The 144,179-nt window shown below is 38.9% G+C and overlaps 6 protein-coding genes, 1 non-coding gene and 1 pseudogene across 9 annotated transcripts; 4 read left to right on the top strand and 4 right to left on the bottom strand.

Moving 5' to 3' along the window:
* Nucleotides 1-26,510: 26,510 nt before the first annotated feature.
* Nucleotides 26,511-27,632, top strand: LOC138887707 (uncharacterized). The gene is made up of 2 exons (XM_070169485.1): nucleotides 26,511-26,613; nucleotides 27,364-27,632. Exons 1-2 carry the CDS (start codon nucleotides 26,511-26,513, stop codon nucleotides 27,630-27,632), a joined length of 372 nt encoding a protein of 123 aa, XP_070025586.1.
* Nucleotides 27,633-30,904: 3,272 nt separating this feature from the next.
* LOC104243897 (N-(5'-phosphoribosyl)anthranilate isomerase 1, chloroplastic-like) lies at nucleotides 30,905-37,231 on the top strand (annotated as a pseudogene).
* Nucleotides 37,232-38,240: 1,009 nt separating this feature from the next.
* On the bottom strand, nucleotides 38,241-40,913 carry LOC104243898 (omega-3 fatty acid desaturase, chloroplastic-like). The gene is made up of 8 exons (XM_009799172.2): nucleotides 40,176-40,913; nucleotides 39,982-40,071; nucleotides 39,830-39,896; nucleotides 39,668-39,760; nucleotides 39,391-39,576; nucleotides 39,210-39,290; nucleotides 38,819-38,956; nucleotides 38,241-38,694 (listed from the first exon to the last, which is right to left on the bottom strand). Exons 1-8 carry the CDS (start codon nucleotides 40,664-40,666, stop codon nucleotides 38,515-38,517), a joined length of 1,326 nt encoding a protein of 441 aa, XP_009797474.1. The 5' UTR covers nucleotides 40,667-40,913; the 3' UTR covers nucleotides 38,241-38,514.
* A 23,872-nt stretch (nucleotides 40,914-64,785) lies between these two features.
* On the top strand, nucleotides 64,786-65,448 carry LOC104215409 (uncharacterized). Its single transcript, XM_009765192.1, has one exon. It carries the CDS (start codon nucleotides 64,786-64,788, stop codon nucleotides 65,446-65,448), a length of 663 nt encoding a protein of 220 aa, XP_009763494.1.
* A 27,479-nt stretch (nucleotides 65,449-92,927) lies between these two features.
* LOC138888829 (small nucleolar RNA R71) lies at nucleotides 92,928-93,032 on the bottom strand. The gene has a single exon (XR_011406408.1). It is a non-coding gene; the product is annotated as a small nucleolar RNA R71 (small nucleolar RNA).
* Nucleotides 93,033-93,299: 267 nt separating this feature from the next.
* LOC138887706 (uncharacterized) lies at nucleotides 93,300-94,855 on the top strand. Its single transcript, XM_070169484.1, has 2 exons — nucleotides 93,300-93,426; nucleotides 93,699-94,855. Exons 1-2 carry the CDS (start codon nucleotides 93,300-93,302, stop codon nucleotides 94,853-94,855), a joined length of 1,284 nt encoding a protein of 427 aa, XP_070025585.1.
* Nucleotides 94,856-116,147: 21,292 nt separating this feature from the next.
* Nucleotides 116,148-135,347, bottom strand: LOC104215408 (uncharacterized). Of its 3 annotated transcripts, XM_009765190.2 has the most exons (24): nucleotides 135,105-135,347; nucleotides 132,572-132,702; nucleotides 131,493-131,577; nucleotides 131,032-131,085; nucleotides 130,560-130,651; nucleotides 130,368-130,471; nucleotides 128,858-128,933; nucleotides 128,232-128,685; nucleotides 121,898-122,236; nucleotides 121,604-121,804; nucleotides 121,353-121,451; nucleotides 121,193-121,265; nucleotides 120,328-120,443; nucleotides 119,940-120,228; nucleotides 119,639-119,796; nucleotides 119,428-119,552; nucleotides 119,083-119,200; nucleotides 118,616-118,671; nucleotides 118,371-118,464; nucleotides 118,103-118,289; nucleotides 117,940-118,008; nucleotides 117,751-117,854; nucleotides 117,606-117,668; nucleotides 116,148-116,582 (listed from the first exon to the last, which is right to left on the bottom strand). In XM_009765190.2, exons 1-24 carry the CDS (start codon nucleotides 135,144-135,146, stop codon nucleotides 116,475-116,477), a joined length of 3,237 nt encoding a protein of 1,078 aa, XP_009763492.2. In that variant the 5' UTR covers nucleotides 135,147-135,347; the 3' UTR covers nucleotides 116,148-116,474. The 3 variants fall into 3 exon arrangements, with proteins under 3 accessions (XP_009763492.2, XP_070026998.1, XP_009763493.2); XM_070170897.1 differs by lacking the exons at nucleotides 131,493-131,577; nucleotides 135,105-135,347 and having other exon boundaries at nucleotides 132,572-132,660; XM_009765191.2 differs by lacking the exons at nucleotides 131,032-131,085; nucleotides 131,493-131,577; nucleotides 132,572-132,702; nucleotides 135,105-135,347 and having other exon boundaries at nucleotides 130,552-130,639.
* Nucleotides 135,348-142,447: 7,100 nt separating this feature from the next.
* LOC138887705 (uncharacterized) lies at nucleotides 142,448-143,122 on the bottom strand. The gene has a single exon (XM_070169483.1). The coding sequence runs from the start codon at nucleotides 143,120-143,122 to the stop codon at nucleotides 142,448-142,450; it is 675 nt and encodes a 224-aa protein (XP_070025584.1).
* Between the last annotated feature and the right edge of the window lie 1,057 nt (nucleotides 143,123-144,179).

Raw genomic sequence — 144,179 nt, 5'->3', positions numbered from 1 at the left:
TTCTGCACTAGACCGAGCAACCACATTTTGTTTCTTGCTCTTCGAAGACACCAAATTTCCTCCTACTAAGACACAATATCTAGACATAGAACGTCTATCAGAAGGTGATCCTGCCCAATCAGCATTTGAGTATCCAACGATCTGCTCATGGCCTCGATCCTCAAACAATAAACCTTTGCTTAGAGCTGATTTATATACCGAAGAATACGAACAACTGCATCCCAATGACTATCACATGAGAATTCATAAACTGACTCACAACACTCACAGGAAGGAAATGCCAGGTCTTGTCAATGTAAGGTAATTTAATTTACCAACCAACCGCCTATATCTTGTAGGATCGCTAAGAGGCTCCCCCTGTCCTGGCAGAAGTTTCGAATTCGAATCCATCGGAGTATCAACAGGTCTACAACCTGTCATTCCTGTCTCCTCAAGAATATCTAAGGCATACTTCTGTTGTGAGATCACAATACCTGAGCTAGACTAAGCGACCTCAATACCTAGAAAATACTTTAGTTTGCCCAGGTCCTTAGTCCGAAAATGTTGAGAGAGATGTTGCTTCAATTTAGTAATACCATCCTCATCATTGCTGGTAATAACAATATTATCAACATAGACCACCAGATAAATATAGAGACTCGAAGCAGAGTGCCGATAAAACACGGAGTGATCAGCTTCACTCCAAGTCATGCCAAACTCTTGGATAACTGTGTTGAACTTACCAAACCAGACTCGAGGAGAGTGCTTTAGACCATAAAGTGATCGACGCAAGCGACATACAAGGCCACGAGGCTCCCCCTGAGCAATGCTCCATATAAACTTCATCCTCAAGGTCACCGAGTAAAAAGGCATTCTTGATGTCCAGTTGATAGAGAGGCCAATGGCGAACAGCAGCCATGGATAGAAAAAGGCGGACTGATGCTACCTTAGCTATCACGACCTAAACTCCATGGTAGGTCGTGCTGGCACCCAACACCGTTGTTAGGCAAGTCAACCCTAATCAACTAGTGAGTTCTTAATTATTTACCAAAACAATCCCATTATTTACTTAACTTAAATCTAAAGCAAGTAATAATTAGCAATTCACAATGACAGATATGCAACCCAAATGAATATTCTACCAATGTGTGTGACAGGAACTAGTGTCAAAAGTACTAGGGCAACTAGTAGAATATACAAAAGAATGTAACTATCCTACTGCCTGAAACAAAATATATTGTAATAACAAAAGAAAAAACTCTGGCATGTTGCTGAATGGCTCGGAAGGGGGTAGCTCACCACAAAATCTCGGGCAGGTATTAGGAACATGCACCGGACTGGTAGCTAGAGGTACCTACCTCAGAACATGTACCATTAAGTACAAAAGCATAGTATAAGGACATAAACAATATGTACCCAGTAAGTATCCAGTCTAACCTCGAAGAAGTAGTGACGAGGGGTCAATTTGACACTTACTAGAGTCAAAATAATATAATTAAAGTGTTATGCTAAGCATGGATGTCAAAAATAAATAACAATTTATAGCAAGAAGTGATAGGTTCTTTCCTAGATAATATCACAAATAACCATTTACATTTCAGGTCATTTAACACAATTCAAATCATAGAAAGTACCGAGCAAGAAGCATGCGCAAATAGTGTCGAGGTCGTACATCCCGATCCAACATAAAAATAAAGTGTGCACTACCAGAGGGTCTAACAGCGTGAACCATAGATGCATCTATTACCCCGCTCGCAAATCATACATGCGACGCGATCAAATATAAATAAATACAACAAACAGTCAAGCAGGAATTTATCAGGGAAGCAATTACTCAAAGGAATGTCAACTTCTCTTAAATGGTCAAGAAAATGGTGTTCCTCTTTATAACTTCATTTGCTACATTCAACATGATTTAAGCAATCTAAATTGACAATAAAGTTACAAGAATAGCACATAAAGCATACTTTTGTGTCCTAGACTACCCGGACTTAAGCATAATTGTGGCTACGCACAAACTCTCGTCACCTTGTGCGTACGTAGCCCCAGCAATTAGTGGTAATTATTTAATTATTTCTCCTATAGGGACAATTCCCTCTTACAAGGTTAGAAAGAAGACTCACCTCGCTCCAAAGCTTACTTCCAATATCAAGAACATGCTCAAACCCTCAATTAGGAGCAGAACGATCCAAAACTAATTAAACGGGGTAAGAACTAGTCAATATAAGCTCAAGAGTTCATATTCCAACTATTAAAGTAATTCCCCAACCCTAAATACAAGTTTCCTGAAATCCATCCTCAAGCCGACGTGCCCGGATTACGAAAATTTTTTAGGGAAGGTATTACCCATAACCTAAGGACCAATAATATATGATTTTTACTTTATTCCATGACAAATTTCGTGGTTAAATCTTGTTTTTACTAAAACCCTAGGTTTTACTCTAATCGCATGATTTTTCACTAATCTTTATGTGTTAATCTACCCAAAACCCAAGTATTAAACTCACATTAAGTAGGAATAACCTACCTCTCAATGCTAGGTTGAAATCCCCTCTTTGGAAGCTCCCAATCGCCCAAATAATGAAGGAAATGTATCAAAAATGACACATTCCCGTATTAAATGAAGGCACTACCTTCAGATTTCCGCACCTGTGGTTAGGGGATCGCATCTGCAGAGTTGGCTGGGTTGACTCGGACCGCTTTTGCGGAAAAAGAGCCGCGTCTGTGGTTCCTGGGCTCTTCCCCCTTGACCGCTCCTGCGAGGGATCGACCGCTCCTGTGGTCTCGCACCTGCGGCTGACCAACCGCAGGTGCGGTTATGACAGATACTTGGAGCTTCAGCTCCTTCCAAAATTTTCCAACTTCACTCGAGCCTCATTCGATTGACGTTCAGGGCCCCGGGCCCTGCCCGAACATGCCGACAAGTTTGAAATCATACAACAGACTCGCTCGAACCCTCAGAATGGCCGAAATAACGCTAAATCTAAGAATCACCCCTTAAACCAATTGAATCAAACTTATGAACTTCAAGTTCTTCAATTTACTTCCAATGTGACGAAACACACTTACACTATTCGGATTGACACCAAATTTTGTGTACAAGTCTTAAATGGAAATACGAAACTATTCTCGATCTCGGAACTCCGTTCGGACCTCAATAACACAAAAACCCACTCCAAACCAAATATTTAAGAACTTCAAAATTCTTAAGGAATCAACTTTCACTATTAGGCACCAAAATGCTCCCGGGTCATCCAAAACCCGATCTAGACATATGCCCAAGTCCGAAATCATCATACGAACCTGTTGAAATCTTCAAATTCGAATACCAAAGTCGTTTACTCAAAATATTGACCGAAGTAAAACTTGGCTTTTAAGCCAACCTTAAGGAACCAAGTGTTTCGATTTCAACCCAAACTCTTCCAAAATCTCGAACTAACCATTCCTGCAAGTCATAAATCAGTAAAAGCGAGTACGGAAAGTCTTATCTAGGGTAACGGGGTTCTAAAAGGCAAAATGACCATTCGGGTCGTTACATTCTCCACCTCTTAAATAAACGTTCGTCCTCGAACGGGTTTAGATTCATACCTGGAGTGGTGAATAAGTGCAGATATCTGCTCTGCATGACCTTCTCGGACTCCCAGGTCGCCTCCTCGACTGGTTGGCCCCTCCACTGGACCTTCACCGTAGAAGTCCTCTTGGATCTCAACTGGCGCTCCTGTCTATCAATAATGGCAACTGGCTCCTCATCTAGCTGAATAGTACTGAAGTCTAACACATGAGACAAGTTGGCGTGATACCTCTAAAGCATAGACACGTGAAAAATTGGATGAACTTCTGATAAACTGGGTGGTAAAGCGAGCTCATAAGTAACCTCCCCAACTTGCCTCAACACCTCAAATGGGCCTATAAACCTGGGGCTCAACTTGCCCTTCTTCTCGAATCTCATAATACCCTTCATCGGCGAGACTTTCAAGAGAACCTTCTCACCGACCATGAATGATACATCACGCGCCTTCTGATTCGCGTAACTCTTCTATCTGGATTGTGCTGTGCGAAGTCTTTCCTGAATCAACTTCACCTTTTCCAAGGCATCTTTCACCAAGTCTGTACCATACAACTTAGCCTCACCAGGCTTAAACCACCCGATAGGAGAACGACATCGCCAACCATATAAAGCCTCGAAGGGAGCCATCTCAATGCTGGACTGATAGCTGTTGTTGTAAGCAAGCTCGGCCAAAGGCAAGAACTAATCCCACTGCCCTCTAAAGTCAATCACACAGACTGTAAGCATGTCCTCAAAAATCTGGACTATCCGTTCCGACTGCCCATCAGTCTGCAGGTGAAATGTTGTGCTAAGCTCTATTTGGGTCCCCAACTCACTATGTACGGCTCTCCAGAAATGGGAAGTAAATTGAGGGCCTCTATCCGATATGATGGAAATAGGCACACCGTGCAACTGAAATCTCTCCTGAATGTAGATTTGGGCCAACCTCTCTGATGTATAAGTAGTCACAATTGGAATAAAGTATGCTGACTTAGTCAACCTGTCAACAATGACCCACACTACATCAAACTTCTGCAAGGTCCGTGGCAACCCAACTACGAAGACCATAGTAATGTGCTCCCACTTCCACTCAAGTATAGGCATCTGCTAAAGTAGGCCACCTAGCCTCTGGTGTTCATACTTAACCTGCTGGAAATTCAAACACCTAGCCACATACTCCACTATGTCTTTCTTCATCTGCTGCCACCAATAATGTTGCCTCAAGTCACGATACATCTTCATAGCACCCGGATGAATGGAATACCGTGAACTGTGTGCCTCCTCTAGAATCCTCTCCCTCAGGCCATCAATATTAGGAACACATAGGCGACCCTAGAGTCGCAGAACACCATCCTCGCCAATAGAAACCTCCTTGGCACTACCCTGTAGCACTGTTTCTCTGAGAACTGCCAAATGTGGATCATCGAACTGCCGAGCCTTGATCTCCCCTAAGAATAAAGACTGAGCGACAACACACGCAAGGACTCGACTGGGCTCTGAAATATTCAACCTCACAAGTCTGTTAGCCAAGGACTGAATGTCCAAAGCTTGTGGCTTCTCCTCTGCTGAAATGAATGCCAAGCTACCCATACTATCTACTTTCCTGCTTAAGACATCCCTGACCACATTTGCCTTGCCCGGATGATAAAGAATGGTGATGTCATAATCTTTGAGTAACTCCAGCCATCTACACTGCCTCAAATTAAGATCCCTCTGCTTGAACAAATGCTGCAAGCTGCGATGATCGGTGTAAACCTCATAGGACACCCCATACAGATAATGCCTCCATATCTTAAAAGCATGAACAATCGCTGCTAACTCCAAGTCATCACGAGGCAATTCTTCTCCTGAATCTTAAGCTGATGTGAAGCATACGTAATAACTCGCCCATCCTGCATCAACACATATCCCAAGCCAACGCGTGAATGGTCACAATATACCGTATACATCACCAAACTGGAAGGCAACACAAGAATAAGTGTTGTAGCCAAAGCCGTTTTGAGCTTTTGAAAGCTCGTCTCACAATCATCGGACCAATGGAAAGGAGTACCCTTCCGGGTCAATCTAGTCAGAGGTGATGCAATAGATGAAAAACCATGCATGAATCGACGGTAATAACCTGCTAACCCTAGGAAACTCCTGATCTCGATCACTGAAATAGGACGTGGACAACTCTGAACTACCTCAACCTTCTTGGGATCCACCTTAATGCCCTCTCCTGACATAATATGTCCCAAGAATGCCACTGACTCTAGCCAAAACTCACACTTAGAGAACTTAGCATATAGCTTCTGCTCTTGCAAGGTCTGAAGCACTACTCTCAAATGTTGCTCGTGCTCTCCCAGGCTACATGAGTATATTAAGATGTCGTCAATGAAGACGATAACAAAGGAATAAATATAAGGCCTGAACATCCTATGCATCAAGTCCATAAACATTATTGGGGCATTAGTCAAGCCAAAGGACATCACTAGAAACTCATAATGACCATATCTAGTACAAAAAGCAGTCTTCAGAATATCTGAGTCCTGAATCTTCAACTGATGGTACCCTGATCTCAAGTCGATCTTAGAGAACACCCTAGCACCCTGCAACTGGCCGAACAAATCATCAATACGTGACAACGGGTACTTGTTCTTGATGCTAGCTTCGTTCAACTAGCGGTAATCAATGCACATCCACATGGTCCTATCCTTCTTCTTTACAAACAACACTGGTGAACTCCAAGGCGACACACTCGATCTAACAAACCCCTTTGCTAACAACTCCTCAAGTCTTTCGAAGCTATATGGTATGGTGGAATAGATATAGGCTAGGTACCTGGAGCCAAATCAATAAAGAATCAATATCACGATCCGATAGCATGCCAGGGAGGTTAGAAGAAAACACATCGGTGAACTCCCGGACTATTCTAACTGAATCAATCATCGGAGACTCTAAAGTGGTGTCCCGAACATAAGCTAGATAAGCCAAACATCCCTTCTCGACCATATGGCAAACTTTCAAAAGAGATAACCCGTCTAGATGTATTAACTAAGGAACCCTTCCACTCTAGCCTTGGCAACTCTGGCATTGCTAATGTAACAGTCTCGGCATGGCAATCTAGGACGGTGTGATATGGGGATAACCAATACATGCCTAGGATAACCTCAAAGTCGGTCATATCAAGCAACAGGAGATCTGCTCTAGTCTCGAAACCATAGGATGTGACCATACAGGACCGGTAGATCCTATCCATAGCAAACAGAGATGACACATATGAGTTGGTAGACCTTGGATCAAAAAGCACTGAAGTGTTCCTACCGTAGACAGAAATAATACTTATGATAACAGCATCTTACGCCAATGCGTCTGGTCTGGCCGGAATGGCATAAAATCTGGTTGGAGCGCCGACTGGCTGGCCTCCACCTGACTGAGCAGTAGCTGGCTGACCTCTCCCTGTCTGGCCTCCACCTCTAGGACAGCCCCTACCCGTCTGTCCCTTGCCTCTGGGAGGCTGGGCAACCGATGCTGCAATCATGGGCTGCTAACCCTGTTGTACTGCCTTGCCCCGAAGTCTAGGGAAGGTCCTCTTCATGTGACCCAGATCTCCATACTCGTAACAACCTCTCAGCACCATAGACTGTTGTCCGGAAGTCTGGCCCTGATAGCCTGAATACCCACTGTAGGAACTCTGAATAGCTGGTGAATGGTATGAACTCTCCGGCATAACAATGAAACTAGGAACCAGAAGAACCATGGGGACTTGAATACCCACTGGAGGAACCCTGAATAGCTGGCAGACAGTAGGAACTCTCTGGGATGGCACTAAAATAGGGGCGCGCTGGAGCACCTCGAGGAGGTAGTGGTGCTGAATATGGGGGCCTACTAGGCTGACCCCTCCCAAACTGACCTCTTCTCCTAGTCGGGGCACCTCTGAACTCTCCGGAGAATCGAGCCCTCTTGTCCTACTGCGCCTGCTCTCTACCTCTCAGATGGTAGCCCTCAATCCTCCGAGCAATCTCCACTCCTAGATGATAGGAGTCCCCATCTCCACCTCTCGGGCCATGTTGGCCCTAATGCCAGAATGCAACCCTGCAATGAACCTCCGCACCCTCTCTGCGTCAGTAGGAAGTATCATCAATGCATGACGGGATAACTCAGAAAACCTCGCCTCATAGCCGGTCACAGACATTTGACCCTACTCAAGCTGCTTAAACTGATACCGCATCTCTTCCCTCTCAGAGAGTGGAATATACCTGTCCAGGAACAAATGCATCAACTGACTCTAAGTGATAGGAGGAGAACCTGTTGTCCTGTCAAGAACATAAGATTGTCACCATCTACGGGCCCTGCCCTCCAGCTGGAAAGTAGTAAAATCAACCCCATGAGACTCCAATATCCTCATGTTGTGTAGTATATCCCTACACCTATCAATGAAATCATAGGCATCCTCGTGACGCTCACCCCCGAAGATAGGAAGGTGTAGCCTAGTCCATCTGTCCAATAAATTTTATGGATCACCATCCACAGCTGGTTTGGGCTCGGATACCACTGCAACAACTGGCATAGCCCTCTCCGTGGGTAGTACACCCGGAGTCTGATACACTGCAGTTGCATGACCAGGAGCCTGAGCCTTAGGGGCTATGCTCCCTCTCCCACCTATGATGTAGCTAGATCAGCTGTAAATAAACCAGCCTGAGTCATGGTGTACCGCAACATACGGCCCATGACCTCCTGGAAACCCGGTGTTGTCATGAAGTCCGCCGGGGTAGGCTCAACTGCGGGCACCTCGCCCTGCTCCTCAATGATAGGATCTCATATAGGATCCATCGGTGGTGTTACTGGAACAGCTCTGAGACGCCTTTGTGCCCTCCCCCGGCCTCTGCCTTGGCCTCTAGCAATAGGGGGAGCAGCTCCTCCCAGGTCTGGAACATCTGTCGTGCGCGTCCTCACTATCTATAAGAGAATAGAAGAGGGAAATTTAGTATACCAACCATTGCACGATAGGAAATGAACAAAGAGTAGTTTCCTAACACCCTATAGCCTCTCGAAGATAAATACAGACATCTTCGTACCGATCCGCAAGACTCTATTAGGTTTTCCCATGATTTGTGAGACCTACGTGAACCTAGTGCTCTAATACCATGTTGTCACGACCAAAACTCCATGGTAGGACGTGATGGAGCCCAACACCGTTGTTAGGAAAGCTAAACCTAGTCAACTAGTGAGTTCATAATTATTTTATCAAAGCAGTCCCATTATTTACTTAACTTAAATCTAAAGCAAGTGATAATTAGCAATTCATAATGACAGATATGCAACCCAAAAGAATAGTCTACCAATGTGTGTGCCAGGAACTAATGTCTCAAGTACTAGGGCAACTAGTAGAATATACAAAAGAATGTAACTACCCTACTGCCTGAAATAGAATAGACAGTACTAACAAAAGAAAAGAATCTAGCATGCTGTTGAATGGCTCGGAAGGGGGCAGCTCACTACAGAATCTCGGTCGGGTATCAGGAACGTGCGTCGGACTGGTATTTAGATGTACCTACCTCAGAACCCGTACAATTAAGTACAAAAGCATAGTATGAGTACATAAACAATATGTACCCTGTAAGTATCCAGTCTAACCTCGAATAAGTAGTGACGAGGGGTCGACTTGACACTTACTAGAGTCAAAATAATAAAATTAATGTGTTATGCTAAGCATGGATGTCATAAATAAATAACAATTTATTGCAGGAAGTGATAGGTTATTTCCTAGATAATAACACAGATAACCATTTACATTTCAGGGCATTTAACACAGTTCGAATCATAGAAAGTACTGAAGCATGCGCAAATAGTGTCGAGGTTATACGGCCCGATCCAACATAAAAATAAAGTGTGTACTGCCGGAGGGTCGAACGGCGTGAACCATAGATGCATATATTACCCCGCTCGCGAATCATACATACGACGCGGTCAAATATAAATAAACACAACAAACAATCAAGCAAGAATTTATCAGGGAAGCAATTACTCAAAGGAATGTCAACTTCTCTTAAATGGTCAAGAAAATGATGTTCCTCTTTATAAATTCATTTGCCACATTCAACATGATTTAAGCAATCTAAATTGACAATAAATTTACAAGAATAGTACATAAAGCATACTTTTGGGTCCTAAACTACCTGGACTTAAGCATAATAGTGGGTACGAACGGACTCTCGTCACCTTGTGCGTACGTATCCCCCGCAATTAGTGGATGTTATTCAATTATTTCTCCTATAGGGACAATTCCCTCTTACAAGGTTAGAAAGAAGACTCACCTCGCGCCAAAGCTTACTTCCAATATCAAGAACATGCTCAAACCCTCAATTTAGAGCTGAACGATCCAAAAATAATTAAACGGGGTAAGAACTAGTCAATACAAGCTCAAGAGTTCATATTCCAACTATTAAAGTAATTCCCCAACCCTAAATACAAGTTTCCTAAAATCCATCCCCGAGCCCACGTGCCCCGTTTCCGAAAATTTATTAGGGGAGTTGTTACCCATATCCTAAGGATCAATAATATATGATTTTTACTTTATTCTATGACAAATTTCGCGGTTAAATCTTGTTTTTACCAAAACCCTAGGTTTTACTCTAATCCCATGATTTTTCACTAATCTTTATGTGTTAATCTACCCAAAACCCAAGTATTAAACTCACATTAAGTAGGAATAACTTACCTCTTAATGCTAGGTTGAAATCCCCTCTTTGGAAACTCCCAAATCGCCCAAACAATGAAGGAAATATGTCAAAAATGACACATTCCCGTATTAAATGAAGGCACTGCCTTCAGTGATTTTCGCACCTGCGGTTAGGGGACCGCATTTGCGGTCTCGCTTTTGCGAGGGATAGTACGCATCTACGGAGTTGGGCTGGGCTGACTGGGACCGCTTCTGCAGTCAGGGGCCGCTCCTGCGGTTTCGCTTCTACGGAAAAGGAGCCGCATTTGCGGTTCCTGAGCTCCTTCCCATTGGCCGCACCTGCGAGGGATCGACTAATCCTGCAGTCTCGCACATGCGGCTGACCAACCGCTAGTGCGGTTATGACAAATACCTGGAGCTTCAGCTCCTTCCAATATTTTCCAACTTCACTCGAGCCTCGTCTGATTGACACTCGAGGCTCCCGGGCCCCGTACGAACATACCGACAAGTTTGAAATCATAAAATAGACTCGCTCAAACCTCGGAATGCCCGAAATAATGCTAAATCTAAGAATCACCCCCTAAAACCAATTAAATCAAACTTATGAACTTCAAGTTCTTCAATTTACTTCCAATGCGACGAAACACACTTACACTACCCAGATTGATACCAAATTTTGCGTACAAGTCTTAAATGGCAATACGGAACTATTCTTAGTCTCGAAACTCCGTTCGGACCTCGATAACACAAAAACCTGCTCCAAACCAAATATTTAAGAACTTCAAAATTCTTAAGGAATCAACTTTCACTATTAGGCACCAAAACGTTCCCGGGCCATCCGAAACCCGATCCGGACATACCCCCAAGTCCGAAATCATCATACGAACCTGTTGAAATCTTCAAATCTGGATTCTGAGGTCATTTACTCAAAACATTGACAGAAGTCAAACTTGGCCTTTTAAGCCAACCTTAAGGAACCAAGTGTTCCGATTTCAACCCAAACTCTTCCAAATATCGAACCAACCATTCCCGCAAGTCATAAATTAGTAAAATCAAGTATGGGAAGTCTTATATAGGGGAACGGGGTTCTAAAAAGCAAAACGACCAGTCAGGTCATTACATATTGTAATCGAGCCCAAATATTTGAGTATATCCCTTGGCAACAAAACGGGCCTTAAGGCGACCAATCTTGTCATCTGGACCAACCTTGACTGCATATACCTAGCAACAACCAACAGTAGATTTACCTGAAGGAAGAGGAATGAGCTCCCAAGTGCCACGCATATGTAAAACAAACATCTCGTCAATCATAGCATGTCGTCATCCTGGATGAGACAATGTTTCACTTGTAGACTTAGGGATAGAAATAGAGGACAAAGAAGATATAAAAGCATAATAGGCTGATGACAAATGGTGATAACTTAAACCGGCATAATGGGGATTAGGATTAAGGGTGGTCCGTATACCTTTCCGAAGTGCAATCGGTGTACTAGGAAGAGACAAGTCTGCAGTAGGAGCAGGGTCAGGTGCAGGACATGAATCAGTTGGGCCTAATGCTGGGTACGGACGACGATGATATATCTAGAGTGGTGTTCCTGTGGCGGGGAGTCTAGGAGGATCCACACTAGACTCCCCAATAGTTGGAATAGGTAAGACTTCTGTGGTAGAAGGTGAAGGAGGAGCTATAGTAAACTCCTTAAAGGCCCGTATAGGTAAGACCTCAGATATATCAAGGTGGTCAGAATGGTTAGAAGAGGTAAAGAAAGGTTTAGACTCAAAAAATGTGACGTCAGATGACATAAAGTACCTACAAAGCTCAGGTGAGTAACAATAATATCCCTTCTAAACACGAGAATAACCAAGGAAGACACATTTGAGAGCATGATGAGCTAACTTATCTTTCCCAGGGGCTATGTTATGAATGAAACAAGTGCTCCCAAAAACACAAAGGGGAACAGAGTATAAGGGTGACTGGGGAAACAATACTGCATATGGAATCTGATTCTAGATGGGAGATGAAGGCATCCGATTAACCAAATAACAAATTGTGAGAACTGCATCTCCCCAAAAACGCAACGGAACATGAGATTCAATGAGAAGTGTGCGAGCAGTCTCAATGATGTGCTTATTCTTTCTCTCTGCAACCCCATTTTGCTGAGGGGTATAAGGACAAGAGGTTTGATGAATAATTCCTTTAGAAGTCATAAACTGCTGAAATTGAGAGGATAAATATTCTAAGGCATTATCATTGCGAAAAGTGCAAATAGAAACACCAAATTGATTTTTAATTTCAACACAAAAATTCTAGAATATAGAAAACAACTCAGAACGATCTTTCATTAAGAAAATCCAAGTACATCTTGAATGATCATCAATGAAACTAACAAAATAATGAAATCCCAAGGTTGAACTAACTCTACTAGGATCCCATATATCATAATGAACTAAAGAAAAAAAAGACTCTGCATGACTCTCAATACTACGAGGAAAAGAGGCTCGGGTATGTTTCCCGAGCTGACATGACTCACACTCTAATGTAGATAAACTAGACAAACTAGGCACCATCTTTTGAAGCTTGGATAAGCTTGGATGTCCTAAACGTCTATGAATTAGGTTCGAAGGATCTGTAACTAGACATGCCTTGGAGGAATTGAGTGAGTTAAGGTAGTAAAGGCCTTCTGATTCAAGTCATGTTCCAATCATTTGTCTCGTACTGCGGTCCTACATAATAAAAGAATTATCAATAAAATATATACCACAATGGAGGGCACGAGTCAAACGACTAACAGATGCAAGATTAAAAGGACAGCCAGGGACATAAAGTACGGAATCTAGAGTGACAGAGGGTAAGGGATTCGCTTGTCCAACTCCTTTTGCTTTAGTTTGAGACCCATTGGCTAAAGTAACAGTGGGAAGAGACTGTGAATACACAATATTTGACAAAAAGGATTTATTACCAGAGATATGCTCAGAAGCGCCTGAGTCCACGACCCATGGTCCAAGAGTACTAGATGGGGAAATACAAACAAAAGAATTACTAGCAACAGAAGTATTAGTCTGAGAAATAGAGGCTACTTGTGGAGATGTCTGCTTACTTGCTCGATACTGAAGGAACTCATTATACTCCCCTTCAGATAAAGAAAATCCCTAGTTACCTGTAGTCTCGGTCTGAGCAATATAAGCATTTTTGGGTGGGCGACCATGTAAAGAATAGCACACGTCACAAGTGTGTCCACGTTTATGACAATAAGAGCACTTGGGTATAGATCTTCCAAAATGACCTCCTCCTTGTCTATTCTCCATAGTATGAGATACCCAATTGTCCACTGTCTGGGATGTGAGAATAGATGAGTCAAGTGTCTGTGATGAGATCATTGGTTGACTTGGTGCTGCAGCAAGGCAAAGTAATCGAAAGAATAATTCATCAACTGTGGGGACAATCGGACTAGCCAAAATCTGATCGTGTATTGAGTCAAGATCATTAGGAAGCCCAGCAAGAGTAAGAACTATAAACATCTTTTGTCGCTGCTCTTGCTGCTTTTCAACACTAGCAAAAACTGGCATCAACTTCTCAAATTCCTCCATGACTGCATGTACTTGTCCCAAGTAGACATATCTAATTCATGTTTCTTTAAATTTGTCATCCGCGATATCACATCATAGAAATGAGATATGTCATTAGTGTATAAAGTGCGAGCCTTTTCCCAAACCAAATAACATGTCTGGAATGGACAAAATAAGGGCATCAATTTGGAATCAATAAATAGCCACAGAATACTGCATAATTGAGCATCGATCTTCTCCCAAAGTGCTTTGGCCTTTTCATCTCCTTCACTAGACTTTGTGATTAGATGATCTTGAACACCTTTATCTTTACACCACAACTCGACAGACGAAGTCCAAGTTAAGTAGTTTGAACTTCCTATTAAAGGTTCTGAGGTAATCATAATACTGGAACTGCCAGAACAAGGGTTTTTAGACCCGAAAGCATCGACTCCCAAAGACATCATTGAATTGAAGTGAAGTCTATAAAATTATTACCAAATAACAGAAAGAACCAATTGAAAACTCGCTGAAACAGATGAAGGAGACAATGTTTTTGCCGAAACATTACTGTAGCTACCGGAAAAAATTAGTGTAGTCACCGGAAAAACTCAAAGCGGTCAGAATCAAACGAAAACAGTATGGGTGGGGTCGGAATTGGAACACGACCCAACTGTTCTGAAGAAATTTTTTTCAAAAAATGGCCGGAGGATGCTGCACACGTCGGCGCGTGAGCTCACGCATGTGAGCTTCTGGTGGCACATGGGGATGCGTGGGAAGTCTGTTGCCGGAGATTTTTCTGGGATTTGGTTGCCAGACAGTGGTGACTTTTGTCGTAGTGTTGGACTTTGCACAACACTAACAGAGACAATGCAGATGCAAATAGCCTTGAAATAGTCGTCGCCGAGAAAAGGCTTCCGGTGACTGATTTCTCTTCCCGGAATCGCTAAAATTTATGCACAGTGACAAATCTCTCACAATTGCTTTGATACCATGTGAGAAAGTACGGAAGAAAATATTATTGATATTATTCTCATATGTTAAACATAATATAATGGGCCCTATATATATACACACACACATAATATGTCTTACTCCTAGTACATATGGGATTAGGGTTATTTACTATTATTTACATAACTATTCTAACAGTGATAACGGGAAACAACTTATTGGCAGTAAAGTGACCAAATTTCTCGAGGACCATAAGATCAAAAGGATCCTGTCAACACCTTATCACCCTAGTGGGAACGAACAAGCAGAATCGACCAACAAAACCATACTAGAAAACCTCAAAAAGAGGTTAACCGACACCAAAGGAAAATGGAAGTGAATCCTACCCGAAGTCCTATGGCCATATTGTACGACCTCAAAGTCCACTACTAGGGCCACCCCGTTCTCACTGGTTTACGGCACCAAAGCTCTAATGCCGATCGAAGTCGGTGAACCAAGTGTCAGATTCCAATATGCAACAAATGAGTTGAATGACGAGGCAATGAGTACGATCCTAGAGCTATTAGATGAAAGGCGCAAAGCCGCCCTCGTCCGGTTGGCCGCCCAAAAATAACAGATCGAAAGGTATTACAATCGAAGGGCCAACCTTCGACACTTCAATATTGGGGACTTAGTACTAAGGAAGGTCACACTAAACACCTGGAACCCGAACAAAGGGAAGTTGGGTCCGAACTAGGAAAGACCGTACCAAATTCTCGAGGTCGCAGGAAAAGGATCGTACAAACTCAGGGCAATGAACGGTGAAAGGCTACCGAATAACTGGAACATAACTCACTTGAAGCGATACTACTCATAAGGTATGACCTCGTTCATTTCCTTTTTACTTATTTTTGAACTAACACGTGCAGGTAACCAACAAGAAGCGGTACAGATTTTTAGGTCTAAAAGCACACATTGCACTTTTTTCCCTTGAACCGATTTTGTCCCAAATGGGTTTTTCGGCAAGGTTTTTAACGAGGCAACACTGAATCGTGCTAACTTAGAATTGAACGTCGTCCATGAATCAGTGTTAAGGATCGCATCAATATTATTAGAGGCTTCACTCTATGATCAACCTCGAATACTAGGGGGCATTACCCTCGGATATCGACTTTAGCAAGAAAAGAAACTTTGTGATGGAAGGGTATCGATAGGTAATATTTATTGTAAGGGCCAAACAGTCAAATGAACTGTGCCCGTATAGATTGCTCAAGCCTAGCACAAAGCATGTACGCATGTATAACTATTTTACACAAGAATAAAAAGAAGTCTCTCCCTTGTGGATAAATATTTTGTCTTTTTAAAAAAATTGCATTTCTCAAGGAATTTCCTACATCCGATCCCCTAAAGGTATCAATCCTAAGGGCCATCTTAATCCGAGTTCGATCAAATCACTATCACTCGGTAACTATCGTCCGAAAACAAACTCGGATTGTCCAGGCTATCGGAGCTCGGGGGCATAAGACCTATCAGGCAACGCCCGAATCTTGAAGCCCATGGCCATGCCCACTCGGGGATTGTTATCCTAGTCAAGCCCGGATAACTCAGAGCGACCAGCCCAATGGGCGACACCCGAACTAAAAGGGAAACGACAAAATTAAAATGGCTCAGAGACGTCCGATGACCCGTAATAGAAATAAAAGGCCTTATTATTTTTAAACTGGTTCTAAAGTCTACGTCGGCAGATTGTGACATAAAAAATAGTCTAAGTACTTGGGGGAAATAAAACTTTCGGTCACACCGAACCCCCAGGATGCCTTAAAACGAAATAAAGTTGAAGGCAAGGTTTTTTCGAGTTTCTGAAAAAAACCTAACTGCTTCATGCTAAGGCATTTAGATCTTTGCAAATAAAAGTACTTAAGGCAAAGTGAAAAATCGAAAGTTGTTAAAGGGAAAAAGCCTTATATTCATAATCAAAAATTCATTTTACCAGGGCCAAACAGCCCGATGAAAATTTTTACAAAGGCCGAACGGCCTCAACAAAAATACAAAAAAACAAAAACATCTAAAGGACTAAGTGGCCTAGTCTTCGTGGGGGGAAACATTATCATCTTCGAGATCCTCGCCATCCTCGGACTCGCTCAAGTCTTCAGGCTCCTCATCATCTTTGGGATAGGCTAATTTTTTTTCGGCTTCGAGCTCTTTGGCGCTCTCAATCTCAGCTGATATGTCAAAACCCCGAGCATGAATTTCTTCAATTGCCTCCCTTCGAGATTGCCACTTAGCATGCTCGATGATGTCTTTTGCTCGAACTTGAGCCACCTCGGCATCGGCTTTATAAACGTCCATCATCTCATCGGCATTGACCTTGATTACTTTGGACTCCGACTTGACCACTTCAAGCTCCGTGGCCAGATTGTCTCGATCAGAGATGGACGAATTCAACTAGGACTGGAGCTCCTCAATCTTCTTGGACTGCACCTAGGACTTCTCCTTTATACCTCAGAGCTGGACCTCAGCCGAAGTCAGTTGGGCCCGGGCGATCTCCTTTTCTAAGGCCAGGCAGCCCATGTTCTTTTTCCATTCTTCGGCCTCGGCCTTTACCACATCCACCTCTGCCTGGAGCTGTCTGATCTGGTCAAGCTTTTGTTGCACCTGCGGGTTTGGACCGTTAGCCACCATATCCGACTCATCATCACTAACCTCAAAAACCTTTCATACCTACTCGACCAAGTACGCATGCTCCTTCCGAACAGCCTTCAGCTCAGCCTGAAGTATCTTGATCTTCCCCTAACATTGCTCACTGAGAAGTTTGTAAGCATCCCTCTTCTCAATGAGCTCTGGGGTCTCAGCCTCATGCTGGTTTAACTCGTCTTGATATCAGAGAAAAGTCTCGTGATGAAGCACCAAGGCCTACAAACACAAAGGAAAAAGTTACAATCTTTTATGACTTAATCTAAGTACATAACAAAAGTCGTCATGAGGCATTCAAAGTTACCCGGTTTAATGCATGTCGGGCTTGGTTGAATAGGCAGGGTGCTTCTACCTCATTCATCTTTGTTTGATCCTCTTCGGTCACTAGGCACTGAAGATAACTTGCAATCCCCATGAGGGCAAAGAGGACCCAGGCATCCTCCAGAATAGACAATATGATCGACCGCTTTTGGTCGGGATCTGCACTCGGAGCTGGAAATCGGTTTACTTGTTTCGGGCTCGAAGAAGGCCTGCTGATTCCCGAAGACATTCTCTTCTTTGGTACCGGTAAATCGCCCAACCCGGTGATGTCTTTTGAGGTGGTAGAATCTAAACCCTCCAAGAAATGGTCGAAAGGGTTTGCCACCCCTTGGGGCCCCTCAATTGGGCTTCCTTTTAGCACTTGAGCATCATGGATCATGGAATCGGTGAACAGAGGCAACTTGGAGAGGTCTATCACCCCAAGTATACCCTTCAGGGCATTATCTTCTGCCCAAAGAGCATCGGCCGTAACCTCTTTGTCGGCCTCCCTAACTCGGGGCAAAACGGCTTCGCCCCTCTCTGGTTTGGAGGCCTCGGTCACTGCCTCTTCAACAGCCCCCTGGTTTGAGGCAGTACGATGTTTTCTCGCACACGGGCCACCAGTTCGAAATTTTCTTATTCTTCTTCAAACTCATCCCTCAACCGGTGGACTGAGTCTGATGGGAGAGTACTGGTGCTTTTCTTAGATTTGTGCACCAGTCTCCTCTTCAGTTTTTTCTTCTCAAAGTTCAGAGAGCTCGTAGGCCTTCTCCTTTTCTTCTCTTTTCCCTACCTCGAAGCAGGGGACTCGGCGCGGTTGTCCTCGTCGCCTGTTAGGGGCCTCATTGCAACATCCTTCCCAAGGCCTACAAAGAAAAAGAAATGAGTAAGCACAGAAGAAGCTCAAGTGTTGTCCACTCTAGGAAGGGATCTCACCATGAGAACATGCCTCCTACCGGCCCTTCAAAAGTTCGTGCCATGTGCGCTCAAAGTACTTTTTCTTAGAGACAATGCCCTCGACCCATTCCCTGAGTCGAGGAACTGCCTTCAAAACCTGAGCAACAGTTGCATCGCAACCAAACATCGGTAAGAAAGTGAAAAAGGAGAACAAAAAAATTAAATTCTGGGAAAGAAAAACTTAACTTACGTTTTGTGTTCTACTTTTCGGGGAACGACATGTCCTCGGCTGGGATCATGTCCGAGGTCCTCACTCGGGCAAATCGGCCTGGCCAACCTCGGTCTCGATCCTCATTGATGCTCGAGAACGGGGCTTTAGCAGCCAGGCGCGTAAGTTTGATTAGCCCCCCCCCTCCCGGAAGAATCGGGGACTTTACAGGCGCATCAGATGAACAATAGTGAAAGGACACCCGTCGATCTTGCTCACAAAGAATCGGAGGAGAATAACTATCCTTCAGAACAAAGGGTGGATCTGACCAAGGCACACCTCGTACCTTTTGCAAAAATGGATGATCACCGAGTCCAATGGGCCTAACGTGAAGGGATAAGTGTAAACACTTAAATATCCCTTAACGTGGGTAGTGGTATCTTCTTTGGGGTCGGGGACCACCACATCTTTTCCAACCGAGTTGTAGTCTTTTATGACTGTAGGGAGGGTCTCTTCGCTGATCGAGCAAATATATCTCGATACCTTTTCACCCAGGAATGGGTGAAGGTTTTTCAACTTTAAAGTCGGCGGTCACCGAGCACCCGCCAGGATTAAACGCTTCAAGAGGAGGTTCCGCCGCTGGTTCCTCGTCGACCGGCTATGATGAAGAAGCAGTTTCTTTTTGAGAGACTATTTTAGAAGTCTTCGCCATTTTTTGGATAAAGATGAAAAAGGAGTTAAAAGAGTGTGCTTAATAGTTCAAACAAAGGGGCAATCCTTACAAAGCTCTCAATAAATTTGGGTATAAGTACTAGAAAACGCAAAGATTCTTTAAGAGTAGGAGTAGGAAAAAGGTTGGATATAAAGTTTGAATGAACAAAGGAGAAGGTATTTATAGTTTGCAAACGACGGTTCAAAACCTGTAGTGGCCGACAAGCAATTGACCAACATGTAATGCCATTCAGACATGACTAACGAGACGTTTCGTCCATTTTTTCGTTTTTGACGGGAAATATCGAGACGAGGATCGAGGGATCATATCATTTCTCATCATTACTCTCCAAAAAAACGAGGGGACTATCTGTATACGATCGAAACTAGGCTCTTCTATTGCATAACAGATCGGGACTGAAATGTAATGGATTGAAGATCGACCCTAGGTCTCATCAAACCAAGGTATGAAGTTAGAACATACGAGTCCGTGACTCAGTACCAACCCCGATTCGAATGAGCTTGAGGAAACATTTTCAGACCAAGTAATGGAAGGCAGAAATTTTCGTAACCGATCAGATATCACGGCGGAAATATCGGCACGTATCAATGAAAGATCGGTTAATTGGCAAATCATGGGATTTTCTACCTTTTATAGAATTGTACCTAAAGTAGGACTCCCCTGCTATAAAAAAGGGGGTTTGATAATTTGTAAAGGCGAGGGTAACACGCATCCCAAAGCATTATAATATATTTTTCTTCCTGCAAGCTTCTGTTCTTTTATACCTGATATCATTTGAATTACATCCAGTACAAGTGAGACTTACTTTTCAAGGCTATAACTGTTCAAGTCATACAGTTTGAATTTATTTTATTATTGTTCGCTTTTTATAATTCAATTTATCACTTTGTGTCAAATTAATCCACTTATCCTTAAAACCACATATAAATTCAATTGTTTTTCGATTTTGAGAGTAAACACCTTATTATTAAATAATCATATTTTATTCTTTTCCTGTTTTTTTACAACAATTCTACTTTGTATCCTATTTTTTTTAGTAGTGTTGCAAGTTTATTCTTAATATTATTGGTGTGTGACATCCAAACGATTTATTCATTAAACAATATAATATGATATATTATGAAACGATATGTAACAAAGTAACAACCATCCAAACAAGCTGTGGAGCGATATCAAGGTTTCTACATAAATAGAACCAGGTAATCCTTCAACACAAAATGATGGATGTTCACTATAAACTTCTATTTTCTAAATTCAACTAGTCTCGATTTCAGCCTTTTATTTTCCAATTGTGTCGATTGAACTATTCTGCAAATTTGCGATTAATTTTTTGTTTCTCATCAATTTGTGGCGTTATCTTCTGTTTGTTCCAGAAAAGATGAAATGTGTTCCTCTGCGCCAATCCTCCCTCCATCTAATAAGTTGTAGCTTGTAGGCCACAAAACTAATACGATCCTTAATATGTACTTTAAAACAAAAGAAAATATGCAGGTGATCCCCTCAAAAATTATTGGACTCAAGTAAAAGAGTAAGTGTGTGTGTCTATATATATATATATATATATATATATATATATATATTGGATTACTTCTCTAGTGTGCTATGATCTATTGAGTTTTATGTACCCAATTATTTACGTTACAGATCCAAGCTTATTAGTTCATTTGAAGTGATTTTATAAGTTCGAAATGTAAGAGTTTTTATACACGATATGTCGTCTATAATGTATGCATATCGTTAATCAACAAGTAATAATATCTATTTTCAAGATCCAATTAAAGAAAATGACAGAATAGCAATTTACGTGATTATGATAGTATTCTAACTAATCCTTTACTTCTCACCTTTTGTGGGACAAACTTCTGTGATCAATTATTGAAATTTTTCAGTTCATTGATCTTACCATATGCACCTCACACGCCAAAGGAATTTGGTCTTTGGCAAACGAGCTCCCATGTGACGTACTGTTTTTCTCCATGAGGTAATTTTTTTATTAATCCTATATCCAATATCTTGCTCGTCGGATAGATTATGGGTCACCTGATTTTTTCTGATCTCTTTACTGTAGCTAAAGAAAAAGGAGGTATGTTCTTATTATAGAATTTATTATTAGGTAAATTCCTATTACGGACCTTGATTGGTGAAGTGACTGGCAGATACAAGTTGAAAGGGAGATCAGATTTATTATTCAGTCTTTCGGCAGCCAATATTTACATCAGAAGACTAATATGCTAATTGCCTAGCAAAATAAAAATTTACAAGCCGTGTTAGCTCAAGTTCATCTCTGTTCTACATTTAGTGTTCTGCATTCTGAGGATCCTATTAACAAGTTGTGATAAAATTGATTTTTGAGCTCACGCATGGCCATAGATTTTAGCTTCATTTCTCAAAAAAATTTGAAAATATTGTTTTTTTATGAATATATAATCATGTTTTGAGAGGAAAATTTTCAAAAAATTTCAAGTTCGCAAAAACTAGTTTATGACAGTTTTTTGGGTGAAATTTTTTCTTCCACTCATGAAACTTTCAATTTTCTTTAAATAAATGCATGTCCAAATACAACTTTAACTTTCAAAAATTATTTTTAAACACAACTTCAAAAATTATTTTTTCATACTTCAATTAAATCAATGCATGTTTCACATTTATGTTCAAACACTAGCTAAGTTGTTTCTACCTGATTGTTGTCATATTAATTTCCATGCTGACAATGATTGTTTTATGTAGATATTTGGCGATACTCTATGTGGACATACGGTCTACTTCATTCATCTACTTCTTTGTAATATTTGGCTTTCATGTCATTACAATTAAATCCAAGGGCAGCAATCTATTGCTCCTAAAAGTAAATAGTAACGCCCGTTATTTTTTTTTTCGGAAAAGGGCCAAAAATAACCTTAACGTGTTAGAAATGGTTCAAAATTGCCCTCCTTCCACCTATTGGTTCAAATTTGCCCTTAATGTTACTTTTAGGCTCAAAAATATCTCTATCTTAACGAAAAGATGACATAAAATTGATGGGCATTTTAATTGAACATGTGGCATTTATTTAGTGGTCCACATAAAAAATTTCTAACCCAACCTAAAAGATCCGACCCATCTTTTAATAATCCATCCTTTTAAGATAATCAAACCACATCTGGGCTGCAACAAAACAATGAGCATATGAACTTGACGATAATTTTCTTTTAGCCTGGTAACATAAGCAAAAGCTTCGTTATTCTGACCCAGTATCTCTTTCTGCCTTCTTTGATATTCCATCAACCTAATAGAACCAGCCATACATTAAACACAATTTAACCAACACAACAACTGTCACAATTAAGCAACTTTAATATTAGAACTAAAAAAGAAAATTAAGCGAATTGAAATCAGAAAATTAACTTAAATTAAAGAATTAAAAGAACTAGGACAAAGAATTAAAAGAATTGGTATCAAAACATAGAAGAACTGAAATATACAAAAACTGAACTCAGAAAGCAGATGGAAAATCAAGGAAGGAAGAAGAAGAGGAAAAACTCTATTTGGAACAAAAGAGAAGAAAATAATTGCCAATGGGGTTTTCAGAAACGCTGGTTTATTTTAGAAGGATGGACTATTAAAAGATGGATCAGATATTTTGGGTTGGGTTAGAAAAAATCTAGAACATCAGCAGCTCCAAATCACCAACCAAGTCAAAGCCATGTTCGATGCTCAAGCACCAAAAAAACTCGCCAAACCTATCCGCAGTAAACCTATTCAGTCTCGCCGACCTTCAGAAGACTTCCCTATTCCAGAACTTGACAATCACCGATCTCTTCAATCTCAAGTACTCTGCTCCTATCCTTCTGCTAATTACCCTTGCATTCCTTTAATAGAATGTAAATTAATTATAATTATAATCTTTCTGATAAGTTCTTTTGAATTTTGATCAGGGTGGTATCGGTAGTATCTGTTCTGAAAGTAATAACAGCTCGGAGCAAGAAGAGTTTATGGAAACTCGGTACTATAATGAGTTGGTTTCCATTGACCACTAAATAAATGTCACATGTTCAATTAAAACGCCCATCAATTTCATGTCATCTTTCCGTTAAGAGAGGGATACTTTTGAGCCTAAAAGTAACATTAAGGGTAAATTTGAACTAATAGGTGGAAGGAGGGCAATTTTAAGCCATTTCTAATACGTTAAGCGCATTTCTAACCCTTTTCCGTTTTTTTTTTTGACAACCCAGATTGTAACTCGTTTTAACTTTACCCAAATCTATCTACATAGAATAGGAGAAGCAAATCAATATCAAAATGATAAGTGTCACAACAAAATTTAACAAGTGTCAAATTTTAGGACAAACTTAGTTAGGTTAGTTAATAATTAGTTACTCTCTTTGAATTTGAATTTAAAATAGTATATATATATATATATATATATATATATATATATATATATATATATATATATATATATATATTAGGATATTAATAGAAAAAATAAAAAAATATATATAAATAAATAACTTTAATCTAGAGATATATAAAATAATAAACCTAATTTATTTTTTGAGATGAGAAATTTTTTGAATAATAATTCATTTGGTTATGCTATATGCTATATGGATAAGATAAAACTAAAGAGAAAAATATAATTCATATGGTCATGATATAGTTATAAATGAAGAATACTTTAAAAAAAATCAAGGGATAGCGTAAAACTGTATATATATTAATTAAATTTCTCGGAAATTTTAGTTACTAAATAGAACTCATAATTTCATAATTAAAAAAATAAAGATATTGTTAGGATATTATAAATAAGATAAGTATATTATGTATATAACACAAATTAATAATTATTTAAAATATTGGTAGGTTTTTTATAAAAATAATAAAAGGCTTATCTCTTTATACTTTTAATGAATTCAAAAATATAATTTAGTAAAAACATGTTACATTATTTAAATTTTCAGTAAACTACAAATGAGAAAACTAATCAAATATTATAGTAGAAAAGAATATACAAAAAGAGGGGGATGAGGATAATTTTATAATTTTATATTTTGAATTAATTAGAAAATAAAAGATAAACAAATAACACCCAAAAAAATTATTGATAAATTTAGATCATTGAAGACTTTTGAATAATATAACATAAGTTAAAAAAATCAGAGTAAGAAAATATATATTTATGTTATATTATAAACTTGTTTTCCCTCTCCCCGACTCTATCTCTCTTCATCTCTCTGCGACAGTAACATAACCCCAACCCCCAACGGTCATCTTCTATCGGAACCCTACACGCACCGCCAACGGCAACCAGGTAAGATTTCCGACCACCCCTCACCTCTGTCTCTCTCCTTTCTCTTATAACACTCCCTCTGATCCCCCCCCCCTTTCTTTCTTTCTTCCTTGTTCGTTCTCCCCTCCTCGCCACACACACCTACATAGTAGTTTCCTTCTCCAGCGATTATTATCCCATCGATGACCTATATTTCGGCAGCTTCTGTCCCCACCCCTCTACTGTCCCTTCTTCGTCTGCTCTTCTCCCTTTCTTTCTTTCATTCTTTCTTCTTTCCCTCTTCTTTGTACTTGTGTGTTAGACTATTTGGACATTAACCCCCCACTGTCTTTTCTCTTGTTTTTCTCTTCTTTGCTTCTGTTGGGGCTTCACTAGTGGTAGCGGAGGCAGCCTTTTTTTTGGTTCTTGGGTTTTTTGTGTGTCTTTCATGTAATAAGCGGTGGCTATTGGAGACGACCGAGGAGCGCGCACGCAAACATAGGAGAGCTGCTAGGACGAGTAGCAGTAAGGGGCGGTGGAAAGTTGGACGTGAACGCGCCAGGTTTCGCAACACCATCGTGTACACCAAGATAATTTCTAGGTTCTATTCCCAGGAGTTGGTACCTCCCGCTTTTCTGTTTTCTCTTCCTTGTGTTAGTTAAATTGTTGCTTTTTTAGTTCGCATTAGTTTAAATCATACAATTAGCGTGCATGTAGTTACAACTTATTTTTTCCTAGTTTGGTCTGTTTGCATTAGTGATTCTCCTTAGTCTATTATAGGTATAGTGGTTGTAGTTTGGATGGTAGAGTAAGGTCATGTCCTCAGGGAGGCCAGAGGGTGGGGGTGAGGGTGGAGCAAGGGGTGGGACAAGAGGTAAGGGGCACAAGGGAGCCTATATGTTGAGAATCAGGTCATGAAACATAGGTACATTGACAGGTAATAGAGGTGGCGAAGATCCTCTAGAAGAGGAAGGTCAATATAGCATGTGTCTAGGAGACTAGGTGGGCAGGATTAAAGGTAAGGGATGCGGACGAGTATAGGCTGTGGTACTCTGGAGTCCTGAAGGATAAGAGTTGTATGGGTATTTTGGTGGATAGGGAACTTAGAGAGTCTATAGTAGAGGTTAGGCGGCTGAATGATAGATTGATGTCTATTAAGTTGGTGGTTGGAGAGTGCACCGTAAATGTCGTTAGCGCTCATGCGCCTCAAAGGGCTTGGATGAGGAGGTTAAGAGGCGCTTCTGGGAGGGGTTGGATGAGATTGTACGTAATATTCCGCCTGCTGAGAGGTTATTTATAAGAGGGGATTTCAATGGTCATATTGGATCGACTGCAAGCGGCTATGGCGAGGTGCATAGCGGCTTCCATTTTGGTTAAAGGAATGCAGAAGGTACTTCACTGTTGGATTTCGCTAAGGCATTTGAGCTGGTGATTGTGAAGTCTAGTTTTCCAAAGAGGGAGGATCATTTGGTTACTTTTCAGAGTAAGATGGAGAAGACTCAGATTGGCTATCTTCTCCTTGGGAGGTGCGACAGAGGGTTGAGTAAGGATTGCAAGGTTATCTTGGGTGAGACCCTCGCGCCATAGCATAGACTATTGGTGATGGACGTCGGTATCATGGTGAATATGAAGAAGAGGACTGCACGAGGACGACTAGGGATTAGGTGGGGAGCCTTGACTAAGGATAAATCTTAGGAGTTGGAAGGGAGGTTATCAGTTGTGGGAGCCTAGGGGAGTAGTGGGAACGCGAGCGATATGTGGTCGACAATGACAGATTGTATTAGGGAGGCGGCTAGAGAGGTGTTGGGAGTCTTGAAGGGTTACTCTGGCGGGCACAAATGCGACTGGTGGTGGAATGAAGTGATCCAAGGTAAAGTGGAAGCGAAGAAGGTAGTGTACTTGAAGTTAGTAGGGAGAACATGCGAGGAAAAGATGAGAGCAAACAGAGAGAGGTATAAAGTAGCTATGAAGGAGGCAAAGCTAGCAGTCACGGAGGCTAAGACTAGCTTTTGATCATCTGTGCGATGAACTAGACGCCAAAGGTGGGGAGAAGAGATTATTCTGGCTAACCAAAGTGAGAGAGAGGAAGGCTCGGGATCTGGACCAAGTGAGGTGCATCAAAGACAAGGACGGTAGAGTATTGATATAAGATGCCCAATTAAGCGGAGGTGACAGCCTTACTTTCATAAATTTCTGAATGAATAAAGGGATCAGGATATTGTGCTAGGCGAGTTCGGGCATTCCAAGAGCCAATATGACTTTGGGTACTGTAGGCGCATCAAGATTGAGAATGTCGTAGGGGCTATGCGTAAGATGAGCAGGGACAGAGCTATCGGGCCTAACGAGATTCCAGTAGAATTTTTGAGGTGTATGGGTAGAGCAGGTTTCGAGTGGATGACTGGGCTGTTTAACATTATTTTCAGGACGAAGAAGATGTCGTATGAGTGAAGGTGGAGTACGGTAGTTCCGTTGTACAAGAACAAAGGTAATATCCAGAGTTGCAACAACTATAGGGGTATCAAATTAGTGTGGCATACCATAAAAGTTTGGGAGAGGGTGGTAGAAGCGAGGGTGAGGAGGATTGTGTCTATATCTAACAACTAGTTCAGTTTCATGTCAGGTCATTCTACAACGGAAGCTATCCACCTTATTAGGAGGTTGGTGGAACAGTACAGGGATAGGAAGAAGGATCTGCACATGGTGTTTATTGATTTGGAGAAAGCTTATGAAAAGATTCCTAGAGAGGTTCTTTGGAGATGCCTAGAGGCTAAAGGTCTGGTGGTTGCTTACATTATGGCAATTAAGGACATGTATAATAGATCTAAGACTCGGGTTAGGACAATGGGAAGCGACTTTGAACATTTTCCAGTTATTATGGGGTTACATTAAGGATATGTGCTCATCCCATTCTTATTTGCCTTGGTGGTGGACACAGTGACACACCATATTCAAGGGGAGGTGTCATGGTGTATATTATTCACTAATGATATAGTTCTAATTGACGAGACGCGGAGTGGTGTTAATGAGAGACTAGAGTTTTGGATACAAGCCCTTGAGTCTAAGGGTTTCAAGTTGAGCAGGACAAAGATGGAATATCTTGAGTGTCAGTTCAGTACTGAGCCAAGGGAAGCATGTATGGAGGTGAGGCTTGGATCGCAGGTTATTACCAAGAAATGTAGTTTCAAGTACCTTGGGTCGGTTATCCAGGAGGATGGGGAGATCGATGAGGATGTCACATACCATATAGGGGTGTGGTAGATGAAATGAGGTTAGCATCTGAAGTCTTGTATGATAAGAAAGTGTCACCGCTACTCAAAGGCAAGTTTTATAGAGTAGTGGTTAGACCAGTCATATTGTATGGGGCTAAATGTTGGCCAGTTAAGAACTCACATATTCAGAAGATGAAAGTAGCAGAAATGAGGATGTTAAGGTAGATGTGTGGGCACGCTAGGATGAATAAGATTATGAATGAAGATATTCGGGAGAAGGTGGGTGTGGCTCCCATGGATGACAAGATGGGGGAAGCGAGGCTCGGATAGTTTGGGCATGTACAGAGGAGAAGCCCGGATGCCCCGGTAAGGAGGTGCGAACGATTGGCGTTGGTGGGTATGAGGAGATGTAGACGGAGGCCTAAGAAATATTGGGGAGAGGTGATCATGTGGGATATGGCAAGACTTCAGATCTCCGAGGACATGACCCTCGATAGGAAGCTGTGGAGGTCGAGCATTAAGGTTGTAGGTTAGAAGGTAGTTGAGCATATTTCTTTTTTTTCTTTTTGGCAAAGAAGAAGAAAACTTTATTCATTACTAAGTAGCATGGCTACATGGCCTGGTCCCCCCATTGGGAGTAGACATAGGCATACTAGTAGAGGTAGCATTACAACCAAAAGAGGACATTACAAGGTTTTCCAGCATAGCCAAATTATTTAACACAACAATATTAGTGGTGGTAGTCCTAGTAACATTAATTCCTTCTTTGTCAGCCCGCACAACAGTTCTAAGGTAGTCGGGGACTTCTAAATATATCTGACTATAGTTGAGCATATTTCTAACTCGTACTAGTGTAAGGCTAGGCTGATAGAATTTTGTCTTAGACTATTAGTGGTCAATGTTGTGTCCACTACTCTTCTTAGTGTCGAGCCTTATTTAGTGGTTATTATTTGTGTTTTCCATCTATTTACTGTTGTGATGTTGTTATTATTTCTATAATTTTTTATTGATGGTACTGATATATTGTCTCTTTTCGTCTTCTTGAGCCGAGGGTCTATCGGAAACAACTTTTCTACCCCCTCGTGGTAGAGGTAAGGTTTGCGTACACACTACCCTCCCCAGACCCCGTTTGTGGGATTTTATTGGGTCGTTGCTGTTGTTGTTGCTGTTGTATTAAAAGAAAAGTAATATCAAAATACTAAGTCAATTGACAATTTAATAAAATGTCACATTATTATATGTATAGTACTGAGTACTTGCTAATTTAATAAAAAATAAATAAGGAACAAATAATTTATTTGAATACTATATGAGGTGTATCCTTTGATTTTGTATAGATTTTGTTATATTTTTGCACACTATATTAAATAATAAAATAACAACTAAGAGTTATAAAAATAATATGATCTATTAGATCATAATTTTATAAGATTAATATTTTGTCAAATTATTCGCGCATCGTGCAGGTTCTAATACTAGTTAAGATAGGAAGGGAAACAAGTAAGTTATTGTTGATAGTAACACCACTTACCTTGTAACTAGATATACTAATAGATTTGGGAAAATTTCACGTAAGAACAACTAGGTTCCCTACTTTTCAACTTTATAGCTCACATTTCAATTTACAACCAACTAGCCCAAAAATAATAGGCTAATACCCAACATTCAACTCCAACGGATTCTCAAAATTACTATTCAATTTTTAAAAAAGATTGCTCAAGCTTTTAAGTTAATTTTTGAATCAGTAACTGTGACTCAAATTTTAGTTCAACAAACCAAATCTATTTGGGTGGTGAAAATTAGATTTTTAACAAGCTAAAATATGTGGGTTTAAATTTTGAATTTGATTTTGTAAGAAATTTAAAATGGGTGTTATTTAGACTTGTTAGAAATAGTATAAGGAGGTTGTATATAAAATTTGAAGTCATTTAATGGAGATTTGAACTGGTTTTGAATAAGAATTGTAACTGAAAATTGTGGAAGAAGTTCGTCTACAGATGCTTGTATAAGGTGTATAAAAGTGTATAATAGTGTATAAGATGTGTTTATACACTCATATACACTATTATACATGATTATACAAAATTATACAAAAAACTGACTTCGTCTTCTACCTTGCGTTTTCTCTGAAATTTAACTCAAAATCTTGCTCAAATATACTCCAAATCACTTCAAATTTAAAATTTGAACTCCTTTTGATATTTTTAATCAATTGGAACAATGCCCAATCCAAACAACTAACAAACTCAAAAAATCATATTTTCGAAAGCAAAGCTTTGGATGGCCTCCAATGGTAGACTCTACTCTTCAATTTTCTGATATTGCAAACAGGGGGAGAAGCAGAAAATACACGGCCCGTTGAAGCATATGTAGAAGATGTAAGAAGAAGAGAGAGTGAAAGCAAAGGTTGTGAGATTACACTATATAGCTTTTAGAAGCAATGGTTATATGAACACATATTTTGAATTTGCTAATACTTTCATGTACAATATAGGCTAGGTAGGGTAAAACTTAAAAATATGGGCCATTTTTTGTTATGGTGTGAAGTCATATGTATTTTCTTGTAATTCTTTCCATATCCCTTATATCATGTATAAAATTGGCATTCTAAATTTTGGTGTTTAGTTAGACGACATTATATAAATTGAACAAAAAAGTAATATTTTAGTAAATATTTATTCGAATTGGATATTTATGCTAAATCATGTTATTTATTTAATTATTATCATTAAGTAATTTAATGAAGTAAAATTACATAGTATAAATTAACTATGATAAAATTTACATAATTGGGTGTAAACACTTTAACATTTGCCAATTATCATTTTCAAAAAATGGTCAAAGTAACCAATAAATCGAATTCCAACAGAGAATAGGGGCAAAAGAGACATTTCGATGCACCGGCGAGTCAGAGTCGTTGACACTTCACCGGAGGAAAATTAAAAGAGGGCTTTTTAGCGTCGATAAAGAATTGGACTCCTATTTATTTTTTCCCGTCCAAAGGACTTTTGAAAGAGAAAGGAATTCTTTAAACTTTCTTTCTCTGATTTTTTCAATTTCTTACCCTTGCAAATTGTAATTCACATCTCATCTCCCATTTTCTTGCTTCAGGTAATTATTTCTGCTGATCTGACAATTTCCATTGTCTTGTAGGGATCGATTTTTTTTGCTATAAAGATCATAAAATTCGATTCTTTCTTCACATTCCCTATGTGGGTTTTTATTTGTTCCACTGCCGTTAGCTTGTTCAATTTGGTATTCTATAGATTGTTTCGGTTTGAAATTTTTTGCTGAGCTTGGTAGTGAGTGGAACTTCTTTTACTCCAGTTGAATTTGGTACATTTTGGATTTTGTCTTTTTATTTCTCTGTGGAAAAATTTAGTTAAGTTCTGGATGTGATGAATGTAGCTTTTTTTTCCCCTTGAGTTCAATTGGTACTCTTTAGTTTCTTTTGTTTGTTTGAAAAACTCAGCTAATGGTGTGTGATTTATGTCTGCACTAGAAATTTGCGTAGGCTGAAGATTAGCCTACAGGCCATAACATTAATTTCTGAACACCTTTTTTAGTGAATTAGAATTGGGACTTACATTTACTAGATAATTGTGCCGGATTTCGAGAGGCTTTTTATTGGTTCACCTCATTTTGTTCCCTTTTCCTTTTCCAACTTTAAGTTGAGAATTAGAAGCTATAACCCGATTCAAATCAAACTGATTCTGAAGTTTATAGTCAAGTATTGAGTGAAATTTCCTAATTCTTACTGCCTAACTTAACCTCCAACTTGGGAAAATCATGAAGCTTGATAAGATCATTCATCATTTGAGTCTCCAAGTTTTTAGTGTTGCAGAAGTTGTAGATACTATTTTTCTGTTAGTACTAATAATTCATTTATATTAGCGTACAAGAGGGTCGTATATATATGAGTTCTGAACTTTTAGATACTAGAGATTTGGATAAAAGCTCTTCTACTCAAGGAAAAGGCAAATGTGCTTCTTTGTGAACTTGCTCACCCTTGCATCCTTTTTATTCTGTAGTACATATTTGGCGTGTTGAAAGTTGTTGGAGCTCCTATTACCGAAGGACATGTTACTGGACACTTTTAGATTACTTTCTTGTGAGGTCTAGTATTGTTAAAAATTGAAAAAATTGTTCAGGTGCATTTCACGTGACTATAAATCATCTCATTAAGGAAAAAATGAGAAGTTTAAAGCTACATTCTTTCCAAATATAGAAAGGGGTCATTCTTTTTTAAACTGACCGAAAAGGAAATAGGTTCATTATTTTTGAAACGGAAGGAGTATTTGTTTTGTACTTATTTTAGAATTCAATCATGTAGTGAAACGTTCTTGATATCTCCACGATTTGTTGGTGTATGTTGCTTTGCAGGTTTTGCATTTAGGGCTTGTCTGCTAAATTGCCTAATTGCTAATTTTAAAAAGTGTATTTGTTTGTTACTTTAGTAGATAGTATCGGATGACTAGTCTAGTTATTAGAACGTGTTTGCAATTCCTCTGTTTGACCTGCTTTTTTATTTGATGAGTAGCAGGACTATTTTACGGCATCTCTCCTTCTCTCGCGCATAGCTCTACAGAGGTAGAACGGAATTAGGAAGAAAAGATGCTCTCAGGTTCTTCAATAACTTCTATTTCTGCTTATCCTTCTTTATACATAGTACTTACACCTTTCTTAAGAGGGTTGAGCACGCGGGGTGTGTCACTGTGTATGAGCCATAATAGCCAGAACTCCAAACTATCAAGCTCTATAAGTGTCATATCATCCAGAGACTAATAGGGTTTAGATTAAAGGGATGTGGGGTGCTCCTCCGTGCAGCGTGCACAAGAGAGAAGTGTGCCAAAGAGCTTTGCATCTGCATATCGTCACCCTAAAAGCTCTTCCTATATCTATACAAACAAGGAAACTAGAGTAAGTCCAGTAGACATGCCAGTTATTTTTTCCTTGAGCTCTTATTCAGCAACTAAAATTTGTTTAATGTCCTCAAAGATCTACTTCTTTCAATTCTAATGCCCTTTTTATTTAATAATTTGTATGAGTGTCATAAGAGTATATAGCATTGTGTCGGTTAATTTCACTATTTACTTAGTCTAAGCCATAGTTCTGTCTTTTCAGGGTTCAACGTGGGAACTCTGCTTCAACCAAGAGATTACATAGGCATTATTTGCACTTATAGTACCCCGAAACAAGAAGAAAGAGAGTAACTCTTTTAAGAAATAATCCATAGTTTAAGAAGATAATAGGTCAGGACTAGTGATCTCTAAAGAAACCACGTGATGTGAAAACCAATGGGTGCTCACCACAGCTACTACTTATTCTATTTCTCCTTTAAGATTTTTCACCAAAGCAAAAGAGAGATGCCAACAAGGACTGGGATAGGAAGCTTACACCATATATTATTCTGGAGTTAAGTGTTGGTTTTGGATCTCGTGCTTTTCCACTAATTCATTTTTCTTGATTTTTTAATCTTACATAGAAAAGTTTCCTTTCTGACCTTTGCTACTGGTACGTGGAAAGATGCAAATGTGCACTTGATAGGTGTTTTAAAAGTAACTTATTATGATATTTCCTTAAGATTCTTTTTAGGGAAAAGGTCCAAAATTGCCCCTCTACTATACTATATTGTTTACTTCTGTCATCCGTTATACTATTCGTCCAATCTATCCCCCACCGTTAATCAACTTTTAAAAATTGTCCTTAACCCTAACAAATCTACACCGTGGTAGCTGACCCTCTCAATTTTGTCCCTGTCAGCTGCCAAGTCACACTACCAAACAATATAGTCACACTACCAAACAACCCCAAATCTGCCACCTCACCATCTTCTTCTCCTACCATTTCTTCTTCCACACCCACTCAAGGCCACCAGTGCCTCCCAGGCTCCAACCACCATTAAATACAGTCTTTATTTTTACTTAATAAAACAGCAAATAAGACATGAAACTAGCTGGGAAACTGAAGAACCTTAGAAGAAAACTTGATCTTTTTGTTGGGTCGACCTTTAACAACTCAATTCATTCAATAATATACATAATTTCATCAAATTGTTTTCCAAAAAATTTTACTAATTCTTGGGGATTTTTTTTGTTAATGATGTAAAAAAGTTAAAATCTTTGAATGCAAATACCATGTTCATGACCCATTTTGCGAGAGGGTTCAATTTGCTTATTGAATCCCAAAATATGGGCTCTTGAGAGTTTCTCTTTTCTCTTTCCTTGTTATAGTAATGGCGGTTTTGAAGCAAATTGGCAAGAAAGAGTCCCAACCACGACTTTTTCAGTTTTGAGCTTCAAGTGTGCTCAAAATCAGATTGTTGCCGTCTTTGTTTGGATTAATTTTGAAAAAAAATAGAATATCCATTTTGGGTTTTCAAGTTCACGGATCTGAAAATTTAATGGATGTTCAGTGATTTATTGTTTAAATCTTCTGGAAATCATATATTTGTGTTAGATTTGGAGCTTAACACATATGTTATCAAGATTTAAGAGAAGAAAACTTGAAGCCTCTATTTCTAAATAGTGAGAAAGGTTGAAGAACTCGTCAAGTTCTTCGAAATCTGAAAAAGTCGCTGTGAAGAAAAAAATGAGAATCAGTAATTGTTGTTGTTTTGGGAAATATGAAGTTACTTGAATCCAATTTGGGATTGTTTGGTTATAATGGTGGTTGGAGCCTGGGAGGTGCTGGTGTCTTTGAATGGGTGTGGAAAAAGAAATAGTAGGGGAAGAAGATGACGAGGTGGCATATTTGGGGTTGTTTGGTAGTGTGACTTGGCAGCTGACATGGAAAAAATTGAGAGGGTCAGCTGCCACGGTGTAGATCTGTTAGGGTTAGGGGCAAATTTTTAAAGTTGATTAACGGTAGGGGCTAGATTGGACGAATAGTATAACGGGTGGCAGAAGTAAACAATATAGTATAGTAGAGGGGCAATTTTGGACCTTTTCCCTTCTTTTTAACTGGTCTAGAGTTCTGGTTGAAGTATAAAATGATGCATCATTCTTTTGCAAAATCTTCATTTTTACAAGTCTATTGGGTATAGAAGTATATTCTGCAAATAGGACACGGTTGAGGACTTCTGCTAGGAATAGATTTATCTGCACCTTGAATCAGTCAGGTCAGCAGGGGTCTCGGCTCAAACAGAGCAAATAGAAAGTAGGACTTTAGTCAAAATGTGTGGAATTACATCAGCTAGAGATGATCTTCTTGCAGCAGAAGCTGGAGCCAATTTTATTGGTATGATCATATGGCCTAACTCAAAACGTTCTATTTCACTTTCTACTGCAAAGGAGATTTCCAAGGTTGCATGGGAATATGGAGTTGAGCCAGTGGGGGTGTTTGTAGACGATAATGCTGACACAATACTAAAAGCCTCTGATGCAGCAGACCTTGAATTTGTGCAGGTGAGGACCTCTGTAATTTTCACCATCTTTAATTTCTTGTTTCCAATTCCTCAAAATTGACATGCAAATTGAGCAGCTTCATGGAAATGGTTCTCGAGATGCTTTTCCAGATTTGGTCAGGGAAAAACGTGTAATATACGTACTTCATGCAAATGAAGAGGGAGGCCTTTTGAACTATATTTCTGATGAGGAGTCTTCTCTGGTTGATTGGGTTCTAGTGGATAGTGCAAAAGGTGGCAGGTATTGATTCTCCTTGCATAAACCTGTCATAGCTGAGTATGAAATCATTCACTGTCTCTTTCCAACCATGTTTATATTGCATGGATAATGTAAAGGACAGGTGATATCGAGCTAATCAAAGAAGACGTAATTCTATTTCTGTTGGTATTACTAAACTTGTTTGAATTCTTTCAGACCAAATCAGACTTGTTTTTGTAACTTTAGCATTACCAAGCAACTGAGTTTTCTAATACGAAAGGAATCAAGCGACTAATAGCTTGTTTGGCCAAGCTTGGAAAATAAGCTTATCTTGAGAAGTGTTTTTTTTCAAAAGTGCTTTTCAAAAAAGTACTTTTGGAGAAAAATAATTTGTGTTTAGCTAATCAGTTTGAAAAGCACTTTTGAACAATAATTTGTGTTTGCCCAAGCTTTTCAAAAAGTGCTTTTAAGTGTCAAATTACGAATGAGGACATGAAGAGATTTGCTTAATAGTTAATGTTATATAAGTAGATAAATAATCGCAAATATTTATTATTAAAGTAATAATTAAGTTTTTTTATTTAATTTAAGTAAAATGTAAAAATAAAATTGAAAAGTACTTTATTCTTTCAAGATAATTTAAATATATCGAGAAATCATTCAATAAATATGAAAGCTCATCCCAAAAGTCATTATATATTACTTAATAATTTAAATTAAGTAAGGTTATTTTGTTATAGATAATATTTTGCTAAGGGTATTTTTGGTACGAAGAAAAGTCAAAATTGCTTCTGCTTCTGGAAAGAAGTTACTTCTTTATGCTTCTTAAAAACTGCTTCCGCTTCTAACCAGAAGCAGTTTTTCCCCCAAAAAAAAGCTTGGTCAAACACCTCAAATTGAGAAAAAAGCACTTTTGGAGAATCTTGGCAAAACAGGCTATAACAGTGACATTGTAGTTAGAACAAGAATAGGAATAGTAGCAATGAGGACAATGACAATTATTGAGAAGTTGAATTCATAGCAAAGTCTTAGTAAGTGGTGGACTCTAAATTAAGAAATAAAGTTTGTTATCTACCTATCTATGTGCTTTCTATAGATGACAACTGATGAATGATGCAATTGATATGAGTTAGGTGTAAGCAGCTGAATTTTACTCCTGCAAAAATCACCGGTTACCAATTTTTACTTGCTCTCTGTATACTAAGTAGTAGCTCACTTTTGCAGTGGCAAAGGATTCAACTGGGCTCAGTTTAAGCTGTCGCGCATTAGAAGCAAACATGGTGGCTCTTGGCAGGAGGAATTAACCCGGAGAATGTTTGTGAAGCTCTTTCTGCACTTAAACCCAATGGAGTGGATGTGAGTAGTGGCATATGTGGACAGGACGGCATCCAAAAGGATGAGTCACGGATACTATCGTTCATGAATGCAGTGAAATCTGTACGGTTGTAGCAAATATTGAGGCAAATTCCCCAGCGCAGATTCTTAAATCAACTGCAATGTTCCTCTTGTAATTTATTGCACTAATTATTCTCATGTGTTACTAGAAAACATCAATTTCTTTGTAGGAGAAGAAACTTCCCTTGTGTAGTTCAATTGATGGGCTATAAGCGTGACTGAAGATGGATTGACGACAACTAATAAAGTAAAATTCTATTGCACATTGTTGGATTGAAAATGACTTTCAATTTGCTTGTCTTAATGAATTTAGTCCCGTTATTGTGATAAAATCTTTTCCAACACACAAGAAAAATATGTGATACTTACCACAGATTACTTTCTTGGCCAAACCGCAGAGGCATTTTAGCTACTTTGTTACTTCCTGTCAATGTGATTATTGAAGCGTGAATGGGTCTTCTTGTTGCTAGTATTATCTCCTGCCTAACAGCCCAATCTGTAACTGTTGTAAGCCTGAATTGATAACTATACGTTTGATACAACTTAATTCAAAATCTCTGTGAATAGATTAGTTATTCTGGACAAACCAATACAGATGATATTTATCATTAAATTAGTTGCGCATTGAGAACCTCCAAAGACACAACAACATATTTCCTAAACTTGGTTGACTTTATTATATTTCTATATAAAAGGAAATCCGACCTGCCAGTTAGATATCTGTCTTATCATAGTGAAATAATTCTTTAGTAGCGGAATCTAATTAGAATCAAAATTCTCCAAGAGGATATGTAACAAGTTTATCATCCTGGCCACGGTGTGTAAGTAGGTAACTAAAGTAGTAATAGTCTCTGTCTTGTACTAATTTCTTGCTATTACGATTAATAAAGTTACACTATCATTATATATAACTTTAATTATTTTTTAATATCTCATGACATATCAAACTTGTGTTAATATAAAGACGTCAACTTCTATATGGGGGCGAAACTTATCTTATTTATACATGACTTGTATGATAGAGAGTGGATATTGACTACCTTGACAACAACCAATTAACAACTACTACTAAAATTAACATGCTACAGGTGCTTAAGGGGTTTAGTCCGACATGTAAAATGTTATTAATTTTTTTTATTGAAAGTGACATTCCTTTGTTGTTTCCTTCTTCTTCCCCAACTTATCACCCTTCATTTTCTTTTGGTTAGTCTAAATCAATTTCTTTTTCCCCAAAAATATCTGTTAACCTTCATATGTGATGTTAATGGATCCACGTACAGCAAAAAAAATGGTGGACAGAGTATCTTTCTATAATCAAGAATACAAATAACATAACTTTCTTGGCCAACCCTACAAAAGGCTTATAAGGTTCCTGAAGACAATTTCTTTCTCCACTCAATTATTACAATATGGCAACAATTGAAGCTGCTCATCTACAGACTTTATATGCCTTCTCCATTCTTTAATGGGAGCTAACTTTACTTTGTATTTGTGATTACAAACTTGAATGGCCATAGTGTTAGTGAAAAAGAATCACCTGCTTTTAAATTGTAGTATAGGATTCTATTTCTGAAACCCTGAGAGTTGGGGATCAGTTCGGTAATATACTATATCACCAGTGTCACTCACATAGTGATCCTGCTTCATACTCTTTATGAGAACTCCTAACAAGTAAAATGGTAGAGGCCCTGACTTCTTTGGCTCCTTATAATACTTCCCTAACACTGGCTTAGCAGCTTCAGTCTGCAAATTCAAAAAGTAATCAACACATGTTAATACCATCGCATATTGCATTGAGCAACTAGTTTCTTTATACTGTCGATGTATATAAGTTAAAACTCATTTTAATATATATTATGATACTTACTGCTTCCACCAAATGATAGTGTGGAATTTGAGGGAATAAATGATGTATCACATGTGTTCCTATGTCATGGTGGATGTTGTTGATCCATCCATAATCGCGATCAAGCGTTGTAAGCCCTCCTCTAAGATAACTCCATTCCTGTTTGATACATCTAAATTGTCAACTCCCAACTTTTTGTTAATAAAATAACAATTACTATGCCTCAATTCCAAGCAAGTAGGAGTGACTTCTTTATAAAATAATACTGCTAAGTGCTAATATTTCTCAAAAGACATGATTAGACCAGTTATGCATCAAGAATCTCTAAAGACAGAACATATGTTAATAACATATTTCCAGCCTATCAACTAGTATTTTTAATAGTAAAATCTAACTCCAATCAAAAGTATACCTCTCCTCTGTACCAAGGAAGTTTATCATCATGACCATGGTGATGCAAGTAGGTAACTAAGTCAAGCCACATGACAAAGCCCTACATTCAAAATATTGAATTCCAAATAATAAGAACAAACAAAAAGTTAGGCAAGGGGGGGGATGAGTGTCAAGAAAGGAAGGTTGAAAAATGGACTAACCCAATAGGGGATGCCATAGAGCTTAAGCACTTGGAAAGGACCCATCACAAAGGACAATCCCACTAGCAATGCAGCCATTGCTGTCCAACACAGAGTTGAAGTCATCACATCTTTCTTCTCACTTGGAACAAACAAATCACTGTTTGGATCAAAGTGAGACCCTTTCTTTCCAGGGCTTCTACTCCACTGTAATTACCAACTCAAGTTCAAGAAAATGTCATTTTTTGTTGCCAGTTCACACTTATTATGGATATAAAAGATACTATGAAGTACTCACCAGATAGAAAGGGTATGCCAACAAGGGAAAGGGTAGAGTGAACCTTAATTTCTTTGTGGCAAGATCCAAACTATTGTAAATCTTCTCAGGTATCTGAGAAAGCAAAAAATCAGAGGTTGAAACAAGCAACTAAAATAGTGTTTGGAAAATGCTGAAACTTACAGGATGCCATGACTCATCATTCTCAACATGTCCATGGTTCTGATGATGTGTCCTATGACTTATTCTCCTGAAAAAATATCACCACAAATACACCATTCATTATACAATAATCTTCTTAAAAATCTAAATAATTTTCAAGAAAAGAGACAAACCATCCATGGTAAGGAACAAGAATTGAAGAATGAAGGATATGTCCAACGACACTATTCAACTTGTGGTTATTTGAAAAACTTCCATGTCCACTGCATACACAATTCACAAAGTAAACCAAAATGGGGTCACCAAATTAAGCTCCAAATAACAATAAAAATCAAAACTTTGACGAAAAATCAAGAAGATGCATTACCAATCATGACCAAGAACAAAGAGAGCCCAAAACATAGTACTCTGAGCAAACCAATACAAAGGCCAAACAACCCAATTGTTGAAATAAGCAGCCGCAGCTGCCAATCCAAATACAATAGCAACATCCCTCACAACATAACTCATAGATTTCCACGGATTCTTGACCCAACAATGCTTAGGAATAGCTGCCTTAATATCAGACAACTTAAATGGTGGGGGTGCCCCTGGGTCAAAAAACTCACCACCACTATTATTTGTTCTCTCACTTTCTTCTTCTCCGACAGTTTGGATCCTAAGTGGTGCACTTACCCTCAATGCCCAATTCCTCTCTTTATTAGTATTAGACAAAGAAATTGCAGAACCACTCAGATCTGTACGTGAAATTCTCAACTTAATGTGAGAGGAGGCAGAAGTGGCTGCCCCAGTTCTGGGCTTAGGGTAGATTCTTGGGAGTGGTCTAAGACCACATTCTGATAAAACCCAACTTGCCATTGAAGGATAAAGAGGAGAGAGATTTTCTTGAACTCTGAATATCTCTCAAAGAAGAGGAGAGAGATGCAAAGATGGGGTAATACAGGAAAATATAAAAAGGGTGTTTAAAACAAGTCTCAAAAAATGTGTGTTTGTTATAAATTATTTGTTTTTCTATTGGTTGGTTTTTATGCTATAGGTAGGGTGGAGAGAGAATTGGATATGTGAAGATAACTCAAGGGGAAATCTAAGCTTCAACAAGAGCTACAGAAAACCTCAACTTGTTGATTGTCTTGTTTTTCCTTATCTATTCATAGTCCAATTGGTTGTGTTGCGACTTGGGGACCTTCTTCTTTCTTATATAATTATTATATAGTTGAGCATACCTCTCTTTCTTATACCTTTCCTATTCAGATAATCTGTCTGAACACTAAAGAAGAAAAAAAAGAACGTGAATTTTATGCAAGTATAGTTGAGGGTCCATATTTTATTCAATTCATTTAATTATTTACACACTAATTGTTAAGCGTGTGGATTGTTTGGTGTTTTGGGTTCTTCATTGACTGTTTTTCCTCCAGAATTTAATTTTCTTTTCTTTCCTCACTGCTTGAAAAGGGAACAGATCAAACTAGTTGACCAGTTGTTACTATTCAGTGATAATATTTTAAAGGCCAAATACATATACAACTCATTCAACTTGACACTATTTATAGTGATGCACCCATTATCTTGAAATTTTGGGTTCGCTCTGCTCATAACCCTAAGGGCCGGTCCAAAAGGCCACTTCATAATTAGATTTGTGTATAATTGAATTTCATTATACAATTTAGCATATGGAATTTTTTCCTTCCTATACAATATATAAAAATTATTTATCAAAATTGTCCAAATATTGCCCTAAACAAGTTTTTGTTACAAATTATATACAATCCATAATTAATGTCTTAAATTAGGGGATTCAATTACACTATTTTCCTTTCTTTTTTTTGTCTCCTTCCTCTTTCCTTGTTTTTCTACTGCCTTAATTGCTTGTAAAACAATCCAATTTCTAGTTGATTCTCTATATTTTTGTACCAAACACAAACTACACATCATTTCTCTCTGCTAAAGATACGAAATCTGAAAGCAGAATTTTCGTACCATTCATCAAGTTTATATTCTTCTTCTTGTTATTAATTACGAGTATTATATTATTATTGTATTCCAGCAATTGGTTCTGATCAAATAGATACAATTTAAAATATTTGTACGCTTTTATTATTTGAGTTCAGAAACAATTCTTTCTCTGGCTTTAAATTTTTTAAAATATTTTCCTTCATAGTTTACTATAAATTTTTTATAAATATATGTACATTTAACTGAAGGAAGATGGAGGAATTGGCGTCTTAATATTTTTTTTTTTACACTAGAACATAATTGATCGAAAAGTTTCAGATGAAAAGATAAGCTCATGGAACAAGAAAATTGATCGGAAAGTTCCTGATATTTATTTAGTAAAAATAGAATATTATTTTCATTTTATTCTACCACTTACTAATGAAATAAAAAAAATTCACATGTTAAATGATATTTTAAGTGACAACAGCAACATATAAATTTGTATGGTATAGTAACATACAGATTAAAAGTAAATTTCGTACAAATTTGATACATCTACAATAACATATAAATTAAAAATAAATTCCATACAACTAATTATGTAGTATACAACTTATCAACAACTTTTATACATTATTTCTACCAAGAATATAACTATAATATCATACAACTTAAATACAATTTTCATATAAATTGTATACAATATGCCTTTTGTATGTATTTTGTATATAATTTGTATATATTTTGTAACTGGTATGTTCTTCTTCCTCTCTGGAATTTCAATCAAAAACTTCATTTCTTAGTACAATTTTTATACATATTAACAACTTTATGTAAAAAGATAGTATTGATAACTTAAATACAAATTTTATATAACGATTCATATAATATACCACTATTTTTTAACTTTCATACGACATTCAAATATATATATATATATATATATATATATATATATATATATATATATATATATATATATATATATAACTACAACAAAATACAATTTACATACAATTAACTTTACAATAATTTCGTAAGTATATATGCGTTCCTCTTCGAGTTTCAATCTGAAATTCAGCTAAAATTAAGTCTAATATTTACCAAACACCCTCAAAATTAAGATATAAACTCCAAACAATATTTCTAATTGTTTGCAACAATACTCAATCCAAACAAATAATAATTTTTGAAAACTCAAATTCGATTTCAAAGCTTCAAAGCTTTTCAATGGCTGTCAATGGTGGAGAGTCAAACACCTTCAAAATTTATTGATTGACAATTTCAATTGGAACACCAATTGTGCAACATGAAAGGAAATTGCTAAGTTAAAACGATGAAAATCTATTGATGAATTCCATTAAAAATCTATAAAATAAGAAAGCATAAAAAAAATAGAGAACATGTGAAGAAAAATTATGGGGGGGGGGGACAGAGGAGGAGTGTAGAAAGATGAAGAGAGAGAGAGAGTATAAAGGGATAAGGAAATAACTGATATTCCTTATTCAATTCATAATATAAAGGGATACTCATTTAAAACTTATTTGTATATAATTGGTAAATTATATATGACTGTCACACCTCCTTTTTCCGCACCCGGGGGCGCAAGGGAGTTTTTCCAATTAAAGGACAATCGAGACGGGATTGGTTTAATTATTTCAGAGTCGCCACTTGGGAGATTTAGGGTGTCCCAAGTCACCAATTTTAATCCCGAATCGAGGAAAAGAATGACTCTATATTACAGTCTGCGTACCAGAAATCCGGATAAGGAATTCTGTTAACCCGGGAGAAGGTGTTAGGCATTCCCGAGTTCCGTGGTTCTAGCACGGTCGCTCAACTGTTATATTCGGCTTATTTATCTGATTTTAAATACAATTATGAACCATGTGCAAATTTTATCTTTTACCGCTTTATTATCATTATTTTTTAGGAATGTGAACATCGCTTAAAACATATCTTTGGACTGTGTCACATGAAATGCACCCACAATCCGAAACATATTTTATTTGATGTTTTAGGATTTGGATTTGGGTCGCATGAAATGCACACCCGAGTTTAAGAAGGTAATTTAATTAAATCGCGTCTAAAGAGGCTAACGCGTTATTATCTTTAGGGAAGGCAGTGAAATTCACTAAACGGTCCATCCCAAATTCTAAGTATTTATTATGACTAATTATTGAGGGCCCCGCAATTTGCATTTTTATTTGGCGAGGCTCGTCTCATTCATTATTAAAAAAAGGAATTTGCAACGTCATGGAAATGCATCTCATACCACGTCACAGTCAATGTACCCGTGATTAGAGACACATTTCGATTTCGTTGAGATTTGGATTTGGGTCACATAAATGTGCACCCGAGTTTAGGGAGATAACATTATTAAAGGCGCGCCTAAAGCAACTAGCGCATTATTATTTTTGGGTAGGGCCGTGAAATTTGCTAAACGACCCATCCCGGAATCTAAGTATTTAATACATATATTTTGTGAGGGATCCGCAATCTGTACATTTTTATTTAGCGAAGCTAGTCTCGTTTTTTTTTTTTTATTTATTTATTCTTTATTTTTTATTGTATTTTTTTTTATTTTTAAAAAAGGATGCCATTTTTACGCCTTTAACCATACTAAACCTTATAGCCTATTTACAACTGAAATCTCATAACTCGTTACAAATTTAATAAAAGGAATCTAGCAAAATGAGTGTTTTGGAAGTAATAACAGCAAGTAATGCTAGTTTTGTCCGAATGAACTAAGCAAGGGAAAAGACGAACAAATTAACGTTAAACTGTGTCATAGAACAACTAACCCTACTAAATTAAATGATATCAAATAAACAAAAATACATAACACCACAAATGAACAAAACGCATATGGTGAAAACATAAGCAGAAAATTATCATACCAATTTCTATATTGCATTTTTTGAACTTTTGACATAACATCTCCTTATTTAATGCTTGAGGTTTACTAACCTTTGAACCTCGGCCAACTCAGGACGACAAACACGACCCCGACGGAATTCAAGCCAGACCTCACTGGACGCGGAACAACGACGAAACCTCGGACAAACACCTCGACGAACCAAAGACGACCTCGATGGAAAGCTTGGACCCCAAAACTGTCAACGCCCAAGATTGTTGGTGGCTGCTGTATATTTTTTGACGCAGCAGTTGGTACGCGGATATGAAGCAAAGGGGTCGTTTGGATGTGAGGAAGGAGCAGCTATGGAGGGAGCTGGTGGCGCGAGGCAGCAGCGCAGTCACAGCTACTGTTCGATGGCGAAACCACTAGTTTTTCCGATGGTGTTCACTGGTTGTTTGATTTGTCGACTCGGATGAGGGAGTGAAGGACGGGAGGGACGACGAGAGGGGGAGCTGGACGAAACGGAGCTAGCTAGGAGGAGGAGGAGTGGTCGTGGCTGTGTGAGACGATGAGGGAGTGAAGGACGCTTGGTTCGATTCACTACTGGGGAGCGAGGGGTCGTTTGGACAGTAGGGTAGTCGTTTGGGTGGTGGTTATGGCGTTTTGAAGGGACGGGCTGTTTGGTCGTTGATGGTGGTGATGGAGGAGTCGCGTTCGGATAGTAGGGTGGTTGCTGTTGGTCGTGGGACGGAGAGGGGATCGTTTGTGGTGGTGTCGGACGGTGGTGATGGGGGAGTTGGTCGGGTGGTCGTGAGGCAGTAGGGAATGGAGTTTTAAGGGTTTTAGGTCTTCTTCCCTTTTTAGGAAGAAGATGAGTGAACAGTAGTATATCCAAAAAATTCCCCCAGTACTTTGCTTTGGCCCTTTGTCCGTGTATTTGATACACAATGCCCAGAAAAATGAGCCCCACGCGTGGTGGGGTTCAAGGTTTGTGTCCCCCACGCGTGGTGGGGTTCCCCATGTGTCCTGGACACGGTTTATTATGGGCTAGGTCCGAAATTAGGCCTAAAACCGGGTAGTTTGAACCCGAATATTATTCTTTTGCCCGGACCCGAGAAATAGGAAAACGTTGCTTAACTAGTCCTATGTAAGCAAAATAACTACCAAAAATAAGACTAGTATTCAAACAAAACTATATATTTTTTAAATATTTTTTCAAGATTTAAAATAGCTACAAAATATTAATAAAACTATTTTTGTAATTTTCGTTTTTTAAATATTAAGATAAAATATGAAGTAATGTTTTTTTTTTGTATTTTTCAAAGTTAAAATGACTATAGAATATTAATAAAACTATTTTTTTTGTAATTTTCGTTCTTTAATAAAGACAAAAATATGAAGTAATATTTTTTGTATTTTTCAAAATTATAATGACTGCAAACATTAATAGAACTATATTTTTTTTGTAATTTTCGAATTTATATAAAGTATCAAAATAAAGTACAATTTTTGTATTTTTCAAGTTTATGAGAGATACATAAACTAAAATTTATATATATATTTTTTGAAATTTTCTTTTTGCAACGAAATAAAGTAAAAATAGTTAAAATAGCTATACTAGACCCAATTTCACATATTCATGCTAAAAATGTGAAAATTCTCGGGGAGGGTCAAAAATCACGTGCTTACAGCTGCCCCTCTTTGACTGGAAACACGAAGAGTTTTCCGACAAAGAACGACTAGACGTGTTTTTGACCCGACCATTACTTGGACGGACTACACTAAGGAAAGGGAGGGAATGTGACCGAGCCCTGGTATCTGAGCTGCCTACATATCCTTGGTTTTACAGGAATCAGGCCACGTGTAGTTCGGATATGAGAGAGATAGTGAAGTGTACCGAGGTGAAGAGCCGATCGAGGTGCCGTTCCGTTGAGGTTCCGGTCCGCGGTCCTGTCATTACAACAAAAATGAAAACTGAAAAAGACTAACTAAGCCTATCAGCTACTAGTTACAAGGATTCCTATCTCTAAGTCTTCTGAAACTTGATCTTGAGTCTTGAATGGTGCTTCATACAGACTTTGGATTTGAACCTTGATACTTGCTAGTTGTAGGCGCTAGTTCCTGAGCAGATCACATCTGTTCTCCACTTCCGTATTTTGGGCTCTTTTCTTTCTTTTTTTCTTCTTCTTTTTTTTTCTTGTTTTTTTTTTTGTTTTTTGTGACCAGCTTCTGTTGATCATCCCAGACTATTGATTCGCGTTCTTGAGGCGAGCTTCTAACTTGGATTGAATGCTGGGGATTTCTGTTGTAATCCTTCTGCTTTCCAGTGGGTCACTGCTTGATCTTTGACAGGCGGACTCCTGACTTCTTCGATCTTTGACATACCACAAACTCCGTTCTACAGGCGGGTCCCTGACAATCAAAACAAACAAAACAAACAAAATTTCCTAACCCAGTTTGCACTGGGGAGGTTTGTGAGTCGTTAGCAAAATCGTAGCCCACTGATACTACTGATGCAGTGCTGAGAGTGAACTAAACACTAGATTAGGATGTATTCCCTTGTTATACAGGTGGGCGCCTAACTTCAATGCTTGAAATGTAAGGACTGAAATGTATTCCTCTGTTTTATGGGCGGGCTCCCAACTTCAACACTTGAAAAGTAAAGACTGAAATGTATGCCTCTGTTATCTGGGCGGGCTCCCAACTTCAACACTTGAAAGTAAAAACTGAATGTATGCCTCTGTTATTATGGACGGGCTCCCAATTTCAACACTTGAAAGTAAAACTGAAATGTATTCCTCTCGTTATACAGGTGGGGCGCCTGGAACATGAAATGCAAATACTGAAATGTATTCCTCTCGTTATTCAGGTGGGCGCCTGGGTTCAACAAAATGTATTCCTCTCGTTATACAGGTGGGCGCCTGGTTTGAAATTTAAAGACTGAAAAGTATTCCACTCGTTATACAGGTGGGCGCCTGGGTTCAACACTTGAAATGAAAAAGACTAAAATGTATTCCCCTCGTTATACAGGTGGGCGCCTGGCTTTAGGAAAATGACTCTTTTTCAAAATGTTTTTTTTAGCATCTTAGGAGAAAGATTTATCGGACTAAGATTTTGATCATAGGAGAAGGTTCGTCAGACTAGGTCTCTATCTTAGGAGAAAAATTCGTGAGACTAAGATTTTGATCCTAGGAGAAAGTTCATCAGACTAGGTCATTTTTGTTTTTTGGTATCTTAGGAGAAAGATTCATCAGACTAAGATTTTGATCCTAGGAGAAGGTTCGTCAGACTAGGTCTCTATCTTAGGAGAAAAATTCATCGGACTAAGATTTTGATCCTAGGAGAAGGTTCATCAGACTAGGTCTTTTCTTTTTGTTATCTTAGGAGAAAGATTCATCAGACTAAGATTTTGATCCTAGGAGAAGGTTCGTCAGACTAGGTCTCTATCTTAGGAGAAAAATTCGTCAGACTAAGATTTTGATCCTAGGAGAAGGTTCATCAGACTAGGTCATTGTTTGTTGTTTTTTTTTATATCTTTAACAACCACTTAGGAGGAAATGCATCTCCTATGGGTAAAACTTAACTTTGAGGAAGTGCGTTTCCTGTGGGTACAATAAACTTAGGAAGTGTGTCTCCTATGGGTACAATAAACTTAGGAAGTGCGTCTCCTATTGGGGATAACTGTTCTTAGGAAGTGCGTCTCCTACTGGGTGAACTATTCTTAGGAAGTACGTCTCCTATTGGTACAATGGATCTAGGAAGTGCGTCTCCTATTGGTAAAACTTAACTTAGGAAGTGCGTCTCCTATCGGTGAAACTTTTTAGGAAGTGCGTCTCCTATCGGTGAACTTAACTTAGGATGTGCGTCTCCTATCGGTGAACTTAACTTAGGAAGTGCGTCTCCTATTGGTGAAATCAACTTAGGAAGTGCGTCTCCTACTGGTGAAACTTGTCTTAGGAAGTGCGTCTCCTACTGATAAAACTTGCTTAGAAAGTGCGTCTCCTCAGGAAGTGCGTCTCCTATGGTAAAACTGAACTTAGGAAGTGCGTCTCCTATGGTAAAACTTTTTAGGAAGTGCGTCTCCTACTGGTACAATGGATTTAGGAAGTGCGTCTCCTGTGGGTACAATAAACTTAGGAAGTGCGTCTCCTACTGGTGAAACTTGTCTTAGGAAGTGCGTCTCCTACTGGTAAAACTTATCTTAGGAAGTGCGTCTCCTATTGGTAAAACTTTTCTTAGGAAGTGCGTCTCCTATTGGTAAAATAAACTTAGGAAGGAAATGTATGCCTCTGTTATCTGGGCGGGCTCCCAATTTCAACACTTGAAATAAAAAGACTGAAACCAACATATCCTATTTGAGGGCGGATGAACCCAACATATCCTATTTGAGGGCGGATGAACCCGACATATCCTATTTGAGGGCGGATGAACCCAACATATCCTATTTGAGGGCGGATGAACCCGACAGATCCTATTTGAGGGCGGATGAACCCGACATATCCTATTTGAGGGCGGATGAACCCGACATATCCTATTTGAGGGCGGATGAACCCGACATATCCTATTTGAGGGCGGATGAACCCGACATATCCTATTTGAGGGCGGATGAACCCGACATATCCTATTTGAGGGCGGATGAACCCGACATATCCTATTTGAGGGCGGATGAACCCGACATATCCTATTTGAGGGCGGATGAACCCGACATATCCTTAAGACTTGGAAATGTCTTATCTGGAAAACTTGGTGGGGATTATTTACTTACCTGTTGGGGGTAAAATGTTATCAGCTGGGGGTACCTGACTTCCAAAAAATTTTCTAAATGGAAGGAAAATTTTCTGCCCCAGTTTGATAATATCCCTTGTGGCATGCGTTTCTGCATCAATGCCATTTCCTTTACCTGTTTCAAATCAAACAAAATTTGTTAGTTTAAAACATGGTGGTTGGCTGTGATACTCCTATTGGGATTGCTTTCCCTTTCTCCTTCATTGCGCTGTGCTCCACGACTTGTTGGGGATGATATTATGTGCTGGGGATAATCCCTTCCTGCTGGGGATATCCCTCTTCTTTTGTGGCATAGCTTGGAAACTGGCATTTCCCCGACCTTTTAGTCTAGTATGGATTTCGCCGAATCATGCTCACTGCTCTCCTTGCTTTGTTCACGGGCCTTGTCTTTGAGGTTTATAACCTTGGTTTTGGCAAGGATATCCCTCTTGACGCTTGTCAATCCTTTTGTCAATTCCCTTTTGCTGGGGATATCTTTATTGACACTGGCCTCGCGCTTGTTCCTTGCTGACTATACCATTTGGATGTACTAGTCAGATCTCATCTTGAAAAGCTGATGGCATATTTGAAGTCATTTCATACTTGTTCTGGCCCGACAGACTCTATTGGGGAATTTTTCTATGAAAGGAGAAAGATAAAAGAAACAAAATAAAAGACAAAGGAAACGAATGACTCTTTTACAAAAGAAACTATAAATAAAAATCTATCAAACGCAGATACCGACTCTAATGGCCATGACATGCGTATGTGGCCTATCCTCTGCCGTCAATCATCTTTTAAGATCTTCAATTGGCGATTCCCCCTCTGATTCTCAATCTTATTCGACTTGTAGTGCCCGAAGGGTTTTCACTATCAAGTCTCTCTCATTTTTGGGTTTTTCTCTCAGCTTTCATCGCCTCTGTGAAGGTTTTCACCAATAAGACTCTCTCGTTTTATATCTCTCTCTAGCTGGGGATTTGGAGTGTTGCTGGTATGACTCTTTCTGTTGGAGATTAGAGTCCTTTCTGCTGTGGAACAGAATGTTATGTTCGCCGGTAAGACTCTTCATTTGTCTGACTTGGCATTTTTGAAAACTGATCAGAAGGTCTTTCTTTGGACCGTAATGTGGGTTTTGGATAGGCTAGAAAGAAAAGGTATAAAAGGCTCAAAAATGCATTAATTTTGGGTTATTAGTTACAACCTTCGGAATTAGATTTATTTACAACGACCGCAACCTCTGCCCCAGTTTCTTGCTTGGGGATATCTTAATTGTTTTTTTTTTCATTTTTCAAAACTATGACCGAGCCGTGAAGCGCCTACGTATCCTCTTTGAGGAATCAGGTCAAACGTAGTTCCCAATTCCTCTTTTTTCTTGTGACTTTCTTTTCACTCATTTCTTATCTTTCTTTTCTTTTTCCTTTTGCTTTTTTCTTGCTTTTTTTTTTCTTTTTTTTTTTTGCTATTCTTTTTTTTTTTTTATCTTCCATGTTCGAATCTTCTAGTCGTTGCTACTGATTCCGAACGAGGGGTATGAAAGAAAATAAATAAGGCTCAAAAGGGGTAACGAAGGATAAAAGTGTTTGGGTAGCAGAACAAAATGCCTTCGTCATTCCAGTCTTCAAAACATGCCTAGTGCAAACAACACAATTTAAATTTGTAGTCTCTTCTGATGGTGCTGGACTTGACAATTATATTCAACATCTGTTTGTTCATTTGTCACTTCTAAAGCACCGTTGGGCGACACTCTCATTCTCATTATTATGAACGACCCTCATGCCAATTTAGGCGAATCTTTCTTTAACGGTTTTCTTTGTGTTTAACTTGCCCCAGTTCCACATGACTCGAGCTCTGAATAATCTCAAACCGTCCTTATTTTCTTTAAATGGTCTGATCGCCTTTCCAGGGTTTTATGATTAACTTTAAAGACTAGGCCCAAAGTGTGTGCGCATGTCATGTCCCTAGAATCGGCATTGAACGAAATGATAAAAGGACTAAACAAAAGACGACTGGAACTAACAAAAGACCGACTTTATATTAGACTACCGGCGAAATGGTTTGAATAACAAAACAAACAAAACAATCCCGAACAAAATCCTAAAAACAAACTGGATAAGACAACATCCGACTCATAACCCTAATAATCCGAACAACAGAAATGAACAACAAAATGAGCCACCACAAGCTTCTCTCTTGCTGACCAAGGAACAAAACGTCCTCCCATTTTATCAAAATTGGCATTTTAGCCACTGAGCTTTGCATCAATATTACCAGCTTCAACATCGTCACCCTCTGTCAACAAGTTCTCGATAGGGTTCGAGTGCTCCATGTCACTGTTATTGATCACAATCCGCCCTTCTTGGATCATTCTTTCTATTTCTCTTTTCAAATCCCGACAGCTTTCAACATTGTGCCCCTGGACATTGGAATGGTATTCACACCTTTTAGAAGGGTCAAAGCTTCTTGCACGTGGGTCCACACGATTTGGAGGAATAGGTGCAATCATGTCATGATTCCTTAATTTCTCAAATAAGCTTTCATAGGACTCTCCTATTGGTGTAAAATTATCTTTCAACCTTTGTTCCCCTTTATACCACTGGCTTGGCTGTGGGTTATAGGGCACCTGAAAATTTTGTGGAGACTTCTGGAGATTTTGTGATGCTCGTGCTCGCCTCCTGGGGTGTTTTGGTGGCTGGACAACATACTGAGGTGGAGCGACAGAGTATTGAGCGTCCTGAGGTGGATAATACTGCTCAGGGGAGCCATAGAAAATTTGAGGAGGCTGCTCATACCCTCGAGATGTTCTCCTGGGACCTCTTCTAGACCCTGATGTCATCATGATTTCTTCAATCTCCTCATTTGTGCCGCTAAGATTATCTGACTCAACCCGGACAGCCTGAGTTGCGGCCTTAAGAACAGCTTGACTTATAATTTTGCCTGTCTTAAGACCATTCTCTACCATTTCTCCAATTTTGATTGCTTCCGAGAAGGTTTTGCCAACTGCGGACACCATGTTTTGAAAGTAATCTGGCTCTTGCGCTTGAAGGAAGACAGTAATTAGCTCGTGGTCATCCATGGGTGGCTTAACTCGAGCTGCTTGCTCTCTCCATTTTATGGCATATTCCCTGAAACTTTCACTTGGTTTCTTCTTCAGGTTTGAAAGGGAAATGCGGTCTGGGGGAATGTCGATGTTGTATTGGAACTGTCTGACAAAGGCCTGTGCCATGTCATCCCAGACATACCAGCGAGACGTGTCTTGATCCATAAACCATTCGGAGGCTACTCCCGTAAGGCTTTCCACAAAATAAGCCATCAACAATTTTTCATTTCTTCCTGCACCTCTCAGTTGATTGCAATACCTTTTCAGGTGGGATATGGGATCTCCATGTCCATCGTACTTTTCAAATTTTGGAGTCTTGAAACCAGGCGGCAAGTGGACATCGGGGAACATACATAGATCTTTGAAGGCAACGCTCTTTTGGCCTGCCAACCCTTGCATGTTTTCCAACCATTGTTCCAAGCTTTTCACTCTTTGGGTCATTTCTTCCTGTACCATCTTTCGGGCAGGCTTTTCAGTTTTTGCAGCAAGATCAAACGAGTACGAGTGGTACTCAGGAGAGTGGTACGACTCTTGTTGTGTCGCAAATTGTGACTCATGACGAGGAACCCTCCAACTCTGAGTCTCTGGAGCACTTGTAACAGCTTCGACGTTAGTTGTCATTTTTCTTTGAGGCACAAACCAACCACCTCAACTTTCTTCACAATTCAAAACCAAATATGTTAGAATGGACTCAGTCGGTCCTTATTATTATCAATATATATATATATATATATATATATATTTATTCGATTTTTCATTTTCTTTTTGTTGTGGTCGAATCTTATGGAGATTGCCTACGTATCATGACCCCGCATGAATCAGACCTTGCGTAGTTCGGACCATAAAAGATAAACAATAATGAACATATTAAAACAAACTGGGTTTCAAGGATTTAATTATTAACCCACAAACTTGAAAATCGAACAAACCGCATATTCTAGTCAAAAGATTTATAAACTTCAAAACAAATGGCCAACTTCCTTCGACCGTTTGCTAATTTTAACCAAATGGTTATTTTTGCAAATGTAGCCCCTTCCAATTTTCACATGAATTTTGAGGCCGGGGAGGATTATTTTGACACTTTACAAACTTGTCCATTCTTTTACGAAAATAACCTTTCGACAACTGAAAGATACTCTAAGGCTATTTCGGCAAGAACGGTTTAAGACGCGGCCGAAGCTGGCTCGGCTTATTATGACAAAATTTGAACGGTATTCACCTGACCGTCGACATTTGTTTTTTCTTCAAATTATAATAAAAACTTGGTGTTGCAAAACACGGCCCTTCAGCGTCTCGGGGACGAAGATTTTTAAGGCTGTGTGGGTCAATCAGACCAAATCTTAAAATGACCCAAAGGTGGCTGTTTATGCAAAGTCAGCCTTCCGGCGTCCCTTTCGGGAACATTCGGCCATTTATGACAAAACATCATCACCTGACTTATTTATAACTCTTTTTATCGTTTTCAAATTAGAAAAGTCAATATTGCAAACACGGCCTTTCAACGTCTCGGGGACGAAGATTTTTAGGCTGTGGGGGTCAACTGGACCAAGTCTTAAAAATGACCCAAAAGTGGCTGTTTATGCAAAGTCAGCCTTCCGGCGTCCCTTTCGGGAACATTCGGCTATGTCTTGATAAAACAGCGTCACCCGACTTCTTTATGAAATTTGACATATATTTTTGCTATTTTTTGTAAAAGGGGAAGTTGGACATCACCCGACTTCTTTATGGCAAAATTAAAATTTTGACATGTTTTTCTTTTTATTTGTTTTTGGCTATTTAGCAAAAAGGTGGGTTGGACATCACCCGACTTATTTATGACAAGATTAAAATTTTGATTTTTGGCTATTTTAGCAAAAGGTGGGGTTGGACCCGATGAGGGTTGCCTACGTATCTCACATCCGGTGAGAATCAAACCCGCGTAGTTCGGGCCAAGAAACTATTTTTGAGAAGACCTTTTTCCATTTTCTATTCTTTTTTTTATATATATATAACAAACAAACAAACTATTATTTTTCATTCGTAAAACCTAAAACATTCCTTCTTTTTCATTTGTTTTTCTTATTCTAAAGAAAATGTTTTTTTTTTTTTTGGAATTTTTCCTTTAATAAAAGAAATGCTTGAATTTTTAAAGAAGAATCTAAATATTTTTGAATTTTTTTTTTTGGATTATATACATATTTATTTTGGAACAAATAATAAAATCACGTTAAACGCGTGACTCTTTTTATTTTATTTTTGGCATTTTCATAGACAAATAAAATAAAATAAAACATTTTAAAAACCAGACTCTTTTTCATTTTCATTTTCATGGCAAAACAAACTATTTTCTTTTCTATATTTTTTGACAGAACAATGATGATTTTTTTTCTATTTTTCCTTTGCTTTTAATATAACAAACTAATAAGACATTTTTTTTTCATTTTCTCAAAATTTCGGCAGAGTTTCGACACTACTTGGACATTTGTTTTTTTCTAACAATAAGTAGTTATATCTCTACACTGTTATTTTCTCCTCTTTTTTCACTATTTTCTAATTTGTGGATGGTGATGAAAACATACACAATCTTTTTTTTTTTTGAATTTTCAATGTTTTATATATACATATATATATATATATATATATTTTATTTTTTATATTTTTATATTTTCAAAAATGTGGCATGGGAGACATAATGATTTCCAAGACTTCTTGGATTCCGCAAATGCTCCCCATGCGCTTTTCCCAACATATGAAGCGTGGGGGACATATGGGAATTCCAAGACTTCTTGGATTCCACAAATGTTCCCCATGTGCTTTCCCAAAAAGCAAGCGTGGGGGACATAGGGAATTCCAAGGCTTCTTGGATTCCACAAATGTTCCCCATGCTTTGATTAAAATAACATCATGCTGGAAATGACCAAATGACCCATTCGCCCTTGACTAAATACAACATGTAGCACATAGGATGCCAAAAGCTGGTCTATTATTTTCAGGTTGCTTGTCCTAGACGGACCCAACCCCTGTGTTGAGTCCCCTAAGTCAAATGCACATGATGCAAATAAACGTTCCTACTAGGGATCCGACATGTGGCTTTGTTATACTAGGTTCAGAACCTGGGTGTTTGTTCTAGACCTGGCTTACCCGAGCGGACAGCTCGAGCCGAGGGGGGGCAGCGTACCGGGAATACAGAAGCTTCACCGGCTTAGCAACTTATCCGAACCTCGTTCTAAATTGGGATTTGACACTATACAGAAAAGAAGTCGTACGAAGTACACCCTTCTTCATGATTTAGAAGACTCAGAAAGGATATGGGTTTCGGCACAGTTTATATACAGTTCAAATAATATCAAAGCGGTAAAAGCAGCATTTAACACATTAGGCTCAAACATGTAAAAATCAGATAATAGATAAAGCCAAATAATAACAATTATTTTAAGCTCGAATTCTTAACCCTGAACCAGTGGTTCTGGGTTATCTAAGTCCCCAGCAGAGTCGCCAGAGCTGTCACACCTCCTTTTTCCGGCACCGCGAGGTGCGTAGGGAGTTTTTTCCAATTAAAGGACAGTCGAAACGGGATTGGTTTAATTATTTCAGAGTCGCCACTTGGGAGATTTAGGGTGTCCCAAGTCACCAATTTTAATCCCGAATCGAGGAAAAGAATGACTCTATATTACAGTCTGCGTACCAGAAATCCGGATAAGGAATTCTGTTAACCCGGGAGAAGGTGTTAGGCATTCCCGAGTTCCGTGGTTCTAGCACGGTCGCTCAACTGTTATATTCGGCTTATTTATCTGATTTTAAATACAATTATGAACCAATGTGCCAATTTTAACTTTTTACCGCTTTATTATTGTTATTTCAAAAGAATGTGAACATCGCTTAAAACACGTCTTTGGATTGCGTCACATGAAATGCACCCACAATCCGAAACATATTTTATTTGATGTTTTAGGATTTGGATTTGGGTCGCATGAAATGCACACCCGAGTTTAAGAAGATAATTTAATTAACTCGCGTCTAAAGAGGCTAACGCGTTATTATCTTTAGGGAAGGCAGTGAAATTCACTAAACGGTCCATCCCAAATTCTAAGTATTTATTATGACTAATTATTGAGGGCCCCACAATTTGTATTTTTATTTGGCGAGGCTCGTCTCATTCATTATTAAAAAAGGGAATTCGCAACGTCATGGAAATGCATCTTATACCACGTCACAGTCAATGTACCCGTGATTAGAGACACATTTCGATTTCGTTGAGATTTTGATTTAGGTCACATAAATGTGCACCCGAGTTTAGGGAGATAACATTATTAAAGGCGCGCCTAAAGCAACTAGCGCATTGTTATATTGGGTAGGGCCGTGAATTTTGCTAAACGGCCCGTCCCGGATTCTAAGTATTTAATACATATACTTTGTGAGGGCTCCGCAATCTGTACATTTTTATTTAGCGAAGCTAGTCTCGTTTTTTTTTTATTATTTATTTATTCTTTATTTTGTATTGTATTTTTTTTTTATATTTAAAAAAGGATGCCATTTTTACGCCTTTAACCATACTAAACCTTATAGCCTATTTACAACTGAAATCTCATAACTCGTTACAAATTTAATAAAAGGAATCTCGCAAAATGAGTGTTTTGGAAGTAATAACAACAAGTAATGCTAGTTTTGTCCGAATGAACTAAGCAAGGGAAAAGACGAACAAATTAACGTTAAACTGTGTCATAGAACAACTAACCCTACTAAATTAAATGATATCAAATAAACAAAAATACATAACACCACAAATGAACAAAACGCATATGGTGAAAACATAAGCAGAAAATTATCATACCAATTTCTATATTGCATTTTTTGAACTTTTGACATAACATCTCCTTATTTAATGCTTGAGGTTTACTAACCTTTGAACCTCGGCCAACTCAGGACGACAAACACGACCCCGACGGAATTCAAGCCAGACCTCACTGGACGCGGAACAACGACGAAACCTCGGACAAACACCTCGACGAACCAAAGACGACCTCGATGGAAAGCTTGGACCCCAAAACTGTCAACGCCCAAGATTGTTGGTGGCTGCTGTATATTTTTTGACGCAGCAGTTGGTACGCGGATATGAAGCAAAGGGGTCGTTTGGATGTGAGGGAGGAGCAGCTATGGAGGGAGCTGGTGGCGCGAGGCAGCAGCGCAGTCACAGCTACTGTTCGATGGCGAAACCACTGGTTTTTCGGATGGTGTTCACTGGTTGTTTGATTTGTCGACTCGGATGAGGGAGTGAAGGACGGGAGGGACGACGAGAGGGGGAGCTGGACGAAACGGAGCTAGCTAGGAGGAGGAGGAGTGGTCGTGGCTGTGTGAGACGATGAGGGAGTGAAGGACGCTTGGTTCGATTCACTACTGGGGAGCGAGGGGTCGTTTGGACAGTAGGGTGGTCGTTTGGGTGGTGGTTATGGCGTTTTGAAGGGACGGGCTGTTTGGTCGTTGATGGTGGTGATGGAGGAGTCGCGTTCGGACAGTAGGGTGGTTGCTGTTGGTAGTGGGACAGAGAGGGGATCGTTTGTGGTGGTGTCGGACGGTGGTGATGGGGGAGTTGGTCGGGTGGTCGTGAGGCAGTAGGGAATGGAGTTTTAAGGGTTTTAGGTCTTCTTCCTTTTTTAGGAAGAAGATGAGTGAACAGTAGTATATCCAAAAAATTCCCCCAGTCCTTTGCTTTGGCCCTTTGTCCGTGTATTTAATACACAATGCCCAGAAAAATGAGCCCCACGCGTAGTGAGGTTCAAGGTTTGTGTCCCCCACGCGTGGTGGGGTTCCCCATGTGTCCTGGACACAGTTTATTATGGGTTAGGTCCGAAATTAGGCCTAAAACCGGGTAGTTTGAACCCGAATATTATTCTTTTGCCCGGACCCGAGAAATAGGAAAACGTTGCTTAACTAGTCCTATGTAAGCAAAATAACTACCAAAAATAAGACTAGTATTCAAACAAAACTATATATTTTTTAAATATTTTTTCAAGATTTAAAATAGCTACAAAATATTAATAAAACTATTTTTGTAATTTTCATTTTTTTAAATATTAAGATAAAATATGAAGTAATATTTTTTTTTGTATTTTTCAAAGTTAAAATGACTATAGAATATTAATAAAACTATTTTTTTGTAATTTTCGTTCTTTAATAAAGACAAAAATATGAAGTAATATTTTTTGTATTTTTCAAAATTATAATGACTGCAAACATTAATAGAACTATATTTTTTTTGTAATTTTCGAATTTATATAAAGTATCAAAATAAAGTACAATTTTTGTATTTTTCAAGTTTATGAGAGCTACATAAACTAAAATTTATATATTTTTTTTTGAAATTTTCTTTTTGCAATGAAATAAAGTAAAAATAGTTAAAATAGCTATACTAGACCCAATTTCACATATTCATGCTAAAAATGTGAAAATTCTCGGGGAGGGTCAAAAATCACGTGCTTACAATGACCATGTAATTAAATTGAAACTTGAGTAGAAAGGGTAATAAGGTTTCAAATAGTATATAGGAAGGTAAAAAATTCCTTAGCATACTTGTCTAGTCAAATATTTGTTTGACCACAAAATTTAGGGTGCGTTTGGTACGAAGGAAAATGTTTCCATGGAAAATATTTTCCTAGAAAGTGTTTTCATAAAAATTGAGTGATTTTATCACTTACCCTTATTTGGTTGGTGAGTAAAAAATATTTTCGCAAAATATGTTCTAGTGTTTAGTTAGAGAGTAAAAAATATTTTTTAGGGAAATAATTTTTTATGCTACTCTCCTTACCTCCCTTCCCCCAAAAACAACGTTGAAATTTGTGCTCCATAACAAAAAATAAAATACTCTTTCTACAACATGAAAATAAAGTATCATTTTGTTGAAACAAAAGAAAATACTTTTTCTATACCATGAAAAGAAAATAATCATTTTGTTGAAATGAAAGATAATACTTTTTTTCTGCATCATGAAAAGAAAATACTCTTTCTGATGAAATGAAAGAAAATACTTTTTACTATATTATTTTGTTGAAATAAAAGAAAATATTTTTTGTACATCATGACAGAAAAGTACTTTTTTGTTAAAATAAAAAAAATTACTTTTGTTGTATCATAAAAAGAATATACTCATTTTTTGAAATGAAAAAAAAGTATTATATCTACAATATGAAAAGAATGTACTATTAATAATATTTCTATTTAGGATGGGGGTGGGGGTGACTTGGTGGGGTTTGGTGGGAATGGGGAATAGATTGGGGAAGGTTGAAAAAGAGTTTTGAAAAATGTTTTTCCTTCTCTTGATAGGGAAACCATTTTCCTTGGAGGAAAATGTATTTATAAGAAAAATATTTTTCAAAACATTTAAGTCAATCAAATAGGAAAAAATTGAAAAATATTTCCCTTAATACTAAACACACCCTTAGTGTAATGAAGCAAGCAATTACACTCTCCAATTTCAAGGGGAGTAAAAAAAAAATCCATAGTAATAACATAATGTAGTTATTATGTGACTTTTTAAATTCTTTATTCATTTCTAATATTTATTATATATACATATCTTTGCACACATTAAAACTTATTTACATGTTGATCCAACAAAAAGTTATTTATTTATTTATTTTCTTAAAACTAGCTTTAAATTAAAAAAAGAATAATATCAAACTATGTTAATACGCTTGTTGAACTAATATAAATTGAAAATCACGCTATGAGAGTCCATTACTCAAATGGTCACTCAACTATCCCAAATTATCTTCTAAAGTTACTTTACTTTCGTTTGTAACAACAAAGTCACTAAACTATGCTTATGGCACTCAAAAGGTCACTCAACTAGATTTTTCAAATTTTGGATTGCCAAATACCTATTTTACCCTCTAAATTATAAACATTTATCTTCATTATAAATTTTTTTAAAATTTTTAATATTATAATTTTTTTCTTTTTAATTTATATTATGGACTTACCTATAGAATAAATAAATATTATTTATAAATTAAAAAATTAAAAAATATTTAAGCATATATAATGCTGGAAAACAAAACAATGAGCATAGTAAAAAAATTAATTAGAATAGTTTATTAGTAATAATAATTTTAGTATTAACAACAAAAATTCAAAATGTATTTACACAATTCAGAATGAAAGAAAATAAAGGTTGTAAAATATATATTGCATGCACGTAATATACAAATAATTATTTAAATAAAAATATTTTTATAATATACATTATATATTCTTGAAAATTATGCTCAATTATATTATTATATTTCTACCAACTTTTCGACGACACAAAGTTATATCACCGAAAAGCAAGGGGACTATCTGTATAGGGTAAAATATGCTATGTTAAGTCGTGCATAGAAAATATATATATAACATAATTGAGCATAATTTTGAAGAATATATAATGTATATTATTAAAATATTTTTATTCAAATAATTATTTTTATATTACGTGCATGAAATATATATTTTACAGCCTTTGTTTTCTTTCATTCTGAATTGTGTAAATAAATTTTTGAATTTTTTTTGTTAATACTAAAATTATTATTACGAACAAATTATTCTAATTAAACTTTTTTACTATGCTCATTATTTTGTTACTCCAGCATTATAGATGCTTAAATACTTTTTATTTTTTAATTTATAAATAATATTTATTTATTCTTTAGGTAAGTCCATAATTTAAATTAAAAAGAGAAAATTATAATATTAAAAGGTTTAAAAAAATAAAAGAAGATAACTATTTATAATTTAGAGGGTAAAATAGGTATTTGGTAATCCAAAATTTGGAAAATCTAGTTGAGTGACATTCTTAGTGCAATAGGCATAGTTCAGTGACTTTGTTGTTACAAACGAAAGTAAAGTGACTTTAGGAGATAATTTGGGATACTTGAGTGACCATTTGAGTAATTGACTCTATATTATGATGAACAAATATGTCATTGTATTATACAGTGTAAGTAGCAGTTATACTCTCCGTGTGATCTACAGTTCACAGGTCAAACCTGTGAAATCAAATGTTCATGCTTGTATCAGGGTAGACTGCTTACATACAACCCTTTGGAATGGGGGTGCAGACCTTTTCCCGAATCTTGCGTGAACATGGAATGCTTCATGCATCGGGATGCCTTTTGAAGGAGAGCCTTGAAATAACAGTAAAATTGACGCCGTGTGATCTATACGTCACAGGTTCGAGCCGTAAAATGAGTTACTAACACTAGCATCAGAATAAACTTTCTACATCATACTCCCTCTGTTCCAGTTTATGTGAACCTATTCCCTATTTGGTCCATTCCAAAAAGAATGACCCATTTCTAAATTTGGTAATAATTTAGTTTAACCTTACAATTCTACCCTTAATGAGAAGCTTTAATAACCACACAAATACTCTTGACCCCTTTTTGACTTGTTTAGGACCACAAATTTCAAAAGTCTTCATTTTTTCTTAAACACCGTGTCCAATCAAATAAGTTCACATAAGGCCATCTCCAACCTTGCCCTCATTCCCCATAATGGGGGAAATTTTGGGGGGAATTTAGCTCCAACCCTCCCCCATTTTTGTCCCCAAAATGGGGGATAAATAATGTTCCCTCAAATATGGGGGTACACTATTCATCTCCTCCATTACTATTCATCAAATTTTTATTATTATTTTATTATTTAATCTTTTAATTTATCTCTTTATATATACATAATTATGTTTATGTAATGTCTTTATAATATTAATATTATATCTTAACTTTGGTGTATAATTTTGATAAATTAATTTTCGTGCATTTATTATTTTTATGTAAAATTATAAGCTAATTTTATTGTAGAATTGTTTTAATTATGGAAATTACAAATTAATAAAAATAAAAGATGGAATTTGTTTAATGGAAATTAACAAATGGAATTGAAATGAAAGATAATAATATAATATAGAAGAGAGAGAAGAATATAAAAAAAATTGGGGAAAAAAATGGAAGAATGGTTGGAGTAAGTTGTCCCCCCATTTTGGGAACAAAAAATGGGGTAAAGGTTGGAGATGCCCTAAATGGAAACGGAGGGAGTACCACGTAAGTATAATCTGCTAGAATGCAACATACTTCATCACCATGCTACCCTAGTACCGTCCAATAATTACAGAGTAATACATACCCTACTTGGGATTGTGCCAATTGTGGGCACCAGATTTCCAAAAGAAAAGAGGGGTCACCTGTCAAAAACGTGTGGAGGTGAAAAGAGTGGGTTGACGTGGTCAGACTTGGCTCTCAAAGTATTCTGTTGGAAAACAAACAGTAGATTTTTAGCTTCATTTACATAATTCCAAAGGGCGGCTCTTACTGGCCGCAATTAGATGGTGCTAGATTTAAATATTTCGGTTCGATATTTTCGGTATTCGATTTCTTAAAATGCTATACCAATACCATACCTAATTAAATTCGTTATAGTTTGTTTTTTCTCCTTTTGGTTTGGTAACTTCGGTTTATTCGGTTTGAATGCTAACTAGTGCATAGAGTCATAGACTGTAATATTCTTAATTAAAAATTTAAAAATTACAAAACTAAAAATATTTATTGACAAAAAATTTATCCAAAATCAGCAAGTATCAATAGAGAGAAAACTATACATAAAGGAATAAATTTGATCATTATAAATGTCTTGTTACTTGCTTAGAGTTAATTAAAAAACTAAGAAAATAAAGGAGAGTAAAATTTTAGATTTTATATATTTATGTAATAATTAATAATATGTGTATTGTGTAATAATATATATTTCGGTATGGTATTGGTATTTCGGTATTTTATTTTAAAATACCAAATATCATACCTAATACCAATTTATTTTAAAACTTAAACCAAATACCATACCGAATACCAAAATATCGATTACCAAATACCAAAATTTTCGGTTTCGGTATGGTAATTTGGTATTTACCAAATTATGCATGACCCTAACCACAACGGTTAAAATCGACCAAATTCTTAGACAATTCAAGGTCATTTGATCACACAGTTGTATAGGTCCAAATTTGGTAACCACGGTAACAGATAAACAAGACATAGGACGGGGTCAACCACGACACAACGACTGACAGTCGTCCAAACAAAGGCCGACGGCTAGAAGCGGGCAATTGAGATTGGATAATAACGGTAACTTAAACTCAGAAAGAGACAGGAAGAATATTCCTTTGGATATTCTTTATGTTGTACTTTTTAGGATTTTTTGGGAAATGTCCCTTATAAATAGGAGGAAATATTGAACAAAAGGGGGATCTGCCTTTTTGAGAACTGAGACATATTGTAAAGTTGAGAGAAGAATATACGAAAGAGTTGTCTTATTCACTTTATTCAAGCACATGTTGTTCAACCTTCATCCATAAATCTCAAGTTTCCACATTCATATTGACTGCTAGCTTTTTCACGTCGTCAGAGAAAGGAAACACTCAATCACACAATCATTGGGTGAACCCTTTACACTATAACCCTTATCATTTCTTGTATTTATTATACATTTATGATATTACATATTTTGTCAATCATAGCATATCAAGTTTACTATTTAATGCTTTTAAGCCCTGCCCGTTGTACAAGAGTCTTGTTTTGTTTGGTCTAGGATTTATTAAGTTCAACTGAGAGTCACCCTATTAACTTACTATTAATTGGTTTAGCAATAATTTGCTCAAACAATTTGGTGCCGTTTGTGGGGAGGTTTTAGTTGAAACTATAGTTCTTTCTAGATCTTAAAAAAACCCATCCCTTCTATGTTTGCACAAACTAACGATGACAGGAAAAGGAGATGCGAGACTGAAAGCGATAGCAGACGTCACTACTAACATTTTGAATACCATCAACGAAGATGGCAGAGGAGATGACGAGAATGCGATGCCAAACGCTACGCCCAGGCAAAATATTTCACCTCCCCCTCACGAAAGCGTGACGATTTCACGCGAGAGGGGAGCCTCCACATCCACAGCAGTGAAGAAACTACTAGAAGAGTGGATGACAAGCACTCTCAACAATATACTCGACAGACCTGCTCAAAGGGAGAACGGAAATACCGTGCAAGCAGATATCGACAACTACTAGCGAGCAGCCCCTTCCTCAAATAGGTAACACTTACCCCACTGTGGATGCAGGTAACGATGCGCTCGCAGCCGTCCTAAAGAAAATGGAAGAAATGGAAAAAGAAAACAAGGCGCTCCGCGATCATATGAAAGAACACCAAGAAAGGGTCGACAAGATACCAGGCGCCCCAAAGTTACTACCAAAATGAGACGTTGGTCGATTCATTGAACAATCGTACAGCGAAGAAGCGGCTCCACACGCTATTCCCAAAACCTTCAAAATGCCACCGTACCTGAAGATATACGATGGTACTACAGATCTAAAAGATCACATCATTCACTACGCTACTGCGGTGAAGGGCAACGATCTCTCGAAGGAGCAAGTACCATCAATGCTACCGAAAAAGTTCGGCGAATCCCTAACAGGGGGAGCCCTAACCTGGTATTCACAACTGCCGGCGCGGTCAATAGAAATGTTCGAGGAAATGGCCGACAAGTTTGTCACCGCCCATGCAGGGACTAAGAAGGCGAAAGCCAGGGTGAATGGCATATTCGCCGTTAAACAATCGCCTGACGAGGGACTCAAGGACTTTCTCGCCCGGTTTAACAAGGTGAGAATGAGTCGACCAAATGTATCAGAAGGGATGTCGGTAGAGGCCTTCCAGAACAGGTTGAGCAGGAATGGGTCGAGAGCAATCAGAAAAATATTAAGTAGGCTCATGAAATACACTCTCACCACTTGGGGAGAAATCCACAATGCCTATTGCGCCGAGGTGAGAGCTGACGAGGACGACCTTAATAGTTTGATCCAACGGCTGACATCAGTTCAAGCAAAATCGAGGAAATATCGTCGAAACAACAGTCGAAGGGATCATTCGGGCCCCCGTCTCAGCAGAGAAAGACATCATCCCTACGTCAGAACAGTCGTCCCACCACCTCTTTGACATATAGAAGGGCCGCGCAGGCCACACACAGGGACTCAACGAAACGAAAGAGGTATGCCTCCATTCTTATTCGCTTACAATTTTTATGTTTCCCCTTCAGAAATAGTGTACGCACTAGAGAAGCTCGGCACGAAGGTGAAATGGCCACAAAAGATGAAGTCCGACCCAAATACTCGAAAGTCGAATGTCCTTTGTGAATTTCACCAGGAACGAGGTCACAAAACCGAGGATTGCATAAGTCTGCGACAAGCGGTAGTGAGAATGTTAAACCAAGGGCACCTGAGGGAACTGATGAGCGATCGTGGACGAGCCAAATTTACTCGCGGACGTGAACCACACCAACCTCCAAAGCCACCCTCTCCCGCTCGCACCATCCAAATGATCATCGGTGGAGGCGATGAATCAATGATCAACCATGTGAAGTTCACCACTATGCATAAACTGAAACGATCGATCACCCACGAACTATACAACGACATTGGAGACAGTATCATCTTTGATAAGTCGGATACCGACGATTTGACTTTCTCTCATTTCGATGCTCTTGTTATTACTTTACATGTTTTAGACACTAATGTAAGAAGAATAATGGTAAACGACGGAAGTGGCGCGTGTATTATCAACCCTCGAGTCCTCGCACATATGAGACTCGAGGACAAGATAATACCGCGTTGCATAACACTAACAGGTTTCAACAATGTAGTTGAGCGAACCTCTAGGGAGATAATGCTACCCGTTCTGATCAGGGGCGTCACCTTGGAAACAATATTCCATATCATGAACTAAGACACAACTTACAACGCCATCATAGGGCGGCCATGGATACATGCCATGAGGGCCATTCTGTCGAGCCTCTATCAAGTAATCAAGTTCTCTACTCCATGGGGAATATTTAGTATCCGGGGCGAATAACGCACCGCCCAAGAATGCTATCGTATCGCCCAGGATTGTACGTACACCCAACAGATGAAGGGAACGAACGCAGAGGCATAGCAATTACCACAATCGGGGACCGGACTCGACGTACAAACAGACGTCCTTAGGGACCCCAACATCGCAGAAGCGGCTGAATCAATGGTAGAATATCTCGATCCCGTCCATATGAACAACAGTGACAACAGCAAAAAGGCTTACGTTAGGCACAAACTCTCAAAACCAGGTAAATTTCACAAGTTTTTAATTGATAACGCCGATCTGTTTGCGAAATCCCATGCAGATATACCGGGTATCCCGATTGACGTGGCCACATGTCACGACCCAGATTTTCCAACCTTGGGAGTCGTGATGGTGCCTACTAATATGAGCTAGGCAAGCCAATTATTGAACGAATAACCTTTTTACCCTTTTTATACTCTTTAACAATTATAAAACAATAACGTGTAAACAACGAAAATTTTAAAATAAGCGGAAGAAAAGCAATAAAATATCTGAACATGAATCTAATGCAACTGTTTAAGCCTTAATCACCAAGAACTGGTGTCACAGTACCACAGACGATCTAAGAGTGCTAAATACAAAGTCATAAAATAAAGATACACTATTTCCGAATCAAAGAAATGAAACAGGAAATAAAGGATAGAGGAGACGCCAGGGCCTGCGGACGCCTACAGGTCTACCTTAGATCTCCGCGTGGACTGAAGGTAGCCACCCAATCTATGGTCCAAAAGCTGCTCCGGGATCTGCACATAGTACAGAGTGTAGTATCAGCACAACCGACCCCATGTGTTGGTAAGTGCCTAGCCTAACCTCGGCGAAGTAGTGATGAGGCAAGGACCAGACTATCAAATAAACTTGTGCAATTCAACTATATACAACGAAAAAGAAGAACATAAATAAACAGTCAGATATGGGAGGGGTAGCATGCTGCTGGGGAGTTATCAATTCAGAATAGAAAGACAACAGGTAATTGAAAGAAACAACATATCTCGGATATCAACAAAGAACCAGAATCAATAAGTGCATGGAATCACCCTTCGTGCTTTTACTCTCGTCCTCACCAAAGCAATCAAGTAATGAAAATGTGCACGACATTACCCTTCGTGCTTTTACTCTCGTCCTCACTATATAATCAATATAATCAGCACAGAATGGTATATCGTGCGCACGACATCACCCTTCGTGCTTTACACTCTTTCCTCACAAATCATACACGACATCAACCTTCATGCTTTAACACTCTCTTACCAAAACAATACACGGCATCATCCTTCGTGCTTTAACACTCTTCCTCACCCAAACAACAATCACAAAGAATAGAGCAAGGGAATAAATGAAATTACAATAAGAATGTCGGTAAGGGAAAAATAGTTCAACAATCAAGTCCCGACAAGGGAATAACATCAAAAGAAACATCAACATCCCGGGTAGGGAGATAATCATCAAAAATAACAAATTCCCGGCAAGGGAGATAATATAATGATTCTCTTCTCTTTTTCACTTTTACTTCACTGCTCACTTCACAACTCTGAGCCAATGCTCTAAAAAGTTCAATTTCCACTTATACTTTTACATTTCATTGTACAACTTGAGCCAACGCTCCTCAATACTCAAATATCATAATTACTTCCACAAACGTTGCCTGAAAATAGAAACCATCGTCAAAGCATGAATAATACAACGGAGCCATAACAATCACAATATAAGACTCACAGGAATGCTTGACACCAATGTATAGATACTCGTCACCATGCCTATACGTCGTATTCGACAATTACCACATAGCAAATAGGACTCGACTCCTATTCCCTCAAGCTAAGGTTAGACCAAACACTTACCTCGATACCACAAACACAATTCACGTTTCAACTATCACTTTACCTCTTGATTCCACCACCAACTTGCTCGTATCTAGCCACAAGTTACTTAATTACATCAATAAACACTAAATGAATCGACTCCAATGTATGAAAATGAGTTTTCCAAAGTTTTACCCAAAAAGTCAAAATTCGCCCCCGGGCCCACATGGTCAAAACCCGAGTTTGAACCAAAACCCAATTACCCATTCCCCCACGAACCCAAATATATAATTTGTTTTGAAATCGGACCTCAAATCAAGGTCCAAATCCCCAATTTTTGAAAAACGTAGGTTCTACCCAAAACACCCAATTTCCCCCATGAAAATCATTGATTTTGAGTTGAAATCATGTTAAAAGATGTTAATGATTGAAGAAAACGAGTTAAAATTAACTTACAATAGATTTGGAAGAAGAGTTGTCTTTGAAAAATCGCCTAAGAGTATTTTGGTTTTGAAAGAGTGTGAAAAATGGTTGGTTTTTGGCTAAGTATAAAAATTGCAGGTTGCAGTTATGGGAATTGCGAACCCCGACCTCTGCTAGGTTCGCATTTGCGAAAAGGGTTCTCGCAATTGCGAGGTAGCTGGCCTGGGCCTTTGATCACATTAACGAGCCATGCGAAGCCTGCAGGCCTGCAAATACACAACTGAAAGTCTGCAATTTCTATAGTCCAAAATCCACCCCGCGGCCTATCTAAAACTCACCTGAGCCCTCGGGGCTCCAACCCAAACATGCACACCAACCTAAAAACATCATATGTACTCGCTCGTGCATTCAAATCACTAAAATAACATCAAAAACTATGAATTTAGCATCAAAATCATGAAATTTTCTTAAGAACTTCAAATTTTCAATTTTCTCAAAAATGATCTGATTCATGTCGTTTCAAGTCCGTTTCTTACCAAATTTCACAGACTTATCTTAAATCACATATAAGACCTATACCGGGCATCAAAACCAAAATACGGGCCCAATACCATCGAGTTCTAATCACAATTCATTTCCAAATCTCATAAATAATTTCAGAAAATAATTTTCTTTAAAAAATTTATTTCTCAGGCTTGGGACCTCGGAACTCGATTCCGGGCATACGCCCAAGTCCCATATTTTCCTACGGACCCTCCGAAACCGTCAAATCACGGGCCCGGGTCCGTTTACCCAAAATATTCACCAAAGTCAAATTAATTCATTTTATAGACAAAATTCATCATTTTTCACAAATTATCACATAATAGATTTCCGGCTACGTGCCCGGACTACGCACGCAAATCGAGGTGATGCTGAAAGAGGATTTTAAGGCCTCAGAACGCAAAATTTACTTTTAAAATAAGTGATGACGTCATTACATCCTCCACCTCTAAAACAATTGTTCATCCTCGAACGGACAGAAGAAGGAAGTACCTGAGTCGGGGAAAAAATGAGGATAACGGCTTCGTATATCGGACTCGGACTCCCAGGTCGATGCCTCAGCCGGATGACCTCTCCACTGAACACAAACAGAAGGAAAACTCTTCGATCTCAACTGACGAACTTGCCGGTCTAGAATAGCTATCGGCTCCTCCTCATAAGACAAGTCCTTGTCCAACTGGACAGTGCTGAAATCTAACACGTGGGATGGATCGCCATGATATTTCCAAATCATGGACACATGAAACACTGGATGCACGACTGATAAGCTCGATGGCAACCCAAGTCTGTAATCCACCTCTCCCACTCGATCAAGAATCTCAAACGGGCCAATGAACCTAGGGCTAAGCTTGCCCTTCTTTCCAAATCTCATCACGCCCTTCATAGGCGACACCCGAAGCAATACCCGCTCACCGACCATGAATGCCAAATCTCGAACCTTATAGTCGGCATAACTCTTTTTCCTGGACTGAGCTATACAAATATCCTGAATGATCTTGACCTTGTCCAAGGCATCATGTACTAGATCCGTGCCCAACAACTGAGCCTCCCCCAGTTCAAACCATCCAACCGGCGACCGACACTGCCTACCATACAAAGCCTCGTACGGAGCCATCTGGATACTCGACTGGTAGCTGTTATTGTAGGCAAACTCTACTAAAGGCAAAAACTGATCCCACGTGCCTCCAAAGTCAATGACACAAAGCTCGGAGCATATCCTCCAAAATCTGAATAGTCCGCTCGGACTACCCGTCCGTCTGAGGATGAAACGCTATGCTCAAATCAACCCGTATGCCCAATTCTCGCTGAACTGCTCTCTAGAAATGGGAGGTAAACTGCGTACCTCGATCCGAAATGATAGACTCGGGCACACTATGAAGACAAACAATCTCCCGGATATAGATCTCAGCTAACCTCTCGGAAGAGTAGGAGACTGCCACAGGAATGAAATGTGCTGACTTGGTCAGCCTATCAACAATAACCCACACTGCATCGAACTTCCTCTGAGTTCGTGGGAGTCCAACAATCTTTTGGAATCTCCCACTTCCACTTCCACTTCCACTCAGGAATCTCAATCTTCTGGAACAAACCATCGGGCCTCTGATGCTCGTACTTAACCTACTGACAATTCAAACACCGAGCCACATATACAACGATATCCTTCTTCATTCTTCTCTACCAATAGTGCTACCACAAATCCTGATATATCTTCGCGGCGCCCGGGTAAATAAAGTACCGGGAACTATGGGCCTCCTCTACAATTAACTATTGGAGTACATCCACATTAGACACACAAATTCGATCATGCAATCTCAAAACTCCATCATCACCTAAGGTAACCTACTTGGCACCTCCGTGTTGCACCGTGTCTCAAAGGATACACAGATGAGGATCATCATACTGCCGATCTCGAATACACTCCAATAATGAAGAACGAGCGACGGTGCAAGCTAACACACGGCTGGGCTCAGAAACATCCAACCTTACGAACTGATTGGCCAAAGCCTGTACATCCAAAGCAGGCGGTCTTTCACCGACCGGAATATATGCAAGACTGCTTATACTGTCTGACTTTCTACTCAAAGCATCGGCCACCACATTGGCCTTTCCCGGATGATATAAGTGGTGATATCATAGTCTTTCAACAACTCCAACCACCTTCTTTGCCTCAAATTTCGCTCCTTCTGCTTGAACAAATACTGCAGACTCTTGTGATCCGTGAACACCTCACATGCCACGCTATACAGATAATGCCTCTAAATCTTCAATGCGTGAACAATGGCTACCAACTCCAAATCACGAACCGGATAGTTTTTCTCATGAATCTTCAACTGCCGCGAAGCATAGGCAATGACCTTGCCATCCTACATCAACACCGCACCAAGTCCAATACGAGATGCATCACAATAAACTGTATAAGGCCTTGAACCTGTGGGCAAAACCAACACCGGTGCCGTAGTCAGAGCTGTCTTGAGCTTTTGAAAGCTTGCCTCACACTCGTCCAACCATCTGAACTGGGCACCCTTCTGGGTCAACCTGATCATCGGGGCTGCGATAGTTGAAAACCCCTCCACAAACCGACGATAGTAGCCTGCCAATCCCAAGAAACTCCGAATCTTTGTAGCTGATGCTGGTCTAGGATAGTTCTTGACTAGCTCAATCTTCTTCGGATCAACCTGAATACCCTCTACTGATACAATATGACCAGAAATGCAACTGAACTCAACCAGAACTCACACTTCGAAAACTTAGCATACAACTAGCTATGCCTAAAAAACTTAGCATACAACTGGTTGTCCCTCAAGGTCTGAAGAACCACTCTAAGATGTTGCTCGTGCTCTTCCCGACTACGGGAATAGATCAAAATATCATCAATGAAGACTATCACGAACGAATCTAAGTAAGGTCTGAACACCCGGTTCATCAAATCCATAAAGGTTGCTGGGACATTTGTCTACCCGAATGACATCACCAAGAACTCATAATGCCCGTACCGAGTGCAGAAAGCTGTCTTAGGGACATCAGATGCCCTAATCCTCAACTGATGGTAGCCAGATCTTAAGTCAATCTTCAAAAATACCTTGGAAACCTAAAGCTGATCAAACAAATCATCAATCCTCGTCAATGGATACTTATTCTTGATTGTAACCTTGTTCAACTGTCGGTAATCAATACACATTCTCATCGATCGTCCTTCTTCTTAACAAATAACACTAGCGCACCCCAAGGTGAAACACTGGGTCTAATGAAACCTTTTTTAAGCAAGTCTTGCAACTGCTCCTTCAACTCTTTCAACTCAGACAGGGCCATACGATACAGTAGGGATAGAAATGGGCTGGGTGCCCGGAGCCAAATCAATGCAAAAGTCAATATCTTTGTCGGGTGGCATACCCGGCAGGTTTGACGGGAATACCTTAGGGAACTCACAAACAATGGGAACAGAATCAATAGAAGGAACCTCAACACTAGAATCATGAAAATAGGCCAAAATAGGCCAACACCCCTTCTCGACCATACGCCGAGCCTTCATATAAGAGATAACACTACGAGTAATGACTAGGAGTCCCTCTCCACTCTAAACGAGGTAAACCCAGCAAGGCTAAGGTCACAGTCTTGGCATGGCAGTCCAAGATAGCATGATAAGGTGATAACCAGTCCATCCCTAATATGACATCGAAATCAACCATTCCAGAAAAAGCAAATCTACATGAGTCTCAATACCCCTAATCGCAACTACACATGAACGATGCACTCGATATACCACAATAGAATCACCCACCGGTGTAAACACATAAACATGAGCACTCAAAGAATCACTAGGCATGACCAGATACGGTGCAAAATAAGATGACACATAGGAGTACGTAGACCCTGGATCAAATAAAACTGAAGCATCTCTGCCATAAACCAGAATAGTACCTATGATAACTGCATCGGAAGCCTCAGCCTCGGGCCTGGCTGGAAAAGCATAACATCGGGGCTGGGCCCCACCACCCTGAACTATATCTTTGGGACGGCCTACTGCTGGCTGGCCTCCACCTCTAGCGGCCTGGGATCCATCTACCTCCACCTCTAGCATATCTACCCCACTTCTAGCTGGCTGAGCGTGCTGTGGAACACCTGGTGCCTGAACCATGGCACGAGAACCCTAATGCTAAGAGCTACTCGGTGCTCGAGGGCAAAACCTAGCAATGTGACCCATATCACCACAAGTGTAACAAGCCATCGGCTGCTGAGACTACTGACCCTGACGACCTGAATGACCACCCCAAAAACTCTGAAGCGGCGGTGCACTGACAGGGGATGGTGGTATACCATAGGACTGCTAATCAAAATACTGCATATCGGGACCACGACCACCTGAAGCACCGTGAGAAACTTGAAGTGATGACTGAAAAGGCCTAGGAGGATGGCCTCTACCATACAAATCTCTGCCTCCAGACGAGTTACCACTGAATCAGCCTGAATGACGAGGCCTCTTATCAGACCCCTAACCCCCTCCTTGCGACAGAACCATCTCCACTCTCCTGGTCACATTGGCTGCCTCCTGGAAGGAAATCTCACTCCCTGTCTCCCTAGCCATCTGAAGACCAATCGGTTAAATAAGTCTCTCAATAAACCTCCTTACCCTCTCTCTCTCTCTCGGTGGGAAGTATGATAAGAGCATGACGAGCCAAGTCGATGAATCTGGTCTCATACTGGGTAACAATCATAGAACCCTGTTGGAGACGCTCAAACTGCCTCCTCCGATAGATCTCTCTCTGAGTAATAGGGAGAAACTTCTCCAGAAATAACTGAGTAAACTGCTCCCAAGTCAAAGCTGGTGACCCGGCTGGTCTAGCCAAGCAATAATCTCTCCACCAAGTCTTGGCGGATACAAGCAAGCGAAAAGTAGCAAAATCGACCCCATTGATCTCAACTATCCCCATGTTCCTGAGAACCTCATGACAACTGTCTAGATAATCCTGGGGATTCTCAGAAAATGCACCGCTAAAAGTAGTAGTGAAAAGCTTGGTGAACCTATCCAACCTTTACAAAGCATCGACATACATAGATACTCCATCACCGATCTGAGCTACCACACCCGGCTGAACTGCTCCAGCTGGCTGAACCGCTGGAGTCTGAAACTAGGGAGCTACCTGCTCTGGAGTGCGAGTAGTAGGAGTTTGGGCTCCTCCTGCCAGTCTGAGAGACGGCTGGTGCTATAAGAAGCAAGCCTGCCCGGTGACACTCTCCATAAGGCCCACTAGACGGACCAGAGCATCCTGGTGTACGGGGGTAGCAATAAATCCATCTGAGACCTGAGCTGGGCCCACCGGAACTATCTGGGTTGGAACCTCATCATCAAAGTCAACCTGAGGCTCCACTGCTAGTGCTGCTGCTCAGGGCTGAGTTCTGCCCCTGCCTCGGCCTCTAGCACGGCCTCGGCCTCGCCCTCTGCCCCTCGTGGGAGCTACTGCTGGGAGCTCGGGCTGCTGGCCAGTAGATGAGGAAGCGCGTGTTCTCGCCATTTGCGAAAGAATAGATTAGAAATTCAATTAGCATTGATAAACCAAACCGCACGATAGGAGATAATAAATGTGAAGTTTTTCCAAACTCTGTAGCCTCTAGGGGATAAATACAGACGTCTCCGTACTGATCCCTCAGACTTTACTAAGCTTGTCTATGAACTGTGAGACCAATGTAACCTAGAGCTCTGATAACTTGTCACGACCCAGATTTTTCACCCTCGAGAGTCGTGATAGTGCCTACTAATCTGAGCTAGACAAGCCAATTATTGAATGAATAACCTTTTTACCCATTTTATACTCTTTAACAATTATAAAGCAATAACGTGTAAACAACAAAAATTTTAAAATAAGCGGAAGAAAAGCAATAAAATATCTGAACATGAATCTAATCCAACTGTTTAAGTCTTAATCACCCAGAACTGGCCACAATACCATAGACGATCTAAGAGTGCTAATACAAAGTCTGAAAATAAAGATACATTGTTTCTGAATCAAAGAAATGAAACAGGAAATAAAGGATAGAGGAAACGCCAGGGCCTGCGGACGCCTGCAGGTCTACCTTGGATCTCCGCGTGGACAGAAGGTAGCCACCCAATCTATGGCCCAAAAGCTGCTCCGGAATCTGCACATAGTGCATAGTGTAGTATCAGAACAACCAACCCCATATGATGGTAAGTGCCTAGCCTAACCTCGGCGAAATAGTGACGAGGCTAGGACCAAACTATCAAATAAAGCTGTGCAATTCAACTATATACAGCGGAAAAGAAGAACAGAAATAAACAGTCAGATATGGGAGGGGTAGCATGCTGCGGTGGAGTTATCAATTCAGAATAGAGAAACAACAGGTAATTAAAAGAAACAATATATCTCGGATATCAACAAAGAACCAGAATCAATAAGTGCACGGATCACCCTTCGTGCTTTTACTCTCGTCCTTACCATATAATCAATATAATCGGCACGGAATGGTATATCGTGCGACACAACATCACCCTTCGTGCTTTACACTCTTTCCTCACAAATCATACATGGCATCACCCTTCGTGCTTTAACACTCTCTTACCAAAACAATACACGGCATCACCCTTCGTGCTTTAACACTCTTCCCCACCCAAACAACAATCAAAAATAATAGGGCAAGGGAATAAATGAAATTACAATAAGAATCCTGGCAAGAGAACAATAGTTCAACAATCAAGTCCCGACAAGGGAATAACATCAAAAGAAACATCAACATACCGACTAGGGAGATAATTATCAAAAACAACAAATTCCCGGCAAAAGGAGATAATATAATGATTCTCTTCTCTTTTTCACTTTTACTTCACAACTCTGAGCCAATGCTCTAAAATGTTCAATTTTCACTTATACTTTCACATTTCACTGTACAACTTGAGCCAACGCTCCTCAATACTCAAATGTCATAATTACTTCCACAAACTTTGCCCGATAATAGAAACCACCATCAAAGCATGAATAATACAACAAATCCATAACAATCACAATATAAGACTCACGAGCATGCTTGACACCAATGTATAGATACTCGTCACCATGCCTATACGTCGTACTCGACAATTACCACATAGCAAATAGGACTCGACTCCTATACCCTCAAGCTAAGGTTAGACCAAACACTAACCTCGATGCCACAAACACAATTCAAGTCTCAACAATCGCTTTACATCTTGATTCCATCACCAACTCGCTCGTATCTAGCCACAAGTTACTTAATTACATCAATAAACACTAAATGAATCAACTTCAATGCATGAAAATGAGTTTTCCAAAGTTTTATCCAAAAAGTCAAAAATTGCCCCGGGGCCCACATGGTCAAAACCCGAGGTTCGAACCAAAATCCGATTACAGATTCCCCCACGAACCCAAATATATAATTTGTTTTGAAATCAGACCTCAAATCGAGGTCCAAATCCCCAATTTTTGAAAAACATAGGTTCTACCCAAACACCCAATTTCCCCCATGAAAATCATTGATTTTGAGTTGAAATCATGTTAAAAGATGTTAATGATTGAAGAAAACTAGTTAAAATTAACTTACAATCGATTTGGAAGAAGAGTTGTCTTTGAAAAATCCCCCAAGAGTGTTTTGGTTTTGAAAGAGTGTGAAAAATGATTGGTTTTCCGCTAAGTATAAAAATTGTAGGTTGCAGATATGGGAATTGCGAACAGGGTTCGCAATTGCAAACCCCGACCTCTGCTAGGTTCGCATTTGCAAAGGGGGTTCTCGCATTTCCGAGTTGGTAAATGCGAACAAGGGAACACATTTGCGACTACTGGCTAGGAGGAGAGTCATGACATTTGCGATAGATTTCCTCGCAATTGCGAGGTAGCTGGTCTGGGCCTTTGATCGCATTTGCGAGCCAGGCTTCGCAAATGTGAAGCCTGCAGGCCTGCAAATACACAGCTGAAAGTCTGCAATTTCTATAGTCCAAAATCCACCCTGCGGCCTATCCAAAACTCACCCGAGCCCTCGGGGCTCCAACCCAAACATATACACCAACCTAAAAAATCATATGGACTCGCTCGTGCATTCAAATCACTAAAATAACATCAACAACTATGAATTTAGCATCAAAATCATGAAATTTTCTTTAGAACTTCAAATTTCCAATTTTCTCAAAAATGATCCGATTCACGTCGTTCCAAGTCCGTTTCTTACCAAATTTCACAGACTTATCTTAAATTACATATAAGACCTGTACTGGGTGCCGGAACCGAAATACGGGCCCGATACCATCGAGTTCTAATCACAATTCATTTCCAAATCTCATAAATAATTTCAGAAAATAATTTTCTTTAAAAAATTCATTTCTCGGGCTTGGGACCTCGGAACTCGATTCCGGGCATACGCCCAAGTCCCATATTTTCCTATGGACCCTCCGGGACCGTCAAATCATAGGCCTGGGTCTGTTTATCCAAAATATTGATTGAAATCAAATTAATTTATTTTATAGTCAAAATTTATCATTTTTCACAAATCACACATAATAGCTTTCCGGCTATGCGCCTAGACTGCGCACGCAAATCAAGGTGATGCCAAAAGAGGTTTTTAAGGCCTCGAAATGACCTTTTGGTCATCACACTACACATAAGTTGAACATCGACCCACTCTATCCGCCAGTATGGTAAATAAGAAGGAAATTCAACGCTGCAATCAACGAGGTCGTAAGTGATGAAGTGGAGAAGCTCCTCGCCAATGGTTCCATCCGAGAATCAAAATATCCCCAATCAGGTGCGGATGCACCCTAGTCCAAGCGGTGTCATCCGATACCGCTTCGCCGGAAAACTTTAGTTATTGTACATATAAACATTGTGCAAAAGATATACATATAAATCATATGACACTGCTGAACAAAAGATAGTGTCTGGTATGATGGTCAAGCGCCTCCTTGCAACGTCGAGGTCTGCGGTTCGAATACTTTGTATGCGTTTCTTTTCCATTTTTTCCTTTTAAGCCTCTTTTCTTTAAAAAAAAATAGAACCGTGTCCTCTTCCGTGACACCATAAGTGATAAAGAAATACTATTTAACTTCTAAAAAGTAATTATTTTAGAGTAATATAAAAGAATTTTAAACCGTAACTACAAAAAGTTCTCATCCTCTATAACTTCTAATTTCTAAGGGACGGGGTTTGATGGTGTTGCTATTCTCTATTTCTTATCGCCCATATTTATTGTAATAATTTGTTCACCACTTTAAATTTCGACACCGCTTACAAAAAGTCATGCGTACCCTGCCCCATTTGGGTCGGTAACGTAGTCATGGTAAAAAAGAAAAACGAAAAATGGCGGATGTGCGTAGATTTCACAAACCTAAACAAGGCGTGCCCAAAAGACTCCTTCCCATTGCCGCACATCGACCAGCTCATCGACGCAACAGCAGGACACGAGTTGCTAAGCTTCTTGGACGCCTACTCGGGTTACAACCAAATCCTCATGGAGGAAGAGGACTAAGAGAAAACTATTTTCATTACTGATCAGGGAATGTACTGCTATAGAGTCATGCCATTCGGGTTGAAGAATGCGGGAGCAACGTACCAAAGGTTGGTCACCAAATGTTCAAAGATCAACTCAGCAAAACAATGGAAGTCTACATCGACGACATGTTGGTGAAATCAAAAAGAAAAGAAGACCACATCGATCACCTGAAGGAAGCCTTCGGTATACTGAGGCAGTACGGCATGAAACTAACCCCAAAAAATGCACCTATGGCGTAACCTCGGGCAAATTTCTCGGTTTCTTGGTATCACAAAGAGGCATCAAGGTCAATCTATATCAAATCAAAGCCACTAAAGGGATACCTGAGGTGTTGACCAACAAGAAACAAGTGCAAAAACTGATTGGCCGTATAGCCGCTCTGTCAAGATTCATCTTGCGGTCGTCCAACAGATGCCACAAATTCTTCAACGTGCTGAAAAAAGACAACGGGCTCCAGTGGAACTCATAATGCATCGATGCCTTGAAAGAACTAAAAGCATACCTGTCCTCGCCCCCACTACTTGCCAAAGCAGAGCCCGGTGAGCGCCTCCTAGTATATTTGGCCGTCTCAGAAGTCGCGGAAAGTGCGGTGTTGGTCTGCGAGAATAAAGGTACACAATCCCCAATTTATTATATTATCAAAACCCTTGTGACACCGAAATGCGGTACCCCCACCTCGAAAAATTGGCCTTAGCATTAGTTATAGCTTCACGAAAGCTTAGACCCTATTTTCAGTGCCACCCCATATCGATAGTGACGACTTTCCTCCTACGGAGCATCCTACATAAACCTGAATTGTCGGGAAGATTGGTCAAGTGGCCCATATAACTGAGTGAGCATGATATAACTTATCAGATGCAAATGGCAATAGAATCGCAGGTACTCACCGACTTCATCGTCGATTTCAGTGCCAAAATAATGCCCGAGGTCGAGCAGGAAGCTTCTCATACTTTCTCTGGGCAACCCGACCTCTGGGTCCTTTACACCGACGGCGCATCCAACGCGTCAAGGTCTGTACTAGGACTTGTATTCGAGGTCCTAACAGGGGAAGTTATTCGCCAATCCAAACGGTGCCCCGATATGACTAACAATGAGGCCGAGTATGAGGCCATTATTGCAGGGTTAAAGCTAGCTCTCAAATATAGAGCACGACGGGTCGTCCTCAGATGCGACTCACAAATCGTCGTCAAACAAGTTATAGGGACTTTCCAAATCAAAGAGCAAAGGCTACAAAAGTACCATGCAGAAATTCAAAAACTACTGCCAGAATTCGGTGAATGCCGACTCGACAAAATACCTCGAGCTCAAAACATCGAGGCGGATGGCCTCGCCAAACTAATAGCCGCCACCAAAAATATCACTAAAGAAAACGTGGTCACTCTTCTCCACACGTCAATAGACCAACTCGAGGTGCATTCCATAAATTTGACTTGGGACTGGCGCAACCGCATCGTGACATATTTGTAGGAGGGAACACTCCCACAAGACAAAAAGGAAGCCAAAAAGGTTCGAATGCAGGCGGCCTAGTACAACCTCATAAATCACGATCTGTACAAGAGAACGTTCAGGGGGCCCTTGGCAAAATGCCTAGGGCCGAGTCAAACAAGGCGCGTGCTTGAAGAAGTACATGAGGGTCACTGTGGTGCCCATACAGGCAACAGAGCCCTCGTCAGATGCCTCATTCGGGCAGGGTATTACTGGCCCACTATGAAAAAGGAAGCCGCAGATTATGTCAAGAGATGCGAGCTGTGCCAAAAGTACGCGCTTATGATATATCAAGCGGGAGAGATCCTCCACTTTGTCAATTCGCCATGGTCGTTCATCAAATGGGGAATGGACATCGTCGGACCCCTCCCAGCAGGGCGAGGTAAGACACGTTTCCTTTTAGTTTTAACTGACTACTTTTCCAAATGGGTGGAAGCAGGTGCGTTCACCCAAATACGCGAACAGGAAGTCATCACATTCATATGGAAAATCATCATATGTCGCTTCGGCATCCCCAAAGATATCAACTATGATAACGGGCCCCAGTTCACCGGGAAAAAGACGACCGAGTTCTTCGAAAAATGGTGCATCAAGCAATTCTCTCCATGCCATATTATCCTGCTAGCAACGGTCAAGCCGAATCCTCCAACAAAACAATATTGAATATCTTAAAGAAAAAACTTGAGGACGCCAAAGGGCTATGGCCGGAGTTGTTACCAGAGGTATTATGGCCTACCGCACCACGCCAAAAATGAGCACAGGCGAAACGCCATATTCATTAGTCTACGGGACTGATGCCATGATACTTGTCGAGGCCGGAAACCCTAGCCTGAGATACTCCAATGAAAGCGGACCAAACAATGACGAGAACAGAAAACAAGACCTCGACGAGGCAGAAGAACGAAGAGACATGGCATATGTAAGGATGGTAACCCAAAAAGAACAAGCGAAAATGTACTACAACAAGAAGGCCAAAATACGACCACTCAAAGTCGGAGACTATGTTCTCAAGGCCAAAACACAAGCGACCAAGACCCCAAAAAAGGCAAACTGGAACCAATTGGGACGAGCCATACAAAATCACAACGGCAGCAATAAAAGGAGCATTTCAACTAGAAACAATGGAAGGAAAACTACTACAAAACAACTGGAATGTCGCCCACCTCAAATACTTCAACTTCTGAAAAAGGACTCCCCTTAAATCGTACTCTTTTTCCCTCACCCAGGTTTTGTCCCAATTGGGTTTTCTCGGGGAGGTTTTTACGAGGCGACGAGGGGAACTTTTTGAAGTTCAAAGTATAATTCATCACCTCGCCTGCCGATAACCTCTCCAGGCCGAACGATGAAGGGACTAGATACATGGAAACTTCTTCAATATATGTATGAAACAGACATGTATAGTACTCCAGTGAATGAAATAAAGCAGCATTTTGTACTCCACCAAGATATTCTCCAACGAAGTGAAATAAAGCAACATTGTACTCTCCATCATTTTTTTGCATCAAACATTCGACCTTGCTCAAATTACAATAGGTTAAAATTTCGACCTTAACTCGAAATAACACCCCTACGGCCAAAGGCCTTCGCCAAAAGTAAACATTTGACCTCGCTCGAATTACAACGGGTTAACATTTCGATCTTACCTTGAAATAACACCCCTATGGCCAAAGGCCATCGCCAAAAGTAAACATTCGACCTCGTTCGAATTACAACGGGTTAACATTTCAACCTTAACTTGAAATAACACCCCTATGACCAAAGGCCATCGCCAAAAGAAAACATTCGACTTCGCTCGAATTACAATGAGTTAACATTTCGACCTTAACTCGAATCACTTAACATTAGAATTACTTAACATTCGACCTTGCTCGAATCTCTTAACACTTGACCTCGCTCGAATTACTTAACATTCGACCTCGCTCGAATCACTTAATATTCGACCTCGCTCGAATCACTTAACATTCGACCTCGCTCGAATCACTTAACATTCGACCTCGCTCGAATTACTTAACATTCAACCTCACTCGAATTACTTAACATTCGACCTCGCTCAAATCATTTAACAATTGACCTCCCTCGACTTACAAAAATCTACAATCGACTACGCCAAAATGTTATACACAAGCGGCGGAAAAGCCGGTGAACACAACAAATAAATAACAATCCGGAAGTGCACAGTAAAAAGATAATCATTCTATTACAACTGTTGTATTACAAAAACCTTTTACAAAGGACTCGGGCGCCCTCACAAAAACAACAAAGCCAAACAAAATAAATACAATAGCCCTTCGCTGCATCATCCCCCGCGGCATACTACTCGTTATACCAAGAATCGGAGGCAAGCCTGTCCGCATCATCATCATCGACATCATCCCCACCAGGCGTACCAGGATCATAACCGCAGGCTTCACGGGCTGCATGTGCTTTAACACGAACACCTTCGAGTTCTGCCTCGAAAACCTTCCCATTAGCCTACAGGGACTTGTACATGTCAAGCTGAGCCTCGGCATGGACCTAGATCTCATACAACTCCCGCAGCACGACGGGATCAATAGAGGTATGAGATGTGGAGGGTTGTGATTGTCGTTTCACCTCCTTCTCCTTCAAAGCAACAACCTGTTCGTTCAACACGGACAACTCCGCCTCCAGATCTTGGATCCATTCCTCTAACCTCACTACCTTGAGCACCAATGTCTCCATCTCATTGTCCCGCTCAGACCTATAAACACGAAGGGCGTCTTTCAGAGCCGCTACCTCAGATATGGCAGTCACCCTACCCTTTTCAGCACGAGCCAATTCATCAGCCTTAATGCTCAATTCACCCCTCAGATCGACAACCTCCGCCTCTCTTTGACCAAGCTCAGCAGTCAAGGTGGCCACCCGCGCCTGAAGGTCGGTGTTCTCGGCCATCACCCTTTTTCTCACCTCAAACTCATCCTCCTTGGCCTTAAGAGCTGCCTCAAGTTCACTACATCGGCCAATGGCCTTCATCCTGCTCTTTCATCTCTTCAACCTTCTGCGCTAACTCTTCCTCCTTCTGCTTAAGCTCATCACGAAATAGCTGAAAATTGCTATCTTGATTGAAGACATCGTCCAATGCATGGTGCTTGGTGCGGTACTCTTTGTACTTAGAGGCCACCTTCCCCAAAACGGTCATCCTTCGTTCATCCCTCCGATCGCGCTCAATCTCCATGATGAGAGTGTAATATGTAGAGGAAAGAAAGTCAGCTTAAGTAGTTTACGCATACAAAACAAATCCAAAAACAAAAAAAAAAGAAAATGCTTACCCGCAAAGCCATGCCGGAAATACTCCACGATAGCTCCGTGTCACTCATCGCCTGAAGCGCCGTGTTCTCGAAAGTAGCGCACAAAGGGGCAAATACCGACACTCCATACTCGGAGTTTGCCAAAAGGTCGTAATCCACGGGAATGACTGTGTGTCGGTTAGGACCCTGCGTCCTCACTTCCATGCGGGTATGTCTCTCCAAGAAGGCTCGCATATCTTCAGGATCGATGTCCGAGCCTGAACCATCGTCCTCCGCAAGCACCGCTCCATCCCCTTTGGCAGCAGATGACGCGCCACCTTCAGCAGATCGTACAGGTCCCCCGCCTTGACATGCCTCTTCGTCCCTAGGGGACCTCCTCGCCAAAATGGTGTCCGCCATAAAAACGGCCCTTGTACCTGACCTAGGCGAAGATGTCATTCTCGAAGCAACGATTTTTCTCTTTTTAACATCGGTGGCGACGGCCTTCCCAAGCTCCACCCTCCTCCTCTTTCTCGACGGCGATTCATCTCCATTGGAAGACTCATCTACGAGGTGGTAGGTAGGTCAGGAAGAGATCTCGTCCCATACAGCAACATCCCGAGGAGGATCCCTTGTTGGTAAAGTCTGAGTACGACCTCCGCGGACGGACTCGGGTAAAGCAAATTGCATCCCCACTGATGCAATGGCCTGGCAAAATGCCGGCACTGGAGCCTACTTTTTGGAAATCCGTCGGCCTGTCACCACAAAAAGGTCGTATCAATAAACAACAACAAACAACCGAAGGTCGGAGCAAAAGTAACACTTACCATACGGAACCTTCGGTCCAAAGCATTTGAGGAAAGCGGCCCAATCTCGAATCCCCACCATGTGAGGTAGCACGCGAGCTACCCAATCCTCAATGCCGATGACGGGAAAAGGTGCACGTCTCTCAGCTGCGCAGAAAAATCACAGGTGAATAAAAATCAGAAAGAACGAAAGTAGATAACAAGTGTACAAATCGATACTATGATTCCACTACTCTAGAAATCCAGCAGGGTCCGACACCAAGTGCTCCATTTTAATGAAAAAATACTTGTGCTAAAACTTTCGGCTTGCCCTGTCGTCCGTTCCAACCACCAACCCCCTGGTCCTGCGCTGTCGAAGATGTATCATGGTACCCATATGAAAGCTCGGGGAAAATAAATGTAAAAGGTGGTGGATGTCAAACTCATACCCAGCCAACTCTGCATACTTCGTGAGCATCAGAAAGATTTTATACAAGTACGGAGACAGCTGTGCCGGGCAGACTTCGTAAAACCGACAGAACTCCTCCGTCAGCGGAAGAAGAGGGAGGGTATGACCAATTACGAAAGGATACACATAAAAAGCACAATATCCAGGTTTGTGGACCTCCACGATGTCCCCTCCCCCCAGCCGGAACCATCTCGACGTGAGAAGGAATATGGTATGTAGATTGGAGTTCATCTATTTGAGATGGCCCCATTTCAAAGATCACCGGAATGGGAGAGGGAGCAGATTCCTTGTGGAAATCGTTCCTGGACAAAAGGGTTTATGGGAAGTATCTCTTCTATAGTAGGGAAACTATCACCCTCCTCAGCCGCGATATCCTCGCCACCGGAAGGAGGGGCCACTAACAACGGGGTGGCATCGGATACCTCATCGTATGCACGAAAGGTTCGGAACATCTCGATAACAGAGGGTGTGCTAGTAAACTTGAAGGGAGAGACGATGACTGAACGAGAAGATGGGAAGCAGAATCACAGAAATGGAGCTAAGAAAGATGATCAAAGGAGAATAATTTACACACAAGGAAGGAAATGACAAAAATTTCTGAAAAAACAAAACCCTCACCTATTTATAGGGCTGGGTGGCACGAGAATCGAAGTAGAGGACTGTCAATGGCGCTAAAACCAAAGCGACAAGCACACAGACGCCGTCTCGGGAAGATGCGTAATGATGACACGCGTGGTAGTGACGTCACTTGATAACCACATCAATCAAGATTCTGCAGGTTGTGTCGTTCTCTCGATCTTAGTCAACCCGACGTGATTTAATAGCCAAATTCTCCCACAATGTAAACGAATGATGTCCGCTTCTCGAGGACGTGCAGGGCTACGACCTCAACAAGGGGAGAGACTAACTGTATAGGTCCAAATTTTGTAACCACGGTAACGGATAAACAAGATATAGAAAGGGGTCAACCATGACACAACGACTGATGGTCGTCCAAACGAAGGCCGACGGCTAGAAGCAGACATCTGAGATAGGATAATAATGGTAACTTAAACTCAAAAAGAGACAGGAAGAATATTCCTTTGGATATTCTTTATGTTGTACTTTTTAGGTTTTTTTGGGGACTGTCCCTTATAAATAGCAGGAGATAGTGAACAAAGGGGGGATCTGCCTTTTTGAGAACTGAGACATATTGTAAAGTTGAGAGAAGAATATACGAAAGAGTTGTCTTATTCACTTTATTCAAGCACATGTTGTTCAACCTTCATCCATAAATCTCAAGATTCAACATTCATATCGACTGCTCACTTTTTCACGTCATCAGAGAAAGAACACCCAATCATACAATCATTGGGTGATAATCCCTTTACACTATAACCCTTATCATTTCTTGTATTTATTATACATTTATGATATTTCACGGTTTACTATTTAATGCTTCTAAGCTCTGCCCGTTGTACAATAGTCTTGTTTTGTTTGGTCTAGGATTTATTAAGTTCAATTGAGATTCACCCTATTAACTTACTATTAATTGGTTTAGCAATAATTTGCTCAAACAACTGTAACTATATATAAAATAATAGTGTAACAATTTGGCTAAATAGTAATAAGAAAACGTTATATAAAATTTAATTACTATAAAGACTATTTTGTATTTGCATATTTTTATTTACGTACTGATGATACATGTAATCATTTTGCATTTTATCTCGCATAAACTAATGCTATTCAGATTCTCCTGTAAATTAATATATAGGAATTTTTATATTCCTATGCTATATAGTAAATTATATTACCCTTCATGCTTAATCTTTAATGTAATTATTTTCTATATAGGATTACCATTTATGTACCATTTTAGGATTTTAATGGTATTAATTATTCTCCTAATTTTACTCAACCGTATATTCCCACTCCCCCAAGTTTCTCTCTCCAAATCCCTACAATTTTCTCTTCAATCACCCACGATTTCCTCTTCTAAAACCAGCGAAAATCTGTAAACCCTCCACCATTGATAACCATTAAAAAGCTTTGAAGCTTTGAATTCGAATTTGGATTTTCAAAAGACATTGTTTGTTTGGATTGGATGTTGTTGCAAAGAATTGAGAATTCTCTCTACGTCTCTCTCTATCTCTCAATCCCAAATTTCAGTAATATAAGAGGAAAGAAAAAGATAGTAGCAATTCCACCATTGACAGCCATTAAAAAGATTTGAAGCTTTGAATTCGAATTTGGGTTTCCAAAAATTATTATTTGTTTGGATTGGGTGTTGTTGCAAATATTTGGGAATATGATTTGTAGTTTATATCTCAATTTTGAGGGGTTTTGGTGAAGATTAGACTTGGTTTGGCTGAATTTCAGATTGAAACTCGAAGAAGAAGAAGAAGACATGACATACATTATATTGCAGAAATTGTAAAACAATTGTAGAAAAAATTGTATTCTGTTGTTTATTTTATTTTTATTCATTTAACTATTGTATGAAAGTTGAACAACATTGTATGAAAATTGTATTTAAGTAGTATTATATTGTAGCTGTATATAACTTAGTAGAAATAATGTACGAAAATTATAGATAATTTGTAGATAAGTTGTATAATATATAATTAGTTGTATGAAATTTGTTTTTACTATGTATAAATCAGATACAAAATATACAAAAGACATATTGTATAAAATTTGTATGTAAGTTTTATGTTATTGTAGTTGTATTTAACTGGGTGAAAATAATGTGTGAAAGTTGTAAAAAATTGTAGAAAGCTTGTATTCCTCTATAACGGGAGATGTTGGCATATCAAGTAACTTTAGTGTTCCAAACGAACATGCATGAAAATAAAGCTAAATTCTGTTATGAACAGTTTGTAGAAATATTGAAATTCTGTACTTTCATATTAATTTTTCAAATGAATTTTAGTTTTATTGTAGAATAATTGTAGAAATTTTGTAGATATTGTGAAAATCCATATTGATATATATATATATATTTGCTCTGACATGTAGTTTATTTGTAGATAAAATGTATATAAAGTGTAGGACATTTATATACAACCAGAATTTGATATAAAATGTAACAACACAAAAATGCAACTGTGTTCTCATTGGTGATACTCAATTCCATATTGAAATCTCGAACAGTTATACATAGCGGATATGATCCTAAGTTTTTGTTTTTTCAACTTTCATACAATAGTTAAATGAATAAAAGAAAAATAAATAAACAACAAAATATAATTTTTCTATAATTTTTCTACAATTTCTGCAATATAATGTATGTCATGTCATGTCTTCTTCTTCTTCTTCATCTTCTTTTTTGAGTTTCAATCTGAAATTCAGCCAAAACCAAGTCTAATCTTCACCAAAACCCTCAAAATTGAGATAAAAACTTCAAACCATATTCTCAATTATTTGCAACAACACCCAATCCAAGCAAATAATGATTTTGAAAACCCAAATTCAAAATTTTCTAAATCTCCCATAGTTATCCCAATTCTCATTCAGTTATAGCATAATTGGGATTTTGGACATAATTGTGTTTGTTGCATAAGAATTGTAGAAGATTTAGTCGTTTTTGATTTGTAAAATCAGAAAAAATGATGAAACATAGTGTATCGCAAAAACAGAGTCGCTAAATTTTGAAACGAAACAGCCGATAATTTTTAATGCGTGATTTGCGTTATAAATCACGCATATGTATGTATAGTAATGGAGTCAGTTGAATCTATAAATCAGCCTCTGTGCAGAACGGAGCATTTCGTGCTCTAGTCAGAAAGTATTTCTGAAACAAATGCCATCAAAAGAAATCGAAGTCCACCTTTAGGAAATTGATTTGGTTTCAACTATTGTTCATCCATTTTTAAGTTACGTAGTTTTTGGAGAACAGGAAAGAGATTATGAAAACTTCTCCTTCATTTGCTTTTTAATGTTGAAATATTTTTAGAAAGAGAATCTCTGTATCATGAGAGTCGCCAGATTACTCAGGTTTATGGGTTTTATGATGAATGCCTACGTAAGTCCTCTTAATATTTAATTTCCCAATATTAACGCACCTAAATAAGGAAGCCTACCGCTACAATGATTCATTATTTAATGAATTGTCTATATTTTGTAAAAATACTATTAGCATAGCGAATAATATGCAAACTATGAACATATTTGGTAATATAGTTTCTATATGGTATAGGAACGAAAATTTCCCATTAATATAAGTATTCTCCAATATAGTCAAGCGCCAATAAATCGTAGCATTAATTACAAATATATGTTTTCTTGTATGGCTAATCAAACGCAACATTAGTTATACAAATATTGTGATTCATAATTTATTCAACTAAATATTATACTACTATTTTATGCAAAATTTATGTTAAAATTATCTTTCTTAATCCCTCCAACTAAATGACATTTGGCCGCCCCTTATTAATCCAAAGCAAGTTTCTTTCTCCATACAAAAATCCAGTCTAAGGAAGAAATTTCTGCTCGGCGTGAATAATTGACAGTTGCGAAAAAAAAGTCATCTTACTCGTCAATTACTAATAAATTATATACAAGTACTTTCTTTTAATTTTCTGTTACTGGCGGTCTAAAGAAAATTCTTTTACTAACACCAGATACTGATTAAAAAACATTGGTCGGTTTTTTTAGGTGGGGATACGGTATATGGTATGATGAATGTTGCCCGATAATACCACCAAAGGATGTGTGGATGAAGTTGTTCTATGAGAAATTTTATTTTGTGCCTCACACAACTGATATTAATTATATGAGGCTTATTTTTGTCTCATAAATTTCTGGACCCCAATCTTATACTTTTGGGTCCACAAAATTGTGAGACAAAAAATAGTCTCATACAACTAGTGTTAGTTGTATGAGACACAAAATAAAATTTTTCTTGCTCTACTCTTAATTAGAGGTTTCGGGTTCGAGCCCTGGGTATGAAAAAAATTTGGTAGGAAGCTTTTCTTTCCGAATAGGATTCTACGCGGCGCGAATTTGAATATAGTCGGGTTCCAAATACGAATACCGAACGCCGGATGGAAAATAAAAAAGAATGTTGTCCGATGATGCAACAATAGAGGTCGACTGTTTATATACTATTGATCATATAACGCTTGGAATTGACCCAAATAAAATGATATTTTTTGTACTAATAAAAGAATGTTTTCGTTTTTAAAGTCGTATCTCTGACCATCTAGTCTAGTCCTAGAGTAAAGTGGTCGGTTTAAACTGTTTCGCAATTATTTTTAGTCTCCAATTATCTCTGCCCCAAGCGTTATTGTGGTCGGTTATTATTTTTTGTTTTTATTTAAGTTCACAATTCACCATTACAAGGTTTACAGTAATTAAAACTCTCTTTTGAGCTTAAACTAAAAACCATCTAAATTAGGCTTTTGTTTGGCCTGTTCAAATGAATTTTTCAGGTTTTAGCGGAAGTTACTTTTCATTTCTTCATAGAGAAGAATATATACTTTTCTAGAATAATAACTTTTGATATACTTATGTGGCAAAGAAATTTAAGAAATAAGGGAAGATTTTTGAACTGTGGTCTAAAAAAAGTCATAATATAATTGTGTAATTATAAAATTTTTTCATTAAAGTTAAAATAAAAAGTTTAAGTTAATTTTTTTCAAATTAAAAAAGCTACCCTTCTTTTTAGAACGAACAAAAGAAATATTACCAAATAAATTGGAACAAAGAGAGTATTAGATATCTTATACACAAGCGAACCAACACATTATTAGAGCCGTTGGGTTAAGGAAATTGAGAATAGCTCATAAATACCAAGGGTGAAGAGCACTTTTATGCGTTAATATTGATGTTATAGATAAGCGATCATGTATTTGGATAAAAGTGTAAAAAAAAAATACTCCAATAAGTAACTAATGTATATGAAAAAATGTGCTGATAAATATTTTTTTTTATTAAAATACCTTAAAATGTTTGTAATAAAAATGATTTAATTTTCGGCAGATTTTTTATTGCAAATTTATTCAAAATAGTATAATCTTAGTCAATTCAAATGTGTTCATAAGTTGAAGCCATAAGCATTATAAGTGTGACTAACATATGGCTTTTTGGCTGATTTTAACTTATAACACAAAAATAAACTAAAAATTAAAGTGCTACCCAAACTCCCTTCTGATCTTCGGTGATGTTAGTAATTTTTGGCTGGTACACCAAAAATTGTACTCCCTCCGTTCCAATTTATGTAAACATGTTTGACTGGGCACAAAGTTTAAGAAAAAATGAAGATTTTCTGAATTTGTGGTTCTAGACAAGTCAAAAAGGAATCCAGAGTATTTGTGTGGCGATAAAAGTTTTTCATTAAGGATAGAATTGGATCTTTAAGCTAAATTGTTTCCAAATTTAGAAAGGGGTCATTCTTTTTGGAACGGACCAAAAAGGAAATAGGTTTACATAAACTGGAACGGAGTGAGTAATTGATGTTTAGCTTAAAGTATATATGTTTCTATGTATATCGCCTCATATCTTACCCTTGTTTCGTGAATTTGGGATGTTAAATGCTATAATTTATATTAATTTGAAGTGTTTTACTTGTAGGAATGATTCGAGAGCAATTGAGGGCGAAACCCGCAAGATTTGAGCTAAAACGAACAAAACCGGAAAAAATGCCATTTGGGCGCCACAGGCAGCGCCTGGCGACACCTGTGGCGCTGAAAACAGTGTTGGCGAATTGGGCAGCGCCGGGCTGGGCGCCAGTGATGTGAATTTTCTCCAATTTCGCCCGGGACAAGGTTATTTCGGCCTTAGACCTATCCAACACGTATAAAAGCAAGACTAAACCTATTTTTGAAGGGGGACGCCACTTTGGAGGAAAAATACACACGGGATCGTGAGGAAGCGAAGAATTCTTAGTTTTCTTCATCTTTTTCTAGTATTTCCAATTGATTTAACACTTATGCAATTGTTTGATTACATCATGAGTGGCTAAACACCCATTGTTCTGGGGTTGTGATTTAGCCATGAATATTGTTGTTTGATATTAGCTTGACCTTGATTATAATTCACCAATATATGGTTGTTTCTTCAATTCTGTGTTTAATTGCTTAATTGTCTGGCCAACATTTAGGTTCTATTTACTATCTATGCTATGCTTGGGAAACCCGTGTTTAGATTAGAGAAGAATTGAAGAGAGCATGATCTTAACCCTTAGGGGGAGCGGATTTGTGGTTAGGATAGGGATATACCTAGTCATCGTGCTTAATTAAATATCGTAATCTTAATGCGTTCTTAATAGATTGATTTCATAGGAATATAGACGTTAATCTAATGAGAATAGGTGAGTAGTACTTCAGGAGAAGGCTATGAGAGCATTTATCGATTAATTAACAACCATGAGTGAATTATATGAAAAGGAGAGTTAATTAGAACACAATACAAATGGTGAATCGATCATAATCCTGGAATACTTGTCTCTACTGAATACACAACAATCAATTCGTTGCTTGATAATTTCGTTATTATTTAGAATAGTAGTATAGTATAATCATATTATTGGACTTTGATTTTAGCTAGATTAAATAAAAATTTTAGTGAGTTAGTGAGTAGTTTATACAAGTCTCTGTGGGTTCGACACTCAACTTATCATTATATTACTTGTCGACCACGTATACTTGCGTGTGCGTTTGGAAGCAACAAGTTTTTGGCGCCGTTGTCGGGAACTTGAATATAAACTACTTTCTAGTTTTTGCTTTAATTGTTTATTTCGTCTAGTCTAACGTTACTTGATTGTTGCTCTAATCTCAGAAACTTTGATTGAATGCGTAGGGTCAGAAGCCAGGACAGACTCAACGACTTTGACCCCGAACCTGAGAAAATATTTCACAGGAGGTTGAGGGAAGCAAGGGATACAAATAATATTCAAGCACTCATTCAATTTCCAGTGAACATGGCAGAGGAGCAACATATGGTTGTTCAGGAGGTAGCAATGCCCAATATTGCTAATGTTACCTCCAGCGTAGTGAAGCCCAAAATCACTAGGCACTTTGAGCTGAAACAGAGCATGATCCAACTACTTCATGCAAACAGGCAGTTTATGGGTCTTCCACATGAGGATCCATAACAGCATATTCTGAACTTCTTGGAGATTAGTGATACTTATATCACTAACGGGGTCACTCCAGATTATGTGAGGCTCACACTTTTTCCATTCTCTCTGTTGGGCGAAGCTAAGCGATGGCTAAAGGCAGAACCAGCTAATTCCATTACATCATGGAACTATTTGGCAAGAAAATTTCTGGCAAGGCTCTTCCCTTCAGGCAAAACTGCAAAGATCAGAAGTGAGATAGTTGCCTTCAAACAGAAAGCAGGGGAATCTTTATACTCAACTTGGGAAAAGTTCAAGGGGCTACTCAGAGACTGTCCTCATCACAATCAGATGAATGAAGTGTTAGCTCACACTTTCATAGAAGGGCTCCATCCCCAAACAAAAATTGTAGTCGATGTTACAGCTGGAGCTCAAGTATTGGAGAAAAGTTTCGATGAAATTTATGCATTATTGAGCAAATTCTCCAAAAGCAATCCGGATTGGCAATGAGAGATGGGTAGGAACATGGTACAAAAATCACCAGGGGTTCTTGAATTAGATGTTGTCTCAGCATTGTCAGCATAGGTCTCTACACTGACCAACCAAGTCAATCAGATGACCATGATCATTAACAAGCAACAAGCCCAGCCAGTGCAACAAGTTCAAATATTTTGTGAAGTATGTGGAGAGGGTCACATGAGCAATCTATGCCCAGCAAATCTAGAGTCTGCATATTTTGTGGGTAATGCAAATCGAGGCCAAACAAATCAGTATGGGGACACCTACAATCCCAACTGGAGGAATCACCCAAACTTCTCTTAGGGTGGAAATCAAGGCAATCAGAATCAATACCGGCCTCAAGCACCTCAACAACAATCCAGACCACCTCAGGCTGAACAATAAGCTAGCCTTGAGGAGATGATGAAGAAATTGATGGCCGACCAGCAAGCCCTTAATCAGAAATTAATAGCAGATCAACAAACTTTCAATCAGAAAATAATGGCTGATCAACAGGCTCAAGCCGCATCACTGAGAAATTTGGAGCACCACGTGGCCAACTTGCCAGAGCCCAAAATACCAGACCAGTAGGGGCTCTTCCTAGTAATACTGAGCCCAATCCTAAAGCTCAAGTCAATGCGGTTACCTTGAGAAATGGAAGGGCATTAGAAGAAGCTTCAAAGAAAAAGAAGAATACAACTCATCCTGAAGGAGAATTAGTTCTCAAGCCAGTTGAGGGGAATGAGAAAGATGATAAAGGACCCGAGCCAGTAATTGAGACTAGGCCACCACCTCCGTTTCCGCAAAGACTGCAGAAGCAAAAAGATGATGATAAGTACAAGAAATTCTTAGATATTTTGAGCCAAGTGAGTGTGAATTTGCCTTTGGTGGAAATTTTGCAGGAAGTGCCTAAGTATGCAAGGTATCTCAGAGATATTGTGGCAAACAAACGAAGACATGCAGAGTTCGAAACAGTTGCACTTACTGAAGAGTGCAGTGCCATAGTTCAGAGTAAACTTCCTCCTAAGTTGAAGGATCCTGGGAGTTTCACAATTCCTTTGTCTCTTGGAAAACAAGAAGTTGGTAGAGCCCTGTGTGATTTAGGGGCTAGTATAAATTTGATGCCATCCTCTTTGTTCAAGCAACTCGAATTGGGGGTGCTTAGACTTACTATAATCACTTTACAGTTAGCAGATAGGTCACTAGTCATGCCAGAAGGAATTATTGAGGATGTGTTAGTTCGAGTGGGAAAGTTTATTCTTCCTGCTAATTTTATTGTTCTTGATTACGAGGCAGATGAGGAAGTGCCCATTATTTTGGGGCGACCATTCTTAGCTACCGGTGGAGCAATTATTAATGTGAGGGCAGGGAAGTTAAAAATGAGAGTTGACGATGAGGAGGTCACTTTTAATGTGTACAAGGCACTTAAGCTCCCTAAGCATTATGAGGACCTGTGCATGATTACTGTGGTCGAATTGAAGGGAATAGAGCAGAGTCAGCATGTGAATTATAGTGATCCAGATGGGACAATTGAGTTAGAGGAGGTGGTGTTTCCAACTGAGCGTGTAAAGATGATTGAGAAAAGAGCGAGAGATGAAAGAGGAGACCTTCCGAGAGCGTGCAAAAAGGCTAAACTTCATGGAAGAAAGAAGAAGAGAAAGTGCCCAACCTGAGCAGAGTAGCAGAGTCGTGTCACGACTATAAATAAGGCACTTGTTGGGAGGCAACCCAACCTATATATCTTTTATTTATTGATTATTTTTTTAGTGCCAAATTTTGTGTTGTTTTTATTTTGCAGAGTAGGGGAAGTCTGAGTACCCAAAGTTGAAGTTGAGGAGCATGTTTGAGCCTAAGTGTGGGGTCGTCCCGACCCTTAATATTGAGGATCATGTCCGAGCTAGGCCTGAGAGGGCCTCAGGGAGTATTTCTCACCCTTATTTTAATATTTCTCTATGATCATGCTTCGAGGACTATGCATAATATAAGTGTGGGCTGGGGAAACTACTTTTTGAAGTGTAATTGTATAAAATTATTTTTTTATTTAGTTTTTCTTTTAGAACTCGTAGTAGACATAGTATAGGTTAAAAAAACGAAAATTGAAAAGAATTAAAAAAAGTTCAGATTTTTCCCGACGATGGATCTTTTGGACAATTTTCTTGAGGGAAAAAGTCCTATTAAAAATACCAAAAAGATTTTTCATTTTTTAGGATAGTTAGGTAGTATCCCTTGGTTTTTCTTTGGGCGTCGGTTCTTTTCCAAGGGTGTAGCTCGAACCAGGCACTTTAATTTCTTTTTAGGAGTAATTTAGGAAGAAACCGATTCGTTCTAAGATACTCATTGACATGGTTGATGCTGGCACATAAGGCTATGACATGCATTCTATTTTTCCGTATATTTGGTTTGAATTGTGAAGCCTAAGTAAAGTAAATAGTCTATTTTGTGACGCCTTTTCTCAGTTGCTTGACTTATATACCACATAGTGCAATGGTACTTAAATTTCTCATTTAATTGTACTTGTTTAACTTGAGAGTTGAACAGAACCGTCTTGATTGAGTCATGTGCAACATGTGTGTGAGGATTCGTGATTTTCTATGCTATCATGTGTAGTCTAGAACTTGCCCCGTGTGTTAATTGAAGCGAAATTGTAAGTTGTGCTAATCTAGGAGATGACGTAGGCATTTTCTTTCTTGATCATGGATGTGCTTGTCACATAAAAATAAAATTTTCCGTTACTAGCCTCTTTGAGCCTATAGACCTTTCTTTTGGCACCCACACTACAAGCCATACCCTCATTTTATTCTTAATTTGATATTGATTGAACTTTTGCCTCCTAAGGCACTTAGTCGCTAAAAGAAGTTAGGTTAGAAATTGGGGAGCATCTTTTGAGTGGAACCATGGAAGGGCCCGTTGGTGCACTAAAGTTGAAAGTAAAAGTCACTAACCGATGAACTTTATTGTATGGAGTGTGTGAAAAAGAAAAAAAAGAAAAAGAAAAATTTAAAGAAAAAAAAAGAAAAAAGAAATGATAGTGAAAGTATGTAGAAAAATAAACACATCCAATTCTTATTGATTTGTGCTAGTGAAAATAGAGAAGTGCTTAATTGAAAAGAGGGTTATGTTGTATATGGCAAGTGATTTGGTTGAGGAGAATATGTGCTTGAATTGTAAATGTAGTGTATTAAAGTGCTTAGAAGGGTTAGCCGCTATTTCTAAATGTATCATACTTGTCCCTTAGTCTACATTACAACCTTAAAGTCCTAATTGATCCTAGATTTGGCTAGCTTAAATTAGTAGAGATATACATTACGGGCAAGCTTATGGTACGATCACGGGATGCATATGAACTCTTTGTGAGAGTGAGTGAATTTGGTTCAATTGTGTGATGTCCTTAAATTATGTTCAAAAGCATATTTGAATGTGTGGACTAGTCTATATTCACTCTTTTATTTGTTGGTGAGGCATATGATCTCATAAATGATTGGTAATGTTGTAAACTTTCTTGTTGGGTAAGTGAATGAATTGAGGGTGCTTAGTGATTGCAAGTCGACTTTTGAGGTTGGGTGGTGACGAATAGGTTGTTGGAATTTATTGAATTGAAATATTATACTTGGGTATGCTTAAACGGGAAGAATGTGAAATTTTGCGTGTTCATGCTTGTGTGCCGGTATTGATCGTAGTCAAAAGTATAGTGTGTGGTTAAAAGTTAAGGTGCTCCTCTATGGTTGAACTTTGTACGTAGTTGGGGATTTATTAGATTGTCCCATTGCTCAAGGACGAGAAAGAGTCTAAGTGTGGGGTGTTGATGTTTAGCTTAAAGTATATATATTTCTATGTATATCGCCTCATATTTTACTCTTGTTTCGTGAATTTGGGATGTTAAATGCTATAATTTATATTAATTTGAAGTGTTTTTACTTGTAGGAATGATTCGAGAGCAATTGGGGGCGAAACGCGCAGGATTTGAGCTAAAATGAACAAAACCGGAAAAAATGCCATTTGGGCGCCACAGGCAGCGCCTGGCACCACCTGTGGCGCTGAAAATAGTGTTGGCAAATTGGGCAGCGCCCTGGTGGGCGCCGGGCTGGGTGCCAGTGACGTGAATTTTCTCCAATTTCGCCCGGGACAAGGTTATTTCGGCCCTAGACCTACCCAACACGTATAAAAGCAAGACTAAACCTATTTTTGAAGGGGGGACACCACTTTGGAGGAAAAATACACACTGGATCATGAGGAAGCGGAGAATTCTCAGTTTTCTTCATCTTTTTCTACTATTTCCAATTGATTCAACACTTATGCAATTGTTTGATTATATCATGAGTTGCTAAACACCCATTGTTCTGGGGTTGTGATTTAGCCATGAATATTGTTGTTTGATATTAGCTTGACCTTGATTATAATTCACCAATATATGATTGTTTCTTCAATTATGTGTTTAATTGCTTAATTGTCTGGCCAACAGTTAGGTTCTATTTACTATCTATGCTATGCTTGGGAAAGCTGTGTTTAGATTAGAGAAGAATTGAAGAGAGCATGATTTTAACCCTTAGGGGGAGCGGATTTGTGGTTATGATAGGAATATATCTAGTCATCGTGCTTAATTAAATATCGTAATCTTAATGCGTTCTTAATAGATTGATTTCATAGGAATATAGGCGTTAATCTATTGAGAATAGGTGAGTAGTACTTCGGGAGAAGGCTATGAGAGAATTTATCGATTAATTAACAACCATGAGTGAATTATATGAAAGGGAGAGTTAATTAGAACACAATACAAATGGTGAATTGATCACAATCCTGGAATACTTGTCTCTACTGAATACACAACAATCAATTCGTTGCTTGATAATTTCGTTATTATTTAGAATAGTAGTATAGTATAATCATATTATTGGACTTTGATTTTAGCTGGATTAAATAAAAAATTTAGTGAGTTAGTGAGTAGTTTATACAAGTCTCTGTGGGTTCAACACTCAACTTATCATTATATTACTTGTCGACCACGTATATTTGCGTGTGCATTTGGGAGCAACAGCAATCAGGATCCCCACAGTAGAATTTATTCTTTAAAATTACCTTCGTCCATCTACTCTACAAATCTTAATTCTTAAATTGACACCAAATAGTAACATCCTGAAATATTCTTTAGGTTTGCTTGAAGCTCTCTTTGCCAACTAATGTGCAACTTAGGAAATGATTTTTAGAATGCTCTGAAATTGAGACTACAATTTCAATTTCTTCAATAGGAACTTATGTCATTTGTTACTTATTGTGGGAGTATTTTAAAAATTCTAAATAACCATGTGGCCTTTTGCATGAAAATATATGGCCAAATGGCAAAGCCATAAACAAGTGGTAGAGGAGACATAACACTTGTCTCTTTGCATGGAATGTTTTTGACAAGTAGATGAACACTTGTCATTTTCTTACACAATTCTACAACTATAAATACCCACTTCCTATATCATCCGAACATGCCAACAAATACTTTGCTCTCTCATGATTGCTAATGATTAATAATCATCATTACAAACCTTCTGGCCATATATTTTCATGCAAAAGGCCACATGGTTTATTTGTGCTTAATATTTCTGATACTAACAATAAAAATACATCTTCTTCTGCTTATATGGTTGAGTCTATTCTTTTGTAGCATGCTAGACTAGGACATGTTAATGTCGCATATATAAAGAAAATGCAGTCGCTATGATTAATATCTGGTTTAGACTCAAGTAATATTAATAAGTGTGAAATATGTGCTGAAGCTAAAAGTACAAGAAAGACTTGTTTTTCTGTAAATAGAGAAACTAAATTGTTATTTTTAATTTACACTGATTTAGGCGATTTAAAGCAGACTATGACTTGAGGTGGTAAAAGATATTATGTTACTTTTATTGATGATTTTTCTAGATATACTAAGTTGTATTTGCTTAGAAATAAAGATGATGCATTTAATGCTTTTATTTCTTATAAAACTGAGGTTGAAAATCAACTTAGTAGAAAAATCAAGAGAATTAGATCAGATAGAGGTGGAGAATATTTATCTTTAAATGAATTTTGTGAAAATAATGGAATTATTCATGAAGTAACTCCGCCTTATTCACCCGAGTCAAATGGAGTAGCTGAAAGAAAAAATAGAACATTGAGAGAGATGATGAACTCTATGTTAGTTAGTTCTAATGCTCCTGATAATTTGTGGGGTGAAGCTATTTTATCTGCATGTCACTTACAAAATAGAATACCACATAGAAGAATATGAAAAACTCCTTATGAATTGTGGAAGGGATACCTAATTTGAAATATTTAAAAGTGTGAGGTGCCTTGCTAAAGTTCTTTTGCCTGAACCTAAAAAGAGAAAAATAGGTTCTAAAACTGCTGATTGCATGCTAATTGGATATGCTGAACATAGTGTTGCATATAGATTTCTTGTTTTAAAAAGTGATGTGCTTGATTGCAATACTTTAATTGAGACAAAGAATGCTGAGTTCTTTGAATATATTTATCCAGTATCTGATAAAATTTCTCATACACCTGTTGAAACAAATAATGAAATTACCTCTAATGAGGAACTGAGAAGGAGCAAAAGACCTAGGAAAGAATATTTTTCTTATGAAAATGATTTTCAGACTTTTCATATCGATAATGAACCATCAAATTATTTTGAAGCTATATCTTCTTCAGATACTAAATATTGGAAAGAGGCAATAAAAGTTGAAATTGATTCTATTATGAAAAATAATACATGGATTTTAACTGACTTACCTCCTGGTACAAAACCTATTGGTTGTAAATGGATTTTCAAAAAGAAATTTAATCCTGATGGATCTTTAGATAAATATAAAGCTCGGTTAGTAGAAAAAGGATTTTCTCAAAAACAAAATATAGATTATTTTGATATATTTGCACCAGTGACTAGAATTTCTTCTATTCGAGTTTTAATTGCCTTAGCTTCAATCCATAAGCTTTTTATCCACAAAATGGATGTGAAAACTGTTTTTCTAAATGGTGATTTAGAAGAAGAGATTTATATGGTTCAACCTAAAGGCTGTATCATTCCTGGACAAGAAAATAAAGTTTGTAAATTAATTAAATCTCTTTATGGCCTTAAAAAAGCTCCTAAGCAGTGGTATGAGAAATTTGAACAAGTCTTACTGAGAGACGATTTTTCTTCAGTTGAGGTGGATAAATGTGTTTATACTAAAGTGATAGATAATGATAATGTGATACTGTGTTTGTACGTTGATGACATACTTATATTTGGTACAAATTTAAATATTGTGCAAAGTACAAAATTATTTATGTCTGCTAATTTTGATATGAAAGATCTGGGTGAAGTAAATATGATATTGAGAGTTAAAGTTATAAGGAGTGAAGATAACATAATGTTGTCACAAGAACATTATGTTAAGAGACTTCTTAAGAAGTTTGAATATTTTAATGTCACATCTGTGAGCACTCCTTTTGATGCTAACTCTAAGTTGAAAAGAATAATGGTGACCCAGTTGCTCAGTCTAAATATGCTCAGATTATTGGGAGTCTGATGCATTTAATGAATTTTAAAAGGCCTGATATAGCCTATGCAGTGTGTAGACTGAGTATATATACTCAATATCCCAATAGAGAGCATTGGTCTGCATTAGTTAGACTAATGAAATATTTGAGAGGAACCATGAATTATGGTATCCTATATAGTGGATTTCCTTCTACTTTAGAGGGGTACAATGATGCAAACTGGATCTCTGATTCAGATGAGATAAAATCCACTAATAGTTATGTATTCACCCTTGGTGGTGGTGCAATATCGTGGAAATCAGCTAAACGGACGATCATTGCTAGATCGACTATGGAATCAGAGTTTGTAGCTCTGGAGTTAGCTGGTTCTGAGGCCGAGTGGCTAAGAAACCCCTTAGCTAATATCCCTTTAATAAAGGACGTATTGCCTCCTGTATCTATATACTGTGATTGCCAAGCGGCAATAGCTATAGCAAAGAATAAATCTTATAATTGTAAAAGTAGACACATGAAACTGAGATATGATGTCATAAAACAACTGTTGAGAGATGGAATAATTTTCATTGACTATGTGAAGTTAGAGATAAATTTGGCCGATCCTCTGACTAAACCTGTGGGAAGAAAATTAATTCTTCAAACCTCAAAAGAGATGGGGTTAAGGCCGACATGTTGTCAATAGAGATGGTAACCCAACCTATGTGATTGGAGATCCCATAAAGTAGGTTCATATGGGTAATAACAAGTCAATATTGGTACTGATGCACCAAAAGAGAGTGCTTGACTGCTACTAATTGAGAGGCTGAGTTATAACTCTTAATGAAATTCATAGTCCTTATGGATGGTGTATTTAAAAGCAGTATACACTTGATGAATTCATCTATATGAGAGTGGAGCTCTCATGAATAACCAGACACGTGCATGCCTATTGGGCGCAAAACCGCATTGAACAGCAAAATTACCAGGGGTCAAAATGTGATTGATAAAATGTCCCACTTACAATAAGAATTATTGGTTCATAGAAATATTATATTTCACCAGTAATTCTGTGAGTTAAATTTTATTGTTCTAAGTTTGGTTCATAGTCCAGAAGACACCAAACATATTACATTTAAACCATGCAAATCCAGCAAGTCTTACTCTTTCCTACTCCGTATTCCTAAACAAAAAAAGTTTTTTGATGTGGGGGATTGTTGATAATTGTTGGTAATGTGTCAAAAGACTTTTACATGTGGCATTGGTTTAGAAGATTGTGTGACAAATGGCTCTACTAAGCCAAGTGGCTATGAATACCTACCATGTGGCATTTTGCATGAAGATATGTAGCCAAATGGCTAAGTCATAAATAAGTGGCAATCATTTTTCATGCAATCAAACATTTGGCAATTTAAGAAGATCCCAAGTACCTCTATAGATAGCCTTCTTGTCATCCGTATGATATCAACAAAAAATTGGTCTTCTTTACACTTTCTTAGCTAATCATTGCTTTCTTCTTTAGCTAATCATTTCTATAATTATTATTCCCATTATTGGCCAAATCATTATCTGTTGTTATTATTTCTTCCCTCCGGTTTATTCTAACTTGATGGATTTATTATTTAATTTTGCTGATTCATGTATCCTCTAAATAAATAGAGATGAGCTTCTTTAATTCTGGGGAAACATTTCATATTGCTAAAGTAATATTTTAGAATAGTGTCAAGCCAATTCATATGTATACTTATAAATAATATTATTGAATTATTATCATCGTTATTTTCCGGTATCATTTCCCTAACTTATAACCACATGAAAAATGATTGGCAATAGAATTGATAGTGGATTATTGACAATTGTTTTAGCGCGTCAGGTCAATAACCGTGATTGTACAGTGGTGTACTTTTTCCGTGCTCCACAATTCTCTCGATGTTCACATTTCATGTAACTTTTCAAATATTGTCGTGGACACAATCATTTACCTCGTCGAAACTATTTCTTCCACTTGATTTTTCAATAAATAAAATAAATCTGAAAATCACACCCAGAAAATCAAGCAATGGCATTGGAAATTATGAAAAATAGTCAGTTTGTCCAAGCTTCGCCAAAGCGAAATTAATTTTTTTTAAAGTTAAAGTGTTTGGTAAATTTTTAGAAGAAAAAAAGTACTTTTGAGTAAAAGCAAAAACAGTTTTGGAAAAGCGAAAAAAATTAGTTTTTCTCCAGAAACACTTTTGAGAAAAATAAACATAGAAGGATTTTTTATAGTTTGGCCAAACACTAATTGCTGCTCAGAAGTGTTTTTCAAATTAATTAGCCAAACACAAATTGCTTCTCACCAAAAAAACTTTTGAGAAAAACACTTTTAAAAAGACACACTTTTTAGAATAAATTAATTTTAGAAATTTGGCCAAACAGACTATTAACCTCCCTTTCTGGTTTTTCTTTTAGTTTATCGTTTGTTCTATTGTTAAACAAATAGAAGAGTTTTGAAAAGTTAATAAAAAAGATTAGACCAAGAATATTGACATAAAAAGGTGGAACTCCAAAAGGATTGTTTTGGTTTTTCTCTGCTTGTTGATAATACTTTTTGGATCATCCTAAAGAAAGTCGAGTTTGGAGAGTTTGATTTTTTCCCATTTGGACGGTGAGCTTAGCTATTCCGTAGATAACGTTTATCTCATTCTTAATTCCATTAGTATTTTCCAACTGACATGTCGGCTAAGTTCTATTTTGCCTAAAAAAGAAGCTTAAGAAGGAAGCAAATTGGGATAATTATGCAATCACTCTCACCCATTCACTTATTTTATTCCAATTTTGATGGACGGCAATTGATGTTCGTAAGACAGAATGCATACACTACAACTGGTTAATTGTGTCATGAGAAAATGATGCTGAATTTTGCACTATGTTGATAAAGTGACTTCTCTAAAACAAAAATAACAACAGAAATTAAAGAAAATGAGTGTATACGGTTAAAATCGGGCCGACCCAATTTTACTGATTTATCGAGACCAGTGTGAAGGATCGAGATCGATCCCGTAATAGATCGGATCGAGGCATGAGGACAAAGTACCGAGTTCGAGATTCGAGGTACCTGTCAAGATCGAGGCCGGTAGTGATTGAGACCGAATGAGACAGACATCGAGTAAGATCGAAGGTAACATAATAACATAAAGGCGAGATATCCGTGACTGGTCGGAGATCATGGCGAAAATCTCGGAACAAATCAAATTAAGGACGGTTAACTAGCTAATCATGAGATTTTCTTCCGTAATTAGAGTTATACCATTATTAGGATTCCTTTACTATATAAAGAGGAGTCTCAATCATTTGTAGGGCACTTACATTCTGAGATATAAAACCAATATAACACTTTCTCTTTAATTTATACTCTTGCTCATTAGCTTGCTTATATTTTTAACTGTTCTTATACCAATCAACTTGAGGGTATCCAAGCTAGAGGGCCGAGTTCCATTCAAACACTGGTTTGCTTTATCTTATTGTTAATTACTATTACTAATCTTTACATTTATCAATTGGTATTAGGTAAAATCACGTGTCTTTCAAACAAAATTATAAGTTTAATTGTTATCCAATTTTAAGGGTAAACAGTTTGGCGCCCACCGTGGGGCTAAGGATAATAGTGATTACCTGGTATTAATTATCGTAACACATACTGCTTTACGCTTTTTCTCGTAAGTAGATTTGATTTCAGGAATCAACATGTCAAACTCTCAAGTAGCACCTACTCACATGGACAACAGCCATGGTCTTTATGGCGAGAACGAAAACATTGCCGCCTCGGGAAATGGAGTTCCTCCAGTCAACCCCGACGGACCGCCGACCATAGACCTAGTCGATGTCATCTCCCACATTACCAGTAATGGGCATTTGGGCATCGACCCTGAAAATAACATCCATAGAGATGCTCGAGCAGCCAATCAGAACGCATAGAGGGGTGAAGAAGGCAAAATTAGTCTTCAAATGATATTCGAGATGATGTAGACTCAACAAGCTGCGATAGCGCAACTCCAAAATCAGAATCGAGCACCAAGCCAAATTGAGCTCGAAACATCACAAGAAGTTGTTCATAGAGCCGAACTTGTACCGGAGAAATCGAACGCTAATGAATCGGGACTGACCCTGCCATTATGAAGATGCTCGAGGAGCTCACTAAACGGATTGAATCGGGAGAAAAGAAAATCGAGGCAAATGATAAAAAGGGCGAAACATACAACTCCCAGGTTGACCAAATGCTGGGGACACTGCTGATTCTAAAGGGTTTGGATTTAAAGAAGTTCGTGCAGAAGCCATTCCCTCCAAGTGCGGCTCCAAAGCCCATCCCAAAAAAATTCCGCATTCTAGAAATTCCCAAATACAATGGGACCATTGACCTCTAATGAGCATGTTACTTCTTATACATGCGCAATTAAGGGGAATGACTTAGAAAACGATGAGATTGAATCCATTCTATTAAAAAAGTATGGAGAGACTTTATCCAAAAGGGGCGATGATATGGTACCATAATTTGCCGCCCAATTCCATCGATTCCTTCGTCATGCTTGCAGATTTGTTGGTAAAGGCTCATACCGGAGCAATAAAGGTTGCGACTAGGAAGTCCGGCCTCTTCAAAGTGAGACAAAAGGACAATGAAATGCTAAGGGAATTCATATCTCGGTTTCAGATGAAGCGTATGGACCTACCCCTGGTCACAGATGAGTGGGTTGTTCAAGCCTTCACTCAAGGTTTGAACGAACGAGGTTCGATAGCATCACGACAACTAAAGCAGAATTTAATTATCCAGCTGTGACCTGGGCCGATGTACATAATCGATACCAGTCAATGATCGGGGTTGAGGATGATCAATTGGGAACCCCTTCAGGTTCCGTTTACTCAAATAGGCACGTCGACTTAATTCAAAGGGACATCGACAGAGAACCCCGATCGAACAGAGATCGGTACCAGCCATACAATGCAGATCGTAAAAATAGCGGCCGAAGATGTAATCCCGTTCAAAATGATTGAAGGACTAATCGAGGACAGAGCTCTCAAGGGCTCATGAGTAAAAGTGGCTTTGATAACATGTCGAGCCCACAGAACCACCACGACTATCAGAATACAACTTTAGCATTGATGCATTGGGTATTGTGTCAGCCATTGAATGAATTAAGGATACTAGATGGACCAGACCCCTATAGACCGATCCAGCTCAAAGGAACCCTAATCAAATATGCAAATACCATGGTACCCATGGATACAAAACTAAAGATTGCAGACAGCTAATGGATGAGGTAGCTCGTTTATTTAACGAGGGTCACCTTCAAGAATTCTTAAGTGATCGTGCCAAGAATCGCTTCAAAAACAGGGATTCGAACAGGAAGAACAAGCAGGAAGAGCCACATCATGTGATCATATGATCGTTGGAAGGGTCGATATTCCTCAAGGGCCAGTATTTAAATGCACCAAGGTGACTATCACATGGGAAAAGTGAACTAGAGATTACTTATTGGAAGAAACCTTGTCTTTCAGCAATGAGGATGCAGAAGGGATCGAACAACCTCACAATGACGCACTGGTAATATCTATCGTTATGAATAAAATTCAAGTTAAACATGTGTTGATTGATCCAGGTAGTTCGGAAAACATAATTCGATCAAGGGTTGTAGAACAACTCGATCTCCAAGGTCAAATTGTGCCTGCAACTCGAGTACTTAACGACTTCAACATGCCAAGTGAAACCACTAAAGGGGAAATCATTTTTCCAGTAAATGTGGCCGGGACTATCCAGGAAACAAAGTTCCATGTGATTAAAGGTGACATGAGGTACAACGCGCTGCTCGGGAGGCCTTGGATTCATAACATGAGGGCAGTGCCCTCGACGCTTCATCAAGTCTTGAAATTCTCGACATCAGAAGGAATCAAAACAGTGTATGGTGAACAACCCACCGCTAAAGAAATGTTTGCAATCGACGAAGTAGTACCGGTATCGGTGCTTTCATCAACAAAGGGATCAGAGTCGAAAGGAAATCAAGAAGTCAAATAGCAACCACAGCCGCCGGCCTCGGCCCGATCAGAGGAGCAGGAAACTTTCGAGGATAATGATTATATGATACCTCGAACCTTCATAATCCCCGATGATTTTGATGCAACAAAGTCAACGGTCAAAGAGTTGGAACAAATCATACTAATCAAGCATCTGCCCGATCGAAAGGTATACTTGGGCACGGGGTTAACCCCCGAACTTAGGAAAAAACTCGTTCAATTCCTTTTAAATAACATGGATTGTTTTGCTTGGTCCGACCTAGATATGACAGGGATCCCACCAGAGATCACAACCTATTGATTGAGGTTGGACCCAAAGTTTGACTGGTAAAGCAAAAGAGAAGGCCCCAGTCCGAGGTTAAGCATGCATTCATCAAGGATGAGGTAACAAAACTTCTCAACATAGGATCCATTCGGGAGGTAAAATATCCTGAATGGTTAGCAAACGTAGTTGTAGTCCCTAAAAAGGGAAACAAACTTAGAATGTGCGTAGACTATAAGGATTTAAACAAGGCATGCCCTAAAGATTCATTTCATTTGCCAAATATCGATCGCATGATCGATGCCACGGCCGACCATAAGATCCTTAGTTTTATCGATGCTTACTCCGGGTACAATCAAATATAAATGAACCCGGAGGATCAGGAAAAGACTTTGTTCATCACTAAATACGGCACCTATTGCAATAACGTAATGCCGTTTGGACTAAAAAATGATGGTGCTACTTATTAACGCCTAGTAAATCAAATGTTCGAAGAACAAATAGGTAAATCAATGGAGGTTTATATTAATGATATGCTAGTCAAGTCCCTGCGAGCAGAGGACCATTTAAAACATTTGTAGGAGACCTTCAACATACTGAGAAAGTACAACATGAAGCTCAACCTGGAGAAGTGTGTGTTCGGGGTCAGTTCAGGCAAGTTCCTCAGCTTCAAGGTATCAAATCGGGGGATCGAAATCAACCTCGATAAAATCAAGGCAATCGAAGACATCACAGTTGTTGATAATGTCAAGGTTGTACAAAGGTTAACAGGGCGCATAGCCGCTCTAGGTCGATTTATTTCAAGGTTTTCAGATAGGAGCAACCAGTTCTTCTCACTACTTAAGAAGAAGAGCAATTTCGCATGGACCCAGGAATGTCAACATGCCTTGGAGGAACTCAAACGATACCTGAGCCCGCCATTGCTTCACACCCCGAAGGTGGATGAGCAACTTTACTTATACTTAGCGGTCTCGAAGATAGCAGTAAGTGGGGTCTTAGTTGGAGAAGAGCAAGATGCAAATTTCCCGTTTACTATATTACTCAAACCCTAGGTGAAGCCGAGACCCGATACCTACACTTAAGAAAAATTAGCGCTTGCTTTAATAAGCGCCTCTAGGAAATTAAAACCATATTTTCAATGTCACCCAATTTGTGTTGTAACCACCTATCCCCTTCGCAACATTTTGCACAAGCCCGAACTCTCGGGTCGATTGGCCAAATGGGCCATCGAGATCAACGGGTACGATATCGAGTATCAACCTTGAACGGCCATCAAGTCTCAAATCTTGGCAGACTTCGTGGCTGACTTCACACCAGCCCTCGTACCCAAGGTCGAAAAGGAACTATTATTAAAATCAGGTACATCATCGGGGGTGTGGACCCTCTTCACGGACGACGCTTCGAACGTGAAGGGGTACAACTAGGCATCGTTTTGAAGCCACCCACAGGTAATATAATTAGACAGTCTATCAAAACTTTGAAATTAACTAACAATGAGGCTGAGTATGAGACCATGATTGAAGGTCTCGAGCTAGTTAAAAGTTTGGGAGTGGAGGTCATCGAGGCCAAGTGTGACTCCCAACTTGTGGTAAATCAAGTCAACAGAACCTTCGAGGTTCGATAAGATCGAATGCAGAGGTACTTGGATAAGCTACAAGTGTCTCTACATCGATTTAAAGAATGGACCCTACAACACGTACCTCGAGATAAAATAGCGAGGCCGATGCCCTTACAAATTTTTGGTCGTCGATCGAAGACAATGAACTTAGTGCGGAGACTGTCGTACAACTTTTGAGGTTAGTAATCGAAGAAGGACACGCCGAAATATACTCCACAAGTCTAACCTGGGATTGGAGAAATAAGTACATCGAATACCTAAAGAATGGGAAGCTTCCATCGGATCCTAAAGAATCGAGGACTCTACGCACGAAGGCCGCACTGTTCACATTGACCGAGGATGGAACACTGCATAGGAGTACGTTCGATGGATCATTAGCGAAATGTTTGGGACAAGGAGATACCGACTACGTTCTATGGGAAATTCACGAGGGCACATGCGGAAATCATTCTGGTGTCGAGTCATTGGTTCACAAAGTCATTAGAGTAGGGAACTATTGGGTCGATTTGGAGAAGGACACTAAAGAATTTTTCGAAAGTGCGACAAATGTCAAAGGTATGCGTCGATGATCCACCAGCCCAGAGAGCAACTCCACTCAGTCCTATCCCCATAGCCCTTCATGAAATGGGGGATGGATATTGTCGGCCCTCTACTATTGGACCAGGTAAAGTTAAATTCATTTTGTTTATGACTGACTATTTCTCTAAGTGGGTTGAAGCACAGACCTTCGAGAAAGTCAGAGAAAAAGAAGTCATAGACTTTATCTGGGACCATATCATATGCCGATTCGGGATGTCTGCCGAGATCGTATGCGACAGTGGAAAGTAATTCGTCGGCAGCAAAGTAACAAAATTTCTCGAAGACCACAAAATAAGAAGGATCCTGTCAACGCCATTTTATCCTAGTGATAACAGACAGGCCAAATCGGCAAACAAGACCATCATACAAAATCTAAAGAAAAGATTGAACGACGCTAAGGGAAAATGGAGAGAAATATTACCCGAGGTCCTTTGGGCATATCGAACAACGTCAAAATCCAGTATGGGGGCAACACTATTCTCTTTAGTCTACGGTGTCGAAGCTCTGATCCCGGTCAAAGTGGGGGGAACCTAGCTTCAGGTTTTGGTATGCAACATAAGAGTCAAATCATGAGGTTATGAGTACAAGCCTCGAATTGCTATATGAAAGACGAGAAGCCTCCCTCGTTTGAATGTCCACACAGAAACTGCGGATCAAAAGGTATTACAACCGAAGAGCCAATCTTCGACACTTTAAGATCAGGGACTTAGTTCTCAGAAAGGTCACCTTCAATACCCGAGACCCAAACAAAGGAAAACTTGGCCCGAATTGGGAGGGACCGTATCAGGTCCTTAATATCGTCGGAAAGAGATCCTACAAACTTGGCACGACGGCGAGCAATTACCAAACAATGGAACGTATCACTCCTCAAACTATATTACTGCTAACGTACAACCTTCTCCATTTTCATTTACATTTTATACTAACCAATTGCATGTGTTCAATCGAAGACATCAAAGGATTCTTCATCACAAAGTCCTTAGGTCTGAAAGCACGCGTTGCACTCTTTTTCCCTTAGACCAGTTTTTGTCCCAAGTGGGTTTTTACGGCAAGGTTTTTAATGAGGCAACCATCGTTCGTGCTAACTTAGAGCAATTTAACAGTATCCGAGGCTTCATTACAATTAACCTCGAATATTGGGGGTATCACCCTCAGATGTCGACTTTATTACAAGGAAGATGCTTCGCGTCCACAGGATCTCGATAGGTAGAACTTTGTAAGGCCAAACGGTCAAAAGAACTGTGCCCATGTACATTACTCGAGCCCTAAAGGCAAACATGTACGCATGTATAATCTATTGAAAGAAGTATTTTTCCTTCCCAAATATTTCATACATTAGAGAAAGTTTTTATTTTACAATTTCATACTTTTGGTCTGTTGTGGAAACAAGCTTAAGGGCCGATCACAACTGAAGTTCAAACAACTTACCCCGTACTCGGGGACTGCAGTCCGAAAAATCGATGTAATCGAACCACTAAAATCTCGAGATCATAAGACTTTAAAAAGGCAACCCTCGTTTTTATAGGGCACGACCACCCCACTCGGGGAGAACAAGTTTGAAGTGTAATCGGGGAACAAGCCCAAGAGTGAAACCCCGAGTTAAAGGCTATGGCCAAACTAACACGGTTCGGAGACGTCCGAATTCCGTAACGAAACAGGCCTTCTAATATCTTCACAAAACTGGTTAAAAGGGCTACCCTCGACAAAATTATAAAGGGTTTCACTAACATCAACTCTCGAAAACCCTAAGGGGTACCGGATTGTTCGAACTCTCGAACAGCCTTATTTCATGCTAAGGCATAATAAATTTCTATATGGTTACCTTTTTTGAGCCAAAAAGGGGAAAAAGCCATTCTTTCAAGGCTATACCGACATAATTCAAAAGGCCTAAGGGCCATGTTATTTTTGAGTTTGAGGGATCATCCTCCCTTAATTAGGACCTAAAGGTTAAACTACTTCGAGTTCGAGCAAGTACTCACTCGACATTAGTTCGGTTTCGGTCCAAATCGCTTGAACCTCTAACCTATGAATGCAATTTCATAAGGCATAAATAAAATAAAGTAAAGACGAAACGGAAAGGGAAAGAAAAGACCTTTTATATATCAAAAAGTTATTTACAAGGGCAACATGGCCCGATTGGAATTTACAAAAAGATCCTAAACACTTAACCTTCTCTAGCAGCAACATCTTCATCCTTAGAGCCTTCTCTACTCCCGGAATCATTATCATCAGAAGAGAGCATTACTTTGGCTTCATCCTCAAGCTCTTTCGCATTATTGATCTCGACAGCAAGGTCAAAGCTGCGAGCGTGAATCTCCTCAAGAGTCTCTCTTCGAGACACTTGACATGATCGACAACCCAGTATGCTCGAGTCTGAGCAGCATCGACAACTTCTTTTGCTCGAGCTTGAGCGACGTCAACGTCATATTGGTAGACAACTACGATCGCCTCAGCATCGGCCTTAGTCGTCTTAGCATCAGATTTCGCCATTGCATGTTTTGTCTCCAATCGATCCTGTAGCTCCTCAATTTTCTTGACTTGTTCCAAGTTATTCTCTTTCATGCCTTGGAGTTGACTTTCGATTGAGGATAACTGAGCTCGAGCGGCCTCTTTCTCTGAGGCAAGGTGGTCCATCTTTTGCTTCCACACTGTAGTCTCCGCCTTCACCTCATCTACCTCTCCTCGGAGTTGCACGATCATTTCGTGCAGTCGCTAGACCTGTGAGATCGAATCATTAGCCATCACTCCCACACCAAGGCGATAAGTGTCTAAGACTTTATTTACCTGCTCAGTCAGTTTGCTTTGTTCTTTCTGGGCCACGGCCAGCTCAGCTCGGAGGCCTTCGATTTCTTTTTGTTTTTGCTCACCGAGAAGCCTGAGAGCATTTTTCTCCTCGGTAAGCCTCATGGTGAATTACCGAGGCCTACACAAATAGAATGAAAATAATTAGGCAAGGAGAGAAAAACACAAGTACGAAGACTGGTGTTAACAAAGAAAGGTAGGGCTTACCCGATTCAAAGCTTGTTGGGCCTCATTAAAGAGACACGATGCTCCCACCTCGCCCATCAGAGCTTGATATTCCTTGGTGACCAAACCTTTAAGGTAACTGGACACCCCTACGGGGGCGGAAAAAACTCGTGCATCCTCCGGGATCGTAATAATGATAGTCCATTTGCACTCGGGATCAACACTGGGGGCCGAAAATTGGCTGGTCAATCTGAAATTCGAGGAAGATTTGCCCAAACTCCTCGTCGATGCTTCCAAGTCATTCAAGCCAGCGACATCGTCGACCCCGACAAAACAACCTTGGAAAAAATCCTCCCCTCCGAGGGCACCTTCTACTTGAGGGGTCTTCATGGCCTGAGCCTCCCGAACTTCCCCTTCCGAGAATGAAGGAAGCAACATAGAGTCTCCAATTACTATTGCCCCAAGTGGGCCACTTGGAGCGTTCTCTTCATTTCGAAGGGCCTCAGATCCGGCCCCTTCGGACATACCCACCAACTGCTCATTTCGGCGGGAGACATATTCAATCTCCAACAACTCATGGACTTTGCCCGGGTCCTCTTACAAGACCCCCTCGGTTCGAGGTGGAATCTTTCAACCCTCACCGACTCAGAGGCCTTTGGGGCCTCGGTGTTCCTCTTTATTCGAGCCACCATCTCGAAGTTGTCGTCTTCATTTTCTTCTTCCTCTCTTAGCTGCTGAACTACCTCCACAGGCAGGGCGACGATGACTTTCTTTGGCTTACGAGCCGGATTTTTCTTGGGCTTTGGATCCTCGGAGGTTGAGATCCTTTTCCTCTTCTTATCCTTCACCGATTTTGGGACCGGGGTTGAAGTCTCCTCCTCACCAGATAGAGGCCTCATCAGCACATCCTTCCCGAGACCTGCAAAAGAAAAATAAGTATGAGGAGAAATTCAGACAACGATCAAGGTTATCGAGATATGCGAAAACTTACCATGGCTTTGGCCTCCCATCGACCCTTCGACAATTTGTGCCATATGCGCTCAGCGTGTCTAAACGTCGATACCAAGCTTCTGACCCAGTTCTCTAGATGGGGAATCACACCCAGCATCCAGGCAACGACTGCACCAAGTAAAACACTGGTATGAAGGGATGAAAAAAGAGAAGATAATAAATAAAAGTTAAAAGGTGGAATTACACTGACGTTTCATATTCCATTTCTCTAGAAATGGCATGCTCTCGGCTGGGATCAGGTCCGAGGTCTTCACTCGGACAAATTGGCCCATCCAACCTCGGTCCGTGTCCTCATCCGTGCTCAAGAAGACCGCCTTCGAAGACCGACGTTGAAGCTTTATTATCCCACCTCGATAAAGTTACAAACGAATGAGATGGTCGAGGGTGAAGGGAAGCCCCTCGACTTTGCTAACGAAAAATCGAAGCAATGTCATTATCCTCCAAAACGAAGGATGAATCTGGCCGAGGGTGACCTCGTACGTCTTGCAGAAGTCCACAATGATTAGATCTAGAGGACCGAATGTGAAAGAGTAGGTGTAAACACTCAAAAATCCGTCCACATGTGTAGTGATTGACTCTTCGGGCGAGGGCACCACCACGTGCTTGTCTACCCAGTTGCAGTCCTTTTTAACTTGCTTTAAAAGGCCAATGGTGATTGTGTATATGTACCTTGACATCGGTTCACATCGGCCTAGAACCGAAGAGGTCTTCTCAACTTTGAAATCAGAGTCAAGGACACACGGCGGAGGAAAGAATTCTTCAGGGAGTGGCTCCGCCGCTGGTTTTTCGCCAGCCGGCTTAGACGAGGAAGCTTTTTCTTTTTGCGGCACAATTTTGGATGTTTTCACCATTTTGGGTTTGATTTTAAAGAAAGAAGAAGAGAATAAGACTTGGTGTTTTGAGAGAAGGTTGATAACAAAACCTGGAGATTATGCAGAACGGAAAAACTTAAAAGATGTAAAAAGCTTTGGAGATTGGAAGAAATTGAAAATAAAACTTGAATCAATGAGAAAAGGGCCTATTTATGGGTTTTATGGCAACGATTCGAAACCACTAGTGTCGACCATCAACTGGCATGCATTAAATGCCTAGGGAACTGCACTAACGGGACGTTTCAGTCACATCTGCCGCTTACGTTACGGGAATGACGTCATGACAGGTCTAGGATCGAAGGCTCAATTCGTTTCTTGTCATTACATTCCAAAAAACGAGGGGACTATCTGTATACGGTTAAAATCGAGCCAACCCGATTTTACTGATTTATCGAGACCAGTGTGAAGGATCGAAGATCGATCCCGTAATAGATCGGATCGAGGCACGAGGACAAGGTACCGAGTTCGAGATTTGAGGTACCTGTCAAGATCGAGGTCGGTAGTGATTGAAACCGAATGAGACAGATATCGAGTAAGATCGAAGGTAGCATAATAACAGAAAGGCGAGATATCCGTGACTGGTCGAAGATCATGGCAGAAATCTCGGAACGGATCAAATCAAGGACAATTAACTAGCTAATCATGGGATTTCCTTCTGTAATTAGAGTTATACCATAATTAGGATTCCTCTACTATATAAAGAGGAGTATCAATCATTTGTAAGGCACTTACATTCTGAGATATAAAAGCAATATAACACTTTCTCTTTAATTTATACTCTTTTTCATCAGCTTGCTTATATTTTTAACTGTTCTTATACCAATCAGCTTGAGGGTATTCGAGCTCGAGGGCCGAATTCCCTTCAAACACTGGTTTGCTTTATGTTATTGTCAATTTCTATTATTAATCTTTACATTTATCAATTGGTATTAGGTGAAATCACGTTTTTTTAAAACCACATTATAAGTTTAATTGTTATCTAATTTTAAGGGTAAACAATGAGTACTTGAATTTTCTAAGAAAGATATTTTTTCACAAACGAAGAAAATTGAATTCGGCGTTTTCCTTCGCAAATACCTCAACTCTACTCTATAATTACTAACTTGAATCAATACTTAGACATTTTTATCAACCTTTTGATTTTTATATCCTATTCCTACCAAATGATGGAAAAACATTTTCTTCCTCAATACCAAATGCACCATAAACTTGTCATAAATGCAAAGGAGAAAAACAAAAAAGGTATGGGTCTCCTTGGGTCCTCCATTTTGGTGGTCCTCCTACGTAATACAATTGTAGCAAAGGCATTCGTGAATGAATAGAGCATAGTCTTGTTCAATCTTAAAAGGATGAAAAAACAAAAGGTACAAACAAGAAACAACATTTTCTTTTTCATTTTTTGAAAAGAAAGAAAGAAAGAAAGGAAATTACAGATGCAGCAAAAGAGAATTGACGGGATGAATAAAAAATTGGAACTCTTTTGAACTCCAATTTGGAACGATTCAATCCTGAAAACTGCAAATTTGTTATAGTATTAGGTTGGTCCAAAGGTGACATTAGCAAGTCAAGAACAAAATTCTTCAGGAGATAGTCACGTGTAATTTATGCCCAAGTGCCGTCCATGCTTCGTGCGTGTGGTCAATTTATAGACCATGTGATATATTCTATAATGGAAGTGTCTCTTTCTTCTTTAATTGTTTCCCCCTTGTTCTATTAAAATAATAATAATAATAATAATAATAATAACAACAACAACAACAACAACAACAACAACAACAACAACAACAACAACAACAAACCCAATATAATTTTACAAGTGGGATCTGAGGAGGATATTGTGTATGCATACCTTACCACACATTGAAAAGGTAAAGAGGATGTTTCCAATAGACCATCGACTTAAGGAAAATGAAAAAAGAGAAAGCAGTAGCAATCTATAATAATATCAGCAAGATAGCAAAAAAATCGAAGCAAAAGAAACAACAAGTGTGTAGCTCTGTTTTATTTTTGGTGTAAAGGAAAACTTTTGGAGGATCATGAATCCATCTTAAATGTCCTAGGTTCATTGTAAGAAGAACTAGGAGGAATAGTGTCCTTTTTTGTGTGTAGTTTTGTATGGACACTCAACACTGTAATTATGGGTGACTTCACATTTTCAGTGAAGTCTTTATATTAATATACAAATTGTTACCTTCTCAAAAAAAAAAAAACAGCAAGCGTGAGCGGGCCTTTTTTTGTTTTGGTTTCTCTTCAAAATGGTAGGTGCTTTTGTCACTCGTGGATTAGTGGTGACCTAAAAACAAATTAGTCAAACTATAACTTATGCTCTTGCACGACTACAGAACAATCAACAATTCTCTGTAGGCTTTACGCGCTTAACAATTTGCCTTTTGTTTTCCATGTTCACTGCAATAACATAGAGATACGTTCAATATGTACAATTATTAGCCCTTTTATTACAGGTTCCACCACTTGCGTTTCTCCATGGCCTTGACAAGCTCACCTGCGAGATCCGCAAAGTTTTCAGCCCCGCTTTGTAGCTCCTGAGTGTTTTTACTGAGCCTCTGGTAAAGATAGTAACAGAAAACAGGAAAGTTTGTAGGAGGGATATCAGAACTTCAATCTCAGAACTGAGTAAAAATGGAATCTAAAGAAGTTACTAGAAAAAGACCGAAGAAGGTTAAAGGCACCTATCTAAAAAAGGGTACTACCTTGAAAATTCATTTCCTAAATCTTTTTTAGAATTTGACTACGCATAAAAGTAAGTGAAAAATGGTGTAACTGAACAAGATTTATATAAGGATATGACAATAGTGTTCTAGTAGTAATAATTTTGAGTATTAAAGTTGATAACAATGTCTAAGTGTTGATTGAAGCAAGTGACATGGAAAACAGTGAGATGTTTGTAGAGGGAAAGTTAACAGACACAATTTTCCCATTTTGTTGTAAAATATCTTGGAGAAACATTTCTAAAACTCAAGGTAACCCAACACTATGATTTCATCAAAGGAAGTTTTTATCGACAACTAAATGCACCCCGAGCAGTTGTAATGTGAATGAAATATTGAACTATGCTGAGACAAAGAGGCACTGGTGCCATTGTTTTCAGAGTAGTGTACAGTCGCTAAATTCAAAACCACTATATGATCCAAAAAAGAAAAATCATGGCCTTTCTCCGAGCTTAAGATGAAAACAAATTATGCAGGAGATAAGTGGTGTTCTTGATTCAATTCATTTCCATCAAATAATGACAATAATTACATGTGGCAAGGGGGGGGGGTCTTTCATGAGGTTGAGTCAACACACTGAAGTTTCTAGCTAGCCATCCAATTAAAATTAAGAGGAAGATTGTTGTGATCTAACAATGCCACAAAGTACTATAGGTGTCTAGGCTCATAATTTTGACTCAATGTCATTTCATGGAAATAACTACCACTTTGCTTCAAAATAGAAAATTAAGCAAATGAAAAGATAAATTACAATAGAAATTTATTACTTACATTGTGCAATATACTAGCAGAAGAACAAAAACATGCATTTGAATATGCAGGATGAAGATTAAGAAAACATGCTTTAAATAGACATACCTCGAGTTTCTCCTGACGCTCAAGAAGCTTATCTTTTGCCTCCGCTGCAGCAGAGGCAGCATCCTACAAGTAATGAGCAAGTCAGTAAATGCAAATGCCCAAACACAGTTGCTCATTGTGAGATATATTTGTAGGATAATATTACCCCCTTGTTTCTATATTTAGCAATGATTTCTTCACGAGTTCTTTGTCGTGGCTTGGCATCACTAGTACCACCTTCCAATAACCTGTCTCTATCGGTCTCCTTTTCTGGATAAGTGGAGTAAACCAATAGATTCATTAAGGGTATACGAAGGAAGAAAGATTCTATTTACTGTGTAGCAATAAAAAATACCTTTTCTGAAATCATCACTGCTGAGAGATGATGAAGTAACATGAACAGGTTCATCAATTTCAATATCATCTGTAACAAACGAACACAGGCAGTTAAGAATCAATCTGTACTAGTGGACCATAACCTTTTTCAAGAATGCGCATAGTAGGGCTAGGGAAACTACCTAACTTCAGTTCCAGGCTTCCAAGGTCATCCATTACATTTGTAGGGTCTGAGAACGGAAATCTAGAGAATATGTTTTCCAGATGAGTAACAAGAGAATCTCGAGCGTTACTGTAATCAGCAGCCTGCTGTCCTTTAAACCCTTTCAACCCCTTCATGATGCCACCAAAAATACCGGCGGTAGCATTCTAGAAAAAGCAGAAAATTACCTTCCATAAGAGGTCTAGCAAAAGACGAAGAATAGAAGCCTGATATCACACTGTAGGAACCTGTTTCTTCTTTTGATGTTGGGATGTACCGACAGCATCATCTGCAGCAGCCCCGAGAGATTTATTATGAAGCGAGGGTAAAGCTTCCGGAATCCTATAAATAGGTCATTGTTATCCCATCATAATATAAACAGAAAGCTCATGAATTTGTGTGGAGACTCTTTTGATCTTCCCCTGGGCAGCAGGGCTGAGTATTTTAGGATTGCAGGATTACATGCAAGATGGAATGTAAATGAGTGACAAACCTAAAATCATTTCCGAAGGCCAACAGAGATAAAATAGCAAATTCAGACCCATTCACCTACAAATTAAAAGAACAATTAGCAAAATATTAGTGTTTTAAAAAGAAACACAATCAAGAGTGAAGTCAATAATGAGCCTTTAAAAGCCTATCAATAGCCCCTTAGATTGTATCAAGTTATCGTGCCAGTCATAATTTTCTGGAAAGTATTTACAACCATCACAAACTGAGTAGAAGCATTATGGTGAGAGTCAGAAGTAGTCCTGTCCTAACTATAATCTGGAACGTGGGCATGGGAAGCAATCATAAGCAGTTCTATTGGTTTCAACCTAACATAGGGTCCCAGTATACTAATGAAATGTTAGACAATGAAATGGGTCCTAATATAAAATAGCAAGCAGTATCATGAGTACAAACAAGTAGTCTATCTTTTTACGTGGAAGGGAGAAAAAGAGTGAAGTCAATACCAACCAGTGAAATCATCCCTTTACCAGGAGAACTTATGGTCTTATCCATGTTTATCTTGGAATTCCATCGAAGTATAGACATTAGTGAGGATTCTCCCACGACATTAAGATCCGGCAAGGACCTGGCAAGAGTTGATGTAGATTAATCATATGTTTTCCACATGCATACATCAAAATACTCGAACAATGAAATTGAATCTCAAAATAATCGGTAATCCCAGGATAAAATAAAATCCATCACCAAAATGCATACAGTCAGAAAACGTCTGTAAGCCAATGATGTTCATCTCACTGCTCAAGCATGCATGAGAAGAGTACAAAAAGAGAGACACAAATAAAATCTTTTTACCTTATTTCAACTGCTCCACTCTGATATACTAAAACCAGTCCATATTTTTCAGCATCATTCTTAAGAATGGAAGTCCAAGAACATGGTTTAGCAAGTTTAACTTCACGAATAGGGTTGACACCGCCCTATAATTACATAATCTTATTACAAACTAGTGAAGTTAGGAGATTAACAGGAAACACTGCAGTAGTGGATGGTAAATAAAAGGCACCTGAATTATAGAACTTAAAGAGTGCAAATGCAAGCCATTCTGACAACAAAGCAAAATTTGGTAATCCACACATGTCTGTCTCAAATCTTCAGGCTGCACAGCACTGTCTAGTGTTGAAGAATGCTTTTGCAACTTTTCAGCGACAGAGGTGATGTCATCTACATACCACAAAAAAGCTTTTAAGAAGCTAATATCTTTTTCTTCACTGATAAGAATTTAAATAAGAACCTAATTATAATTTTCTCTTCATAAGAGTTTCCATAGAGATTAATTGATTAAAAAAATGAAAAGTCATGCTTGCCTAAAATATACAGAGATATAGCAGTTGACATTTCCTTTGTGTGTTTTGCCTGAGAGCTAATTTTATTGCCGGTGGAGCCATCGAGCAAAACCACTTCTGCATCTCTGGTTAATACTGAAATAACCTCTTTCGGATGTGCATTTGTTGTTCCCTCTTCACAGTGGTCCACAGTGTCTTCACGAGCATCAGCTAATGTATTCACAGCCACAGAAGTGATTCCGGAACTTGAGCTGGATAAACAATCCGTAACGAACAAGGCTGATGATGAACAAATATCAAGCATGGCAACCTGACAGGACAACACAAACATGAACATCTGATAGATTTCCAAAGTATCTGCCACTACAATTAGTAATGATCAAAAGAATACTGCTTGGATTGACCTTACCTGGCCGCTTTCAAATCCTGCGACAAGTCTGGAGCCCACAGCTACAAATTTTAGGATGCTTACTGGAGATTTTACAAGGGAAAACTGAAAGCAAGCATCACCTGGACAGCACTGAACTGAAAATGAACTAGATACGGATCACTATAATGATGTAGAACGAGATGGTTGTGTATAAGAGTGAAAATGTGTAATGACATGAACTTGATGAAGAAAGAAATTTGTTTCATCACTCATGGACTCATGAATCCCTTCCACTAATAATGTAAAATATAAAGGAAATACTATTTGTCATGGTCCAGGCCTAACTACCAAGGTATTGCTCACTCTGCCCAACCTTTGGGGCCTCAAAGTTTTATCTTCTTAGACTTTAACCCAACAGGCACCTCAACAGTTAAAGTCCAGAACCCACTTATATGGTCCCTAACATTCACCTCCATTCCGATACGGGATTTTCCTAAGCTAAGCTTCACGGCGAACCCCTTTCAAGTTCAACCGCCAATTGTTTGTGGGCTATTATAATTGAGTTTAATCAGGAAAAAAAAAGTTTCTCTACTCATGCCACTCCTCTCTGATCAGTTGTCAGTACCACATTTGAGTCTAACTACTCCTATATAAGCTTTGTATTGAGTTTAATCATTAAAAAACAACTTTCTCTTCTCATGCCTCTCCTCTCCGATCTATTGTCAATACCACCTAGCATAATTAGAACTTAAAACAGAAAAGTGATGATTGTTCTCCTGGAGGCTCCTAATAAACGATGAATTTCAGACTTCCCACCCATGTCAGGCCAGTATCTATCCACGGTTTAGAAGAATACTTCAAAATGACATAAGTTACAGAAGAGTTTAAGAACATAAAGGCATACCATCCTGTTCAGTATCCGGAACCAAGTTCAAGCTAGTTGTCTTAGACTGCCCCATGAGGCTATAAACACAAACCTACACAAACGAAAAGTATCAGTAAGTTACAGATGGTGTTACCAGTTTCTCAAAGATGCAGCCATCTGAAAACATGATAGATGTTACCTGGCCACATTGGTGGCCAATGGCAAGAGTTAAAGCAGTGGAGGAGAAATCCAAAGCAGATATTGCTGTTCTAGGACCAGTGTCTTGAATGCCCTCCACCTGGCCATCACACATTGACATGTTATCTATTGGTAAGTATCGACATGCCAATGAAACCAGAGACTATTTTTATGACTATATAGGTGAATATGAGAACACATCAAGGCAGATGCTTATCAGTTAAGAGTCGAATAAATGCAAAATGCAAGGACCTGAGCTTCCAGAGTAGCTATAAGTGAAAAGACTGGAAATGTTGCATTCCACAGACGGACAGATCCATCCAGATAGCCAGCAACAAGTATTCTCTCTATTCCACCATCCTCAGTAAGAGGAAGTTGTCCGGCAACACTAGGCATTTTGATCTCCCGTTCAGTCACACCATGAGCTGGATGGAGTTGTGCTTTCTTAACTTCCTAAAGAAACAACTAATATTAGTTGAAGAAGATTAGTAAAACACATGACAACAGATTTGCATTGAATGATCTAAATTAGAAAGCATCCAGTACCTCGGAAGGAGTCCTTGAGGAATTCCATTTCCTATCCACTGGATATAGGTTTGCCACAGTTATACGTGGTTCAAGGGTAGGTACAACTGTAGGACACTTAACAGCAAAATCTGCATGCTTCTTCTTTGGGTTAGATTTTAAAGCAGACAAGCTTGTCTTGTCATAAAAGTGCAGTTGCCCTGGATTTGTCAACACAAACAAGGAAGAAGCATCATCAATTCCTGTTCCATTAGCATTTGAAACTACAATGGCATCTGCAAAAGATCCATCAAGTCCAAGGTCTACTCTTTCAACACATTTCAGTGCTGCTATCCCAGAGGACCAATCAAGATTCAAGACCTGCCTAACACAAAGAAAAAGATTGGCATAAACGTAGGCACACATCAAACTAGATACCACAAAAAAATCATATATCTCGTAATTTTTTTTTTGAGAAGGTAAATAATTTTATTAATGTTGAGAAAATCCCTGAATACAAGCAGTATACCAAAAAGTAGAAAACGTAGGCTAAAATATGGTTCTACAAGAATGTGGGACAGCTTTAAATTCCATATGATTCAATTTTTTAGCAATGGAAACTATTGGCATGTTTAAGCTTTCCTGTATTCTTGTAATGTTGTACTTCTTATTTAACCAATTTAACATGCTAACTTTCCAAAAGTAAAATAACAACAACAACCCAGTATAATCCCACAAGTGGGGTTTGGGGAGGTAGGATGTACGCAGCCTTACCCTTACCCTGAGGAGGGCAGAGAGATTGTTTCCGATAGACTCTCGGCTAAAGAAGGTGAGAGAAGCCCTGATAGCAAGTAATAAATAACTTTCCAAAAGTAACAATTAATTAAAATAACCTACAAGTTTGTAGGAAGTACAAATTCAATTATAATTTAAACCATGCCATGATGCTCCATCCCTCTCTCAATCTCTATCGCAAGCAATTTTTTTTGGGGTAAATAAAGAATTTTATTACCAATAGCAATCTGTACAGAAGAAGAAAAAAAAAAACTGCATATGGACAGCCCCATTGCAGTAACAGTCAACTAACTACATCCAAACTACCAGTCAACTAAACTATGGTACTGCAAGCATATTAATATGACTAAGGTTAATTCTAATTTGTTGATATTGCCAATATAGATCTTCTACTTCCACGTGGACTTTTTTCACTAAATTTGCATTGATTCTAAGAGATTGTAAGTCCTTAAACGACAACTTTTTTCCATGTGATTTTAGGTATACCTCATCACCTTTTAACACCTTCAATCATCATTGCGACACACTAATGGACCAACACATTTGGACTTCTATTTTAGATTTAGTTTTGCTAATTACATTTTAAAATGTAATATAATAGCATAATAGGGGACAAACACATAAATTTAGCTTAATATAGCATATTGAAGCAAAATGATAAAATATATTTTATTAGTTAAATACTTGTTACTAGAATCCATAAAATATGAAAATTAAACCATTCTATTGTTACTAGTTCTGATCCTTCTTTTGTCTGATTTTTCATTTTTTTTTTCAAAGGTAATTATAAAGTCAATTTTCTAGGGTAGGATAACTTTTATTCTTAACTAAGTTCCATTTTTAATATCAATAAACTTCATAATAATATCATCAATCATCATTTGGAGAACACTGATTCCGGATTTTTTTTTTGAATGTTTGATATTTATTTGTTGCAAGTGTTCTCTTTCTATTTGTCAAAAGTGGTATTTAATGTTTTGTATATTATTCTTCTCCAATTCCCTTTTTTCATTTTGTTTTGTTTTATGATTCCTGACTAGTAATTGTGCTTCTTATGGAATACTATAGGCCTGCTAAATCTATAACTTTGAGGAAATTTATATATCATGCCTTTGGAGTTTAGGAAATTCGTCTTAAATAAAAGGAAAACAAAGAGGAAATTATCCATGTTGGAATTATCTATCGAGTGTAAGGCAAATATGTAATGAGATTAAAAGAGTCAAAACGCTAAAGCACTAATAAAAGTGATTATTTGGCTAGTATTTACATAAATAATACTCCCTCCGTTTCAATTTATGTGAACTTATTTGACTGGGCACGGAGTTTAAGAAAAAAAGAGAAGACTTTTGAACTTGTGATGTAAAGTGAGGCGCATATAGCTTGTGTGGCTATAACTCATTGTATAAAGGTAAACTGTTTCCAAATATAGAAAGGGATGATTCTTTTTGGCACGGACTAAAAAGGAAATAGGTTCATATAAATTGAGTAGTTAGTGGGGGAATTATTATTTTATGGGATAATAGGGTATGGAGAGGAGAGGTGATCACCACTGAAATATCCACAATTACTTGTAGATTCAGCTCGGTGACAGATGAGTTCTCATGGCATCTCATAGAGGTATATGCACCATGCAACAGGGTGGAAAGACAACTTATGTGGATGGAAATTGCAGATACTAGGGGACTTTTTGATGGTCCCTGGGTAATATGCGGGGATTTTAACACAACTAGATTTGCAAATGAGAGGAGAAATTGTAGGAGAATAACAAGATCCATGAGAGAATTCTCTGATTTCATTAATGACATGGAAATGGTGGATCCTACTCTTATCGGAGGAAGTTTTACTTGGGCAAAGGGTGACAATCAACAATCTTTTTCAAGGATAGACAGGTTTCTATTCTCTACGGAATGGAATGATGAATTCAAGAATATTTCCCAAACGTTGTTACCCAGAGTTTCTTCTGATCATGCTCCCCTACTGTTAAAATGTGGAGAATGGGAGAATCATAAGTCTTATTTCAAGTTAGAAAATTGGTGGCTCGGGGTGGCAGGTTTTAGTGACATGGTGAAAACGTGGTGGCTTTCTTTTGAGGTACAGGGTAGACCTGATTATATTTTGGCCTGCAAATTGAGGATGCTGAAAGGAAAGCTAAAAGAGTGGAATGATACAAATCATGCTAACTTTGAAGTAAGGAAAACTTAACTTCTAAGTTCCATGGCAGAAATGGATGTTATACAGTAAACTAGAAACCTATCTGAAGATGAGCTTTTGCAGAAGGCCAACATGTTTATGGAGCTGGAAGATATAGCAAAAAATGAGGAGATAGCTTGGAGACAAAGATCTAGAATTCTTGACTCAAGCAAGGGGATAGGAACACAAAATTTTTTCAGAAAATGGCAAATGCACATAGGAGAAATAACACAATTGATAAGCTGAAAGTTAATGGTGTGACAGTGGAGAATCCAGAGACTATAAAAGGGGAAATTATATCCTTCTACCAAAAACTTTACACTGAAACAGAGGAATGGAGACCAGAGTTTGTTTTGGCTGATTGTCCTTGTATAACTGAGAGTGAGAAGCAGTGGTTACAAAGATCATTTGAAGAGGATGAAGTTTGTGCAGGAGTTAAATTATGTGCTTCAGACAAGGCATCTGGGCCAGACGGATATACTATGGGTTTTTTTCTTTCTTGCTGGGATATTGTAAAGGAAGATGTTATGCAAACCTTGAGGAATTTTCATACACAAGAGTTTTTTTGAGAAGAGCTTTAATGCATCATATATAGCCCTTATACCAAAGAAAACCGGAGCTCGAGAGCTAAAAGATTTTAGGCCTATTAGCTTAATTGGGTTTGTGTACAAAATTATTTCTAAGGTTTTGACCGAGAGATTGAAAACTGTGATCTCCAAGCTAGTAGATAGGCATCAGATGGTTTTCATAAAGGGGAGACAGATAATGGATGCAGCACTAGTGGCTAACGAATGTGTTGATTCAAGGCTAAAGATAAAGGCTCCTGGAATTCTTTGCAAACTTGATATTGAGAAAGCATATGATCATGTGAGCTGGGTTTTTCTTTTTAAAATGCTGAAATCTATGGGTTTTGGAAGAAAATGGATTAGATGGATGCTCTTCTGCATAAGCTCAGTCAAGTTCTCTATTCTCATCAATGGTTTCGCAGAAGGTTTCTTCCCTTCACATAGAGGTTTGAGACAGGGTGACCCTCTCTCCCCTTTTTTGTTCCTAATAGCAATGGAAGGTCTAAATAACATGATAAAGGTAGCAAATAACAATAGGTGGATGACTGGTTTTAAGGTGCCAAGTACTGTAGGTGGAATGCAGGCAACTCATCTACTACATGCAGACGATACTTTGGTATTTTGTGATGCAAAAGAAGATGAGCTTAGACATCTCAGGTTAATTCTAACAATTTTTGAGGCAGTCTCTGGTCTACATGTCAATTGGAGGAAAAGCCTTATTTTTCTAGTAAATGAGGTAACTAATATACAAAGGCTGGTCAGGTGTTCTTGGATGCACAGTTGGAACTCTTCCAACAACCTACTTAGGTATACCATTGGGTTCTAAAAACAAGTCGTTAGATATTTGGAGTGGGGTGTTAGAAAGATGTGAGAAAAGATTGGCCAAGTGGAAAAGCTAGTACATATCCCTGGGGGGCAGAGTAACTTTGGTTAACAGTGTCTTAGATGCACTTCCCACATACATGATGTCCCTTTTTCCTATTCCTACAAAAATAGAGAAAAGGATCAATGTTATGAGAAGGAATTTCATCTGGCAAGGAAATAAAGAGAAGGGAGGTTACCATTTGGTAAACTGGAATGTTTTGACGCAAAGCAAGAAATCTGGGGGCTTAGGCATAAGAAACTTGAGACTACATAATAAAAGCCTACTCATGAAATGGCTTTTGGAGGCTTGGCAGGGAAGATCAAACTCTATGGCGACAGGTCATCACTGAAAAATATGGATTAGAGGGACAATGGATACCTAGAGCAGTGACAACAACATATGGGGTTAGTGTATGGACGTCCATCAGGGCTATTTGGCCGCTTTTTGTGGAGAATGTTTCTATTGTAGTAGGGAATGGGAGGAAAACATCCTTTTGGAATGATAACTGGCTAGGACAATGACCTCTTAAAGACCTTTTCAGTGACATGAAAGTTTTGAGTTTGAATAATGCAGCCACGGTGGAAGACAGCTGGGATCAACACGGATGGATTTTCAACTTTAGAAGAGAGCTAAATGACTGGGAATTACCTAGATTCACTGAATTTCTGAATGTTCTAGATCAGTTCAAGGGGACTACAGTGGAGGAGGATATGTTGAAATGGACAAGGCATAGGAGTGGCTCTTTTACAGTAAACTCAGCATACAAAATGCTCAACAATCAAGGTCAGCAAACTCAATTATGGAGTTGGAAAATAATATAGCAAGCCAAAATACCAACTAAAGTAGCATGCTTTGTATGGTTAGCAGCCAGGGATGCTTGTCTAACACAAGACAATCATATGAGAAGAGGCATGCCATTGTGCTCAAGGTGTTATATGTGTGGAAATGAGGCCGAAAGTAGTAGCCATTTATTTATGCACTGTAAGTTGGCTACAGCTTTATGGCAACTATTTTTGAACATGAAAGGGCTGTCATGGGCCATGCCCAGGAGTACAGGGGAGCTGCTTGCTTGCTGGAATTTCTCAGGAGACCTGATCAAACAAAAAAAGTGGTGGAAGACTATCCCGGGATGTATATGGTGGACAATCTGGATGGAAAGAAACAGTACATGTTTTGAAGGACACAACAACTCCTTACAGAAGATCAAGATGAACTGCTTGTTTTTGTTTCACTTTTGGTGTAAGGAAGATTTTGTACACGATGTAGATTCAATGATAGATATCATACGATCACTGTAGTAGGAGTTAGAAGATAGCCGTGGTTTTACTCGTTTTGATATATGTATCTATGGCCTTAGCACAGCCTTTGTGCTACGATTAAATAATATGTTACCTTTCTCAAAAAAAAAATTGAGTAGTTAGTATCACTTATAAGGGAAGAAAAGAATAGTTACCATCTCTTAAGAGAAATAAAAATTCATCTAGTGCTTTTAGTAACTTGGGTGGTGAGACCCAATTCAGAAGCCTAGTTTTGACTGTATTCCAGTTAAACAACTCTCAATTAACCATACAGGAGGGTACTTCAACTAAGCCTGAACACCAAATAAGGAGGATAATTGACTTGAAAAAAGAAATCTCAACATGAGGAACTTCAGAGAGAACAAAAAAGAAAAAGAACAGACATCAAACTGTATTACATGAAACTAACTGCTTCAGGATGCAAAATAGTTCTCAGATATCAACTATGAAGTTCTAGAACTGTCAGATAGATGGAGTACAAGATTTTAAACAACATGTAACATATAAACAAGGATCACTGTGCAAAATCATCAAGAGCAAATAATCTTTGCTTCTGCATGTCTCAAGTTCTATGGATGTCATATTTGCTGAATGCTAACAGAATTAAGATGGAGATAGAAGAAAAGGCTAAGCTGAGAAACTAAATTAGGATTAGTGCTTACCGTCAAGGACTCCTCTGATCCAATTGCATCACCACCATAGACAAACAATTGGCCCCCACAACCATTCTGTGCATTGTTAGCAGACCAACGCAGAATAATAACAGGGAGTCTTCTATCTCCTGCTGAGAGTTGCAGCTTGACATAACTAGAGGATGCTTCAGCCTCTGAACTTTTCTTGCCAGGAACTGATAAGTTCCACAACAAGATATCTCCATCAACATAACCAACAGCCAAAATTGACCCATCAGATGACAACCAACAGAGTGCGCTTATTTCCTTTTCCCCTTCTTGATTATCTGATGAACCACGAAACTTCTCTTCACTTGCATTTTTTGAAGCATGAACAACAATTTCATCCTTCACATGGAGCTGTTTATACTTTTTAACAAGAACAGCTCGATCTTCTGTAACGTCCCAGAGAATAATTAATCCATTCTCATAAGCAATTAGGACCCTGATGACACAAAAAAGAAAGACATTGCTGAGACCCTAAAAAGTAATTGAGTGAAGGAAGATACCAAGAACAAATATGTGATAAGAAGCAGAATAGCATAGATGTTGAAGACAACTCTAAAATGAAAAACCAAAAACCAGAAAATAAGAAAGAAATTTCGATGATCTCTTACCTATTTCCAAGTGAACTAGGTTGGGGAAGTAAACCAACAATGGCTAGTTGATCAGGCATTGAAATCTCAGCAGCTTCTGCAAAAGATGGTTATGGCAACATGAAGAGCATTTACATACATTAGTGTACATCTGTACATTTGCTTTTGGGGGATAAAATCACACTGCATATTAAAAGAAATGGAATTTCCAAAAGAGCAGATTATGACTTAGTCCTAAAAGCCAAAAAGGGAAGACATTCATGGAAATGCATTTCTTACTCGTATTGACGTTAAGCGTTCCTAATTACTCCCTCTTTCCCAATTTATGCGGCGGTCTTTCCTTTTTAGTCAATCCAAAAAAGAATGTCATACTACCTTATTCCGGAACAATTTAACTTTAAACTTCTCACTTTACCCTTAGCGACACAAATATATATGGCTTGTCTTAGATCACAAGTTTCAAAAGTCTTCCATTGTTTCTTAAACTCCGTGCACAGTCAAACACTGTCACATAATTAGGACGGAGGGAGTATCAGGTATCCTCCTACTCTTTCACCTCTAACATTCCAAAGATTCATGTTTCTCGTGTAAATCATAAGTTTATTGATGCTGCATGCGCTGAGAAATCTTAAAAATATTAACCATCTTAGAAAGCTAAGCAATTGAGTTATTCAGAAGCATGTGGAAACTAAAAGAAATTTCCAAGAAACAGGCTGGTGTATTGTTTAGCTTACTTTGCCTTAAGAGTTGATGTCAATGTTCTTATAAAGCCATCAACCTATGTGCCAAATTTAAGGCTTACTAGATGCTACATAATCATAGCAGATATTCTTAGTGGTGGAACTGCATGTCAAACAAAACTTCACTGCTTGGCCTCTAGTTCAAATTTTTTAGTGTTATAGCAGTTTTGCGACTGCAAATGCAATTGAGCTTAAATAAGATTGTCAATTAGTTTAGATAATCATTTTCATATCAAATCTCTTGACTGCAAATTGATCAACTATAAGCTTACCCTAAAAACTATAATCATAACAAGAGCAATAACCACGGTCTCACTAATGTCATTCCGTATTACTGTGAAAATCAAAACTAGAGATAAATTCAAGAACAAGAACGGGGTAGAAAGAACATTTGGAACAAGAGATAAGATGACAGTGAAAATGCCTTAGGAAAAGAAAAAAAATTTAGCCGTAGGTTTTCCCTCAGTCAAAATTAGTCAAAAGTTTCCATAACAGAAACCAGAATGGAAGACTAAAAGAAATGAAATAAAAAGAAACACAATGGTTTCACAATTCACATCGTCTCAAGTTTCTCTGCAACTAAGAATATTTAGTCACTAATTTCTGGTAAAGCCACGATCCTCAAACTATATGAAACCTACTGATAAAGAAATGGACCTTGTGCCTAACTCAACCACAAGAGCTAGCTCATGAGGTGAGGTTTGTCCAAGACCATTTAAAGAGACCTCACATCTCTAAGGTGGGACTCTAACACCTACTATATACCAGATTTCTGAAAGCAATCCCATTACCAGCTATAAGATTCGGAGGAATGTGATAAGGTAGCAGTTCCAAGCTCCCTTCTCTGCTCTCGTACTTCAGAACAGAGAGATAACCATATTCATCACCCACAAACCTGTGTACAGCCATATCGCCTGTGTCAAACACAAACTTAATTGTACAGTAAACAAAAATCCTTTGAAAAAAAATATCTACCCATTTACATGTAATGAGTGTCATAGATCATGGAGAATGCAGTAATATTGGACTCCCATTGTAAATTAGAAGACATTCTCCTGTTTTCTAGATCCCAAACCTGTCAATTTTAAAGGAAATTGGCTGTTAAAGAGATGTGAATGCAGCATATGGACAATTGGGGAAGAAATAAAGCAGTGATGAAGGAAGAGAAGAGAGTGGTGCAGATTCATGGCTGGCTAACAGTAATCCCATCTCCCGCAAAGACACATTAATGCGAGAGAAGAGTTTCCTGGGTACCTGAATGAATACCTTCTTAAACAAATAAATATGTATGTGTGTGTGTGAATTAAGTTATTAACTTGCCTACCACTGTCACAGCAAAAGCTTCTGCGAAAGTAAGCACATTGTTATACATCTCCACCAATGAACAAAGAGATTCAATAATGCCAGCTCTGGAACCAGTCTTTACTAGGTTAAATTGCAAAGCAGAAAAATTACCTGAATTTCATTTCCATTTGAGACGCCCACTAAAAATCCTTGGTTTTGCAGGAACTGGAAAGAGGTAAGAGAAACATATATGTATATCAGAAGAACACCAACATATTTGAAGTGGATGCTAACCATCACCATGTACTAAAATATATAGCATCAAACATTTGTATGCATAGAGTCAAGCATCAGCTTGACAAAAATATCATGAAACCAGAAATGAATTTGATCAGTTGATAATGCAAAACATCAAAACCAAATAAACAAGTGATAAACAAATCTGTGGAGAAACAGCCCTTGGAAAGAAAGAAGAAACAGAAAGGCAACCTAAATAAAATCAGTCATATATTTTGACTACAAAACTGAGAGCCTCAGCACCAAGAAGAATTCCCACATGCTCGCAGTCTAAGTTCAGAAAAGTGCATATATGCAGACACACACAGAGACTTCGCGCAGCTCAGATTACAAACCTCCAAATTCTTGAATGGTAATGGCTTAGGAGAAAAAAGAAGGCCCTCAACATTAGATCCACCAATCACTTTAATCCTTCCATCCCTGTAATTACAATGATTATTGAATTGTATACAAGAACTAGGACGGAGAAATGAGGATAAGACAGTTCTAGTTGATGGCAGTTCCTTCAAGCTACTACATTGATGCTTGTTACACATGAATGCGGAAGCTGAAATGACATGTTTCTGAACTATGTTTGAGGTCGAAGAAGTTTCATGTATTTATATGATGGACTATAAGTTCAGCTTCTTTGTACAGCTTATGATAAAAAAAATGATATATTCACGTCACCTGAAAAACTGTGACAATTGGTCCTAATATGTGTTTACATGGTGATGCTGCAGCCTTGAAAGAATTGTTAAATGATATGTTGCTCGGATCCTTCAAATTTTGTCGCACCCCTGTAGGAACGATTTGGGTGTGGGTGTGGGGTACATACCAGATTTGCTCTACCTAACTTGGGTGCTTTGGTTTGATTATTAACTTGGTTTGGTTTTGGTCTATGCCATATATATTCACACGAAGTACTAGAACACTTTGCTATTATATAAGATAACTTATTAATAAAATATTAAGTGTTTACACAGAAAGTAATTTTTACCACAAATACTTCTTGCCACCACAAATACTTTTTGCTTTCTAGTCATTAACAAAGCTCAAGAAGAATAAGTAGACAGCGAACAGATTCCAACAAAATTTCTAGCAAAAAATAATTGCTTTTCTCTGTTCAAACTCTCTCTCTCTCTCTCTCTCTCTCTCTATATATATATATATATATATATATATATATATATTATAGGTACTGTTTGAAAGTTCTCTCAAGGAACTTATTACTCCCAGATGAACTCCTCAAAATATTGGCTACTTCCAAAGTGGAGAGGCTTCTGTACCTTGTAGCTAAAGGTGACAAATAATGCACTATATTATCTGCTACTTATCAGCCCATACAAAAACCGGTAATAAAAGTTTTGTATACAAACAAAGCACCATCATAAGCATCTTCAAAGGCATATAAAAGAATATGCTTTTTACTCACAATGTTCCTATCACCAAGAGTTGTTGTATAGGGTCAAATGCCAGAATAGACGCTGTAGATGGAATCCCATAGTGAACAGCAATTGTTGCTTCCAGGTCTGTCAATTTCTCATTTCCTCGGGATGCACTATGCTGAGAACACGTGGTAAGAGAGTTTGAAAGCACAATACAATAGATCAGCAGATAGAGACAACTAGGTTTGAGTTATATACTATGCAAGTATTGTTCATGCAAGCTGGAAGAGACTTTCTAAGTGCACTATCAAACTGTCCGTAGTGAATGTGTTGGAGCAATGAGCAATACAAATCATCTCTTGCACTGGCAAAGCAGCAAAAGCTGAACTTAGAATTACCATCTCTTTCTCTCCATGTTTTCTATCTACAATGCAGTCTCTTCCTTTGCCTTTGGGGAAACGCAAAGCAGAAAACATCATTCAAGTAAGTTCTTTTTTGCTTCCACCATCCTAAGTAGTTCACAGAATGCTCTTCAACTAAGAAGACATTCTAGTAGTGATGTACTTTCAAGGTTTTGCACCTCTCAAGCACAAAGAAGAGAGAAAAACAAAAGCACCTCGCTAAAGTTTTCACAAAACTAGCGAAAGCGTTCTTCAAACTCACATGAGAAGAATGTAAGATGAAAAGAACCTTACCCACTCGTTCCTCAATCCTCCAAGATTGCACGAGTGTTGAATAAAGGAAGAAGAATGAATAAAAGATAAATTACGTTTTTGAAGCAAGAACTTAGAAAAACTAATCACCAATCTCTATTTTCAGCATATTGAGCCCTTTAAATAGGTATTATAATGAGTAAAAATGATGAGGTTAAGGAAAATTAATCCTAGTTAAACTAGAACAAGAATAAGGTTAAGAAATACCTATCCTAACTACAACAGAAAAAAGAATTCTAGTAGGAATCCTAGTTACTTAAACAAGAATCAAATTACTATCAAATTACTAGGAAAAAAGAAATAAGAAATCCTAGTTTTTAAGGAAAAGAAATCCTAATCTTGAATGTATTCTTGGACTTCTTGAGTTTCTTGGATTCTTGGCCTTCTTGATCTTGCATCAAGTAGGAAGGCCGACCACGACATAAATAGACATTTGCTCTGGAGAGAAGTAAGTTAACTTTCTTTGACCCCCCTTCATGAGCGGGGAAGAGATAAAAGATAGACTACAGATAGTAACCGCGCTTGAATTAAGGATCTTATTCGATAGAGGAGCTCTTACATTGTGTTGCATTTTACTTGGGACAACCCCTGTCCCAGTCTATTGTATTTGTATTGGAGTGATGTAAGAAAAACAATTAGTTGAACCTAATATATAGAGTTACCCTTCACAATATCGCAAACCAAACTTCTAAGAATTTGGTATTGACTCAAGAAGAAAAGTGTTGATTCCATTTTAATCATACTTTTGCTTATTTCTGTCTAATTTCTTCCGCAGCCTGAAATCCAAGCCATAGACCCAGTTTTCACAGGACGAAACAAGGCCCAGATAATGTTACCTCATATTTCAGGTCTACAGTTTAAAGACTGAAAAAGTTCGACAAAGACATAGTGACAAGTTCAAAGCATTTACATTCTTGAATGTGACTAGCCGTAGCCCTGATTATAAGAAATGCAAAAATGCTCCAATAGAAACAATTGGCTTTGGCTATTGCTTATGAGCTCAAAGAAATGATAATTCTTTTACTTTAGATTATCAAACACGGAATTCTTCTGTGTTATGTTTCATATGTTTCCTGCAATGTGAGCAGAAATCATTGCTAATGAATTCTCTTAGATTTTATTTTCACAGCAAAAAGGAAGAGAACAGAATGGATATAGGGTTTCTGGGAGCTGAATTAATGCAACTGGGGTCCTGCCTTGCACTGAAAATCAGTTAAACTGCAAGCAGTGATGATTAATAATCGTTTTTGATCATGTGACACAATTGCAAGTTTAAATATTTTATGGAGGAAAAGTATCTTTTCCGTCTGAAACAACCAAAACTAGTAAGCACTTTACTTAAGGGAAGTAAATCAATAGGGTTCTCTATCTTTCTATTTCTTACACTTATCCACAATTTTATGGAACTAAACATAACAGATATAAACTCGCGCCAAATAGTTTTATGTCAATATTCATGCTAAGACATACCATATAATCTCATTCTTTAGGTGAAGTGTATCTCTTTTCTCTTGCAGCAATAACTATTAAATTATGCATAATTCTAATCCATGCCTTTTAAAAGTAAAACAGATTTTCCTCTTTCTTTCTTTCTTTTTTCCAGATTTCTGCAAGATTGACAGACTACATAAATGGTAATATAGAATCTATAAGAATCAAACGATCAAACATTAATTGAAAATGACGTAAGGAACCAATTCAGCAGAACTCATAATAGAATAATTGTATCATTGCAGCATTTACCCACCCACCCCACCCACCCAAAAAAACAGATCGGAAAAGTAAAGTAGGTGGTGCTAAAATGAAAAAAAGAGTATAATGCAAAATTCACAATCCAAAAAAAAAAACGTGAAATCGAGCAATTTACCGGGGGCGTAGGATTGAGCTTTTCAAAGATTTTAGCAAACATGTTGCTGTTGAAGCCACCGAGCTAGTTTTCGTCTTAGCGGAGCTTTTGTTCAATTTACCGAGCTAGTTTTGTTCAATTTTTCGCTGTATTTTGTTGATTGTTGTGCTCTTATGTGGGGGGTAAATGGTGATCTTTCAACTTTAGCGGTCTTTTGGCGTGGCAGTTGGAATTTGGGAATGAGGATTTGGCAAGCAAGCTAAAGTGAATATTGCAATTACCTTATTATCAAAAAAATAAATTTGGTTGCAAAAATAGCACAGAAAGCAATTGCGTGGTCATTTTGTTTTTTATTTAAAAAATTTGTTTTGGATATGGGAAAATATGCTTCCAATATGCTTTATATAATTTTACATTCATCTTTGTCGTCCACTTTAATCTTTCGAAACATAATTTAATTAGTCTCTCCGCACGTACATTACACGTGTATTCTATATATATTTATAAAATATCTATACTAAAATATATTTCATATCATTTAAGAAAGAAAGACTAAATACACATAAACTAAGATGTGAATAAAATAGAAAATGATTCTATCAAATATTTGGAAAAAGTATTGTCGAAAAATAATTATTTAACTCACAAAGGAGTAAATTAGAAATCCATCGACACAATTTATTTGCCATATGTACCTTGGACTCAAAATTTTAGCAAGACATGCCAAAAGCACATAAACTAAAATATGAATAAAGTAGAAAAGCAACTCTACCATAATAACAATAAAATAGTTAGAATCTAAAACAAAAATAGTGCATAGTGCATGTGTATACCAAGTCATATAGTACATCATTTTATAATAGAAAATCAATATTGTTCCTCTGCAACTCATCATTAATTGTACTGGTGCATAAGCCATTTGATGGTCCAAATTTTTTAGTAGCATGATAGGTGTATTTCTTTCAAACTAACCTGTTCAATGGAGCATAAGTATATTTAATTTCTTATTAGTGTTTGTAGTCACATAAGTGTGTATATACATAACTGGAGTAGAAGGATGAAGAGAGCAGAACTTTTATGTGTCAAAGAATATATAATCAACTTACCTAAAGTTTGTTGTGAAGTTTTGCCTCTAACTGCGAATTACTATAGTTTAGTTACGTGATATTTCTAATACGTAAACATCTCGGTCCCGGAAAAGCCACAAAAAGTGAGAGAGAAGGCCTTACTATCAGAATTAAATAAATGCGTTTGAGAATTGCTAAAGTTTCATGCTTATTGTAACAAAGATGCTTGTATCGAATACTTAAATTACTATCAGAATTTAATTCTCACTTTGTTTACCTCGAAAATACGAGTAACAATTAAATTTGATTAGTGGTTTTAAAGATATGTGATTTAGTTCAATACCAATTAATAATCAAGAAATATGAAGTAGAAATAAAAGATAGAAGTGAATCAAACTAATGTTACTTAGCAACAGTGACCTCGAGGTGGCTCAAGACAGTAAGAACAATTAAATAATAAAAATAAAGTAAGAACAATAGAGCTAAAAGACAATGTTGATGAACACTAGGCAAAAAGGTAGAAAGTATATTTTTTTTCCAGTGATTATAAGATGTCTTACAAATGATTGGGGTCCTCTTTATATAATAGGGGAATCCTAAATAAGGAATATATCTATTTACAGTAAGGAATATTCTTGATACAACTGTCTAACCGCCTAGTACGGAATAGTACAATCATATTCCGGGATTTGTGTCATGACTTTGGGGACGTGGCAGGAATCTAACTTGTTCTGGTACAAATCCATAACGGTACTATTTCGAGGTACTCGACCTCGGTATGCATCATGCTCTGCCCTCGAACTCGGGTCTGGTCCTTCGAGCTCGAACTTGGTCTTACCCGAACTCGAATTTCGGATGACCTCTCAAGCATACAGATCGAAGGCATTCGATCTCGACTGTATACAGATAGTCCCCGCGTTTCTTAGAGCAAGATAATAAGAAACATTTTTTATCCTCGTTTTCCCAAAGTCTTTAGTGATGATGTCATTTCTGTAATGCAGACGTTCGAAGTGACCAAAATGTCCCATCGGTGCACTTCACCAAAATCATTGAATGCACGCCAGTATTGGTCGGCCACTAGTGCAGCTGAACCGTCGTTTCCCTTCTATAAATATGAGGCGATTCCTCTGAGTAAAGAACTTTACTCTTTCTTCATATCTTTCCCATCTTCATCTCTTTCTCTAATCGCCCGTTTCCACCACCTCCCTAAGCGCTGGAAAATGCTAAGCTCTTGCAAGAAACACCACATCCTTGGGCAACCCGTATTCTTTAGCTTTCAACCATGGATAAACTTCCAAAACGGTCCCTACAAAGGATAAAGCATCGTCTTCTTCTGTCTCCCGGCCGGCCAAACCGGTAGTGCCGCCAAATCTTGAGAAAATCACACCCGGTCCTTGCATAATTAAGAAGGACTTTAGTATCGAGAATCCCCCCGATGTCCCAGGCCGATGCGAGCACACATCTCGATATATTAGCTTGATATCGAAGAAGCTCATCAAGGATGTGAAGAAGGACTGTGGCTGGGAAGACGAGGTCGTGATTCAGATCCCAAGCCCCGAGGAAAGCATTACTAACCACGTGGAGGGTTTTTTAAGTGTTTACACTTACCCCTTCACGCTGGGTCCCCTCGATCCGGTGGTGATCGACTTCTGCAAAACATACGAAGTCACCCTTGGTCAGATTCACCCCTCTTTTTGATGTATCGTGATCATGCTGCGGTATTTTTCCGAGAAGGCCAAAGGGTTGGAATTCACCCTCATCCACCTGATTCGATTGTATCGGCCCTAGTTATTTTGAGGGCTTATCAAGCTGCAGCGTCGAACAACGAAAGCCTTTTTTGCCAGTACTGATGAAACCAAAGATCGAGGTTGGATGAGCCGATTTGTTAGAGTAAGAACCTCGGATGTCATCCCCGGGGATAAAATGTTGTTCCCGGATAGGTGGAACTTCAACCGTAAGTGGAGTTTGTTTTCCTAGTATTTATACATATTCTGCTTTCATATTTCATAACGTCTTTATCCTTCTTTTGGCAGCCAATGCCTGGGTGCCTTAAGCGATGCCCGACCTCGAGGATAGGGTACGAAAGTTAGCTGCCACCTCTTCCTATAATGAGCACAAGTGGCGTGAATTATCGAAGGGCCAGTGGGAGGACAAGAACCATGGGGAGTGCTTTTCCCAAGTTTCAAACACTTTTCTTATATTGTTGGCGTCAACTTACTAACGTTCACTTGCGTTGGCCTTGGTGATGCATCCGAGATGAGGCCGGCTCCTCCCGGGGAAAAGACCAAGCCTTCTATTCCAAAATCGGAGAGGGACAACAAAAGGAAAAGGGTTTCGAAGCCTGAAGACCCTCAAGATATGAAAACCCCTGCTCGAAGGCTACGGAAAAGGTTTGCTCAAAGGGGCACAGATTCGGCCCATGATTCCACGGATGATGAAGAAAATGACGGTGAGGAGTCGACATTGGTGCCTCGAACTAGGAAACCGATCGAGGCCGCCAAACCTTCCGAGCTGGAAACCTCATCCCGTGGTGGGGGAACCCCAAAGAAAGATGTGGGCAAGGCCCCCGTGTCCCCGGAGGTTGAGATTGTCCCTTTGTCTTCAACAACTATCCCGGAGGAGGTAAATGCTGAGACCCTCGAAGCTAATGAGAACGCCCCAAGTGAAGAGCTCGGGGCCGCGACAACAGGTCACTCCCTTTCTTTGCCAACTTTTTCCGAAGGGGCAATCGAAGAAGCCAACGCACTGTGTATGCCCGATCCAAGCAAGGTCATAGAGGACGATCCCTTTCAGGGTTGCTACGCTGGGATTGAGGATGCCAATGACCTTAATTATGCATCCACTATCTTCGAAGAGGCTCAAAATCTCCTCTCTCGGGTAAATATTTACTTCCATTATAGTAATTTTCTCTTTCTCTTTTCTTTTGACTGATATATCTCCATTTCACATATAGGCCATTGTAAAGTTTAGAGCTGAGCTGAGCCAATGTCAGGCCGAGCTCAAGAAAGCTTCGGACGAAGAGAAAGCCCTGAGGCTCCTCTGTAGCCAAAAGGAAGATGAGCTTAAGAATCTCCGGACTGCATTGGCCAAAGCTCAAAAAAGCGAGTCCGAGCTAGATTAGCATATAACTGTGATTTTAACAGAGTTCGGCCTTCTTGGTCCTACTTCGGAGGCTAACACTTCGGTATCTCAGCTGCAACAAAAGCTAGAGATGATTGGGCAGCTCTGGGGCGAAGTTGATCAAGTTAGAGCTGATTGTCATCAGCGGAAGAAGAACATGGATCAGCTTGCTGCCGATAAAGAAGTTGTTGCAGCCCAACTGGCCTCGGTTGAAGCTCATCTCCGAGGCATTGAAGCGAAGGGCCTGGCTCAGGCCAGGAAAATCAAGGAGTTAGAGGCTGAGCTAGCTAGAGCCAGGGCCGACGTTGTACATGCTAAGGCTAAAGTTGAGAAGACGAAGGCTGCGGCTGATAAATCCATTGCCATATACTTGAGGGAAGCTGCAGCCGTTCAAGCTGATTTGGGAGAGGCCTCCGACCGGGGAAAATGGAGCAATGAATTGGCTAAGTGCCAAGCCCGGAGGGAGACTCTCGAAGAAATCCATGCCCGAGGGTTCAACCTTGACGAGGAGATAGCCGAGGCAAAGCTACGGGAAATCGATGCTAGGTTTCTTGTCTCTTCCTATGATGAGGATGTAGCGAGTGGCTCCAAGGAAAATGAAGAAGATTTTCCCGAGGGAGAGGAGACTCCCGAAGATAGAGCCACTGAAGATGCAGTTTCTGAAGATGACGATCCTGGGGGTGTGACCCCGAAAATAGATTAGGTTTTCTTTTTTGTGCAAGGGCCCCTTGTGGGCATTGTAAATATTTTTTGTAAATTTCCCTTATGAATATAAAGTATCTTTTTTCTCTATCCTCGACTTGTGTTGAATTTTATTTTGTCCCCGTTTGTGGAAAATTTTGATGATTCAAATACTCAGCTCGAGTATCGGTTTAGACTCGTAACGTAATAAATCCTTAGGTTTTTATTTCTCAATATAATATCCCTTAAGGTTTCAGATGGTCCTTGAGCTAAGCTTAAATCAATTTGATGCGAGCTCAGAACAATGGGACTCTTGGGTCCGAGTTGAGTAAGAACGAGGTCTCGGACTCCTATATGTTTTTGGCCTTTAAGCTATTTTAAGCTGGCCCTTAGGCTCTTATATGTCGGCCCTTAGGCTCTTTTAAAATTGGCCCCTAGGCTCTTTAAGTTGGGCGGTCTCGACTCTAAAATGGCTATATAATTTTTCCCTCATTTCGGCTAAAAGACTTAGTGAAAATTTAATTATGCCTTAGCATGTGTTTTCATACCCATTGTGTTTTTCAAAGGTTTGACGTATCGGAACCTTATTAGTAATTTGTTTGTGTAAGCATAACCGGATACCTCTTGAGATTTTCCCGAAGGCTAATGTTATCGAATCCTTTGGATTACTCGAGGCCTAAATTTATCGAAGCCCTTAGATTTTCGAGGGACTGAATTTATCGAAGCCCTTTATATTTTGCTTTTGCCGAGGGTAGCCTGATTTAACCGGTTTTTCAACGTTTGAAGGCCTTTAGTTTATAGCGGAAGTTGGACGTCTCTGAGCCGCATTATTTTGGTCGTAGCCTTTATATGACCGTAGTCTTTAGTGTGGCCGTAGCCTTTGGGTATGTCACTTGGACTTGTTTACCAATAACTTTTCGAACGTGTTCGGGGAGTTAGTCCCCGAGTATATTGGCCTTGGCCTTTGTTTTGTGGGGATGACTCTTTGAGGTCTTATGAATCCGAGATTTCGATGACTCAAATGTACTAACTGTCGATGACAGTCCCCAAGTATTTCGGGGTACATTTGAGTTTTGGCTCTTGAGCCACTTCCCGCATGATTGTAAGTGTAGAGCTCGTATGATAGTAAACCTCTTTGAGACACAAAGTGTTTTTGATATAGCCAGATTGCTTCTTCAAATAATCGATACATGCGTACATGTTTTATCGTCGGGGCTTGACTATTCTATATGGACACGGTTCATCTAACCACTTGGCCTATTACAAAGTTTTCCTATCGAAGCCCTCCTAGGCGGGAAGTATTTTCCTTGAAAATATAACCTCCAAGGGTGATGCCCCCCCAGTATTCGAGGTTGATTGAAAAGAAGCCTTGGATACTGTTGAGTTCTCCTTAGGTAGCATATAATTGTTGCCTCGTTAAAAACCTTGCTGGCAAAACCCATTTGGGACAAAATCCGAACTAAGGGAAAAAGAGTGCAACTCATGCTTTAAAACCTAAGGCATTCGTGTGAAAAACGATGCCTTCGGGATCTTATGCCTTCGGTCCAAAATCTGTAATGAGTTAGCTTTAAACTTAAATGGACAAAAAGGATAAAGTCGTACCTTAGTAGTAGTATCGTTTGATATGTTCCAATTGTTTGGCAGTTGTTGGCCTTCTATTGTGATAAGTTTATAAGATCATTTACCGATAACTCCGAGGACTCGGTACGGTTCTTTCCAATTTGGGCCTAGTTTCCCTTCATTTAGGTCTCGAGTATTGAGGGTGAATTTCCGTAGGACTAAGTCCCCGACTCCGAAATGTCGAAGGTTGGCTCTTCTATTGTAGTATCTTTCGATCCTTTGTTCTGCGCGACCATCCGAACAAGCGCCGCTTCTCCCTTTTCATCTAACAATTCGAGGCTAGCATTCATGGCCTCTTGGTTTGGCTCTTCCAACGCATGTCAAAATCTAGCACTAGGTTCCCCGACCTCGACGGGTATGAGGGCCTCAAAACCATATATTAAAGAAAATGGGGTGGCCCCCGTGCTAGACTTCGATGTTGTCCGATATGCCCAAAGGACCTCGGGTAAAACTTCTCTTCATTTTCCTTTTGCATCATCCAACCTTGTCTTTAAGTTCTGAATGATAGTTTTATTTGTTGACTCGGCTTGTCCGTTTCCGGTTGGGTGGTACGGTGTCGATAAAATCCTCTTTATTTTATGCGCTTCAAGGAACTCTATTACCTTGCTACCGATGAATTACTTTTCGTTGTCACACACAATCTCAGCGAGTATCCCGAATCGACATACGATGTTGTCCCAAATAAAGTCATGACTTATTTTTCTCGAACCTTCTCGAAGGCTTGTGCTTCCACCCACTTAGAAAAATAATCAGTCATAAACAAAATGAATTTAGCTTTACCTGGGGCCGTTGGTAGAGGGCCGACTATATCCATTCCCCATTTCGTGAAAGGCCACGAGTATAAGACTGAATGGAGCTGTTCTCCGGGCTGATGGATCATCGGTGCAAATCATTGACACTTATCACATTTTTTGATAAATTCCTTAGTATCTTTTTCCATGTTGTCCCTATAGTGTCCTGCTCTGATAATTTTGCGGACCAAAGATTCGGCACCAGAATGGTTCCCACAAGTGCCTTGTAGATTTCTCGTTGAACATAATCGGTGTCCTCTGGCCCCAAGCACACCGCCAATGGTCCATCGAATGTTCTTCGATACAAATTTCCATCTTTGTCTAATGCAAACCTAGCAGCCTTGGCTCGTAGGGCCCTCGATTCTTTGTGGTCTGATGGAAGTTTTCCATTCTTCAAATAGTCGGTATACTTATTTCTCCAGTCCCACGTTAAGCTTGTTGAATTTATCTCGGCATGACCCTCTTCAACCACAAACTTTGATAGTTGAACGACAGTCCCCGGGACGATGTCGTCTTCTTTGACCGAAGATCCCAAATTAGCAAGTGCATCATCCTCACTAATTTGTTCTCGGGGTACGTGATCTAGAGTCCACTCCTTGAAGCGGTGCAAAGTTATTTGTAGCTTATCCAGGTACCGCTGCATTCTATCCTCTCGAACCTCGAAACTCTTGTTTACCTGATTTACCACCAATAGAGAATCACACTTGGCTTCGATGACTTTTGCTCCCAAGCTTTTGGATAGCTCAAGACTTGCAATCATGACCTCATACTCATGCTCATTGTTAGTTAATCTAGGAGTTTTGATAGATTGCCTAATGGTATCGCCGGTGGGCGACTTTAAACAATGCCGAGCTCGGACCCCTTCACATTCGAGGTGCCGTCCGTGAAAAGGGTCCATACCCCCGATGTTGTACCTGAGCTTAGCAGGAGTTCTTTCTCTACTTCGGGCACGAGGATTAGCATAAAATCAGCCATGAATTCAGCTAGGATTTGAGACTTGATGATCATTCGGGGTTGATATTCGATATCGTACCCGCTAAGTTCGACGGCCCATTTGGCCAATCGGCCCGATAGCTCGGGCTTATGCAAAACATTTTGAAGGGGGTAGGTGATTAGTACACATATAGGATGGCACTAAAAATATGGTTTTAATTTTCGAGATACGTTTATCAATGCAAGTGCTAATTTTTCCAAGTGAGGGTACCTACGTTTAGCATCTGCTAGGGTTCGACTTACGTAATAAATAGGAAATTACGTACCTTGCTCTTCTTGAACTAGTACCCCACTTACCTTTATCTCGGACATTGCCAAGTATAGATAAATTTTTTCATCTACCTTCGGGGTGTGAAGCAAGGTGGGCTTGACAGATATCACTTCAATTCTTCCAAGGCTTGTTGACATTCCGAGGTCCATGCGAAATCCTTTTTCTTTTTGAGCAAGGAAAAGAACCGGTGAGTCCGATCTGATGACCTCGAGATGAATCGACCCAGAGCGGCTATTCGACATGTTAACCTTTGCACAACCTTCACACTATCCACGACTGTGATGTCCTCGATGGCCTTGATCTTATCGGGGTTAATTTCAATGCCCCTATTCGACACCATGAAGCCGAGGAACCTACCCGAGCCGACTTCGAAGGCACATTTTTTCAGGTTGAGCTTCATGTTGTATTTTCTCAAAATTTTGAACGTTTATGGCAAATGAGTCAAATGGTCCTCTGTGTAAAACTTCCATTGTTTTACCTATTTGTTCTTCAAACATTTTGTTAACTAGGAGTTGGTATGTAGCTCCTGCATTTTTTAGCCCGAAAGACATTA

Source organism: Nicotiana sylvestris, chromosome 3 (genome assembly GCF_000393655.2).
Source record: "Nicotiana sylvestris chromosome 3, ASM39365v2, whole genome shotgun sequence".
NCBI classification, from domain to species: Eukaryota; Viridiplantae; Streptophyta; class Magnoliopsida; order Solanales; family Solanaceae; genus Nicotiana; species Nicotiana sylvestris.
Note: the sequence above shows the minus strand (reverse complement) of the source record. Positions and strands in the feature narration are given on the sequence as shown.

Excerpts from the sequence above, each read along its gene's own strand:
- LOC104215408 (XM_009765190.2), bottom strand. The coding sequence starts at position 135,146 with ATGTTTGCTAAAATCTTTGAAAAGCTCAATCCTACGCCCCCG. Across the intron at positions 132,703-135,104 it reads AGCTCAATCCTACGCCCCCG|CATAGTGCATCCCGAGGAAA; the intron begins GTAAATTGCTCG and ends ACGTGTTCTCAG. Across the intron at positions 120,229-120,327 it reads CAGGATTTGAAAGCGGCCAG|GTTGCCATGCTTGATATTTG; the intron begins GTAAGGTCAATC and ends TTGTCCTGTCAG.
- LOC104215409 (XM_009765192.1), top strand. The coding sequence starts at position 64,786 with ATGCCACCGTACCTGAAGATATACGATGGTACTACAGATCTAAAAGAT.
- LOC138887706 (XM_070169484.1), top strand. The coding sequence starts at position 93,300 with ATGACCATGATCATTAACAAGCAACAAGCCCAGCCAGTGCAACAAGTT. Across the intron at positions 93,427-93,698 it reads AGAGTCTGCATATTTTGTGG|GCTCAAGCCGCATCACTGAG; the intron begins GTAATGCAAATC and ends GCTGATCAACAG.
- LOC138887705 (XM_070169483.1), bottom strand. The coding sequence starts at position 143,122 with ATGATTGCAAGTCTTGAGCTATCCAAAAGCTTGGGAGCAAAAGTCATC.
- LOC138887707 (XM_070169485.1), top strand. The coding sequence starts at position 26,511 with ATGACAGATTGTATTAGGGAGGCGGCTAGAGAGGTGTTGGGAGTCTTG. Across the intron at positions 26,614-27,363 it reads GTGGAATGAAGTGATCCAAG|GTCATTCTACAACGGAAGCT; the intron begins GTAAAGTGGAAG and ends GTTTCATGTCAG.
- LOC104243898 (XM_009799172.2), bottom strand. The coding sequence starts at position 40,666 with ATGGCAAGTTGGGTTTTATCAGAATGTGGTCTTAGACCACTCCCAAGA. Across the intron at positions 40,072-40,175 it reads TTTGTTCTTGGTCATGATTG|TGGACATGGAAGTTTTTCAA; the intron begins GTAATGCATCTT and ends TTGTGTATGCAG. Across the intron at positions 39,577-39,667 it reads TGGCATACCCTTTCTATCTG|TGGAGTAGAAGCCCTGGAAA; the intron begins GTGAGTACTTCA and ends TGGTAATTACAG.